This window comes from Aulonocara stuartgranti (genome assembly GCF_965226115.1).
Source record: "Aulonocara stuartgranti genome assembly, chromosome: 4".
In the NCBI taxonomy this organism is placed as follows: Eukaryota; Metazoa; Chordata; class Actinopteri; order Cichliformes; family Cichlidae; genus Aulonocara; species Aulonocara stuartgranti.
This window is the reverse complement of record NC_138942.1, coordinates 502,063-644,144: the sequence shown is the minus strand read 5'-3', so window position 1 is coordinate 644,144 and position 142,082 is coordinate 502,063. Positions and strand designations below refer to the sequence as shown.

General features: G+C 45.0%; 7 protein-coding genes and 1 long non-coding RNA gene across 16 annotated transcripts in view; 3 read left to right on the top strand and 5 right to left on the bottom strand.

The window, feature by feature from the left end:
• The window catches only part of LOC309705232 (integrin alpha-3-like), a 22,942-nt gene extending 1,645 nt beyond the window's left edge, over positions 1-21,297 (bottom strand). For all 4 annotated transcript variants that reach the window (XM_082530902.1, XM_082530903.1, XM_082530901.1 and 1 more), the window contains exons 1-26: positions 21,094-21,297; positions 19,421-19,590; positions 17,370-17,497; positions 16,669-16,754; positions 16,458-16,594; positions 16,277-16,383; positions 16,084-16,176; positions 15,277-15,336; positions 15,038-15,191; positions 14,677-14,870; positions 14,511-14,599; positions 14,199-14,332; positions 13,976-14,053; positions 13,813-13,880; positions 10,817-10,953; positions 9,936-10,079; positions 9,763-9,860; positions 7,710-7,878; positions 6,713-6,799; positions 6,519-6,598; positions 6,367-6,444; positions 5,222-5,324; positions 4,975-5,151; positions 4,709-4,831; positions 4,379-4,489; positions 1-75 (exon numbers count right to left, since the gene is read on the bottom strand). The exon at positions 1-75 is cut by the window's left edge and continues 24 nt beyond it. In XM_082530902.1, the coding sequence (XP_082387028.1) occupies positions 1-75; positions 4,379-4,489; positions 4,709-4,831; positions 4,975-5,151; positions 5,222-5,324; positions 6,367-6,444; positions 6,519-6,598; positions 6,713-6,799; positions 7,710-7,878; positions 9,763-9,860; positions 9,936-10,079; positions 10,817-10,953; positions 13,813-13,880; positions 13,976-14,053; positions 14,199-14,332; positions 14,511-14,599; positions 14,677-14,870; positions 15,038-15,191; positions 15,277-15,336; positions 16,084-16,176; positions 16,277-16,383; positions 16,458-16,594; positions 16,669-16,754; positions 17,370-17,497; positions 19,421-19,578 (2,868 nt within the window). In that variant the 5' untranslated portion in view covers positions 19,579-19,590; positions 21,094-21,297. The remainder of the gene's footprint in view (positions 76-4,378; positions 4,490-4,708; positions 4,832-4,974; positions 5,152-5,221; positions 5,325-6,366; positions 6,445-6,518; positions 6,599-6,712; positions 6,800-7,709; positions 7,879-9,762; positions 9,861-9,935; positions 10,080-10,816; positions 10,954-13,812; positions 13,881-13,975; positions 14,054-14,198; positions 14,333-14,510; positions 14,600-14,676; positions 14,871-15,037; positions 15,192-15,276; positions 15,337-16,083; positions 16,177-16,276; positions 16,384-16,457; positions 16,595-16,668; positions 16,755-17,369; positions 17,498-19,420; positions 19,591-21,093) is intronic.
• A 12,031-nt stretch (positions 21,298-33,328) lies between these two features.
• LOC309705251 (globoside alpha-1,3-N-acetylgalactosaminyltransferase 1-like) lies at positions 33,329-54,424 on the bottom strand. Of its 2 annotated transcripts, XM_082530942.1 has the most exons (11): positions 54,070-54,424; positions 51,950-52,221; positions 51,381-51,407; positions 48,575-48,619; positions 40,858-40,923; positions 39,863-39,895; positions 36,877-37,011; positions 36,658-36,790; positions 36,377-36,572; positions 34,575-34,794; positions 33,329-34,489 (listed from the first exon to the last, which is right to left on the bottom strand). In XM_082530942.1, exons 2-11 carry the CDS (start codon positions 52,006-52,008, stop codon positions 34,351-34,353), a joined length of 1,053 nt encoding a protein of 350 aa, XP_082387068.1. In that variant the 5' UTR covers positions 52,009-52,221; positions 54,070-54,424; the 3' UTR covers positions 33,329-34,350. The 2 variants fall into 2 exon arrangements, with proteins under 2 accessions (XP_082387068.1, XP_082387069.1); XM_082530943.1 differs by lacking the exon at positions 48,575-48,619.
• Positions 54,425-61,019: 6,595 nt separating this feature from the next.
• On the top strand, positions 61,020-64,632 carry LOC309705261 (interferon a3-like). The gene is made up of 5 exons (XM_082530957.1): positions 61,020-62,292; positions 63,772-63,855; positions 63,939-64,091; positions 64,278-64,355; positions 64,434-64,632. Exons 1-5 carry the CDS (start codon positions 62,173-62,175, stop codon positions 64,602-64,604), a joined length of 606 nt encoding a protein of 201 aa, XP_082387083.1. The 5' UTR covers positions 61,020-62,172; the 3' UTR covers positions 64,605-64,632.
• Positions 64,633-65,637: 1,005 nt separating this feature from the next.
• Positions 65,638-73,420, bottom strand: LOC309705226. Its single transcript, XR_014276523.1, has 3 exons — positions 73,094-73,420; positions 65,920-72,906; positions 65,638-65,732 (listed from the first exon to the last, which is right to left on the bottom strand). It is a non-coding gene; the product is annotated as an uncharacterized lncRNA (long non-coding RNA).
• A 14,346-nt stretch (positions 73,421-87,766) lies between these two features.
• Positions 87,767-90,574, top strand: ifnphi2 (interferon phi 2). Of its 3 annotated transcripts, none has more exons than XM_082530962.1 (7): positions 87,767-87,832; positions 87,910-88,042; positions 89,350-89,546; positions 89,637-89,729; positions 89,816-89,977; positions 90,169-90,243; positions 90,438-90,574. In XM_082530962.1, the coding sequence occupies exons 3-7, from the start codon at positions 89,409-89,411 to the stop codon at positions 90,543-90,545; spliced, it is 576 nt and encodes a 191-aa protein (XP_082387088.1). In that variant the 5' UTR covers positions 87,767-87,832; positions 87,910-88,042; positions 89,350-89,408; the 3' UTR covers positions 90,546-90,574. The 3 variants fall into 3 exon arrangements, with proteins under 3 accessions (XP_082387088.1, XP_082387089.1, XP_082387087.1); XM_082530963.1 differs by lacking the exon at positions 87,767-87,832 and adding an exon at positions 88,894-88,980 and having other exon boundaries at positions 87,843-88,042; XM_082530961.1 differs by lacking the exon at positions 87,767-87,832 and having other exon boundaries at positions 87,843-88,042.
• A 10,118-nt stretch (positions 90,575-100,692) lies between these two features.
• On the bottom strand, positions 100,693-122,907 carry syngr1a (synaptogyrin 1a). Of its 2 annotated transcripts, XM_082530952.1 has the most exons (5): positions 122,629-122,907; positions 119,298-119,535; positions 119,058-119,203; positions 107,243-107,384; positions 100,693-104,538 (listed from the first exon to the last, which is right to left on the bottom strand). In XM_082530952.1, exons 1-4 carry the CDS (start codon positions 122,728-122,730, stop codon positions 107,262-107,264), a joined length of 609 nt encoding a protein of 202 aa, XP_082387078.1. In that variant the 5' UTR covers positions 122,731-122,907; the 3' UTR covers positions 100,693-104,538; positions 107,243-107,261. The 2 variants fall into 2 exon arrangements, with proteins under 2 accessions (XP_082387078.1, XP_082387079.1); XM_082530953.1 differs by lacking the exons at positions 100,693-104,538; positions 107,243-107,384 and adding an exon at positions 118,501-118,832 and having other exon boundaries at positions 122,629-122,903.
• Positions 114,182-116,555, top strand: LOC309705240 (E3 SUMO-protein ligase ZBED1-like). The gene is made up of 2 exons (XM_082530923.1): positions 114,182-115,431; positions 115,595-116,555. Exons 1-2 carry the CDS (start codon positions 114,365-114,367, stop codon positions 116,268-116,270), a joined length of 1,743 nt encoding a protein of 580 aa, XP_082387049.1. The 5' UTR covers positions 114,182-114,364; the 3' UTR covers positions 116,271-116,555.
• A 1,452-nt stretch (positions 122,908-124,359) lies between the features above and the next one.
• Positions 124,360-132,739, bottom strand: itga2b (integrin, alpha 2b; the record flags this gene model as incomplete). Of its 2 annotated transcripts, XM_082530960.1 has the most annotated exons (5): positions 132,317-132,739; positions 127,698-127,784; positions 127,282-127,383; positions 127,081-127,203; positions 124,360-124,446 (listed from the first exon to the last, which is right to left on the bottom strand). In XM_082530960.1, the coding sequence occupies exons 1-5, from the start codon at positions 132,500-132,502 to the stop codon at positions 124,360-124,362; spliced, it is 585 nt and encodes a 194-aa protein (XP_082387086.1). In that variant the 5' UTR covers positions 132,503-132,739. The 2 variants fall into 2 exon arrangements, 1 of the variants encoding a protein (XP_082387086.1); XR_014276525.1 differs by lacking the exons at positions 124,360-124,446; positions 127,698-127,784 and having other exon boundaries at positions 126,647-127,203.
• Between the last annotated feature and the right edge of the window lie 9,343 nt (positions 132,740-142,082).

The window sequence follows — 142,082 nt, the reverse complement described above, 5'->3', positions numbered from 1 at the left end:
CACGGTGGGTTTGTTGGTCTGCAGCTTCAGAGATGCCTGACCTTGAACCAAGACACTGCTCGCATCGCTGTAGTCCTGAAACACAACAAGAAGCGATAACTGGCCATGAGAGGATGAAAAAGACAAAAAGTCCTGATATCTGAGCACAGGTGTCTGCAGGTTTGGGGACAGAAATGCTTTCTGAGCTCACAGGATGACATTTTTTGCATTTCAGAGGTCTTAAGAGTTTTCATGCAGTATTTAAATGATAACGAGGGTTAATTTCGACAACACTTTAACACACAGACAAAAAAAAAATCAACTTTAAAAAATATAGAGCAAAAGAAACCAAAAATAGAAACTATCAATCTAAATAAAATGTAACAAATAGAATAAAAACCACTTGTCTCTGTAGTTGTGATGCAGACGGTTTAGTCTCTTTAAGCTGTAGTTTTGAATTCTTCTGGTCTCCATCAGAGATGGGCAGTAACAATTCAAGTCAATTCAATTTTATTTATATAGCGCCAAATCACAACAAAAGTCGCCTCAAGGCGCTTCATAGATACAGAGAAAAACCCAACAATCATATGACCCCCTATGAGCAAGCACTTTGGCGACAGTGGGAAGGAAAAACTCCCTTTTAACAGGAAGAAACCTCCGGCAGAACCAGGCTCAGGGAGGGGCGGGGCCATTTGCTGTGATTGGTTGGGGTGAGAGAAGGAAGACAGGATAAAGACATGCTGTGGAAGAGAGACAGAGGTTAATAACAGATATGATTCAGTGCAGAGAGGTCTGTTAACACATAGTGAGTGAGAAAGGTGACTGGAAAGGAAACACTCAATGCATCATGGGAATCCCCCGGCAGCCTACGTCTATTGCAGCATAACTAAGGGAGGATTCAGGGTCACCTGGTCCAGCCCTAACTATATGCTTTAGCAAAAAGGAAAGTTTGAAGCCTAATCTTGAAAGTAGAGATAGTGTCTGTCTCCTGAATCCAAACTGGAAGCTGGTTCCACAGAAGAGGGGCCTGAAAACTGAAGGCTCTGCCTCCCATTCTACTTTTAAATACTCTAGGAGCAACAAGTAGGCCTGCAGAGCAAGAGCGAAGTGCTCTAATAGGGTGATATGGTACTACAAGGTCATTAAGATAAGATGTGGCCTGATTATTTAAGACCTTGTATGTGAGGAGCAGGATTTTGAATTCTGGATTTAACAGGAAGCCAAAACAGGAGAAATCTGCTCTCTCTTTCTAGTCCCTGTCAGGACTCTTGCTGCAGCATTTTGGATTAGCTGAAGGCTTTTCAGCGAGTTTTTTGGACATCCTGATAATCATGAGTTACAGTCGTCCAGCCTGGAAGTAATAAATGCATGAACTAGTTTTTCAGCGTCACTCTGAGACAGGATATTTCTAACTTTAGAGATGTTGCACAAATGAAAGAAAGCAGTCTTACATATTTGTTTAATATGTGCATTGAAGGACATGTCCTGCTCAAACATGACTCCAAGGTTCCTCACAGCGTTACTGGAGGCCAAGGTAATGCCATCCAGAGTAAGAATCTGCTTAGATACCATATTTCTAAGCTTTTCAGGGCCGAGTACAATAACCTCAGTTTGATCTGAATTAAGAAGCAGAAAGTTAGCAGCCATCCAGGTCTTTATGTCTTTAAGACATTCCTGCAGTTTAACTCATTGGTGTGTGTTATCTGGCTTCATGGACAGATAGAGCTGGGTGTCATCTGCATAGCAGTGTAAATGTATGCTATGTCTTCTAATGATGCTGCCTAAGGGAAGCATGTATAATGTAAACAGAATTGGTCCTAGCACTGAACCCTGTGGAACTCCATAATTAACCTCAGTGTGTGAAGAGGACTCTCCATTTACATGCACAAACTGGAGTCTATTAGATAGATATGATACAAACCACTGCAGTGCAGTACCTGTAATACCTACAGCATGTTCTAATCGCTCTAATAGGATATTATGGTCGACAGCATCGAACGCTGCACTGAGGTCTAGCAGGACAAGCACAGAGATGAGTCCACTGTCAGAGGCCATAAGAAGATCATTTGTAACCTTCACTAAAGCTGTTTCTGTGCTGTGATGAGCTCTGAAACCTGACTGAAACTCTTCAAATAAACCTCTGCAGATGATCTGTTAGCTGTTTGACAACTACTCTTTCAAGGATGTTTGATATGAAAGGAAGGTTGGAGATTGGCCTATAATTAGCTAAGACTGCTGGGTCTAGAGATGCTTTTTGAGTAAAGGTTTAACTACAGCCAGCTTGAAGGCCTGTGGTACATAGCTGATCATTAGAGATAGGTTGATTATATTTAATCGGAAGGTTGCCGGTTCGAGCCCTGGCTTGGACAGTCTCGGTTGTTGTGTCCTTGGGCAAGACACTTCACCCGTCGCCTACTGGTGGTGGTCAGAGGGCCCGGTGGCGCCAGTGTCCGGCAGCCTCGCCTCTGTCAGTGCGCCCCAGGGTGGCTGTGGCTACAATGTAGCTGCCATCACCAGTGTGTGAATGTGTGTGTGAATGGGTGGATGACTGGATATGTAAAGCGCTTTGGGGTCCTTAGGGACTAGTAAAAGCGCTATATAAATACAGGCCATTTACCATTTAAGACTGAAGCATTAATTAATGGCAGGACTTCTTTGAGTGGTTTTGTAGGAATGGGTTCTAAAGTTAACTCAGAAAGATCAATTGGAGAAAAAGAGTCTAACTTAACATCAATGGTACTAAGAGTAGCTGTAGATAATATTACATCTGTGGGATGATTATTGGTCATTTTTTCTCTAATGATTAAAATTTTATTTGTGAAGAAGTTCATGAAGTCATTACTAGTTAACGTTAAAGGGATGGTTGGCTCAACAGAGCTCTGACTGTTTGTCAGCCTGGCTACAGAGCTGAAGAGAAACCTGGGGTTGTTCTTATTTTCTTCAATCAGTGATGAATAGTAAGATGTTCTGGCTTTGCGAAGGGCTTTCTTATAAAGCAACAAACTATTTCTCCAGGCTAAATGATGATCCTCTAAATTTGTGACACGCCATTTCCTCTCCAGATTACGAGTCATCTGCTTTAGGCTACGTGTTTGAGAATTATACCACGGAGTCAGGTACTTCTGATTAGAGACCTTAGTTTTCACTGGAGCTACAGTATCCAGAGTCGTACGTAGTGAGGAGGTGAAATTATTAACAAGATGATCGACCTCTGTTGGGGTAGCGTTCAGATAGCTGCTCTGTGTTGGTACAGGGCATTGAAGATGATAACAGTGGGTGGATTATATTCTTAAACTTAGTTACAGCGCTTTCAGAAAGACATCTACTTTGATAAAGTCTACTCTCCACCGCTGTGTAATCAATTATTGTAAATGTAAATGTTATCAGGAAATGATCAGACAGGAGAGGGTTTTCAGGAAACACTGTTAAATGTTCAGTTTCTATGCCATATGTTAAAACAAGATCTAGAGTGTGATTAAAGTGGTGGGTGGGTTCTTTTACATTTTGAGAGAAGCCAATTGAGTCTAATAACAGATTAAATGCCATGTTGAGGCTGTCATTTTTAGCATCTACATGGATGTTAAAATCACCCACAATAATTATTTTATCTGAGCTCAGAACTAAACCAGATATAAAGTCTGAGAAATCAGACAGAAACTCTGTGTAAGGCCCAGGTGGACGATAGATGATAACAAGTAAGACTGGTTTCTGAGTTTCACAGCTGGGGTGGACGAGGCTGAGCATCAGGCTTTCAAATGAATTAAAAGTCTGTCTGGGTCTTTGGTTGATTAATAGGCTGGTGTAAAAAATTGCTGCCACACCGCCCCCTCGGTCTGTGCTTCGAGGTTTCTGGTAGTTAGAATGACTCGGGGGGGGGGGGGGGGGGGGGGGGGGGGGGGGGGATGTGGGGGATGTGATGGAATGTGCAGAAAATAGGTTTAAATGTTAAACAAATTTCTTCCAGTCAGAGAATGTTGCATATAATTAAATCTTTGCTTGATGCATAAAGTTAAAAGATTAAAACTAATAAAACAAGTTTTAAAAAGAGACATTTGATTACATTTTGTATGATGGATTATGCAGAAAAAGTAGAATTGGGCTGAAAGATCTATCGCTTTATCACCTATTCAGGTTGTAAATCATGTTTTTAAAAAGTAACTAAGTAATTAATTACTTTTGAAAATAAGTAATCAGTAAACTAATGGGATTGCTTTTTTGGGGAAGTAATCAGTAATTAGTTACTGATTACTTTTTTCAAGTAACTTGACCAACACTGGTCTCCGTTTGCTTCTTTAGCTGGTAAATGTTTGCATGCTTGCATTTTAAACTGGCAGGAAGTGAACCAGAAGAATGAAAGTGGGCATTAAATGAGGGTATAAGACTGGGGCTGCCCTTTTACCTCGATCATGGTGGAGTTCCACAGTCGGGCTTTGATGGTCAGAGTCGCCGAGTTGTTCATGCTGACGAGAGGACAGACGAACTTCACGCACCTCGCTCCGCGGACACAGTCCTGCAACACGGTTTGCTGTGGTTACTTTGAAACACAACTGTGGACGTCCTCATAAAAATGTCCTCATGTTCTTCAGAAGCCCTCAGTTTTCTAAAACATGTCAAAATTGTTCCTCAAATTGTCCTCTCTCCTAAATGTCCCCACATTTAAAACTGTCCTGTCCTCCAAGATTGTCAATAAGCTTGTAGAAACAGTGTGTCCCTGTGCTTGTGTCTGTACCAGACTGTAGCGCTTCTTCTTTCTCTGAAGATGGAGGACAGTTGGAGTTCTGTCAGTCTGCTCCTCTTCCTCGTTTACTTCATCCAGATTCCTCTTCATCTTCTTCTTCTCCTCTTTTGACAGCTGAACCAACAGGAAGACAGGCTAACTTTCAGAGACAAGTTTAAAATCTTCGGTAAACAGTTCAGTTTTAATTGGCCTTTATTCTAAAGAAGAACGACTTTTATTTTGAAAGTAGTGTATGAGGCTGATGTTGCTGTGGTTACCGTGAGGTTGAGAGGATTAATGATGTTGCCGGGTGGAGAGCAGCGAGGCTCTGAAGTACCGTTTATTTGGATCTCTGTGAGGTACAGCAGCCACTTCCCATTGGTGGCTTCCATCGGCCAATCAAACTCCACCTCCAGGGTGCCCAGGTGGCCCAGCGGCTTTCCCTGGACATGCACCTGATGGAGAATACCGTTCACACCTGACCTGGTGAGGGTCACGCAGAACTGTAAATGTTTTCAGACTAACCTGGAAGGTCAAGACCAGCAGGCTGCCGATGTCCTCTGTCTTCTTCATGGCCACCTCACCGATCACATGACCACTGAAGGAGGTGGGGCCTGACGTTGAAATTCTGTCGAGGTACCAGATGAAAGGTTACCATGCCTTCTCCATTTAAAATACTCAGAAGTGTGGCTCCGTGTTGGAGCGTTTCTGTGGACCACTGTGGCCCTTCTTTTCACCTGTCCAGCACTCCCGAGTGCAGTGTGTTGCACTCTTCATCCTCTTCATACCTGCCTCACTTCCTTGTCCCCCATTAACCATATAAGTACAGGGTGTCTGTAGCTCACAAGATAGGTCACCTACTAACTGGAAGGTTAGTGGTTTGATCCCTGACTGCCTTGGGCAAGATACTAACTCCAACTTAATGACTCGCTGCCCTACAAGGCCACCTGCGTCGGGCTAGAGGACACACACGCAGACACAACTGGACCAGGGCAGAGATGCTGCCATCTACACCGGGTCACTCTTACCCCATTTACCCACCCCTATTGCTTGTCATGTCTTTTCACGGTGTTACGGTGTGAAGGCATAGGGATAGCTCAGTAGGTAGCGTGGTCGCCCCGTGACCGGAAGGCTGGGAGTTTGAATCTACCGAACAGCTACCCTCAGGTACACCGGAGCAAGGTACCATCCCCATTGTGTAATGTATGTACAAGGAGTCCAATTTCACTGCAGGGAACTGCTAGTGACAAACAAAGGCTTCATCATCATCAACTTGCTCTGAAGATGCTCCATCTGAATATGAATATGTGTGAATGTGAGCTAGAGCACACTCAAGTGCTTGCATGAATGATGCAAGTTAAATAAAGCACTTTGAGTACAGAGCCAGTCTATTCAGCATTTACATGGATGTAAGGCATGTGTTTATTGATACTGTCTGTTATCTATGTGCTGATGTTCATCATTTTTTTACTAATTTTGACGCTGTGAGCTGAGGTCAACGTTTCCACTGTGCTTCGGTTTGTTCTGTGTCGGCTCACATTGGGGCAGGGTTACTGTCCTTGTCAGTCTGGATTCATTTCACAACAAAGAGTCGTAACTCAGATTCTCCTCCCTGGCTGTGAGCTTAAAGCTCAGACGGGCCACCTGATGTGCACCTGATCTGTACTTACAAACTGAGTGATGTCTGCAGCAAATACTCCACCACCATGAAGACGGAGATTGGGGACAGATCCGGCTGTTCACTGAGCCTGAAGACACACAGAAATGCCACTCAGTAACCTCCAACAAACACAGAGAGAGTGGCGTGTGGTGAAGGCCGTACGTGGATAGCTGCAGCACAGACTGGATCTCGCGTGTGTCCAAACTGATCTCAGATGGCTGAAATTTGATCAGAACCTGAACCTGAAACACAGGAAGAGACAATACATCAGAAAGAGCTCAGCAGAGTTACTGCAGTACAGACAGCAGCAGACAGCAGCAATGCTAGTGCCCTGGGTCAGCAGTGATATTCCCTACCTTGTTGTTGCTTCTGAAAGGGTTCCCGAGCTCACACTGAAGAGAGGTCCCCTCCACAGAGCACTCCACCACTGCCGAGGCATCACCCTGAAACACAAAGAAAAAGGGGTGATATGGTACTACAAGGTCATTAAGATAAGATGGGGCCTGATTATTTAAGACCTTGTATGTGAGGAGCAGGATTTTGAATTCTGGATTTAACAGGAAGCCAAAACAGGAGAAATCTGCTCTCTCTTTCTAGTCCCTGTCAGGACTCTTGCTGCAGCATTTTGGATCAGCTGAAGGCTTTTCAGGGAGTTTTTAGGACTTCCTGATAATAATGAATTACAGTCGTCCAGCCTGGAAGTAATAAATGCATGAACTAGTTTTTCAGCGTCACTCTGAGACAGGATATTTCTAACTTTAGAGATATTGCACAAATGGAAGAAAGCAGTCTTACATATTTGTTTAATATGTGCGTTGAAGGACATGTCCTGGTCAAAAATGACTCCAAGGTTCCTCACAGTGTTACTGGAGGCCAAGGTAATGCCATCCAGAGTAAGAATCTGGTTAGATACCATATTTCTAAGCTTTTCAGGGCCGAGTACAATAACCTCAGTTTGATCTGAATTAAGAAGCAGAAAGTTAGCGGCCATCCAGGTCTTTATGTCTTTAAGACATTCCTGCAGTTTAACTCATTGGTGTGTGTTATCTGGCTTCATGGACAGATAGAGCTGGGTGTCATCTGCATAGCAGTGTAAATGTATGCTATGTCTTCTAATGATGCTGCCTAAGGGAAGCATGTATAATGTAAACAGAATTGGTCCTAGCACTGAACCCTGTGGAACTCCATAATTAACCTCAGTGTGTGAAGAGGACTCTCCATTTACATGCACAAACTGGAGTCTATTAGATAGATATGATACAAACCACTGCAGCACAGTACCTGTAATACCTACAGCTGCTCTAACAAAGTCACCGTGGTGTTCCACTTTAGATGGTCGGAGCTCTGCTCTACCTTTGTCTCTACTCCAGAGTAGATAAGTGATGGTGGGATGCTGATGCTCAGAATGGTGTTGTGAGCATCCTCTGCTGGTTGACCTGTTGATGGTGTATTGCTGATGTTAACCTCCAGAAACAGCCTCTTGATGGTGGAGTTGAAGTACATCACCTGAGTACCCTCAAGCCTGAAAACACACAAGAACACAAACATCGGCCGAACCTCAGCAGCTGTCTTAGTTAATAATCACCTGACAGACTCTAACCATGTTGTATCTCACAGACTCTAAGCCAGTCTTCTGTTCTTTTGTCTGTTATTGTTTATTCTTAATGTTTGTACAGTTTCCTTTAAAAGTGAAATATTTGAATTTTGTTTTTCATTATATCTCAGTACCTAACAGTTAGTAGGAGACACTGGCCTTCAGGCTTTCTGGCAGAACACCTTCAGGGAAGTAAGTGGAATATCAAAGTCAATCATCAAGTAAGTGGTTGCAGTGGGATGTGGTCTGTGGGTTCAGGGGGAGGTGCCAGACAAGGTTGGCCAGCTCTGCCCTATTTCAGTAGCACGCCAGGACATGGAGAAGGAAGGAGCTGAGAGCAGACAGCTGCACCGGGATCAAATGTGGTAAAAGGAACATTCTGAGCTAGTCGGCACATCCGCCTGAAAGGCACCTTGTAATTAAAACACTGTGAAACACTAACACATGTTACAGTGGCCCTCAACTGCCCAGCAGGACAAGGTCAGTCCCCTGACCCATCCAGGAGAGGGGGCACTGGCAGAGATGGTGGTAGTGCCAGACTGAAGTGTTAGAAACCCGTGGCAGCGCTGTGACACTGGCTGAGAACCAGCTAGCAGCAGCCCCAAGAAGAAGGCCCCGTGGCACTTCCCCGTTTCGACTGTCCGCTTAAGGACAGCAACAACAATCTCCAACTAACCTCTATCTGTCACCACAGGTCTTGGCGACAGTGGACGCTACACCTTGCTTACTGGGAGTCCCACAAAGATTGGGACAGCAATGCTGGTGGTGCAGATGACCGGTACACATGCACCAGGAGTACCCACTGATGGAGGAGGAAAAAGTGCTCCAACACCCTCACCCAGTCTGGTAGAGACATTCAGTGTGCCGGTAAGGTGCCAAGGGGGTACAGGTCGGTGTGCGATGGACTCAGGCTGCACACAGACTCTGGTCCACCAAACCCTGGTTTGCCCGGAGCATTGGTTGAAACAGAGCATGGGGACATTCCTAAATCAATTTCATTGATCAATTTCATATCATTCAAATGAAAATAACTCAGCATTAGCGTTAGCTGATATACTGTAGAAGATGGATATTTAAAGCTTCAGTCAGTGATTTTTTAAGTTATTTAATAAAATAAAAGAATACTGCCTGGGTTTGTGTTGGGATGCACTGATGACCATTACTGACATCGTCAGTGGTGACCCGGGGTGAGTGAGGCTGTTTAATGCTGACTCTGAGGAGGAGGAAACAGCGGGGCTTCCAGTGATTCGCTCCACAGAGATGTATCCACTGGAGCATCGAGTGTAGTCACAAGACAACACTCGATGATAGAAACTGATGTTCACATGGTGCGCCCAGGTATGGGAACTGATAAGAATTTAGCGATTTCGATTTCACTATTGATATCACTTATCAATTCTATTCCTTATGGATTCTCATTGGCTCCACCATCAACGACAACAAATTCATGCAAATTAATAACATGCTGTTTGGTCAAATCAATCACAACAACTTATTGCTGCTAAAGGAGGGTCTGAAGCTGCTGAATCATGGAGTGTACAGCTGTAACAATGATTAGTCTCAGACGTGTAGTTGCTTCATTTTCTTTTTCAAGTGTAGTGGATTTCTGGGTATACAAATATAAATGAGATAATAAATAATGATAAATAATAACAAAGATTTTAACTCCAGTGAAGTACAGAGCTTCTTATCTGCTTCATCATGCCTTTAAATTGGCTTCTTATCACATGACCTCATGCTTCCTGCTGAGTGTTTCTGTCCAATCATCTTTTTTGGACTCTGGGCTGAGCAGTGTGTGTTCTGTTCACTCACTCGGGGAAAGCTTTCTGGCTCTCATCGGTGAACCGAGCTGTCATCTGCAGGTTGCTGTGGCAGCGGTTATCAGAACCACAGTCCTTCTGGATGTGGATCTGAGGGACAAGGACAGCATCGGTCAGACCAGCAGAGTTTGGCTTTTCTATAAAAAGGTTCTGATGGGTTCTGACCTGGGTTCTGATGGGTTGGGGGGTCTCACTCAGCACCGGGAGGCGTTTCAGGTCCTGCACGTTCTTCTTTTTCTTGGGAAACTTCTCGTACAAGGAGGCATTCAAGGAGAACACCAGAGGCTCCACTTTGTCTCTGATTACACTCTTCAGAACATAAGAACACAGAAACTGAACATCAGCTCAGTGCCAACATGACGTGGACTGCAGGAGCTTCTTTGCAGGATCTGTCCAGCCAGACTGATGTGAACTGGCCACTTGGAGCTGAGGAAATCAGGCTGAAAGCAGGTGGTGATCAGCAGGAATGTGAAGTAAACACGAGTCAGTGGACTGAAAGCATGAGAAACAGCAGGCTCGCTGACAGACTGAAACAGAATCACAGAGTGAAAACAGGACGAGAGCCGAGCGAACGCGATCAGAAACACAAACCGAAGACATGAACGAACGTGACTTTTGCTTCGACCTGCCTACACACCACCTCAGAGGCTCGCTGTGGTTTTCCTGTTGAGCTGTGGCTGAGAAGCAGGATGTGGAGTCTGTCAGCAGCCGCATGAATAACATGGCGGCAGAAAGTCATCATGACTTTGATCATCAGAATCAGTTCGTTATATCTCACACAGCAGAACTTCCTTCATCTGACTCTAATTAAAGGAAAAAATATAATTTAAGTTTTTTCATGCAGAACTGGAGGACCACGTTTGGTCTTTGCTCTCGTTATGTGGTGTGCTGGTTTGGGACGATTCTCAGAGTGAGCTAGTCTTAAATAAACCGTGACACAGCTCCGACACTCGCCGCTCACATCGACACTAAATGTTTTGTTTCAGTGGACGTGCTTGTCAGATTTCAGCAGCCTGTAGGGGGTGCTATGCCTGTGTTTGTCTCACCTGCAGTCCCACTCTCAGCGTCCTGCACTCCTCCAGCGGCATCGACAGGTAATCAGAGTACACGCTCTGGCCGTTGTCATGAAAATTGAGGCGGGGCTTGACACTAGTGATGTCAGCTTTCAGTGTGAAGAGGATGGCTGTGACACAAAGATAAGGGTTCAAATATAAAACACACAGGCGTAAGATAATCACAGGTTGTGATGTGATTTATTTGTTGTTCCTTAACCCTGACATGTGACAGACACCAATAGAGTCCAGGATCTGGGTGGGCTTTAAGGAGTCTGGGAAGGGAACTCAAAACTGGATTATAGATGGCAGACAGTTGGTGTCGTAAACCCCCGCCTCTGTTCAAAGATGGTCGCTCACAGTGGACATAAATGCTTCTTTCACTCCTCTTTCAAACCATCTGTCCTCTCTGTCCAAAATGTGAACATTGGCATCCTCTTTCAATCCAGTTTTGAGTTCCCTCCCCAGACACCTTAACGCCCACTCACATCCTGGGTCATCTGACCTCAGGAAATCACATGACAGGGTGACTACGATGACCTGGTTGACTGAGAACCTTCACAGACATCTAAAATACAAGACTGTTTTATTAAAACTCCAGCAAGATTTTTATGAAATTGAGTAGGACCACGAATTGATCCTCGAGGAACTCCACATTAAAATTCATAGATAAAGATAATCTACATTTTAGACTGGATTTCAATACACAACATTTTATTTCTGATACTTTAGTTTCTCTGTGAAAAGATTAAGAACAAACATGTTCAAACAAAGGCTTGACGACATTGTGAGGCAGCATCAGATCATGGGAGTCGACAGCCACACTCAGTAGCTTAGATTAAAAAACATGCGCTGAACTAAATTTAAATGAATACACTGCCCAGGTAGCACATCCGAAGTTACTTTTACAACATCACCTTTGGTGGGACATATCAGTTTCATTTAATGTAAATGAAAATAACTCCAGCAGTGTTAGCTGACATACTGTAGAAGATGGACATTTAAAGCTTCAGTCAGTCATTTTTAAGTTATTTAATAGAATAAAAGAATACTGTATTCATAAACATACATACAGACAAAAATAGTGTTATTACACAGAAACTGATGCATTCTCATAAACGTATAGTTGATGTATTATCATTATTATTTTAGCAGAGTGGCTGGGAGGAACAACTCCCTTCTGACTAATGTTGGGGTTTTACACATGTGCCCATCACCAGTCAGAAGTGAGCGTCTCTGACTCACTAACTCGTATCAGACTCCATTCACAAACTTCTACTGCCTCCTCCAGAGTAAATAAAGGTGGATGCTTCTCACTCGGGATTGACAGATACTCTGGATTACTGCCATCACACTGATTTTTCTGCCAATACTACAGTTTGGGGTTTGAGTTGGGGTTTAATTATAGCAGAAAAGGTATCGGATGTATTACTGATAGTTGGCTGAAGCCTCACGATGCTTCTGTAATGGAACATGACGACTTTAGAGGAGATCAACTTGCAGGGAAAAAATCTTTTTATTAATTTGAAATTATTTTCAGTTTTGGTTGGTGTGACCTGCGATGACAGAGGAAGTACTCTTTTTATGCTGGGGTTTATCAATAGTTTATCAATATATTTATATTTGCACACCAATGCTAAATTAGCCAATACTTGAATGGACTCTGGTCTTCTCTTTCTGTGTGTAGTTGACATGTTAACAGTTATCAGCTTCTCTGTGAGACAGAAGACGCTCGGGTCCAGAGACACAGTGAGGGTGACCTTGTCTCTGATTGGTCAAATTAACACAACCAGCAAACACAGACACACACACACACACACACTGAGAGAGCGAGAGTCTCAGATGTAATAATATCAGTTTCTCTAATGTGATTTATCATTCAGAGAATCACTCAGGGGACAAGAGGACACACAAGGACACGGCATGATGTCATCTGTGCGTGTGTGTACAGGCGTGTTATAGCAACAGTGTGGCCTCAGCTCTGATTGGTCAAGTTAACGAGACACAATAAGGACACACGCTCAGAGTCTGTGTGTGTGTTGATTAAAAACTGGATCTAATTGACAGCTGTGTCCTGTCAATCACTCACACACACGCACGCACGCACGCACGCACGCACAGGAAGTTGATGTCATTAGCAAGTCCAGCCTGTAACCTCTTGTTAGTGGCAGTGTGGTCGATTGCTGTGCTCGCTTAGACTCTCCTGAGGTGTTACCTCAGGTCACCTGACCCAGGTGTGTGTCTACAGGTCAGAAACCACTACGGGCTGTTTCCATGGTTACACGTTGGTGGGCTGACACTCCACCATCTCGCTCAACTGCCTGATAAAATCCTGCTGCGTAGTTTCTGTCTGCTGGTGCTGAGAGTGATGCGAGATGGACAGTGAGAGTCCACCTGTTGGAGGTTAATCCAGCCGTGAGCTCAGCTTTGAAGGCAGCACCTCCTCTTGCAGCAGGCCATAGGGACGTGAACTTTGGATGAGTCACATGACTTCATCTTTCAACAGCCAAACTCTGGGAAAACTGGGAATGGTCATGATTTACTTTGATAGATAACAGTTTATGACTGATTTTACTGGCACATGGGCACCTGGTAGGATATAATGAGCAACTACAGCCAGAAGGTTGGGTTAATGCATCCTTAAGCTAAAACTGAAGGAAGCCCGCAGCTATGGGCATTGGAGAAGGAAAGCAAACAGGAAAAATATGTAAATACTCTTGCATCAAACGCCATCAAAAACTAATGAAACGGGACTGATTCTGAACCTTCCAGGTAGACATAGCATGTTACAGGTGTACTACTGCGTCTGAACAATACTTCCTGGTTTAATTTGGCTCAGCTATCCTTCACGGACATCTCCCTGCAGTCCTGTTTTGGCCACTCGTATGCTCTCCTCCACAGAGCCAAACCTTCCAGCCCAGCCTTCCAACCTTCGCAGAAGTTAGCATGATCAGATTTAATATGGGTGCATTTTTTTGTCTTTGACTCACTGATGTTGTCTCTGTCGCTCTTCTCTCCCCTGTTGAACATGTAGAAGAAACACACTTCCACCTGTATACTGAGAGAGTTGAGCTGTTAGCATGTTATCGTGTGAAAACACCTCCGTACTGAGGGTCTGTGAGCATGTTAGCTGATGGTAGCTTTGAATCTCACCAGAAGTCACAGCTGTTTGGGTCCACGATGGTCGGAGAAACTTTGAGTGTTTTATTTAAATGGATGACCGGTCGACTCCTGAGGATCAACACATCAGTCCATTAATAAATGCATAAATTTAGTTATTCTTGAGCTCTTAATTAGCAGTAAGTGCTAATGATCAGTACTTTGAGGACTTCAAAATGTACTTTAGATGAGCACTATTTAGCGCAGAAGTTGGTACCTGAACAGAACAACGGTATCATCGAGAGAACCAACCAGCAGGTCCGGGTAATAGTTCCCATCAACATCCCCGCCTGCAGAAAGGGAGTAGCCAAAAGTCCCGAAAACAGGGGAGACCATGCTGCCTCGGATCACCTGTACAGAGGAGGAGGCGGGGTCACAGGTGTGTCTGCACACCAATTTAAAAACCATCACTGGCAAAACTTGTCTGGCCCGTGAGGACATGTCTGCACTCTGATGGTTCAGAGTTGGTTTGAAAGTTGTGTCCTGGGAATGTGGGTCAAACATAGAAAGGACCGTGTTTTTGTGAGACCTGGCTCGGCTCTGTAGAGATGCCCTCACTGCTTCCTGTCCAGATCATCACACTTCCTGCTTCATGAAAAGGAGCTCCGATGGCAAAGTCTGGAACAACCAAAGACCCGTCACCATGACTACTGATTACTGATCACGAAAACACCAGCATCACGTTGAGCCCTCACCCTGGAAGCCGTCCTGGTTGAGGTCTCCTGCAGCGGCCACAGCCATGCCGAATGCCGACCCCGCCGGCCCCTTCAGCACTACGCTGGGCTCAGAATTGAACCTCCCTCCTACGTTCACGTAGACATAAACTGCCCCGCCCACCTCCGTCTGACGGTGGAAATAAAAAGGAGCGCCCACCAGCAGGTCGTTCCACCTGTGGGACAAAAAAGCAGCTCAGTGAGTGTTCCTGAAACATGTTCCTCAGGTTTAGATTATGGTGCTCTGTGGTTCCCACTGAGTCGTTGTCATCAGAAGATTTTACTAAAGGTACTGACCGTGTTGCCTCAGTGCGGGTCATGTGACCCATAAACCATTCCTCACCCGTCATTATTGAGGTCAGTAACTGCCAAGGCGTTCCCAAAATACGAGCCCATCTGTTGACCGCGCAGCTTCTGGCGAATCATCAGTTTATCAGAGCGCTTGACGGCCAGCAGCACCGAGCCATGAGCGTCTTCCATACGGTCCCGAGGAGCTCCTATTCAACAACACACCAATCAACACATCTATCAGTAAATCTACAGGTCAACCAGCTGCTTCCTGATTAGCTGAAAAGTCTTCACCTGTTACGATGGTTTCATCATCCTCAGAGAGAAGGCGAGGAGCCTGAGCGACAGAATATCCTGCACAAATACACGTTTTACATTCAGCTTCAATTCTTTAAATGTAGGAAAGGTTCCCATTAAAAGCATACATGTCTGAACATTCATTGAAACTTCAAAATAAAAGCAGCTGAATTCTGTGACACACAGACAGATAGATACATGCGAGACCGATGGAGGACTGATCCAGAGGAGACCTGCTTCATTAAAATAAGTCTGCCACGTAAAACAATAACACAAAGCACGATTCAGATCCTGACTGATCCGCACGTCAAAGTATCGGCTGCTCATCCACATACGTAACTCTGCACTTAGCTTGTGAGGCTGCAGGTATTTATTTAAGTCAAAGGAAAGAGCCGGACTCACAGCCACCTGTGGCGGCAAACACTTCCTGCAGAAACCAGAATTACACTTTTTGAACGATATGAAAGCCGGTTTGACGCATGCGTTTCTGAATGAAGACACACAAACAGAGAGTTTTCACTATGGACTCTTTTCTGCGTCAGCGTGTGACTAAAAACCTGAAACACTGCTCACAATAAGCTAAGCCTGACGAGAGCTTCTGCTCTGTGTTGAGGAACATTAGCGTTTCTACAGGACACCGTCCCTCTGCTCCACCCTCATTAAATCATTGTCTCAAACCGCATGTGCTCATTGCAAACCTTATTTAGGCACATTCATGTAGCTGATTTAAATACTGTCCTGCCCTGAGGAAGACACGTGTGACCGAGCTCAGATCTGAATGAGCTATTTAAAGAGACGGCGCACCGATGTAGATGTTCCTGTGCTTCTGGTTGGAGAAGGAGCTCTTCTTGGTGTCAAACTCATCGTCAGGGTTCATCCAGGAGACTTGGACGTTTCCTACAACACACACACCATGAACTGCATTAGATGCTCACAGAGCTGAGATGCTCGCTCTGAAAAGGAAGAAAAACATCAGAATAGAATAGAATAGAATCACCTTGCCATTCGAAGCTTCCAGGCGAGCCAACAATGACTTCGCTTTGAGTAATGGCCGCTGACATCCCCATCCCGCACATGACCTCACCAGTGAAATCACCCAGATGACTGAATACAGACAGGCAGCAGGTGAGGAGGCGGAGCATCACTCATCACCTGTAGTGTGCAGTCATGTGACATACCTGCAGGACTGTTCGGGGTCCTGCCAATTAGAGTCGTTCTCGTCGTACCGCAGGTCGTTTCCACGGAGATAACAGCGGCCAATCATTTGCCTTAAATTGAACGCTCCATAGAGTTTTATGAAGCGGTGACCGCATGCCTGCAGAGCAAACACGCCGTTCTTTAACTTCTCACCAATAGGAAAATAATCAGCCAATCAGAGCACAAACTCACCAGGACACGCCCCCCAGGCCGGCCCTGACTGGCTACTGAGACGCCCAACCACATGTCCTCGACCAGTTCATCAGCATGGATCTTGGCTGAAACACATCACAGGTGAGTCACAGACTGTAGGCTCCGCCCACTGACGGGGTAAAGGTAAAAAAGTAAACTTTTGTGTGATTTATTCCACTGACTCTAACCCCATACGACCTGTGCTGCAAATATGTTGTCCAGCAGCTGACAGAGCAGGTGCTATCCTGCACACCTGAGCTGCAGCAGTATGACAGCACAGCTCACCTGGACCTGTCACACAGGTGTCACATACCCGCTGGCTAACCTCAGCCGGGAGAGTCAGCTCAGATCAGTGAGTTGCTGATTCATGACAGTTTCTCTCCATATAAACACTGTGTGTGTGTGTGTGTGTGTGTGTGTGTGTGTGTGTGTGTGTGTGTGTGTGTGTGTGTACATGTGGGTGGGTGTGTTGCTGTTGTTGTGTTTGAGCAGCCGATAACACACACAGCAGCTTTCACTGCTCACTGAGGGATGGAGTTCCCATAATGCACCAGGACACTGATAGCATCACCCATTAGTGCAGCCAAACAAGCTCAGGAAACGGGTCGCTGACTGTCAGGCTGAGTACCTGATCTGTGATTGACCGATACAAGAGAAAGTAAACAAACCAGCCAATAAGGCTAAGGACACGTGTGACTCACTTGGATCTATGAGCTTCATCCTCCTGCAGTCTGACTGGTTGGCACTGATTGGACAGGTGTACACTCCTCCTGTGTGATTGGCTGGAACATTTGGCTCCGCCTTCTCTCTGGGGGCTCCGACTAATAGCCTGTCGGGATGACACAGACGGCACAGTTAACGTTTGAGATTCTGGGTGGAATAAATGAGGAAACGTCTGAAGGACACACACAGAGGACACGGGTCGCCTCCTTCTAAGGAGCTTCAGTCACGTGACGTGAATTATCTGAAGATGAGCAAACCGGCCCAGCCTTCCAGAGACAGTTCGGGGGACTCTGTTTGTGTCAGTGCCGTCTACATTTAGTCTCACAGTAAAGTTTTACTGGAACAAACGTGTCCTCCCAGCTGAGAGCTCGCTCACAGCAGCCTGACCTGACTGTGCATCTGTACCTGTTTAACTGCTGCTGTGGGGTCCCAACTGCTTCACAGCTCAAACCCTATCAAACACACATTTGAACTCTGCCTGTCCTTAGGCATCACTACCTGCTTAACGTGTCTCCCAGAATCACCTGACTATGCATAGTGTCCTCAAGAACCCATAAGACCATGGCAGATGGCCCCGCCCCTCCCTGAGCCTGGTTCTGCTGCAAGTTTCTTCCTGTTAAAAGGGAGTTTTAAAAGAGTTTTAAAAGAGTTTTTCCTTCCCACTGTCACATAGGGGGTCATATGATTGTTGAGTTTTTCTCTGTATCTATTATTGTAGGGTCTACCTTACAATATAAAGCGCCTTGAGGTGATAGTTGTTGTGATTTTGAATTATTGATCATGAGTGTGACAATCACAGAGGAACACACCTGGGGGGAGGGGGGGAACTTCCAATCAAAGACATTGACCTCCTAACCCCTGAACACTCCAAGGAAGCTACATTAGAGTGAGTGTGTGTGTGTGTGTGTGTGTGTGTGTGTGTGTGTGTGTGTGTGTGTGTGTGTGTGTGTGTGTGTGTCTAACAGCTAATCCAATTACAGAGTATAAAGAGACAGTTGTCACGGTGACTAGAGACAGACAGCTGGGTGGCCTCTGTGTGACCGCCTCTCACATAGAGACAGGAAATGTGCAGCTTTAGTGTGACCTGCACTTCCTGTTAGACCCCCCATCTAACCTCAGTTTACTCTCACACGATACTCTGCAGACAGTAGCTGCGCGCAGAGACTTGAGCTGCTTTTATTTTGAAAGTCTAACCTAAAAATGTGTGTGTGCAGTGTGAGGCTGCACCATGTGACCTGCCGGCATCTGCTCGGACTCACTCTGACGATAAACGCCGCGCTGACAGAGGTGGGCGCTGTCACTCCTCTGCTCCCCGACATTACGGAGCCCCCGAAAACCTCCTGAAGCTCCACCTTTCTTAATACCGCCTTGTCCTTTATCTGCTGTTTGCGCAGACTTCAGAAGAATTCAGACATATTATTAACGCTGTGGGGCATTCACCTGACTCTGTGTGTGTCTGACGCACACACACAGAGTACGGTGTGTGTTTGATAGGGTCCAGTGAAGGAAGCGGAGAAGTCGGCCAGAATTCGGTGGAGAACAGTCACCTGAAGCCAGACAGACCACTCCGTGAAGCCAGAGAGCGGACAGAAATGTTGCCCACGACGACCACAAAATGATCCACTATTTTAGACGTCCTCACAACTCCAAATGCCACGTTTATTATTCACACATGAAAGTGTTTCTGAGATATGACCTCACTTCCTGTTTTACTGCTGCTTTGATTAGCTGTGATAGATTTGGTTCTAACTGATGAAAAGTGGAAACAATGTTGCTTTGAACTCTGCTTCATCAAAATAATCCAGCAGTTCTTCATCTATAGAAAAGGACCCACACAAGCCCGCTCTGTCACAACACTGGTGTTAATGGTCACTTTGAGGACAGTAGAGATCTGCTGACCTAAGGTTCAGTCTGAAGTCAGATCATTTACCCGGACACACCTAAAAGCAGATGTACAGCTAGCACGCACACACACACACACACACACACACACACACACACACACACACACACACAGGTGTGTACTCACAGGTAGCTCTCTGTCTTCAGGTCTTGGTGCAGAGCAACAGAAAATCCAAACAGACTTCCTCGTTCGCCCATCTTCAGCAGTGGAAATGATGTGTCGAGGTTAAACGCTGCACACACGCTGATACCCACAACCAGCAACATGCACACACCTGTTGCCATGGAGACACACACCTGAACAGCAGAAAAAAGTCAGAAGTGCGATTGTCAGTAAGTTATCTTTAATGTCACACGGGTTTTATTCTACCTGGCTGTATCGTCATGGTAACTGATGCTCAGTGGAAGACGTATGAAATGTGAAAGCTGCTGAGCCGTACCTTTGTCGTGTCATCAAATGAGTCCTGAGTGAATCTCTCAGAGTGTTAAAATGCTGACTGTGGTCTGGATAGCCATCTATCTCTTTCATGCAGACGACACTGTTATTGATGAGCCTCTTTATACCCTCACAGTCACACTCCACCGTGAACTTAATCTGCTGCGTTTCAGGACGTTTTGGTATAATCTCGAAAAAACTGGATTGGGGTTGTATTTGGAAATGTAATTCACAAAGGTAGCATGAAAATCAAAAGTCAAAGATTATTGTAATCTTTTATTTGAAGTTTGAATCTCTGGAAGCAGGATTGATGCTGCTCAGCTTTCTCTGGGTTATGTTAAGAAAGAGTGCAGCTCATCCAAGCTGTGTGAGCTTCCTACTTTGTGATGATCTGCTGGGATTGGTGGTGGTCGCTCTGCCACGGTTGATTTGAAGTTGGTATGGAAAATGAGGAGCACTTCATCATTCTACCTGCTCACAAGCTTAATGGAGATGCTGATTTCTTTTTCCAGCAGAGTTTAGCAGGTGTCCGCAGCAGCAAAGCTAAAGGAAACAGTTTTCTGGTCACCCTGAACGCCACAGAGAATCTACGAAAGTCACTTCACCCAAAACTTCAGTAATACCTCAGCAGCTATGAGCTTTTCTCCTCCGTGCTATCGTTGTGTTCCTTATCCTTTTCTACTGTATTTCCTTGCAGCTCTTTACTCTTCTCTCTGTGTTTTCTGTTGGGTTTATGTCTTTCAGTAAATACTGAGAAACTGTCTTTCTGTGAGCTGCAAACAGTATACCTGTACTGACTGTATTTTTGCTTTCACTTCAGGCTGTTCGTTCTGGCACTAATGAAACATTAATTACATGTAACAGCGCATTAAATATGAAGTGTTTTCAGTCATCCACCCATTCACACACACATTCACACACTGGTGATGGCAGCTACATTGTAGCCACAGCTGCCCTGGGGCGCACTGACAGAGGCGAGGCTGCCGGACACAGGCGCCACCGGGCCCTCTGACCACCACCAGTAGGCAAACATGGGGTTAGTATCTTGCCCAAGGATATTTGACATGCAGCCCGGAGGCAGCCTGGGATCGAACCACCGACCTTCTGATTAGTGGCTGACCTGCTCTGCCACCTGAGCTACAGCCTCTCACAGCATCTTTACCCAGCAGACTTACAGTACATTAGCTTTAGATGTGGAGTATTTTGACTCTGTGGCACTTCATTACAGCGTGAGGACACCCGTCTAACCCTGGAATGAATTTACTGAGATATTAAATTTGCTGCTGAATAATAGAAATCTGGTCTGAAGTCTGTCCCCGTCAGATCAAATGTAAAGAAATAAGGGTAGAGGAAGAAATGCAGACCTGTTGCTCTTCCTGTTGGCTCGTTGGTTTGTCCCTTGCAGGTTGTCAGTTTGATTCCCGCACTGCTCCGTCTGACTTCTCCTCCGTCTGCTCACCGACTGATCTGCACACGCTCAGATGCCTCCCTCACTCACGCCCTCATTCTCATTCTTCAGCCGTGCTCACTCGCCCTGAAATGAAATCATGTCTCTCTCTCTCGGTTAACCCCACCCCCACACTCTCTCTCGCGCACACACACACACACACACACACACACACACACACACACACACACACACACTATATTTGTCTTTCTATCTTTGTGAAGACCCATGTTCTCATGTTGCTTGTAGAACGCCTGATCTAGAACCAGAACAGAACCCTGAAATTGGTTTTGAAGGTCCAAGACATTCAAAACCTGGACCGCTCAAGCCCATGAAACAAAACCAAATGTCCTCACAAAGCCCAGAACTCACATGAATAGACATTTGAGCACCCACCCACACAAAGTCACAAAATGATTCAGGTTGTTTGGACATTTGAGGGCACCTTGATTCTCGACACACACACACACACACACACACACACACGGTTTTCTGGGTTTATTTCCTGTCTTTGTTGCTGCTTCCTGTCTTGCTTTCTTCTCCTTTTTCTGATGTTAAAAACACAGTTAATGACACACACACACACACACACACACTGCATACCAGAGACCCATGCAGTAGGAGAGCATGCTCTCTGCTGAGGAGCAGTGCTCCACTGAGAGCACCACAACTTGAAGAAGAACCTCTGGTCCAGGTTCTTCTTCTTCTTCAGGACATGGAGGAAGTGCAGCCACTGCTGGGCCTTCTTTAACAGGGCGATGGTGTTGTGGGTCCAGGTGAGACCAGTGGATATGTGGGTGTGGGTTAGATACAAAACAAATTCTATGGCAAGGGGGAGCCAGAACATCAGGTCAGGGGGAAGAAATCATGATCCCCATCCTCCGAGACTGTGGTGACTGTGAGAACATCTGACTCAAAAGAGAGGATCATTGCAGAGTTTGAAACCTGGACCCTCCGAGGTCGATCACTAAGACTATGTAATATACCCTCTGAAGGTCTTCTAGGCTTCCTGTCGTGTTTGGGTCAAATCTGACTGATTTACAACTTAAAACACTCATAAATATTGTTTTTTACATCTGCCTCGAGGCCTTATGACATCCTCCACACTATGCACTTGAACATATAACAGTGATGGTCAGCTCTTTCATTGAATTTTGATTGTTTAAATCAACCTTTACATTTGTGATGTTCCTGGTCAAAAGTACCTGCCATAGGAAATGAATGGGAATCCACTCAACCCCTCCTCCACTGACTGAGCGACCCCCTGAATGGTATTTATGGTAATGTCATCTTCTCCTTAGCACTGCCCCTGAACCCACTCTACCACCCTGCCACAACCACACCCTGCTGCCACAGTGTCATACTAAGCTGGAGCCAGAAGAGCACAGACCAGTAGAGTTACTTAGTGACTTTTTTAAAAACACGATTTAAATTCAAATTCTATTTGTCACACACACACACAACCATACACAGTATGACATGGGGGTGAAATGCTTGTAGCTGTACAATGCCCGACCATTAAATGACAGAAGAAAGTTCTACAATATTTACAATTTACTACAGAATTTACAAATTAACTTAGGAATTTACAGTAAAGAATGTGTAAATAGCAGAAGAGATTATAAAGATAAGGATTATAAATTATAGGAATTATAGGATTATAGGAAATGTGTGGTGATGTGTGGGAGAGTCCAGTCCTACACCTGGTTCAGGCCCCGAATAGCCTGGGGGAAGAAGCTCCTCTTCATTCTCTCTGTTTTGGCCTTAAGGGAGCGGAAGCGCTTCCCAGACCTCAACAGTGAGAAGAGTCCATTGTTGGGATGGGAGAGGTCCATCATAATCTTCCTAGCTTTGGACTTGCACCGCTTGGTGTAGATGGACAGCAGGTCAGGGAGCTCTGATTGAATGATGCGTTCTGCCGAGCGCACCACCCTTTGCAGATCTCGTCTGTCCTGCTTGGTGCTGTTCCCAAACCAGGTGCAGATGTTTGCCGTCAGGACGCTCTCGATGGTGCAGGAGTAGAAGTTCTTGAGCACCTTCAGTGGCAGATGGAAGTCTCTAAGTCTTCTGAGGAAGAAGAGACGCTGACGGGCTTTCTTAACCAGGGTGTTGATGTGACAGGACCATGACAGGTCCTGAGTGATGTGGACACCCAGGTATCGGAAACTGTCCACTCTCTCCACTGGCGTGCCACTGATGATGAGGGGTTTGTAATTCCTCGCCTGCTTTGTAGTGAAGTCCACGATCAGCTCCTTAGTCTTGCTGATGTTTAGGAGGAGGTTATTCTCCTGGCACCAGGTCTCCAGGTTCCTAATCTCCTCCAGGTAGGCCGTCTCGATGTTGTCGGAGATCAGGCCCACAACAGCAGTGTCGTCAGCAAACTTGACAATGGAGGTGGTGTCGGATGTGGCTACACAGTCATAAGTGTACAGTGAGTACAGCAGGGGGCTTAAAACACAGCCCTGAGGCACTCCAGTGCTGAGTGAGATGGAGGGGGAGACTTGTTTTCCCACCCTCACTGATTGGGGTCTGTCTGTGAGGAAGTTGAGGATCCACTGACACAGTGATGAGCTGAGTCCTAGATCCGTCAACTTGGTGAAAAGCTTAGAGGGAATTATTGTGTTGAATGCTGAACTGTAGTCCACGAACAGCATCCTAACATAATTCCCTCTGCCAGTGTCCAGGTGACTCAGGGATGTGTGGAGCAGGTGAGATATGGCATCGTCTGTGGAACGATTAGTCCGGTAAGCAAACTGAAGTGAGTCGATGGTGGGAGGAAGTGAAGAAGTGATGTGATCTCTCATCAGTCTTTCAAAACACTTCATCACAATTGAAGTCAGTGCTACTGGACGGTAGTCATTGTGGCAAGCGGGCTGTTGTTTCTTTGGAACAGGAACAATAATGGACCGTTTGAAGCACGTGGGAACCACAGCTTGGGCCAGGGAGAGGTTGAAGATCTCCGTGAACACCGGCGCTAGTTGATCAGCGCAGGCTCTAAGGACCCGGCCAGGGATTGCATCTGGTCCTGCTGCCTTCCTGGTGTTCACCCTCCTGAAGGTGTTCCTCACGGCATGCTCTGTGATGACGAATGCATTTTCTTCACTGGTGCACTCCGAGCGCGCGCAGCCGTTTGTTGTTTTAATTGCTGCGGCGTCGAAGCGAGCATAAAACGTGTTCAGCTCATCAGCCAGTGAAGCATCTGCATTCATCATTGAAGAAGCTGGTCGTTTATAGTCCGTTATAGTCCGCAGTCCTTTCCACAGGCTCCTAGAGTCGCACTGTCGTAGCTGTGACTCTAGTTTTTCCCCGTAGCTCCGCTTTGCCTTTCGGACCGCGCTGCGCACGTTGTAGGACGCAGCCTTGTATAGGTCCATATTACCGGAGACGAGCCCTTCATTGTAGGCAGCGGTGCGTGATCTCAGAGCGTCGCGGATGTTTTTATCCACCCACGGCTTCTGGTTGGGAAACGTTCGGATGATAGTTCTTTCTGCTGTGTCGTCCGCTAGTTTCCCGATAAATCCCACAACCGCTTCCGTAAACATGTTGATGTCATCAGAGCTGCGCCGAAACATGTCCCAGTCTGCGTCATCCAGTGCGTCCTGCAGCGCGGCCACCGATTGGTCCGTCCAGCGAGCGACCTCCCTCCTGATTGGTGGTTGCTGCTTTAGCCTTTGTTTGTAAGCAGGCATGAGGAAGATGGCGGAATGGTCCGATTTTCCAAATGCCTGCAGGGGCTGAGCCTTGTAACAGTTCTTGAACGGGGTGTAGCGGTGGTCTAATGTCCTCGTGTCCTCGATTTACAACCTGAATAGTTGATAAAGCGATAGATCTTTCAGCCCAATTCTACTTTTTCTGCATAATCCATCATATAAAATGTAATCAAATGGAAAAGTCTCTTTTTAAAACTTGTTTTATTAGTTTTAATCTTTTAACTTTATGCATTAAGCAAAAATGTAATTATCTGCAACATTCTCTGACTGGAAGAAATTAGTTTAACATTTAAACCTATTTTCTGCACATTCCGGCACATAAAATAAAATATTTTTTGTGTTTACACTCAGTCTTTCAAATAGATGCAAGTAAAACACAGCAGAAAATAAATAAAGTCAAAGACTCAGCGGTCCTGTTGCTCTATTTTCACCTGTAAAGCAGGAGTGGGGTAGGCGGAGGTTTACCCTGGTGCAGATGTGCAGCGGTCAGTGGAAGAATCCGCGAGTTTCTCTGTGAGTTTCCCATTACGTCGTAGCTACTCGGTGCTTGTTTGGAAGTTTAGGGGTTTTTTTCGCTGTAAAAAGAAGTTTTCTTCCCACGCACGATGGACACTAATGTTTTTGTCACTTTTTATGGAATCAAACTCAAAGTAAGGTCAGTACTTCCACGCTTTAAACGCTGCACGCTCATACTCTCTCTGCACTCGATATGTGATCCACTGTTGATCTGCACACAGCTGTTGTCACAAACGTCGCACTCTCTTACGTCACTGTCGTGAGACATTCTCGCAAAAAATATCACGGTTTTAGTAACGCAGTAACGCAGCGTTCCTACGGGAAAGTAACGGTAATCTAATGACCGTTTTTGCAATAGTAATCCCTTACTGTACTCGTTACTTGAAAAAAGTAATCGATTACAAGAATGCGTTGCAAGTAATGCGTTACTTGTGATTTGGCGCTTTATAAATAAAACCAAATTGAAAAACATTTAATTGTGTTGAATCAGGGACCCTCAATGAACTTTCCCTGACTAAGGTTTAACCCTCCACCCCTGTGCTAATGTGTTTATCGTACCTTAACCATAGGTCTGTACCTAGCCACCAGCTACCAGGTTTGAGGTGTGTGTGTGTGTGTGTGTGTGTGTGTGTGTGTGTGTGTGTGTGTGTGTGTGTGTGAACTAGGAATCAAACAGATGAATTGATTCAAACTGAGGACGAGACCAAGCTCACCACCCATGGTCCCCAAATGCCAGACAGACAGGAGCACACACACACACACACACACACACACACACACACACATTTTATCTCTTGCTGCATCAACACGAAACACACACACACACACACACTTTATCTCTTGCTGCATCAACACGAAACACACAGATTATCTGATGCTGTGTCATGGACACAATAACCAGTCAGACACACCAACAGTTACTGACAAAGAGCGACTGATCAAAGGGTTGAGGCGACACCTGTGTGATGAGAAATACTCGTCAGCGTGCACAAGGACGCCCTCCATGTCCCTCCCCTACAGTAAGGCTTCATGTCCGATGAACAGCTTACATCCTGCCTCTTCTATGAGTTGAACTCGTGCTTTGTGTGTGAAAGTGTGAAAGCAGTTCTCTGACAGCGCTGTATGTTTCAGGAACACAGGTGTATTTAGAGTTCACTGTTTGAACTTTGAGGAAGTTTTGACTCTAACCAACAATTTAAAATAATTCCAAGAAAAAAGCTTTTTTTGTTTTGAATTTGAAGTTCATTACAGACTAAATGGATCCAAATCGGGAACACGGACTCATGCTCACGATTTCTGTGAAATCAACGGTGTGGATCATCTCTGAATCTTAAACACAATCTTTCATACACAACATGAAAGCAAAGCCAGGCGGTGACCAGCGTCTGTTATCACTCCCATCAGTTTTATGTCAGACAGAAGAGGTCAGAGAAGACTCCATCAGGGTTCCTTCAGCCAGCGGCGCTGACTTATCGTCTTATTCTACAAATGTGAAGCAAAGTGAGTTTGTCTGGGAACCTTCAGAACCTGTTTTCTGTCTATCAGCACAATCAGGAGGAGGAGAGTGCATCAGCTGCTTGGGCTGGAAACACCACAATCAGTGATCTACCATCTCCATCACCAATCATGATTACTCAGTGAACTTGTCATATGCAAGACGCAGACTCGGAAAAACAAGCCTGAGATGTTTTCACAGAGGCTGACTCATGGAGGGGTGGGTTTGAGTGCTGCAGGTCAACCCAGGTGGTTGCCGAGGGGTACCACCGCGCTGACCATGGTAACGGTAACAGTGTGTCCAGCGTGTGAGGCAAGCTCACCGCCATGATGTCGTAGCATCAGTGTGAGTTCTCCATGAACGACGAACCTGCTGGGTGTGAAATATTCTTCCAAAGCTGAACACGTTTGCACGGCTGCAGTCAGGAAGTCAGCCCGAAGTGGAAACACCTGCATCACATTCAGGTTTCGCTGCGGCGCTCTCTAGCACAGTGAAGCACATTAAGCTGCTGATAATACACAAAGTGAAATCCAACACTGCCGAGCGGAGATAAGCAGCCAGCCATCGACCGTGCGTCTCACACTCTTTCACCAAAGAGCCAATCACAGGCTTTGTTCCTGTTTTTGAACTCATTTCCAGCACAAAGGAAAACACTCTGAAACAAAGTACACAGTGCATTCTGGGTAACGCCACCAGATCTGCATTACCAATAATAATAATAATAATAATAATGGATTGGATTTATATAGCGCTTTTCAAGGCACCCAAAGCGCTTTACAATACCACTATTCATTCACACACTGGTGGAGGCAGCTACAGTTGTAGCCACAGCTGCCCTGGGGCAGACTGACAGAAGCCAGGCTGAGATATCGCGCCATCGGCTCCTCTGACCAACACCAGTAGGCGGTAGGGTAAAGTGTCTTGCCCAAGGACACAACGACCAGGACAGAGAGCCCAGGGATCGAACCGGCGACCTTCCGGTTACAGATGCGATTCCCAACCCCCTGAGCCACGGTCGCCCCAAATGAGCGCTGTGCCTAACAGTGGCCTCTAACCTCCGCCCGGAGCCAACAAGTGACAGTGACTGACAGCACAGCAAACCCGTCTGTGTGACGGCAGATGCGAGAACACACTCTGCTGTGACTGGATGGTGAGCCAATCTCTTGATGACCGTGTGACTTCCTGTCAGAGTCAGACAGGAAGTCCTTGCTGCAGATAAAGAGGATGAACAGGACCCTGATTACTGTTTGATAAACAACATTCCTTATCTCACTTCCATTTGAAAGCACATGATGGGAAATCTGCTTCAAGTCAATGATGTTTGTTCTAATATGTGGGGGAGCCACAGCGCCACCTACAGGACAGAGTTCACACCTGAAACTCACGCTGTAGAGTCTGGAGCCTCAAACAATCCAGCTTCTCATGTCACCATGGTAACTAACGCTGCAAACCTGCTCCAGATTACAGATGAAATCTCAACGTGCTGACCAGAGTTCCTGATGATCCCTCAGAGCTGTGTGTGCAGCGTTAGTCGGTTTCTTTCTATTGGCTGGAAACAGGTTTATTCTTCTATGAGCGTTAATAACGGTCCCTGTTGTACATTACTCTGTTCAGTTACTTAATACACTGCTGTGCTGATATGGCACAAAGCACGTTAACAATCCATTTGCACAATGTTTCTATTTAAATTTAAATGCAATTATTGTTTATAATGTTTGCAGAGTCAAGGAGCCGTTCAGGACACATTTCACTGTGTGTTGTACTCGCATGACTTGACAAACTAAGGCTGTGTCCCAATTCAGCGACTGCACTGCTTGGAGTACGCATTTTGAGACCTATTACCTCACTGCGATGCGACAACGGCTGTTCCAATTCAAAGTGTACTCCTAATGCGCCTGTCACTACCCAATCCGGAGATTGAAACCCGGAAACCTGATCGGTACCACGCATGTGGCCTCTGGCTACACTGTAGCTGCCATCACCAGTGTGTGAATGGGTGGATGACTGGATGTGTAAAGCGCTTTGGGGTCCTTAGGACCAAGTAAAGCGCTATACATTTACCATGTGTGAATTTTACGATAGTTAAGGGTCAGCGTATCTGTTAAGAATAATAAGTATTTTTGCAATAATGAAATATCAATATAATGAAGACAAAAATAAAAAATAAAAAGATAGTTACGGATCAGGACTCCCCGATCCTTACTGCGCATGTGCAAAGTCGGACTGTACACATCGGGTCTAGCCGATCTGTACCGTGCATGTGTAGATGTTCTCTTCTTCTTCTTCTATAATTAACTCTGTTAATAATAATCCGTATTCGGAGCGGGTACCGACAGCGCCGTCGATTTCCCCAAATAACAAGCGTGGTCCGGTGTCGCTACCAGATCCGTACCGGAAACCCGATTGGTACCCCGCATGCGCAAATCTTACGTCACTTCCTCTCTTTGCCAGCATTGCAACATTCAATATATTTGAATGACACGGTTAGCGCCCAGTTAGCTCCTAGCATTTCTCAAGGGCTCTGCCTCCTTTTCAACTACCGGGACATTTAAACAATGGATAATCTGTTTACAAACAAATTCATGCTTTTCTCCTCAACAGAGAGCGTCCCCCGATTGAACAACAGCGCCGTAAAATAAGAACAATGGCGCCTAATTACCAGTGTTGGGACTAACGCGTTATTAAGTAACGCGTTACAGTAACTACGTTATTATCGTGGTAACGAGCACGGTAACTAGTTATTATGCCAAAACCAGGAACGCGTTAGTCGTTACTGGGATTTAGATAGGCTCGTTATTCGTTACTTCGTGTGGTGGCATCGCGGAGCTTCCACAGATTCAGTAACATTAGCAAGTGGTGGAAGCCAGCAGGTGGATGAAGGAAAGGGGACGCAGAAGGAAAAGAGACCCGAGGCGGCCGCCGGTCCAAGTGTGAACTGAACTTCAGGTAAGAAGTTATGACCTGCAGTCTCTCTGGGTCAGATATAAACCAAGTTTAGGTGGAGTTTATTTTCGTTGTGCTTTTTCGTACTGCGTGCTAGCTAGCATGACGGGGTTTCTATACAGCTGGGTGGTGCTATGTTACTGATGTTGAACTTTATTTTGTTCATAAGGTTAATTATTAGAGTTGCCAACCATCCCGTAAAAAACGGAATCGTCTCGTATTCAGAGAAAATATTACGCGTTTCGTATTGAGGTGAAAAGGAACAGTTTGTCCTGGACTTCAGCTACAATGAAAAAGACACAAAGCTGGAGTTATTCTGTCTTTGCTGCACAGCTGCCTCTTCTTCTCTCATCCTCTCCCCCCTCCCTCTCCTGTTGCTACTTCAGTCATGAAACTGATCAATGATCAGCTGATCGGCTTTTCTCTCGTTTGTTTATCGTCCACTTTGTGCCAGAAAGAGGAAACCAGCGGATGTCTCGCTAAACAACAGCAGCACGTTCAAGCTTGATCAGCTGTTGTTAGAATTTATTTAATATTAATTTCTAGTATCAGCTGATGTTTGCTGGAGCCACAGCTGTAAAGCTGCTGGTCATGATATCGGTTTGGATATGTGGTGAGAGGGAAACATGAAGATGAAACCAGGAGATGTCCTTACTGAATCATCAGAGCTGTGATGGAGAAACAGGTTTACCTTTTAGGTGACATGAATGAGTTGAAGTTATGAACTGTTTCTGAGAGACAAATAACACCAGGATCCTTTTCTAAGCAGCTGACAGCTGGTAACTATGCAGGGGCGGGTCTAGCAAAGTGTTTCCAGGGGGGCAGGTAGGGCATTAACAGGGAGAGGGGGGCACAAAGAAATACTATCTTATTCTCATTTAAAATGTCTAGCTTTTAAAAAATAATTATCTGAGTTTTACAACAAACGATTGATAGATTGATGCATATATACCATCAGAACAGTGTACATCACTGTCACAGCAGTGTTTGTTTTCATTCAAAGGCTTTATGATTTTTCCTATAATGGTGGGCCGGTCTCTAGTCAAAGTGCCCGGGCCGATTTATTTGTCCCAGTCCAGCCCTGTATGCAGCTCATCTGCAGTCTGGTGTTACCTACATCTTCCTATTCAGAAGGCAGAATTTCAGAGTTCTGAGTACAATCGAAGCACCACGACTGCAGTTTTTGTGTTGGATGTAAAAGGCGCACATGACACTGTGACGTAGGCTAGAATCATGGCAGCAGTCAATGACGGTCCAGGCGTGGGGTTTCTCTCGTGGAAATGTGCACGTTATCATATCCTTTCTGTTGGTAGGTGGCACAGTGCACTGTGGCAAGTAAGCAAGCTAGAAGACTGCAAAGTTATGGAAGCAACACATTAACAAGAGAATTCTGAGTAAAACCAAAGTTACTTTCCCTAGTAACTAGTTACTTTGAAAGTAACGAGTAACTTGAAGTAACTGAGTTACTTGGAAGTAACTAGTAATGTAACTAAGTTACTAATTTAAAGTAACTTACCCAACACTGCCCCAAGTGGAGGAGTTCAAGTATCTCGGGGTCTTGTTCGCGAGTGATGGGAGAAGGGAGCCGGAGATCGACAGACGGATTGGGGCTGCAGCTGCAGTAATGCGGACGCTGCACCGGTCCGTCGTGGTGAAGAGGGAGCTGAGTGTAAAAGCGAAGCTCTCAATTTACCGGTCGATCTACGTCCCTACCCTCACCTATGGCCACGAGCTGTGGGTAGTGACCGAAAGAACGAGATCGCGGATACAAGCGGCAGAAATGAGCTTCCTCCGAAGGGTGGCTGGCCTCTCCCTTAGAGATAGGGTGAGAAGTTCGGCCATCTGGGAGGTGCTCAGAGTAGAGCCGCTGCTGCTCCACATCGAAAGGAGCCAGCTGAGGTGGTTCGGGCATCTGACACCCCCTGGCCGCCTCCTGGGTGAGGTGTTCCAGGCATGTCCCACCGGGAGGAGGCCCCGGGGCAGACCCAGGACACGCTGGAGAGATTATATCTCTCGGCTGGCCTGGGAACGCCTTGGTATTCCCCCGGACAAGCTGGAGGAGGTGGCTGGGGAGAGGGAGGTCTGGGCCTCTTTGCTTAGGCTGCTGCCCCCGCGACCCGGCCCCGGACAAAGCGGATGAAGATGGATGGATGGATTACCCAACACTGCTAATGACAGAGTTAATAATACAGACTTAGTAATGTGTCACGTGTAGATTCATCAGCCAGATGAAGTGTTTACTGACAATTGACAGTGACAGCGGACATCATCATCACTATTCCGACAATCCTCTCCACACAGACGAGCATAAACACACTCGACTATCACTAAATCAAATTTAACACACGTTTGTAATGACGCTAATTCAGTTTACAATAGGGTTCATTCGCTCGGTCAGCAGGTGGCGGTATCCTCATCCTCATACACTGCCATTAGACTAAACAGAAGAAGAAGAAAACATCTGCACATACGCGGTAAGGATCGGGTAGACGCACCGTACGTAGTGCGCGTACTCCGAAGTGTGCTGGATTGGGACACAGCCTCTGTGTCCGACCAATCAGTCTGCCCTCTCACGCAGGCGGCGGTCCTCCGTGCATCCAACATGTTAAACTTTATTCTTTAGTCTGACCAACGGAAGCGTTAAAATCTACACACACATTCAGCCTTCGTAGTCAGAAGCTTTACTCATACACTCGTCTGTATTTAATCATTGTACTTTAGTTTGATCTTTATTTGTAAAATCAGCAGTCCATACACCCATGCTTGTTTGTGATTGGTCAGATGCTGTCAGCTACACCCTTCCTGTGAGCGTGCAGGGAAGCCCTGGGTTAGCGCCATGCTGACCTCTGAACCTGACTGGTGACATTAGGGTACATGAGCTGGGTCTGCCAGCCTCGTTGAGCAGCACAGGGTGGTGAACGTATGTGAAGTGTTTTACTGACCCCCAGTGGCCAAATGCAGGAAGTACATTTTTAGTCAAACAGGACTAAACACCCTAACTGTTTAGACAAAGTGAGATTTTGAAGGCTCAGTGTTTTGTCTCTCAGCTGCTGCCATTCTGGATCCTTGGAGGAAGGTCTTCATCCTCTACTTACACAAAGATCAGGGCCGTCCCGAGTCACCTGACCTAATGGGTTGGCTATCCTCAGATCCTGGCAGCAGGCACTTCTGCATCGCTTCTTGAATCCGAGATGATGTCTGTGGTTCTGAAGAGGTGTGCAACAGGTATCTATAGACTGCCCAGTCCAGGATTCCTGGTCCGGCGTCAAGTCTGAGCTGGTACAGGTGTGCAGAAGGCATCAGCTGCCAGTGAGTCCAGGAGCTCCTCTTCCTCATGGAGAATAATTTGGAACCAAAGAGAATCAGAATCAGATGGGACAGTTTAGTCTGGGAACTAGAACCAGAACCCAGCCCACAGTCTAAAAAGCGGGTTACAGAGGTATGGAGCTTAAAAAGCAGCTTCAAGCTGAAAGATGCAAAATATATGCTTGAATTAAAAAATACTTTTATTTTGAATAAACTGAAGCAGCTTCCCTCACAGAGAATATCACGCAGGACCTTAATGTACAGCACAACAGAGGAAATGAAGGTCAAATGTTGCAGAGACCCGTTTCAGACTGGCACACCTGCTGCAGGTGTGTTTGTGCACCTGAGCTAAAAGGCACCCAAGAACGATCCCTGCCCCACAGCAACATGTTCACGTTTCAAAATAAAAGCTTTGAAACTGTCACGTGCCTACATTTACTACCCCTATGTATTGCCCGGTGTTGTCACATGACCCTAAACCTTTCTCCTGTGGCTCGCCACCCATCACAGCCCACAGGTTACTAACTGTTAACGGGACCTCGAGCATCGTTAGCGTGAAGACCCTCAGGTGGTCCCGGTGTGCATGTCTGGTGGTTCTTGTGACTTGTGAATGGGCAACGAACACTTCAGCGTCCACTTGGTCCTTCAGGTAAGCTAAAAGTCACACAGACTACCTGAGATGGTGAGCGAGTCAGGACGAGAAGCACACTGAGGTGTGCACCTTCACTTTCTCACACCAAGAGACTCTCGGTCAGGCTAGAAAAATGCATTGTGGGTAAAAACATGCAGGTACATCACAGTTTTGCAGTCAAACACAAGCAGCAAACCCACACCTAACAGCCCAAAGTTTACCTGGACAGTTGAAGCTGAGCCTCCTGTCGGCTCCACGTGTAGGAAAAGTTATAAAAAATCAAACACAAACATCAGGAAACACAAAGAAACTCAGAATCGGGGGAACTAGAGGCAGCTCCATGAATTTGATCAAAGACCTCAGGGGGGCTGAGAGCGGGACATTTCTATGACTCAACAGCATAAATTGTTTACAAACTGCACATGCTCAGCAGAGGTAATCCAGCAGGTCTGGGGGTGGGGTTAAAAATGATTCCTGAGAAGGATTATGGGTGAAGGTCAGATGCGCGAGGCCTTTCCCAAAGTCAGACACACACTGGCTCATTTCACCCAGTTCAGTCCAGTTTGGTCTGGTTCAGTTGGGTCGGATGTTGGCGTAGTTCTTGATGACGCCGGAGAACCTGATGATTTGGACCTCTGGGTTTTTGGGTTTGAAGTCCTGCCATAGGTACTCAGGTGACAGCACCTTGCTGGGTTTGTTGATCCACATATACCTGAGTAAAGAAGCAGGAAGTAGAATCATCTAACGATAACAACAAGGACCAGCACATCCAGCACCTGCCCAGCCACCTTTCCTACCTGTTCAGGTGACTCTCCTCCTGCCAAGCTGCCTCGATGCCCCTCTTGGCGTCGTCCTCAAAGTTCTTGCGGCAGGTTTTGGCGAGCAGGTGAACTTCTTCCACCAACCCCCCGAACGCCCCTCCACAGTAGTAGAAGTCCCCCTCCCCGGGAGCCACGTAGGCGTTGGACGCAGGACTCCGCTCGTAGGGGAACCTGCTGCGGTCATCTCTGTAGTAACCTGCAGACACAGGTGGGAGCGATGTCACTAAAAGTTCAGGGCAGAACAAAGCCGCAGAAAGCAGAAGTGAACGCACCTGAAATCTTTTTCAGAATTTGGCCTGAGTTTTTGAGATGTACTCTGAGGAGATCAAGCTGTTATTTTAGGGTTCATGTCTCTGTACCTCTTCTGTTTTCATATGAGTATGCCATAAACGTAATGCCTGTTTTTGACCTTGTGATTTGAAGCATGTGCCTTAAACTGAAATTCTCGCCCCAACAGGAGGGATGATGTAATCTGTCTGCTTGTTAGCACTCGTGTCCACAGTTTTCAAGATATTATGTTCAAATTCTGTGTGATGGGAGATACCAGTAACAGCTCCATATGGTGAAAGTTTGGTGAAAAGTCAAAATAAAGGTCACGCAGAAAAAACCTTATACTACGCAGACTTTTTGTCTTCACAACAATATAGCAGGCCTGCGATGGTTTAAGTAGCTAGGTTGGCTAAAAGCTGAGTTTGACCTCCAGAAACCAGAACAGCGTAAAACAACGCACGAATGTGTGAAAGTTTGTACAGAAGTCAACGATTTCAGCCAATTCTGCTCCGATCATAAATAAAATAAAATAAAATACAGCTTTAAGGTCATAGGTCAAAGGTCAGACATTGGCATGTTTCAGTAAAAACATCCTAAGACACCAAAACAGCCTTAACCTCTGACCCTAAATGCTGGCCTGGACCATAAGCTCCGAGCTCCCTGACCTGCACTCAGTCTACAGCAGGCGGTGCTGGACCAAGGCCAGGAAGATGGTGAAGGACCTCAGCCATCCCAACAACAGACTGTTCTCTCTGCTGAGGTCAGGAAAGCGATTCCGCTCCCTGAAGACCAACTCAGAGAGACTGAGGAGGAGCTTCTTCCCGCAGGCGATACGGTCTCTCAATCACACCACCACACAGTACTGACCCACACATATGGTTCTTACACACACACTGGACTTTCTGGACTTTGGTTTTGCACAACACTGGTCACTATATTCTTCATTTCCGGTTAATACTTGTACAGCTGCTGTTATTGTGTATATATTTATTTATATTTAGATTTCTTCATACATTCTTATATAGTTCTATATTGTGTATTTTGTTGTACAGTTATTTTATTTTCAACTTTAATTTATATATTTATCTTTATCTTATTCTTCCCTGTGTTGTACAGTTATTTCATTTTTAATCTTAATTTATATTTTATTCCTTCCTAGTTAAATTTACCCTTTTTAATTTTTCATATTTATTTCCTATCTTATTCATAGCCTTTTCCTTTTTTGTTTTCTTTAGGTCACGAGCAGTTGTCCAAGCATTTCACTACATATCGTACTGTGTATGACTGTGTACGTGACAAATAAAATTTGAATTTGAATTTGAAGCGAGACATTTGGCCGGCGGTCACCATGGAGACCCACAGCCAGACTTTGTTTCTTTGGAGGTTCTCTGCTGATGTTTACAGATGTGGGAATACTCGGATGTGTGTGTGGGGTGTTTTTGATCGAGCTGAAACGTCGACCACGAACTCGTTATTGTACGGTTTCGTGGCAGTGCGGGAGAACAGACCTGGATGGATCACGGCCACAAGTCCTCCCAGCGACTCGGCCCCCCAGCGACCGTGGAACTTTGAGTCGACGTCCAGACAGAAGATGTAGTCGGCGCGGTTCTGAAGCTTCTTCTCGATCAGGTTCTGGATGATCTCCATCCTGCGAGCTGAGATCTCCTGCCAGCGGTTTGAGCTGGGCACCGAGCGCACCGTCAGCTGGAGGAGGAAGAGGAGGAAGGAGGCAGAGTCAGAAAACAAAGAATCCGCCAAGAGGCTGCGTTTGGTTACAGGATCCGTTTACCATTCTGCCGGCCGCCATGTTCACTTTGGGCACCTCGTTAGGGCGATCAGTGAACACGTAAAAGTCCACCCTGAAGCCAACGAAGAAGTGCTCCTCAGACGTCTGCAGAAAGTCCTTCAGGAACATGATGTACCTGTGCAGAGGAGAGGTCAAAGGTAAAGCCAGAGACGCTGCTTTTAGGCCTGCAGGGAAACCGGAGCGTTGTGATGTCACACTTACTTTCCGACAGCGAAGACTGTGGCAGCAATGGTGATGTTCTTCCTTTTGTAGATGCTGTCCAAGAGAAACGGGTTGAAGGTTCCCTCCCAGACCACCGGAGCCAACCACGGCGTCACCGTCACCACGTCAGTACGACTGCCATTACAGAGACACGGCATCATCATCTCCATCATCATCATCATCATATTTATCAAAAGTACAAACATCATGACCAGGGCTCTAGAGTGCGACCAATTTGGTCGCAAATGCGACCAAATTTTTCAGTGGTGCGACTAAAAAAAATATTGCAACCTTCCCTGTGGTCAACAACAGACACACATTTTGCCCCTATCGTGGACTAAACCAATCATAGATAGTCAGGGGCGGGACCTCTCTGATTGGCCGTGGTCCAGTTGAAAGTGCAGGTGGAAGTGGGAGGTGAGTAGCTTGAATAAAGGATATCAATTCATTAAATCCTGAATCGACTTTTAAATATAACTGTGTTTTGCCAGAAACGCCAGATTCTCAGATTAAAGCTCACAAAACCATTTCAACAACAACCAAACAGCAGATGAGAGCAGGTACACGGACTCCACACAAAGACGTAAACACAGACCCGACGCATCAGAATCAACTTTGTCTTTCTCGGCTTTCTCGCCCGACGGCCCGTAGACGGACACGCTGTCGGAGCTCAGCGATCCTGATGCGTCCGGTCCGCGTTGTGTTTACGTCTTTTTGCGCTGATTCTGAGCTGCAGGTTTTGTCTCTCCAACCAAAAGCAAACTGCGCTTCACATTTGATCAATGTCGTCATTAATTTTGCTGTTTTGCTTCCACGACTATTAAAATCACACTCCATGCACAGCTAGCTCTCTCTCTCTCTCTCTCTCTCTGTACTTCAAGAACAGTTTCCGTCTCCAATCTCTGTTTTCTGTATTATTCATTCGCTTATTACCCACCAGTCTACCGTTGTTCACAGCGCTGTGGCTGCTGTCTTTTTCTTTTTCACTTAAATGACCTCGGACAAGAAAGCCTGTTTTTTCTGTTGTTCAATACTGAAGAAATTTAAACTTTATATGCAGAACATTGTAGAATATTTTTAAGGTTTTCTGCTATAAAAAGCCAGACCAGGAAAATCTCCTTCATGTTTTTCTGTGTTTTATTCTCAGTTACTTTCACACAAAGGCATCTGCTGTGATGTTCACAATTCTGATGAAGTCAGTACTGATAAATGATCAGAATTATAATATTTCTGACTGTCTGAGGCAAAGTTGAATCGAATCGGGACTCTGAAAACCAGAATCGAATGGATTATAGAAATCAGTGATGATACCCAGCCCTAGTGAGCAGCCTAGGCACGACAGAAGTGGATGTAGCTGTAATAGGAAAAGAACTATTGCTAACTTTTCTGTTAAGGCCTGATGCTTCTGAAATTCATAGCCAGTGCTCTGACACGGTGTCATCAATCTTTGAATGCTGAAAAAGCACAGTGTATCCAGAAAAACACATTATATTATATAAATTTAGAGCTGGGCGATATGAGATTTTTTCATATCACGATATGTTTTTTTCATTTCAGGCGATAACGATATCTATCACGATATCAGCCAAATAACTATATTTGTAAGATTTAAATGTACCGTTGCTCACAAGTAAAATGTGAAATAATCAGCAGTTTGTTTTTATTTAAATATTTATTTCCCATAATAAGTTCAACAGGGTAGATTTACTTAAGGAACATGAGACTTTTTCAGATAAATAAAGGCAAATATTGCAAACTACACAAAAGGCAGCCGCTAAAGCGTTTAAGTTTCAAAATAGAACAAATGAAACAGACTAAATTGTCAATTCCACTTAGAAACAAAATATTAATTCTAAAAATAAATCTTAGTTTGTTTTACAGAAGAACAGACAAAACTGACTAACTTTTGTCAATATCAAATAAACTGAGAACTAAAAGGAAATTCTCAATCTCTCCTTGTTGTATAGCTGAGCTTTTCAAACAGTTTTAACAGTTACTTTAGTCTGACAAAAGCCGAATGACGAATTAGCGCTTCCAGTCAGAGACTGAGGCTACGTCCACACGTACACGGGTATTTTTGAAAACGGAGATTTTCCGTTTTCATTTTAAAAAATAATCCCGTCCACACATAAAGGCAGAAATGAAGGAAAACGCTGCTATGAACATGCCAAAGCAGCAGGTGGCGCTAGATTCCTAACCGTGCAGAAATGCTGGCCAATCAGAAGTCTAGAAGCCTCGGTGGGAAAAAGTAAACAAAGCTGGGGCATAGAAGCAGAACCGAGTCGTATGTGTGGAGGGACAGTAACTGTGTGTATGTAAGCATTTAAACACTGCAGAGAGTAGAATTAACAGTAACAGTATTGTAGAAATTCATTTCACCGAAACAATAACGTGGCACACAGTGTGACGCATGCACCAGTTTACTGTATTTCCAGACTTGCTTTCGGCACAATTTACAGTGCACGCTACTCTGTTTTTTGTCAGACTTGAAATAGCCGAAATACCTTCACACTACGGAGCTTCTATGGCTCTTCCGTTCGACAATCTCTCCGGCGTTGGAACCATCATCTGTTTTCTCTTCGGTCACGCTCGGTTGATTTTTCTAGTCGGCACACTCATTTCCTCCATTACCCGCTGGCTGCTTCCCAAACAAACACACGTGCGGCTTGGCACTTGTGCTGTATGTAGCAAGTCACGCGACGTGATGCTGCGGCTGTGATTGGTTCGGCTCTGCGCTACTGAATTTGGATCGGCTGACCTTTTTTTTTTTTTTTTTTTTAAGAGGACAAGAGCGGCGAGGTCTATCGCGATAGCTTAATTTCTCTATCGAGTAAAAGTTATATCGCGATACATATCGTTATCGTTCTATCGCCCAGCTCTATATAAATTATTATAAAATTTGTGTGCGCCTAACTTTTGTGCCGGTACGCCCATGGCAAAAAGTTAGTCTAGAGCCCTGATGACATAAAGAAGCAGAGATACTGACCCGTGCACGATGCTGGGCTGGTTGTACTTCAGACTGAAACACAGAAACAAAGAGGTTAAAGTTCAATACGAGCCAACATCACGAGCCTAACGCAGCCAAGCGCGTTCAGTTTGTCCAGCAGGGAGCGCTGCAAAAGGGACACATTTATGAGGAGTTGATGCACGCTCAATCATGCAGGTAAGGAAATCCCAAAAAATTGATTCTGTTCATCTGGATGTTTTCAGTGGGAGATTCCTCACATGAAAAGACCATCTCTGAATCGAGGAGGGGCCTAAGGGTACATCTGTCACCATCCTACAATGCTGTGACTGCAGCCATTCCCCAACTCTCTGTGAATGGTACTCGTGGACACTGATCAGTGGTCATGACCATTTGCATGTTAATGATCATAAACTGACCTCACAGCCCATTGTAAATCAGTGGTGCTGGTTTCATGTCCTGTTTATAAGGTTGGAAACCTGCAGCCAGCTGAGACTGAAGGAGTCACCTGATGATTATGAAAAGATGAACAGAACCAACCTTTTGGGAATACATTTATGAGTTAGATCCAGATCCTGAAGGAGCAGAATGAAAGGAAAGATCCATGATCTTCAGTCACATGCATGCAGTTCCTGCTCCTGACCAGCAGGTGTCAGCCGTCACACATTTCACAAATATGAGGACCGTTTTAAACTGCCTCTTTCACTACCTTTCCATGACCTGATGAAAACTTCATCAGCTAGTAAAGTTGATAAGGAATAAGAGGCGAGCAGAGCGGTGCTCAGATATCAGAACAAACTAACTTCAGCAAAAAATGGACTACAAAACACACATATGACGTCATGACAGCTGTTCTAACCCTGCTAATTTATGAGAACATCCAGTAAAAGAGTAACCCTTCATCCAAGAAAGAACGATCAGATCTACTCATGTCGGCAGCAGCTGTTTGCCTTTTGGGGGAAGAAAAACTGTGATGCAACAGAGTGAAGCTGCTGAGTAGAAAGGACAGTACTTACTGCTCAGGAGACTCCAGGTGGAGATCAATACCAGGCTGACTGAACGTGGTGGTTTCAACGGCAGATCTGCAGCACACACACACACACACACACACACACACACACACACACACACACACACAGTGTCTGTTTGTTACCCTTAAAAACACCTTTAGACCGGACTGACCAAGTTCCACAGATCAGCAAAGGTGCTTTATATGGTAAGGTTAAGACCCTACGATAACACAGGGAAAAGCTAACAATCAGACAGTCCTCTATTTGCAAGCACTTTGGTGACAGCGGGAAGGAAAAACTCCCTTTTAACAGGAAGAAACCTCCGACAGAATCAGGCTCAGGGAGAGCCGGGGCCATCTGCTGCGACCGGTTTGGGGGGGGGGGGGGGGGGGGGGGGGGGAGAAGAGGAAGACAGGATAAAGACATGCTGTGGAAGAGAGGGAGAGTCATACAGGGCTCTAGACTGGAAACTAATTCCTCAATGGTGCGACTAAAAAAATAACATCCTTGGTCGCAGCGGTGCAACCAGCCGTTAAAAAAACTCTGAAAGTCTCCGCGTGGTCAACAGCAGACACACATTATGCCCACATCGTGGTCAAAGCCAATCAGAGAGCGGGACCTCTGTGATTGGCTGTGGTCCACACATTCCTGTAGGCCTACCTGTCTATACATTTGAAAGCATAGGTGAATGGACAGAGTGAGTAGGGCTGGGTTTAAAATCACATTTCTGATTAAAATCAATTTTAACTTGAATAAAGCGACATCGATTCATTAAATCCTGAATGATTTAAAAATAAATGTATTTCACCAGAAACGCCAGAATCTCAGGTTGAAGCTCACAAAACTGTTTCAACAACCACCAAACTGCTAAAACAGGAAACACCCCCCCATTAAAGTGTCACAACCAACCACCCATGCTGAAACCAGCTTTACTGCCTGTTGTCAGTAGCAACAAACAGTAAAGCCGGTCTGCGCTATGGGCTGAACCACTGTTAATGGTGGTTGGGGGGGGGGGACACACTTTGTATTCAGTTTTAGGATTTATAGGCAATGTTAACTGTAGCTTATTTTAATTGTATGCTAAACTGGGGTGGCAAGAGATTTTTGTAGGGTGGCACACGCCACCCCTGTAGATCCGGCCCTGCATTCAGTGGTATGCAAAAGTTTAGGCACCGCCGATCATTTTCATGTTTTTCCTTCATAAATCATTGGTTGTTCGGATCAGCAATTTAATTTAAATATATCATATAGCGGACAAACACAATGATATTTGAGAAGTGAAATAAAGTTTATAGGATTTACAGAAAGTGTGCAGAAGTTACGTAAACTAAATTAGGCAGGTGCATAAATTTGGGCACCCTTGTCATTTTATTGATTTGAATACCTTTAGCACTAATTATTGGAACATAAAATTTGTTTGGTGAGCTCATTGACCCTTGACCTACATACACAAGTGACCGTGGTTCAGGGGGTTGGGAAGCTCATCTTGTAACCGGAAGGTTGCCAGTTCGATCCCCAACTCTGTCTGTCTGTCTTGGTTGCTCGATGGCGTGATATGGCAGCCTCGCTTCTGTCAGTCTGCCCCAGGGCAGCTGTGGCTGTAACTGTAGCTGCCTCCACCAGTGTGTGAATGTGAGAGTTAATGAATAGTGGAGTTGTAAAGCACTTTGTGAATTCAATCCATTATTATTATTACTAATCCAGACATGAGAAGGGTATTTAGGGTGGCCAATTGCAAGTTTTCCTCCTCTTTGCATCTTCTCTCGAGAGTGGCTACATGGGAGCCTCAAAACAACTCTCAAATGACCTGAAAACAAAGACTGTTCAACATCATGGTTTAGGGGAAGGATACAAAAAACTGTCTCGGAGAATTCAGCTGTCAGTTTCCACTGTCACCGGAAGTGACAGGTCAAGGAAAATCTTAGATAAGCAGAGGCGAAGAATAGTGAGGACAGTCTCAGTCAACCCACACACCAGCTCTAAAGACCTACAACATCATGTTGCTGCAGATGAAGTCACTGTGCATCGTTCAACTATTCAGCGCACTTTGCACAAAGAGATGCTGTATGCGAAAGTGATGCAGAAGAAGCCTTTTCTGTGTACATGCTACAAACGAAACGGTGTCTCTTGAGGTATGCTAAAGCAGCGTTCCGTGAGTCGTTTGGTACCGGGCCGCGAGAGTTGAGGCTCAGGTGTGAAATGTATGGTTTTCAGGGTTTTTAGCGGTTTTCAGCGTTATTTTGTTATTGTTTTTAAGCGTTAACTCGGTTTTCTTGGGTCTTTTCACGTGTGTTATGAATAAATCTTCTTTTTTTTCGGTACCGGTACTAGTTTTATTTTATTGTATTTATCCGTGACACATTAAAGGCCGGTCTGTGAAAATAATGTCGGGCATAAACCGGTCCGTGGCGCAAAAAAGGTTGGGGACCGCTGTGCTAAAGCACATTTGGACAAGCCAGCTTCATCTTGGAATAAGGTGCTGTGGACTGATGAAACTAAAACGGAGTTATTTGGACATAACAAGGTATGCATGGTGGAAACAGAACAGCATTTCAAGAGAAACACTTGCTACCCACGGTAAAATGTGGAGGTGGTTCCATCATGCTGTGGGGCTGTGAGGCCAGGGCAGGGACTGGAAATCTTGTTAAAGTTGAGCGTCGCATGGATTCCAGTCAATATCAGCAGATTCTTGAGAACAATGTTCAAGAATCAGTCACAAAGTTGCGCTGGGGCTGGATATTTCAACAAGACAACGACCCGAAACACTGCTCAAAGTCTACTAAGGCGTTCAGCAGAGGATCAAAAAAAATGTACTGGAATGGCCATCTCAGTCCCCAGAAATAAATAATATTGAAAATCTATGGTGTGACTTAAAGCGGGCTGTCCATGCTCGGAAACCATCAAACCTGACTGAACTGGAGAGGTTTTGTAAGGAAGAATGGTCCAAAATACATTCAACCAGAATCCAGACTCTCATTGGAACCTACAGGAAGTGTTTAGAGCCTGTTATTTCTGCAAAAGGAGGATCTACTCAATAGGGCTGGGCCATATTATACCGCTGAATGCATGATAGAATATTGGTAAAACGCTCATGCGCAGTGCCTTTGTTTTCATACGCAGATGGCCGATTGTTGAGTGAAACGAATGAACCAGAACTGGTTTGTAAAAATGCTGCAACTTCATGTGGAACTGGTTTTTCGTGTTTGTCCATCAGATACACAACAAAGCACATTTTTTTGTAGAACGTGCAAGCGGGCCGTCGTTATTACCGTATTTGTTGGACTAAGGTGCTCGTAAATCTGGTCCTAAACTCCCTCTGCTTCAGGTCCTAAAGTCAAACGAACACTGCAGCATCACTGAGAGTTAAAAACTGTCTAAATTCTTTCATCTTTAATAAAACGACCAGCGTTGCTGCTTTACCAGGTGTAACTATGAAGTTTAACATCCAGGCATCCATGAAAACAAAATTTATTACATTTAACGGAGTTAGAAGTTAGCAGGACGTTAGCTCGCTAGTTTCGCTTGTTACCCAAGCATGATATAGCACGTTCTGACAGAGATTTTTCAAAAAATTTAATCATACTGCTCTGCTGTCACTTCCAACATAAATGAAGACAGAAAACTAAACAGCAGTGACGTTTGTAGGGTTACTGAAGTTGGGCTAGCTGCTATATAATGATGTGCTATGTGATCGCTAGCGACACAGCTATGTTAGCATAGCATAAACACAGTGAAGCTGGAGGATGAACACTAACACTTTTCCACTTATAAAAGTTAACGTGAGGGTTCCTGATGGTTAGAGACAAATGCAATCGCATGGCAGGATGCTGTAAACGGACCAAACTTCAGTCAGAACAACTGAGATAATCCATCCACAATACGAGATTAGTCATTAATATACTGCAACAACTGCAACAACAAAGTTCGATTTATCTGACTCCTTTGTTTCGCTTAATGTGCGCTATAATCCCGTGCACCTTATGGTCCGAAAAAAACGTATTTGACTTTTTTTATTTGGCACACTGCAGTTTAATGTTGCAAAGCACCTCTTTTTAACTTCAGTGGATATTATACATGGTTAACTCAGGATATGTCAGCACATTTCTACTGGAAATGCCTTTTGGTTAAACCTTCAGCAAGAAATTTGCATTTGCACTGTTAAATTTTTATATAGCTTTAATGCACTCAAAAAACAGCTGCTTGTTTAAGTAAAATAAATGGAAGGTGTTTTTTTGCACTAGTAAAGTTGTGGAGTTGTATTTTGTCTCACATCAATTATATCATTATCGCAAATTTTCAAATATATATCGTGATAAATATTTTTGGCCATATCGCCCTGCTCTAACTACTAAATATATTGATGCAATTTTTCTGTTGGGGGGTGTCCAAATTTATGCACCTGCCTAATTTAGTTTACCGTATTTTCACGACCATAAGGGCACTGTGCTAAAAGGCGCAGTCTCAGTTATGTGTGCCATTACTGTATTTAACACACACATAAGGCGCACTGGATCATAGGGCGCATACAAGTACCGTATGCGTATTTAAAAATAAAGCGGGAGCAAACCTGAATTCGGTACCTTACTCACATTTCTATTACCAATAATCGTCATCATCAACAACACACAAGCATACAAGTGTGCGTATTTAAAAATAAAGCAGGAGCAAAACAAAGTTTGGTACTCACATTTTTATCATCAATCAAACCCATCGAAGTCCTCATCCTCTGTGTCTGAATTGAACAGCTGCGCTAAATCTCCATCAAACATGCCAGGTTCACCGTCTTCACCGTCAGAGTCACTTTCCGTGCTGTGCGGCTCCTCGGAAACGATGCCGGCTTTTGCGAAAGCTCGAACAACAGTGCCAGCAGACATGTTAGCCCAAGCATCTACAATCCATTGGCAAATTGTGGCGTAACTCGCCCGGCGCTGCCTTCCACTCTTAGTGAAACTGTGGTCTCCACCGGTCATCCATCGCTCCCAGGCCGCTCGCAGCCTTACTTTGAACGGGCGGTTCACACCGATGTCCAGCGGTTGGAGTTCCTTTGTCAGGCCTCCCGGAATGACAGCAAGCTCACAGTTCATTTGCTTCACAAGTTTTTTCACATCGGCTGTGAGATGGGCACGCATAGAGTCACAGATCAACAGCGATGGTGATGCATGGAAAAAACCACCTGGTCTCCTTACATACACCTCCCTCAGCCACTCTTTCATCATTTCCTCATCCATCCAGCCCTTTTCATTTGCCTTAATGATGATTCCTGCTGGAAACTTCTCTTTAGGCAAAGTCTTTCGCTTAAAAATCACCATAGGCGGCAGTTTCTGTCCATTAGCATGGCAGCCAAGCACAACAGTAAAAGAAGACTTTTCATACCCCGTTGTGCGTATCGCTACCGTGCTGGTCCCCTTCTTCTCCACAGTGTGACTCACCGGGATGTCAAAAGTGAGCGGGACCTCGTCCATGTTTGTGATGTGGCTGGGCTGGATGTTTTTGTCGCCGATGTGTTTGCTGCAGTAGGAGCGGAAGATGGCCAGCTTTTCCTTATAATCCGCTGGAAGTTGCTGCGCTACCGTAGTCCTGGTCCGGATGGAAAAATGGCACCGTTTCATAAAACGAAAGCACCAAGACGGACCTCCTTGGAAATGTTCAATGTTCATCTCTTCAGCTAGTGAAACTGCTTTTAGCCGAATGGTGACTGTCGAAACGCTTCTCCCGCTCGCTCTTTGCTCGATGATCCACCGCTCGAGTCTTTCCTCCAACTCGGGCCACCTCGCCTTATGTCCGCGGAAACTCAGCTGCGTTTTCTTGACCTGCCGGAGCTTGTTTTCCAGCTTCCTCCATTTGCGAACCATCGATTCGTTAATCTTAAATTCTCTCGCCGCTGCTCGATTTCCATGTTCCTCCGCGTAGCTGATGGCCTTCAGTTTAAACTGTGCTTCGTAAGCGTGTCTCTTTGCCATTTTCAGGGTTGTTAAAACAACGATGTCCTGCATAATGCACATACCTGTTCTTTTATACAGGTATGTGCGATTGTCCCGGTATATACGATCAACGCCCACACTTCACCCTTTAACGTTCTCATGGTGTTCTCTACTACGTCCTCCTTACAACACACAGGGCGCACTGCACTATAGGACGCGCCGCACTTTTTGAAGAAAATCTAAGACTTTTAAGTGCGCCTTATGGTCATGAAAATACGGTAAGTAACTTTTGCACACTTTCTGTAAATCCTATAAACTTCATTTCACTTCTCAAATATCACTGTTTGTCTGCTATATGATATATTTAAATTAAATTGCTGATCCAAACAACCAATGAAGGAAAAACATGAAAATTATCAAGGGTGCCCAAACTTTTGCATACGACTGTAGATCTGTTTCAAAGCACTGCAGCACCTGTAACACCTGTTAGCTGTGTGACTCTTTCAAGGATCTGGCCTGTCATTAGCTAAGAGCGCTGGCTCTTTGGGTCTAGCTACTGCCAGCTTGAAGGCCTGTGGTACATCTCTGAGTCCTCTGAGCTTCATTCATGACTCATTTTAACCAATGGATGTTTGTATCTGTGTGTGCCTGTATGTCTGTGTCTATATGTCAGGTTGGGTATCAGACGCCACCTCTCTGGGGACATCTCAGGACCTCTAAGGTATGGAGGCCTATCTCCCCCCACCACTCCCCCTGCCAGTGGTGGACTCCCTCAGACATCGGTGCGTTGGTGGTTCTTTGTGTCCGGGGATGGACGTCCGGGTACACACCGGCTCACTCCTTGGCGGCCGCTTATCGGGGCCTGGAGCCTGGGGCTCGCTCGGGCCACTTCGGGGGTGGGGTGCCCCCGGCCTCTCGGCCTGGGGCTCGGTCACTCAGGCACGGCTGGCTGCCGGCGGAGCTCACGGGCGCGTCACTGCAACTCCCCCTGGCTTCTGCTCCGCGGCTGCTGAGTGAGCCCTCATCTGGGACTCTCCTCAGCTCTTTCTGGGACAGTGGCGCGGCTGCCCCTCTGTTGGTCTTCCTTGGTCTCTTGTGTTCTGGGGGCCTCTGGATGTCTGGAGTTTTGATCTCCTCCACACCTGCTTCATGCCCTGGAGGACGGGGCTGTGGCCCCCCCACACCCTCTAACAGATCATTACATGAAGGAACCTTTTAAAAACAAGCGCGTCCATGCTCACAGGTGTACACACGGGTGATCACACCCACAAACTACACCCTTTTTGGCTCCTATCTCAAAGCACACTGTGTTCTGTTGATCTTATGTGCTGCACAATAATGTTTAACATTTAGTATTTACTGTCATATTCCCATATATCATTGTGATGTTGTTTATTCTATTACTCTTGTTCTCTTCTGCTTGTTTTCTTTTTTCTTTCTCAACAGGTGATCCAGGTGATCGATAGATGCATTTTTTGTCTGCTTATTTTGTTGGTTTTTGTTTTTTTGCCCTTTATCCCCGTCCCTCTTCTCCGCTGTTTTTCTTTCCCTCTTTCTTTTCCCCAGTCAAATCTGTCCCGTATTTAGCAAGTGAAAATAAATAAAATAAACAATAAAAGGTGAATCAAATGGACCATTATGGCAAGGCTGGGATGGTCCATTTGGTAAAGTAAATCCGTTGGGCATCTTCTTCTTCTTCGCCTTTAGACAAAAATTCTGATGCAAATGAGCCGAACGGGACAGGCAAAAAAAAGATATGAGTGCCGCCTTAAACACAGACACACAGAGTTCTTGTTACTTACCCCGCCTCCACTGTCTTCCACTTCTCCTCAAAGGACAGCGAGACTCTGCATGACACAGAGATCAAAGTTAGCCCCGCCCACCTCTGACAGGTTACCGGTTATCGATCAGATCCCGGTAACCCGCTCCCATCTTATTATCGGTGTTGTCGTGAGCGCATGAAGCAAAGATATTCCACACAGCCAATCACCAGCCAGAACAAAAAATGTGCAAGCCAATCACGTGTCAGCACAGCACGGGGCGCGGTCATGCGCCATCAGACACGTCTGCTTGTTATCGCCGTGACAATGGAGACACTTCTCCAACTTCGGCGATCGTAGCTCAAGAGTTGGGAGTTCGTCTTGTAATCGGAAGGTTGCCGGTTCGAGCCCCGGCTCCGATAGTCTCGGTCGTTGTGTCCTTGGGCAAGACACTTCACCAGTTGCCTACTGGTGGTGGTCAGAGGGCCTGGTGGCACCAGTGTCCGGCAGCCTCGCCTCCGTCAGTGCGCCCCAGGGCGGCTGTGGCTACAATGTAGCTGCCATCACCAGTGTGTGAATGTGTGGATGATTGCGTATAGTGTAAAGCGCTTTGGGGTCCTTAGGACCAAGTAAAGCACTATACAAATACAGACCATTTACCATTTGTTAACGACCTTTGACCTTGAACAGCCGTTTCTGTCAAACACTGAAGAACAACACTTCGCAGAGTCAGCTAACCCACACTGCCCCCTGCTGACAGTAAACAGCAGTGCACAGGAAGCCCTGAGGAGGCTTTGGGGTAACGCAGGTGTGAGGCCCGAGCGCACAAACAGACAGAGGACACAAAAAGGTCTCCTGTGTAACTCGACTCCATCAACAGGACACAATGCAGAGCTCACAGCTGCTCTTTCAGCTGCAGACGCCACGAGGAAGAAAATCCCAGAAAAATGAATCTGTGAAAAGCAAAAGGTTTTCTCCGAAACGGAACAAAGGAGGGTTTGGGTGTTGCTGCAGCCAACGTCGGCCATCTTTCCCTAACTCTGCCCTCGCCCCCATAACCATCAGCCAAGTGTCACAGCATTCCCAGAGAGGAACACTGATCCCAGACCTGCGCTGTTTCACACCTTCATCACCCTCGGTGTGCCTGTGGATGTGAAGCTGATTGGTCAGGGTGCGCAGAGAAAACATGCTGGAATCAGCTGAGCAGACCACACACGTCAAACACTGAGAGGGGGGTGGCTTACGGATGTGCAGCTGCTGCAGCTACAGGTGAAACAGGTGAGTCACTCTTCCACGAAACACATAAGCCTGGCGTGAGTTCATTTCCATGGCCAGTGAAAGTGAAATGGAAATCAGGTCATGGAAAAAGTTTTCACAGAAGAGAGAAACACATCAGGGACGTAACCAGGGAAACCATCAGTGGTAAAACACTTCACAGATCTGAGATCCAGGCGCTCCGGAGGCTCTCACGCTTGCCTGTGGGGAGCAGAGAGCTGCCAAACGTGTGGACGAGCTGCAGCTCGGGGACCAGCAGGTCCAAACATCCCCAGAACCCTGTTACACCCACTTTAGCTCATTGCTAAATCCCAGTTAGGTTTCCTTAGCCCTCGCGCTGACCGGCAGCTCTCACTTTACCCGCCCCTTTCTGCTGATTGGCTGCCCCGGCACACGGAAGTGTCATGTTAGTCATGTCCAAATTCATGGGCTGCTGCATACTGAGGACCCGGCCTTCGCGGTCTACGTGGGCGGGTCCTCAGAAGGTCGGGTACGCCGGAAGTAAACGGCTGTGAAATTGTACAGTCTAGCCTTCAGATTAGCGTCACCGCTGTCTGGGTGAAGTTTAATAAACTCAGCCGTCTGCTCCTTGCTGTCTAAAATATAACAGGACACTGGCGTAAACTCTCGACCGTCTCACACGTCTGTTTAATCAGTTTTCTGTTTGATGTTTATTCAGCTGTGTGAAAACCACCCGGGGGATTAAAAAGGGTTTTTTTTTAATATAATTTGATCTAATAACTTTAATCTCAGCCAAACTGATTGCCTCACAAACAAAGCCCAACAATAACATTTTAAGTTATCTAAGTGACTTATATATCACGTTTAACCTAAGTAGCGAAAGACCGCGGGGGTCTGAAAATGATGTGCCGGGAGTTGTGCCGTTCTTGGCGGCTCCAGTAACCCTCGAGCTCCCGGCTAGCTATCGAGCTGGTGGGTAACAGACGTCTCCGAAAACGTCGGAGCACTTTTGCAAATATGTGATATCTTGATAAACCGAGCAGATATTTGACATTTACACAGCTACTTTCTGCCTGAAAATATGTTAAAAGTTTATTTTGTGACCCAGAAAGATTAATAAGAGTAATTTTAAAACTTAGCAGCGGCCGCCATTGTTGAAAACTGGAATTGGCTGGGCCGCGCTATGAATTCTGGGATATGTGACTTTTTTTATTTCACCATTCATTAACTGCACAGAGAAGGCCTCGTTTAAATATGTTAATGTTTTCTTTAAGCAAAGACTATTAATAAAGTTTGTCATGACTGGGCCAAGTGTCCTCTTTTTTGGAAATCAAAGCATGGTCACCCTAACATGAATCCACTTCCTGGCTGTGACATCATCATCAGATCATCCAATGAATCCAACACAGCTTCACGTCTCGTTCGGTTTGTGTTGATGCAGCTTCCAACATTCACGCCGATTCGTGCGCTCAGACTGGGTCACGTGACCGTTTCAGCTGCAGTTCAAACTCAGACAGGAAGCTCTGTGACTTTTATTTTGAAAGTCAGAGACTTAGCAAAGAGGAAGCTAGCAGGAAGGAATCATGCGTGTCTGTGCGAGTGTGTGTGTTACCTGTAGTACTGGGACAAGTACAGCAGCCTGTGGGGTCAAACAAACACAATCATTAATCAATCAGCAGACCTTTAGCTCGTTAACATGTTCCTAACCCGAACGGCATTAGGTCGAGCGCCTCTCCTCGCCAACACGCCTACACTCAGGCTCGACCGCCGCCTCGGTCAGAGGTTACATTCTGTAAAACCAGACTATTACTGGACTGTACACATGATCATCAGGTGTTTGCGATAGAGCTGACCAATAGGAGCGCACGAACACACAAAGCTTCAGTCATCAGCCTGAACACACCTGAACAAACTGCTGTCACTCACGAGGCTTTGTGCCATTGTGAACCCTGAACGACGCAACGCTGCAAGCTCGAACACAGAGACGGGAACAAAGAGAGACGCCCTGAGCAGACCGAGCTACAGACCTGGCAGGATCCGCCTGAAACCTGAGCATGCTCCGTGTGTTTGCTCTGCTCAAAGCTGACATCGCAGAGGTCGAACAGAGGCTTCAGTAGTAAACGCCACATTAACAGTAGTATTAAACGCAGTATTAACTGTAGTATAAGTACATGAACTCACCCCAGCAGCACAGTGACAGACAGGATCACAGTCACAGCTTTTGTGTGGAGCACGGCCATCTTTCAGACCGGGACGGGTCCGATCCTCGCAGGTCTCTCGGTCCAGATCAGGACCACATCAACCACCGAGACCGCGTCCAGCACTTGGCTTCTGATCCAGCAAGTCTAATAAAACCAGCCCGACTCCTCTGTGTCTGCACAGAACGCAGCGTTTACTGGCTGGATCTGATTAGCAGGTTGAAGTGTTCAGGCACAACTCACATCCTCCACACCCTAGAGAGAGAGAGAGCAAGAGAATCTGAACTGTTAATAAAGGAGCAGCCAGTCAGCGGAGAAATGGGAGGAGCTAAAGCAGCTTGTTGGTGAATGGAGGGGCTGCAGCAACGTCCAGTCTCAGAAAGAAGATCAGCAGGTACACACCTGTGGCTCAGGTTACCTGAGACAGCCCCCTCCTCCTCTCACGGCTGGATCACATTTAAAGCTCGCCCTGACTTCCTGTACGCTCTGACCTCCTTATCGCATCGTTATACGAAGCTTCTTTTCACAACTGTAAACCGAGACGCGTGTTTCGGCACCATGAAGTCTGAAGTTATCTGGGCCTAAAATAACACGGCTGTAAACGGAGCGCGGTCACCTGACACAGGTGTGCTGTTGTCACAGTAACATAAAGTCGTCACATCAAACCTTCACACCGTGCGCAGGTGAATGTCACAGAAGACAGCAAAGCCCCGCCCACATTCAAGTAGCACTGCAGCATTCCAAAATGAAGCTTTTTTGCTTCAATGTTTCATTGAAGACACAAGTTGTGCTTTCTCCTTTGAATATTAATGATTGCTTAATAATTACCAAAAAGATTCATTTCTGATTCTTCAGTTAGTCAATAAAAGACATCAGCTCATCATGCAGGTGTGGAGCTGTGTCCACTCCCGTGGAACAACATGAAGGTATGCACACGCATCACATGACAGTCCTCTGTTTGTGTGAAAACGATGGTTGTTGTTGTTGTGCAGGATCATAAGCCTTTGCCTCCCTCCTGAGCTGAGCTCCAGCAGATCCTCGCTGGTCTGGAGTCGCTAACAGTACATCACATGTGCAGCTGCTCCTCTCAGCAGAAACAGGTAAACAGTTTTCCTGAGCTGCTCGGTCCTCCTCTGGCACAGAGGTCAGAGCACCTGCAGTGAAGCAGAGGGGAACAGCTCCAAAAACACAGATTTGTTCCTGTTTTAAGGTCTTGGAGCGTTTCCTCATTCTGACATCACTTCCTGGCTTTGAAAGTAGCGGCGGTTTGGGCATCTGACAGGGATGCCTCCAGGGTGAGGTGTTCTGGCCATGTCCCACTGGGAGGAGGCCCGGGGCAGACCTTACAATGCCGTGATTGCAGCAATTCCCCAACTCTCTGTGAATGGTACTCATGGTCTTTGATCAGTGGGTTTTGGTCAGTGGTTGTTGATCAATGGTCATGAGAATTTGCATAATTATGATTAAGGAACTGACCTCACAGCCCATTGTTCCTTCAGTGGGCTGGTTTCAGTCATTATGTAAATGTCCTGTTTATAAGATTGAAACCTGCGGTCAGCTGAGACTGAAGACGTCACTTGGATGAGTGACGAAACGTTTCTCCCAGAAAACGATACGTCCAGATCAGGGGTGCCCAATCCCGGTCCTCGAGAGCTACCGTCCTGCAGCTTTTAGATGCATCCTTGTTCCCACACACCCGAATCAAATGAATGGCTTGTTATCAGGCCTTTGCCAAACATGATGGCATGCTGAAGAGGTAATCACACCATTTGATTCAGCTGTGTTGGAGTAGGGATGCATCTAAAAGCTGCAGGATAGTAGCTCTTGAGGACTGGGATTGGGCAGCCCTGGTCCAGATGAACAGAATCAACTTTTGGAGATCTATATATAACCCCTTTGTAAACGCTGTTCACCGAAGTCTATTTACCAACATACGTAACGATATTACACATAAAAAATACACGGAAACATTGGAAATGACTTTTTGGCACAACACCGGCACTACACTTCATGATGTCTCCGTCTCTCCGTTTCCAGCCCGGAGCTGCCAACCAACCCGGAAACAGCGCGACACACACGGGCGGGCGGACGGACAGCACGTACCTGTGCAGGCGCTCGTCGCTCTCCTCCGTCTTCTTTCTTTTTCTTTCTTTCTTTCTTACAGTTGTACTGGCGGTTGGCAAACAATTGAAAGGTGCCTGTCTTCTTCGTCTGTCTCACCTTCACTTCCTGCTCCGCCACAGCCAGCGGCGAGGCCACGCCCCCTAACCTCCCCCCGGTGCTGTGTTGAAACGCTTCCGCGTTTCTGGCTGATGCGCTTGGTCGTGAGCAGACTCAAGCTGGTCTCCGTGTTACTGAAGAACACGAACACAAAATATTACACGCAGCGCAATGTTTACACAAACACACTTCCTTGGATGGCTGAGTAACGGGAAACACCCGCAGCAGATGGGTGAGGGTGAGCACCACCACCAGTGACGGAGAACCCTCCCCATGTAACCAGGAACTCCCCGTGGGTTTAATTCACCAAAAGGCTTCCCGTGGTTCACTCGATCTAAAGCCAGTCAACCTGTGGCTTTAGAAGCATCAATTAAACACGAGAACTGATGGATTCTAATTTGTGTTGTACAGTTATTTCCTTTTTAACCTTAATTTATATTTTATTCCGTCCTAGTTAAATTTACCCTTTTTAATTTTTCATATTTATTTCCTATCTCATTCATAGCCTTTTCCTTTTTTGTTTTCTTTAGGTCACGAGCAGTTGTCCAAGCATTTCACTACATATCGTACTGTGTATGACTGTGTACGTGACAAATAAAATTTGATTTGAATTTGATTTTTGGGCCTGCACAAGTTTCCTTGTATACACTGTCAGTACCATCCTTTCACTTGATGCCAAACTGATTTTCCAGGGAAGAGATACACACTTATCTAGATCCTTAGATAAAATCCTGGCCTATAATTATCCACCCAGCTCACTTTTCCAGTTTTGACCAAAATACAGACATTTAGTGTGGGAGAATGTCATGGATCCAGTGAAACAGAGGGCTGAAACAGGAGCTAGCCTTAAACTAGCATGTCTCAGATTTTCCTGTGATCCAAACCACAGGCCTTACTATCAAATACTTTATGAATGGCTTCATATACCTCACGTGTCAATACACTCATAGGTCCATTGTTGTACAGTGTAGTGTAATGTTGTCTCCATAGTGCTGCAGTATTATCTTCCCCAGAAACTGTGCAGAGTACAGATGGTTTGCAGTTGTTAACAGCATTTACCTCTTTCCCAAAATCTACATTTTCCCATGGATCCATCGGAGCAGAGACGGGGATCAGACCACCAACGTCCTGATTAGTAGGCGACATGCCACCCCTGTGCTTACATTGGACATCAAGCAGTTTACCACCTTCATGCAGAGCAGCCACTGTATCATCATATGGAACAAAGTTTATGTGAAGGCTGAAGATGCTGATGTTGGACATCCTGCACAAAACCGATTCTTTAGGCAAACAAATGTTGTTTAGATGTTTATTTGTATTATTATAAAAACCAAGAAGTCCTCTTCACTAAATGCTCTAATCTTACACTGGCAGCAGTGTGTTATTAGTGACATGATTATTTGGAGTTGTTGCTGGCAGTTGTTCCACATTTACAGTAAAACCCACAGGTATATGGTCTGACACAGCTACCCTAGATTTGCAGTCATGTTTTCTAATCCTGCATGACCCTCAGCTGTACTGATGCAATGATCCAGCCATGATGAAGTATAACAAGCTCCAGCCTACTGAGACAATCCTCGTCATTTTCACAAGTTTCATAAGGAGGACAACCAAACTTTTGTTATTCTGTGTATATTGTACACCAGTCTGCATCCAGCCTAATGGGCTTATCGCAGCCCTGGTATTCTGCCTCTGACTACAGCTGTGCTGAGACCAGCTGTTGATTCCTCCACTCCCCAAAATTTGGGCTCAAGGTAGTTAATTCTTGGTTAAGTCACTGTGTCTCCTGTAAATATAAAACGTCACATTGCGTTACAACAACACATCAAGCTTTGTGCCCTGCACTCTGTCCCAAACGCAGGCCACCACAGTTAGTTACACACAGTAGCTGTGGACACCAGGGGACACAATTATCTGCGCTGCTGGATGCACTGTGTTTGACCTCACACATCCGGGCCTGCGTGGTTCATGACAATGCCGGCCAGATCCGTTTCAGGCCAGAGTTCAGGACTGTGCTCCGTATATTGACAACTTTCTGGCAGGTGGCATTCTGTCAATGCAGAGAAAGCGTTTCTGCATCTACATCTGGGGAAGTCTTGTGCTGAACACGCTAATTTAGTCTTTACAGTTTTTATAGTACTGCCAATGAGAGATACACTTCCAGGCCTCTTGTTGCCTCCAGCAGTAACAGTGTGCAATCCCAAACCTGAAACAAGCTTCTCCATGGCCCAAGTTTGACTTCATGTTATTTATGTTCATAATCGAGCCGCTATGTTTATTCTAGAAATGGCACAATACCACTTTTTTATGTCCGATACCGATATCATAAATTTGGATACCAATACTGATATGAATCCGATATAGTGTGTTTTTTAATCAATAAAACTGTTTTTTAATATCTTGCTGCATTTTGTATAAGTTCATACTCAAGTTTAAAAAAAACCCACTAAAGCTATTCTGTTATACCTGTATGTAAAAAACACACTGCACCCAAAATATTTCATAGTTCAGCAAAACTGATGAATCTAATAAACTTAAACCTGCTCAGTCCTCCCTATTCTGGTGTTTTAAAGAGTAAGCAACCTAATAGGGTTGCAGCCTCGCCTCTGTCAGTGCGCCCCAGGGCCGCTGTGGCTACAATGTAGCTGCCATCACCAATTCAATTCAATTTCAATTCAATTTTATTTATATAGCGCCAAATCACAACATAAGTCGCCCCAACAATCATATGACCCCCTATGAGCAAGCACTTTGGCAACAGTGGGAAGGAAAAACTCCCTTTTAACAGGAAGAAACCTCCGGCAGAACCAGGCTCAGGGAGGGGCGGGGCCATCTGCTGCGACCGGTTGGGGTGAGAGAAGGAAGACAGGATAAAAGACATGCTGTGGAAGTGTGTGAATGTGTGTGTGAATGGGTGGATGATTGTGTATAGTGTATAGCGCTTTGGGGTCCTTAGGACCAAGTAAAGCGCTATACACTATACAGACCATTTACCATTTACTCCCAGCAAAAAAAAAAACTAAATAGGGAACCACCCCCCACCTCATGATGCTTAATTGACGTAATCAACTTTAATTTGATGCAGTGCGGAAAAAAAATGCACAGAAATCAATTATTTTTCAAATCAAATCACTTTTATTGTCACATCACATGTGCAGGTACATTGGTACAGCACATGTGAGTGAAATTCTTGTGTGCGAGCTTCACAAGCAACAGAGTTGTGCAAAATACAATAATGTAAACAAGCAAAATACAAGAATGGCTACATCTGAAACTAATAAATATATGTACAATATATAATAGTATATGCATTTCTGGATGTGTATACTAAATATTTTTCTACGTGTGTGTGTGTGTGTGTGTACACATATTTTACAAATTAAATAGAGTAAATCCCGTCCGGACCAGTAGCTTTGCGTGCGTTCACCTTCCTGAAGCACTTCCGCACATCCTCCTCAGACACAGTGTGCGCACTGACATCATCCGCGGTGCGCACACTGTCCGGTCTCATGGTGTTCGCTGTGTCGAATCTAGCGTAGAATACGTTTAGATCCTCACACAGAGAGGCCGTGGTCTGCGGTGTGCTGGTTTTCCCTCTAAAGTCTGTGATCGTGTTTAGTCCCTGCCACATACTCCGAGGGTTGTCAAACTGTTGCTCCACCCTGTCCCTGTACTCACGTTTGGCTGCTTTGATCGTCTTCCGGAGTTGGTAATGTGCGTGTTTGTAGTCCGATGTGTTCGCGGAGGCAAAGGCGGTGCTCCGTGCCGCCAGTGCCGCGTGAACATCTCCGTTAATCCAAGGTTTTTCTGTTTTTCTACAATATTTCTTCAACAGAACTGCAGACTGCACAAATGGTACCTTCCCAAAGGAAAAAGTACGATAGCTTACTAGAGTATATTAGACTTAACAGTTACTACAGTAATGGACTTCTATACATTTTACATCAGATTAAAACTTTGGGTGTAAGATTCAGATAATTATTTATTAAAAGCTCGACATTTTAAATGAGAATAAGAAAGAAAAGTATGTCTTTGTGGCCCCTTTTCCCTGTTCATGCCCTGTCGGCCCCCCTGGCTAAACTTTGCTAGCTCCGCCCCTGCACAGTTACCAGCCGTCAACTGTAGAAAAAGATCCTCAAGTAGAAAGTAATATTAAATACATTCTAACAACAGCTGATCAAGCTTAAACGTGCTGCTGTTGTTCAGCCGCTGGTTTCCTCTTTCTGGTGCAAAGTGGGCCAAAAAGAAACAAGAGAGACGGACTCGCGACAGAAAAGCCGATCAGCTGATCATTGATCAGTTTCATGATTGAAGTAGCAGCAGGGGAGAGAGAGAGAGAGAGAGAGAGAGAGAGAGAGAGAGAGAGAGGTAGTCGCTCCATATATTGGTTGGTAAGCTTAACGCAGGAATGCTTTACAAACATTCAGAGATGAACTTACACACTTGCTTTACTTCTCTCGGGGATCACTTCCTCGGAGATGAAATGCTGGTTGGCGAGGCTCCAAATGCTCAACCAGACACCAACAGGTCCGGCACACCACAGCCGCTCTATCCCATGACGCATACTGCTCCAACGTGCTACGGTTATGAGCAGTGGCGTGTCTAGAAAATTTTTGTTGGGGGGGCCAGGTAGGGGCACAGATTTGGAGAAGGGTGGCAGATTTAATTGGCAGATAATGTTTAAAAAAAAAATTCTACCAACCCTTAACCATAATTCAATAATCCTATAAACCTAATAACCAAATGCACTTTTAACTCTTATTAGAATGAGATTTTAACCACTACGGTGCAAAGTTTTTAGATACTGTGTTGATAAAGTACAAGAGATACAATCAGTGCTTTGTCAGTGTTTACTCAGCATTCAAGGACATCAATATTTGCATAGTATTTTTACTGACATGTAGTGCACATATGTTTTGGGCAAAAACATTTTTGAAAATTAAAATACGAACATTTGTAACAAACAATTGACAAATTAGCCAATGCCAATGCAAAACTTTATCTGCCTGTTAAAAAAAGAAGATAATCTTCTCACAAACTGGTGTTTGATTTTGAAACAGGAAAAAAGTGGGGAAACAAATGAAAAGACTAACATTTGAATAAAACCTGAAAGCAAGTAAATACTTTCTATGCTGCCTTATGGTCAACTTTGGTAATATTGATAAAGAACAACACTGGCTGATGATAAAATACAGTCAGCTGGCATGGTGACACTGCCAGTATTAACCTGCAGGGCTGGACTGGGACAGAAAATCGGGCATTTTTACTACAGACTGACCCACCAGGTATTAAAGCCATAAAGACTTTGAATGAAAACAAATGCTGTTGTGACAGTGATGTACAGTCTTGTTGGTATATGTATGATTTCTATACATTTTACGTCAGATAAAAACTTTGGTTGTAAGATTTAGATAATTATTTAATAAAAGCGAGATATTTTAAATGAGAATAAGAAAGAAAAGTATTTCTTTGTGCCCCACCTCTCCCTGTTAATGCCCTACCTGCCCCCCTGGCAAAACTTTGCTAGACCCGCCCCTGCACAGTTACCAGCTGTCAGCTACTTAGAAAAGGATGCTGGTGTTATTTGTCTCTCAGAAACAGTTCATAACTTCCCTTCAACTCATTCATGTCACCTAAAAGGTAAACCTGTTTCTCCATCACCTGTTCAGCTCTGATGGTTCAGTAAGGACATCTCCTGGTTTCATCTTCATGTTTCCCTCTCACCACATATCTAAACAGACATCATGACCAGCAGCTTTACAGCTGTGGCTCCAGCAAACATCAGCTGATACTAGAAATTAATATTAAATACATTCTAACAACAGCTGATCAAGCTTAAACGTGCTGCTGTTGTTTAGCGCGACATCCGCTGGTTTCCTCTTTCTGGCGCAAAGTGGGCGATAAATAAACAAGAGAGAAAAGCCGATCAGCTGATCATTGATCAGTTTCATGATTGAAGTAGCAACAGGAGAGGGAGGGGGGAGAGAACGAGAGAAGAAGAGGCAGCTGTGCAGCATAACGACAGAATAAATCCAGCTTTGTGTCTTTTTTCCATTCTAGCTGAAGTTCGGGACAAACTGCGTCTCTTCTCAGCTCAATACGAAACGCGTAATATTTTCTCTGAATGAGGGACCATTCCATTTTTTTAAGGAGCCGTTGGCAACTCTACTAACTAACCTTATGAATAAAATAAAGTTCACTATCAGTAACATCATAGCACCCACCCAGCTGTATAAAAACTCCGTCAAACTGGCTAGAACGCAGTACGAGTTATTGCAACTGACAGTAAAAAGTCAGCAACATGAAAATAAACTCCACCTAAACTTGGTTTATATCTGACCCAGATAGACTGCAGCTCATAACTTCTTACCTGAAGTTCAGTTCACCTGACACTCGGACTGGTGGCTGCTTCGGGGCTCTCCTCCTGCCTCCCCTTCCCTCATCCACCTGTTGCCTCTGTGGAAGCCCCGTCATAGCCACCACCAAACAACGGAGTTATTTCTACACATCGACCTGCATCTGGCCAATCCACCACCTCTCATTGTTCATGCCATTACAAAAAAAATAAAAAATAAGTCACGGGGCAGATGCCCGGTATGCCCGATGGCCAGTCCAGCTATGTTAACCTGCAACCAAATCTGCAGCTCCATACAGCAATGTTACGACTTAGATTATATCTTATAACTCATAACTCTTATGTTAGCTGCCCTCAGTAGCATACTGTCTGAAATATTCCACAGCTGCAATAATTCTTTAAGTGTTATTTTTTTCCTTGGTATTCTAATTTCACCAAAGTTTACTAAACTCACCAAACTTGATATTACTTACCGGGACATTTATTCTGTCCTCATTTTCTTTCACCGAAAAATTGTTTCCTGCGGTGCCGTCTTTCGGCTTGGCTCTCCTACCTTTGCTAACGTGATGCGCATAGCGCAGAAGCGATGCTGCATTCACTTACACTCGGATATCTGAGCGTCACCGTGAAAACATAATCGGATATTTGATTGAATTTTATTGTTTTGCCTTTGGGGTGGCACCTGGGGTGGCCAGTCTGGTTTGGGGGGTGGCCTGTGCCCCCCCAGGCCACCCCGCTGGACACGCCATTGGTTATGAGCCGAGTTACGCCGTGTCGCAAGTTTTGTGAGGTGTTTTTTTTTTATATTTAAAGGATCGTATTACATTTTTTATTTCTCTCCGATATCCGATCCAGTAATGTAGGTCAGTATCAGACTGATACCGATACGTAATATCAGATCGGTCCATCTCTAGTTTATACTGGTTTGACTGCAGCTTCTACACAGTGACAGACGTGTTTCTGACATTTTACAGGTCCAGTTTAAATTCCTGCACTTGTGTTTCCAGCACAGAGGCTTCACAGCCTGTTCAAAGCCTTCCAGGACTCCTTCAGTGCTTACAGCCTTGCAGCTTTCAGAACGTGAACATGAAAACGAAAGTGAGAGGGGAAAGAGAAAGCAATGACGTCATCGCTGCACAGACGTTTCACGGTTTCTGTTTTGCGTTTGTGAACCAATCAGAACACTTCTGGTTGGTTTTAATAACAATAATAACAATAAAAATATTAATAATGACAATGATATGAAGAGAGTCAGTCTACGGTCAGGTTCTTCTCTCTCACCATATCCGCTGATTTCAGGTGTGCTGTGATTATTTCTCTGGAAGTAAAATAAAGTGAAATGTGAGTGACAGGAACACGTTTTTACACGAGTCCGATGTCGTCCTCTCGTCCAAACGCTGAAAACTAACCAGTCTTCAATGTTCCGAGCGCACCTTCAGCACCTGCAAGACCCACCAATCAGCGCCCTGCCTCGCTCACCAGTTTGCAGGTACTTTTTCCCAAGAGGGAAAATGAAAGACGGACTTTTTCCCCAATATTTCTGTTTCCTGTTTGTAAAATAAAAGCTTGAACTCTGCTGGCAGCATGGACACGCACTCTCAGCACCGCACAGGATCTTCATCGTCTTCATCATGGTCACCTGGGGCCTGCTCTTCGTCCTCTGTGGCGCCCTGACCCCTGCCCTCTGCTGTGATTGGCTCACGCACTACAAGCAACCGAGCAAAGAAGCCCGGGGCCGCCTCACTCTCATGGTGAGTACAGCACTGACTCCAGGTCCTTAAATTGGTCTTTAAAACATTCCAGGACTCCTTAGACTGTTACAAAGAGACAGCTCCGGGGTCCTTTAAAAGTTTCCAGGATCCTTGAAGACATTTCAAGAGTGATGAAATTATCCCAGGACATCATTAAGTTAAAGAGATAAAGAGATTCTTGCTGTAAGAAGATCATTTGTAACCTTCACTATAGCTGTTTCTGTGCTGTTATGGGCTCTGAAACCTGACTGGAATAAGCCCTTCCTCTGCAGACGTGATGAATATTCAAGACAAAGTTTACTGACAGCTGAAACGATGCATTCAGAGCCTGTAGGACATTTGTAAACATCACAGGTCACATGTTTAGCGTGTAGACTGAAGGGGTGTCCAAATTCATGGGCTGCATCCTCCTGAGGATCCGGCCTTCGCGGTCTACGTGGCCTGGGTCCTCAGAAGGTCGGGTAGGCCAGTCGTGAGCGGCTGTGAAATGTGACGCTCGAGCCTTCAGATCTGCGTCACCGCTGTCTGGGTGGAGTTAATAATCTCGGCTGTCTGCTCCTTGCTATCTAAAATATAACAGGACGCTGGTGTAAACTCTCGACCGTCTCACACTCCTGTTTAATCAGTTTCTGTTTAACGTTTATTCAGCTGTGTGGAAACTAGAACTTTGATCTCAGCCAAACTGATTTACTCACAAACAAATGAAACACTGAAAAAAGCCAAACAATAACATTTATAAGTTATCTAAGTGACTCATATATCATGCTTAACCTGAGTAGTTAAGACCGCAGGGGGGTTGAAAAAGATGTTTGGGTGGAGTTAGCTGTTATCGCCCCGGCTAGCTATCGAGCTAGTGGGTAAAAGACGTCTCTCCAAATATGTGATATCTTGATAAACCGAGCAGATATTTGGAGTTTAATATCTTAGAAGCTTATTTTGTGACCCTGTTTTTTTCTCCATACAGGTGACCCAGGTGTTTTGTTTGTTTGTTTGTTTGTTTGTTTGTTTGTTTGTTTGTTTCTTCCCCCCCTTCTCACCGTCTCTTCTCCCCTTTGGTTTTCTTTCTCTCCCTCTCTTTCTTTCATTCTCTCTCCCTGTCCTGTCCCCCAGTCATGTCTGTCCCGTTTGTAGCAACTGAAAATAAAATAAATTAATAATTATAATAAAGGTCAATCAAATGGACCAATATGGCAAGGCCATGATGATCCACTTGGTAAAATAAATCCGCTTGGCATCTTTCTTGGCCTTAAGACAACAATTCTGATGGCTAAAGATCCAAACGGGACACAAAAAAAAAAAAAAAGAATTTGGACAGCCTTCTGCGCGTCGCTATGACGCAATCGGTCTACAAATGCGGCCTCAGGAGGATGCAGCCCATGAATTTGGACACCCCCTGAATGTGGGGACGTCAACAACACGTCACGATTGGCAACAGCTCAGAGCGATGTGGTGAAATGAAGCGCTGTCTCTCTGTTTCAGGGCGATCAGCTGACTGAACAGCACTCTTCAGTTCATCCGGTTCGATTCCCAAAACATCTCTACAAGCAAATAAAAAACTCTGAGGTAGGTCACATGACTACATCGATGACATCACATCTGTTTGTCAATCAGACGCCTGCAGCTCACCTCTCTCTCTCTCTCTTCAGGTGGACTCAAAGCTGGTTTTCATCAGAGACAGTCTGCAGCTTATTTTCTGTCTGTATCGCCATGACAACCTGTCAGCCGCTCCCTGGGGCGCCGACAAGACGGAGGGCTTCCTGACGGTCATCCACAGACAGATCATGGAACTGAGCGCGTGTGTGAGTGGACACGCCCACTTCACTGCTTTCAGCCTACTCACAGGAGCAAACATGCACCCACACCCACTCTCCTTCACCTCCTCCCAGAGCCTCCTCTTCATCAGTGCTTCACCTCCTTTCACCTCCTCCCACACCAACACTTCACCTCCTTTCCGAGCCTCAGTCTGAACTGTTCTTTGTCTCCAGGTTTCGACCAACAGTCCAGCCAACAGCAGACTGAGGAGCTACTACAGGACTCTGGCCAACAGTACTCTGTCTTGCTCTGTAAGTACAAGTACTGTAGTACTCGTTGTATTATTGTGTGTAGTGACAGTGGTAATAAGTGTAGTACTGTGTGTACAGGGCTGCAGTACTGCGTCATGGCAGCTGCTCAGGAAGGAAACCAAACTGCGCCTGGAACAGCTGGAGCTGCTCGTGGCCTCCATCAGAGTTCCTGCTGCTGCCAGCAGGAGGCGCTCTGCAGCAACGCAACAGCAACGCAACACTGACACAATATCTGAAGACTGTCTCTGATGTTCCCCTCTCTATTTATTTATTTATGTATTTATTCAGATTATTTATGTATTTATTTGAAATATTTATTTATTTATTTTTCTACATATTTCATCAAACACTGTTTGTTTGTTTGTTTGTTTGTTTGTTTGTTTGTTTGTTTGTTTGTTTGTTTGTTTGTTACTTCAGAGTAACTCAGTGCTTTAAGTACAGAAACTTTGTCTTCCAAATATTTCTGTCGTGCATTTTAGTCACTCTGAATTTTTACTTTAGATTGGTCTTATTTATTTATTTTTTTGTATTAACATTTCATATGCTTTACTTTTTTTTAAATAAGTTACTGAAATAAATTCTGTCTCATTTAAAATGAGCTGCATTCATTGGTTGTAGGGAGGAAGAACTCCTTTTTAACAGGAAGAGACCTCCATCAGTAGCATGCTCATGGAGGGGTGCTCTCTGATGGGATGGAGAATGCAAAGAAGCATTCACGAACAATAAAACAATGATCTTTACTCTTAAACGTAACTTTCTCCTCTCCTCCTTCCCCTTATCTTCCCTGCTTAGCCTCTTGTGTCCTTGTCTTGTCTTGTGTGTATTACTTTCCCTGGAACAGTCTCTCACTGTCGTTCTCTAAAACCTAAAAGAGAATTATGGATTTGATCAACTGGTCTCTGAATGCTATTGACACCCTTTTCTCAATGAGAAGTCTGGGCTCAGGTGAGGAAACCAAACTGCGCCTGGAACATGGAGGGACTTTCCCTGCCGGATACACGATGGCAGACATGGCAGACATGGAGGGTCTGTCGATCGAGGACGCTGAAGATATCTACCTATGAACCATGATAACAGGGTTCTTGCTGATCGGAGCTGGCTTGGCCCTGGCTTATCGGAGAATTAAGAAAGCGGAACCAGCTGTTCAAACCCCCACAAAGCTGCCCGCTGGGATTGAAACGATGGGACGACGCGCGACTTCTCAGAACGGGCTAACTGAGTGCAGCATGGTTAAGATCTTGGAGAAGCTTACGGCTGCCGTGAATACTCAGTGTAACTACAGGGGTCCAACAAAGAATGGCCACGCATCATACTGATGTCTTCGGAAATTTATTTCTCTCTCTCTCTCACTCTTATTGTCTTCAGACACCGTGAAAACTGAAGAAACACAAAGTACACAACATAAATGTTTTGAGCTTATCAGTCTCTCATATCAGTGTCCATAAACAGTCTTGTACAAGCAGAACAGAAAAATGCACAATAATGGATATCACAAAAATGTCCTCTCATTACCAGTGTAGAACACGTATGCAACATTATACAAACAATATACATGAAACCATACCGTGTGCGCCTCTTGGACCACATGCAGAATAACATTAACGCTGAGGCTGTAGATGCATCTGTAGCCATGTATCCATGCTAGCTCCACAATGCCGTGATTGTGCTCTCAACCAAACTCTGGTCATGTGACAATTACAAACTTTACCTCATACAAACTTTACAGCACTTTACATATTTAACAAACCCATATTTTGTAATCACATATTTTAGACATGTTTTTTTTTAAATTAATGTTACACTTTTATCATCTTACTCTTATAAATAAATGAACTAAATTAAGCATGAATCTATCACAGAAACACAAAATAACCAACTTTATTTTAACTGTCTCAGGGACAGTTACACTCCCACCAAATTACTATGATTTATGAAATATGTAAATAATTTGAATAAATCTAGGAATTTACAGAACCAAACAGTACTTAATTGTGACAAACTTGCAAGTCAATCCTAATACTTTAATCATCCCATACACATTTACAGAAGTTCCACTGGAACATTCTAGTTACTTTCTATTAGGACCACTAATTTATGTATAGGGCGTTCAAGAGTGGATGGTTTATTGAGCCTTTCACCCTCTTTCGATAGTTTTCTATTTCCTAGTTGTATTCTGGCTCTTTTGGCTAGTTGCTGAATCCTAGCAACTAGATTTACTGCTGTATGCCATTTTGAGAACCTTTTGAGTCTCTCCAAGAAGTTCCTGTCCTCTACTACCTTTGTTTGTAGTATTTGTGTCGTTTTGACCTCTGGATCACCTACCAGAAGGTCTGGAGTTGAGTCTGGTGTGACAAGCTCTCTTTCCCACAGGAAATGAGGTCCAATGAGCCAATTTGAACTGATGAGTTCCACTACTGTGAGGCCTCTGGAAGCGTGATCCGCTGGATTTTGATTGGTGTCAACATAGTGCCACTGTGCAGGATCAGTTGCTTCTCTGATTCTTTGCACTCTATTAGCAACAAAAACGTGAAATCTGCAAGCTTCGTTGTTAATGTAGCCCAAAACCACCTGTGAATCAGTCCAGAAATACTCTTGGTCAATTTTGAGCTCCAGTTCCTCTTTTAGCATTCTGCTGACTGCTGAGGACACCACTGCTGCTGTTAATTCCAGCCTTGGTATGGTTACAACTTTTGTGGGTGCAACTCTTGCTTTGCCCATGACTAAGGAGCAATGCACTTGGTCTTCACTCATCACCCGAACATATGAGCACTGACCATACCCACGATTGCTCGCATCTGAAAAGTGGTGGAGTTCTATTCTCTGGACTTTCCCAAGGCTTTCAGGTACAAAGCATCTTGGGATTTGGAGTCTCTGCAGGTTCTTCAGATCAGTGACCCAACTCTCCCATTGTGGCTTCAATTCACCAGGCAGTGGCTGATCCCATCCAATGCTCTTTAGACACATTTCCTGTAGAATTTTCTTTCCTATTAGAAGGAAAGGAGCCAAGAAGCCTAATGGGTCAAACACAGAGGCTATAATGGACAGAATTCCCCATCGTGTTACTGGTTTCTCCTCCAGGGCAACTTTAAAGGAGAAGGTGTCACTGCTTACACTCCACCTTACTCCCAACACAGTCTGAACTGGGAGTTCATGATGGCTGATGTCCACATCCTGGGCTCCACTAGCTCGTTCACTATGTGGAATTGACTCCAGGACTTCTCTGTTGTTGGATATGAACTTGTGGAGCCTTAGTCTTGCCTTTGCACACACCTTCCGCACATCTCTCACTAGTTCAATGGCTGCATTCACAGTTTTTACACTGATTAGCCCATCATCAACATAGAAACTACTTCTGATGAAGTTGGCTGCTGTGGGATGTTCCCTTTCATTTTGGCTCACAAGATACTTCATTGCATAATTTGCGCAGCCTGGTGAGGATGCGGCCCCGAAAAGATGGACTTTCAAGCGATATTCTTTTGGCTCTGTGTTTGTTTCACCATTTTCCCACCACAGGAATCGCAAGTAATTTCTGTCCTCTCTGTTTACATGAAATCTGTGAAACATCTTCTCTACATCACAGATGATTGCAATTGGGTGTTGGCGAAATCGGCAGAGTACTCCAGTCAAACTGTTAATGAGATCAGGTCCAGTCAAGAGGTGATCATTCAGAGCTGTGCCACTGTACTTTGCAGAGCAGTCAAACACAACCCTGATTTTTTCCGGTTTTCTCGGGTGATAGACGCCTTGATGTGGAATATACCACATATTTCCTTCTCTGGGATCATCTTCAGCTCTTTCGGCATCACCTTCCTTGAAGACATTGTCCATGAACCTTACATAATCGTCCTTAAATTTGGGATTTTTCTCAAACTTCCCTTTCAGGTGCTTAAGTCGCACCAGAGCCAGACGCTTATTTTCTGGCAGCTGAGGGCGTGCCTTAAAGGGAAGTGGCATCTCTAGGTGCCCATCAGCATTCTGGTGTATTTTCTCATTTAGCAGTTGCATGAACTGTATGTCATCTTGTGATATGCTCTTTTCTCCAGGAGCTGTGTCTTTGAAGTCTGACTCAAGCACTCTGATGATGGTGGCTGGTGTCAAGGGTGGAAGTTCCTTAACAGATAAGCGATGGCACAGGCCTGTCACTTCTGCTGATGTTGCCATTTTTTGTGAACTGCCAACAATGCTCCAGCCCAGGTCTGTCTTGATTGCATATGGCTCTTCATCACCTCCCGCGATTACTTGCCGTGGTGCCAGTGCTCTAGGACAGTCGTAGCCTATTAACAGCCCGACCTTGCAATCCATTAACTCAGGCATCTCCTGTGCTATTCTGATTAGATGTTCCCATCTTTTGGCAGTTTCAGAGGTGGGAATGTGTGAACGTTCAAGTGGGATGAAGTCTCTGGTATAGGCAAGTTGATAAAGCTTTTGGAGGAAAACCCTCTAACTCTAAGCCCACTAACTCTTTCGCTCTGAACAATGGAATCTCTTCCCATCATAGTGGTTAGCTTTAACTTCACTGGCTCTAAACTCATCCCCATCTCCTCACATACCCCTTGATCTACAAAAGTGTTGCTACTCTGTGTATCTAATAGAGCATACACTAAGGTCTCTCTCTCTGGAGTGGTGGTTGAAGAAACCCACACAGGCACGATCATGGATGTGCTCCCACCATCTCCTCTGTCCATGCAACAAGAAAGTGCAGATATGTTTTCTTCTGCCTGCATTCTATGTGATGATGTGTTCACTGGAGTCTTTGGACGGTCTTCGTGAAGAGCTGTTGGATGATGTCTTTTTTACAAACTCCGCAAGTCGCCTTGCGCTTACAGTCTTTTGAATTGTGTCCTCTTCTGAGACAACCAAAGCACAGGTTATTGTCAAGTATGAACTTTCTTTTGTTCTCCACGGACATTTTCAGAATCAGAATCAGAATCAGAATACTTTATTGATCCCTGGGGGAAATTATTTTTTGTTACAGTGCTCCATTTTAAACCAACATTAAGACAAGACAGACAATACACTAACTAAGAATAGTACAATATATACATATATATACATACATACATACATACATAAGTCACTCATAAATAAATAGTTGGAAAAGAAACATGTGTAGTTGTAGCAGCAAACAGTGTGTTAAGTGGATGCGTTGTACAGGGAGATGGCCACAGGCAGGAATGATTTCCTGTGTCGTTCAGTGGTGCTTTTCGGTAATCTCAGTCTCTCACTGAACGAGCTCCTGTGACTGACCAACATGTCATGGAGTGGGTGGGAGGTGTTATCCAACATTGTCTTTATCTTGGACAGCATCCACCTCTCCGACACCACCTTGAGGGAGTCCAGCTCCATCCCCACAACATTGCTGGCCTTACGGATCAGTTTATTAAGTCTGTTGGCATCTGCGACCCTCAGCCTGCTCCCCCAGCATGCAACAGCATAGAGGATCGCACTGGCCACAACAGACTCATAGAAAATCCTCAGCATTTTCTGGCAGATGTTGAAGGACCTCAGTCGCCTCAAAAAATAGAGACGACTCTGGCCCTTCCTGTAAAGTGCTGTGGTGTTTTTAGCCCAGTCCAGTTTATTGTCAATGTGTACTCCAAGGTATTTATAGTCCTCCACAATGTCAACACTGACCCCCTGAATTGAAACGGGGGTCAAGTGTTAATTTTAGCAAAGATCTGGCATTTGTGAATAGAATGGCTTTCTCCACAGCAAATACATGTGACTGAGTTTGATAGCAAAGCATTTGCTTTTCTTTCTATATCAGGCTCATTTGAATTGTTCTCCACTCCGCTGTATCCTGTGGTTGTTCTCTCTGATGCTTTCACATTTGTGATGTATGCATTAGCTTTTGGACGCTTTATGTCTCTAGCTGACCTTTCTTCAGTGTGTTTCAAGGCATGAAATGATGTTACAGGATTGCATGCAACTTCCGCTTCTTGTGCAACAAAATCAGCAAATTGTTTGAAGCTTGGATATTCTTCTTTTTGCTGTAACTGCACTGTGACGGGACGATTCCAACGAGAAGTCACCCAGTCAGGAAGTTTTTGGAGCAATTTTTGATTCTCTTCACAGTCATTTAACACCTGCAGTTCTTTGATGTATGGCATAGCATTGCTGCAGGCTGTCAGAAAATCACTGAATTGTCTCAGTTTAAGCGACTCTCTTGAACCAATCTTTGGCCAGTTGTTCAGTTTTTCCCTAAATGCACGCTGAATTATAAAGGGGTGGCCATACCGAGCATTCAAAGCTTCCCAAGCTTGGTCATATGCTTCGTCATCCTTTCTGTAAAAGCTTCCCTCCAATACAGACCGTGCTTCTCCACTGATGTATTTGCGTAGGTAGAACAACCTGTCAGCTGGATTTGTGCATCGCCGCTCTATCAAAGCTTTGAAACTAGTGCTCCACTCTAAGAACTTAAGTGGGTCCCCTGAGAAGACTGGGGGCTCAGGTGCAGGAAGTCTGGTGAGGACCATTGTGTCATGCAAGGCTTGCATTAACAATGACTCATTGTTATTATTGTTTGGTTGTTCATTGTTATTATTCTTGTAGGTTTGCTCTGGTATGATTTCTTCAGGAGCTAATGGAGGACAACTGACTACCGCACTGTGTGCGCTTTTGTCTTCTCCACAGGCTTCACTTGAATCTGCTTGAGAATAAGCCTTTAGCTTTGCAGTTATTACCTGAAGATCTCGCTGATTTTCTAGTCTTTTAAGCTCTTGCCTTTGTGTAGCAATAGCCTCCTCCATCTCTATCTCGGCCTGCTTCGCGGCAAGCTGTGCAGCACACTCTGCCTTTTTTACATTGATGCTTTGCTGCTCCGATAAACAGCTTGAGCGGCAGCTACGTACAGAAGGTCGGGAGATTGTAGTCCCAAATATTGACCGAGCATATTCTCTGTCTAGCACCATGTGAAGTCTCGCATTTTCTGCCTTAGCATCAAACTCTTCTTGCCCCACTTCACTCATACGTACTTTAAGTATTCTCATCAAGTCCGCTGTTACTGCTGTGCAGGAATCAATTTTTCTTCTAGTCTCAGTAGAAGGGGCTGACTGCGATCTCATATCTTCGTATGTATTTTTCACTTGTGACTCTAGCCCTTCGACAGTATCCATCATGTCAGCTAATTCCTGGTCAGAGCACTCATCTTTAAGTTTGGAACGTGTAGCTTTAACTTGTTCTTTCCAGCTTTCATATAGTTTGATAAATTTACTCTCCTTCTGAGAAAACTCTTGTTGCTTAAGTTCTAGCATTTTGGGCGTTAACTTTTGCTCCCTTGAGGATTTCCTGGGCTCTAGTCTTGAAGTATTAGAGGCAGGCTTCTTCAACATTATCTGCTTGATTTCTATTTTAGCATGAATATCACCTATGATCACCTATATACCACTCATGTATATATCTTTCAACGTAGCACTCTTAATTCTTATTCTCATGTATATATCTCATGTATATCTCATGCACATATCTTCCCACGTATATCTCATGCACATATCTTTCCACGTAGCACTTTTAATTCTTATCCCTACTTTTATTTTTTTCCATGTCTATTTAAGTGCTATTTATGACACTATGTTTGCACTGAAGCACCGCAGCAATTTCCTAATGTTGTAAACCTGCTCAACATTTGGCAATAAACCCCATTCTGATTCTGATTCTGATGAGTAACTCCAATTTCTCTCTTTCGACATCATCAGTGTGTAATTTCAATTGTTCATTCAATCTACTTAGCTCTTCCTTAAGGGAATCAATTTGTTCTCTGCATTCTTCAATATGTGATTTTTCTGTGTTTACTGACATTGTACATGTTTCAGCAAACCTGCTGCATAAACAAGTTGTTGCTATATGTACATGCGATCCTGGCAAATATACAATTCTCAGTACAATCTGATTCTTGCAACAATTTGCTTAACTACACCCCTTGTTATTCTACGTTTAAGTTGAACTCTTAAACATTTTTAGAACACTTTAAACAACACCACTTGTAAAATAAAAGGGAACACTTTGGCTATAATAACAGGTTGGTTACCTTTAACTCAGTACCTTTCTTAAACAAAATAAATTATTATTTTAATAGACCTCTCCAAACTCCAAACCTCTCCATGAAGTTGTGGATATATCACAGCCCAACCTGGCGCTGACTGAAGAGCCGTTATCTTTTCCTTGAAGACCGCCAGGGATTTTACAGTTCTTGCTGTGTGCAGCGGCAGAGATTTGCAGAGCTGTAGTTTATGATGGTCAATGTCGCCCTCTATTGGTGAAGTCGTGGTCGTTGCCGTCCAAAGCGCCAATAATGGTGTTTCCTCTTTTTAAGTTTGCAAGCTTCTTTTCCGCTGTGTTCTCGAACCACACACACTGCGCTGTCAAGAAGGTTTCTTCCTTTCTTATTCTGGAACATGCATTGCTTCTAACGTCGAACTTCCAGCCACGTTGGCGGTACGTTTTCACTGTAACTACAGGGGTCCAACAAAGAATGGCCACGCATCATACTGATGTCTTCGGAAATTTATTTCTCTCTCTCTCTCACTCTTATTGTCTTCAGACACCGTGAAAACTGAAGAAACACAAAGTACACAACATAAATGTTTTGAGCTTATCAGTCTCTCATATCAGTGTCCATAAACAGTCTTGTACAAGCAGAACAGAAAAATGCACAATAATGGATATCACAAAAATGTCCTCTCATTACCAGTGTGGAACACGTATGCAACATTATACAAACAATATACATGAAACCATACCGTGTGCGCCTCTTGGACCACATGCAGAATAACATTAACGCTGAGGCTGTAGATGCATCTGTAGCCATGTATCCATGCTAGCTCCACAATGCCGTGATTGTGCTCTCAACCAAACTCTGGTCATGTGACAATTACAAACTTTACCTCATACAAACTTTACAGCACTTTACATATTTAACAAACCCATATTTTGTAATCACATATTTTAGACATGTTTTTTTTTAAATTAATGTTACACTTTTATCATCTTACTCTTATAAATAAATGAACTAAATTAAGCATGAATCTATCACAGAAACACAAAATAACCAACTTTATTTTAACTGTCTCAGGGACAGTTACACTCAGAATAACACCTCTGAGCGTAAATTTGATTACATCAAGGAGAAGTTCACTCAGAATAACATCTGTGAGCGAAAGTTGGATCACATCGTGGAGCAGCTGACTGCAGTCGTGAGTTCTCAGAATCGGCTCTCTGAGCACAAGAATGACAAGACCACGGAGCGCAAGTTTGATACCATCATGGAGAAGCTCGCGCCTCTCCACCGGGAGATGGAGAGACCAGTGTTGGAGTGTTAAAGAGCAGCTTTGAAATTCTCATGAGTTGTTCGCATAAAAGAATAATCAACATCATAATGCGGCTGTCCCTTTGGCGCCAGCTGTGGGCTCAAGGCTGGAGCCGAACAAAACTCCCTGATAACAACTGTGTGTTGACTGTTCTTCCCACTCCATGCAAGGCCACCTGGGTTGGCTGGAAGACTGTTTACTTAGCCTGGCAGGGCGAAGGACACTGTCTCAGCTGAACTATGGACACGCACATACACTTGCACTGATAAGCACTCACTGATCCCCCTTCCCCTTCAACCTGCCACTGCATGTGGCTCATAAAATTTGAACTTGAACTTCTGTTTCTTTATGATGTTCCTCACAAGATAAGCCCCATCTCATGATCACTAATCTGTGGTCATGACAATTTGCATATTAATGAGCACCTCACTGCTCCTCATTGTTCATTCAGTGGTGCTAGTGTCAGTCACTGTGTAAATGTCCTGTTTATAATCCTGGTGAAACCTGCAGTCAGCTGAGACTGAAGAAGTCACCTGATGATGACGAAAACATCCAGATGAATAGAATCAAACTTGTGAGTCTCATCAAGACTCGCAAGGTAAGGGGCTTTTGTTTTTTATATGCAAACTAAACATTATAAACTTTGTATTTATCATCTGAATTTACTTCAGACTGACTGCAGCAAAGAGACTTCAGCCTTGTCTAGTTTTAAAACCAGTCTTTACAAAGAGCAGGAGAAGCCCATGTGTTCTGAGAAAGCTCTGACAGGCCAAAGAGGCAGCAGGCACCCTGGTTACCCAGGTTAGTAGTTCTAAAACTATGTCTTTACAATAAAAACAATAAAACCACAAAATATATCTAAAGTCAACAGCTATATTTTCAGTGAACTGTCAGCCTCCTCAAATACAGTGTGTGGTCAGCTCGAGCTGCAGTCCTTCTAAAAGCTTTTCTTGAAGTGTTTCAGCAGATCAGCACGCTCTGCATCAGCTGCTGGAGTCTAGCAAAGCACTTAATATTTCAGTCTTTAAGCGGCCCTACCATTCTCTACTAATGAGCTGCACACCACAGGCCTTCAACTTACACCATGACTTAAAAAGCCATCTCTTGACCCAGCCATCTCAGCTAGTTACAGCTATCACGATTAAAATTTTTTCAGCTATTGCACCCTTCCTCTGTGCTTTGGATAAAGGCGCTGTACAGAGATATCCACAGGAAGGAAAGATTTCCTGCTGTGATTGGTTTTATGGTAAATGGTCTTTATTTGTATATGTATGAAGAGCTTTCTCTACGTGTGTGTTCCTTTTTCTTTCCCTTTTGGCACAGAGGAAACGTAAACCAGTAAACTTAATGTTGAGGTTTCCATTCTCCTCAGTGCACACATCGCAGTCCAGAAACAGCAAACAGTTATCTTTGTGTCTTCCTGGTGAACTTTGTTTCCATCCACAGAGTTAATGTGAGCAGTGAAGGATTCTACTTTTGACCCAGGTGTTATCAGCACATCTGTACCAGTAGCTCGGCGCTGTCCCGGAGCCAAGAGCCTTTCTTCCCACTTCCTCCATGTAAAGGTTGGCTACAATATGTCACGGTCCGCTGTGACAGACCGTGTGGAGAGTGCGTGGAGGACTCAGGTGCAGACACGAGTGACACGGGAGTAAACTTTAAACAAAAGCGAGCCTTTTATTGTGGCTGGTAACGCAAGAGAAACAAACAAGAATAAGGGCAGCACAAAAGCAATAACTAAACAGAAACCTAAACTGGGAATGAACTAAGGTAAGGCTATGACTTAGAATACAACAGACCGGGCATGGAAACATGGAGGGTGGGAACACAGACGACGCGACACAGACTGTAAGAAACACAGAGACTAAATACACATGAGGGATGATCAGGGGAAGTGGCCACACATGGGAACGCAGCTGATATACATGAACTTAACGACAGGACAGGAGGAGTGAAACTGAATACACTGACAGTGAATGCAGGCCTTCAAAGTAAAACAGGAAACATGGGACATGAACCGGGGAGACGTAGTACAGGGGGAGGTGACAGACGCGACAGCATGAACTTGACAATACAAGACACACAGACATAAACACACGAAGGGCAAGGGAGGCTTGATACAAGGGTAACATAACTACAAAAGGACTGGACTACCTTAAAGAACCTAAACAATCAATAAACATCAAAATAGACTAAACACAAAACACTGGGTCGCACGACCCAGGACCATGACACCACCCCCCCACCAAGGGCTGGCTCCAGACAGCCCCAAACCAAAAGAAACGGACCACCGAGCCCAGGCGGGCGGCGGGGGACCAGGACGGAGGGACCAGAACAAGAAAAAAAAACAGCCAACAGAAAACACTGGAGCACGTGACATAGTCCAGACATAATTCAGGGGGTCGGCCCGGAGGGCGGCAACATACCAGCCCACAGTTTATGAGTTCAGGCGGCCGACCCGGGGGTTGGCAACCCAACAGGCCACGCCATCTCCCATCAGGAGGCCGTCCATGTGAGAGGCAGTGGCGGTGCAGTTCGGGAGGCCGACCCGGAGCCCGCGGGCACAAGAGTTCAAGGGTCATACGGTCGGGGGGCCGACCAGGCGGGCGCCACAGGTGACAGAGCCGGTCAGGAGGCCAGCCGTGCGGAAGGCAACGGCGGCGGCGAAGGGGACGGCGGAACAGCTCAGGGGGCCGGCCGCGCGGAAGGCAGCGGTGGCCCTCCAGTGTCAGGCGTACTGGCCGAGGCCCGGTGGGCACAGGACCAGTCGAGGCAGGACCAGGCGGTGGCGTGGCAGCCACAGGCGACGGAGCCGGACCAGGCGACGGCGAAGCAGGAGCTGAGGCAGAGGCTGGACCAGGCGTAGCAGAAGCAGAAGGTGGCTGGATGGGCGGCTCGGGCCCCCCAGCAGACGTGGTGTGGTGCTGGACGGGCGGCTCGGGCCCTCCAGCTGACGTGGCGTGAGGCCGAACGGGCTCCTCGGGCCCTCCAGCTGACGTGGCGTGAGGCCGAACGGGCTCCTCGGGCCCTCCAGCTGACGTGGCGTGAGGCCGGACGGGCTCCTCGGGCCCTCCAGCTGACGAGGCGTGAGGCCGGACGGGCTCCTCGGGCCCTCCAGCTGACGAAGCGTGAGGCTGAACGGGCTCCTCGGGCCCTCCAGCTGACGAAGCGTGAGGCTGAACGGGCTCCTCGGGCCCTCCAGCTGACGAAGCATGAGGCTGGACGGGCTCCTCGGGCCCTCCAGCGGACGAGGCATGAGGCCATTGCGGCGGTGATGAGACCCTGGGGCCTATAATGGAAGCATCAGTTGGTGCAGGCGCCTGCAGAGCGTCAACCGCTCCCACCCGAGTGCCTAGGCTGGGTGCGGAGCTCAGCTGTGTACTGACTGGCATAACCTTGGGAACCAACCTGGGTGTAGGAACAAACCGGACGGCAGCCATTCCCACCTGAGGTGCAGATGCAGGTGCAGGATATGGCTGACCTACGGCTGCCCTGACCCCAGTGGTGAGAACTAGCTCAGGTGCTGGCTGGGTGACCCCTGCCTCTACCTGGAGATCAGACGCAGGTGAGAGGTCAGGCAACGCCACAGCCACCCTGGGAGTGAGCACAAAGTTCCAGATATTGACTTTGTCAGGTGCAAGCAGAGGAGCAACAACAGACAAAGACCTTAAAGTCTCTAAGCCCTTAACATAGTCCAAATTGTCCTTAGTTGCCCTTCTTGGGGAGCTAAACACATCTTCTGTCTTGGAGCATGATTCAAACAACATTTCAGACCTGAAATAAGTTGGCTCAGTGACACAAGTGATAGTTATACTGTCCCAGGAAGCATGATTCTTAAGGCCAAGACATGATTCATGAACCCACATAAAACAACCAGGACTATGTGCAGATGATTTTAACATAATAATTTGGCAGTCACATAGGAAATAACTACGCTTATTGGAGTCTAAGCCCCCCGTAGGCGAGACTGAGTTAAGGGGGGGTTCAGCCACACACACTAATCGGCTGTGGAAGGCTAGTGAGTGGAATGCACATGGACCTGGCTTTGCACAGAAAACATAGTGGACTGGCTCTGAGCCATCCGGCTGAATTGTCTTTAGATCGGCCAGTTCATTAACTGCTGTCAAAAGGTCCTGGCCCAGGGGTGCAGTTAAAGGGCTAGCTGGGTTGTAATGGCTAGCATGGCGCTCCCCCCCGACAGCCTTTGAAACATGAAATTCAGCCTTGTCATTGGATAATGCGGGAGCATAACTTAAACAATCCTTCAGTGTTATATTAACGGAAATTGCAATGTCATTCACAGACATAGGGAAACCTGGCAGACCCATAATAATCGTCCCGGCCCGATGGACTGGTGTAGAAAAGCAGTCGCTGATGTCGGGCTCCAAAGCACTCCCTCTGGTCAAACCATCAGCAGAGTGAGGAACATGGGGACCGATCAGCACAGGATCATAACAGACATTTTTATGATCAACACTGGACATTTCTTCTTTCGCTGGTCTAGTTATATAAACAGAACATTTGTTATTTGACTCGGGAACAAGGAAAACTGACTCGGAAAGGGGGGTGCTAGCCAAAGGCAATACAGTCTTACTACTGGTCAGATCAGAAGCTTTCTCACTTGATTTGCGGTTAACAGACAGCAGGGGCTGAGACACGGTCTTAAATAAGGCCCCAAATGCCCTAGCGGTCTTAAAAGAAGCCCTCTCAGTGGAAGATGGAGGTTCTGGGTGTGCAGAATCATTAGTACATCCTTTTTCGCTAATGTCCCCCTCATCCTGCTCATACGTAATACCAGGGTTTAACAGTACATCACTTGGTTTAATTCTCAGGACTGAAGAGTCTATGGTCGGTTTGGCAGTGTCGGTTTCACAGTTCGGTGATGGCAGTGTGTCTTCCCCAAGAATAGCGTGCCCAACACCAGAAAGTTTAGCTTTGTTGTCAAAACACAACGTGGGCACAGGATTAACACCTTCAACATTAGCAGTCAGAGGCATGGAAAAGGCAGCTTCTTCACTGGCCCCCGAGAAAACAGACCGTGATGAGGTGCATGGGGGGGTGACAGAGTTAACAGTACAGGTAAATTGTGTCTCCATCTCCGAGACCTTAATTGTCTTTCCAAAGCCCTCGCCCTCACTACATCCAGGGCGTTTCAGTGGCAACAGAACGTTATCACTAACCTCTGAGTGCCGTGTAGAGCGACGCCGACGCCGCTTCCTCCTCGGAGCGGCCGCGAGCGCGGCAGCGTTAACTGTTGGGATCGAGTCTTCCTTCTCTGCCCACATCCTCGCCAGACAAGCGGCCGGAGACGTGAAGTCCTCGCGAGGGGGTGACGGTGAGCGGCCGGTCTGAAGCAGGGCGATAGGTGGGAGCTCCTCCTCGGGAATGAGCCAAGGCTTCCAACGGAGCTCCTCCTCCCGATAAGCCCGCAACACCTGCTGACGCTCATCGTCACCAAAATCTATGGCCTCCATCGCCTCCGTGTGCTGGTCAGTGCAGCTTGACTGTGGCGGAAACGAGGAAGCCGATCCACGGTGAGGCGATGGCTGAGTGGAAGTGGACCTCAGCGTTCCACCTCTCACAGCCTCTGGCTCATGAGGCAGCGGCGATGACACCCGTCCACGGGACGGAGGTGTGGGTGCTGAGGCGGCATTCAGGACCCTCTGGGCCAGCGCACGGGCACGAAGCTCCTCCTTAAGGGGGCCCAGGGAGTCAAACGCCTCGACGAGGTGGGGGAGCTGTCGCAACCGTGGCTCCCGCAACAAAACGGCGTCCACGGCCGCCAATCCCGTGGAAACCACACTTGGATCCGCGCATCCGATGATGCGATCCATAATGCGGCAGAGCCGGTTCAGCTCCTCCCCTACCTCCTCTGAAATGTCCGCTGAGTCCGACATGGTCGCGTCGTACTGTCACGGTCCGCTGTGACAGACCGTGTGGAGAGTGCGTGGAGGACTCAGGTGCAGACACGAGTGACACGGGAGTAAACTTTAAACAAAAGCGAGCCTTTTATTGTGGCTGGTAACGCAAGAGAAACAAACAAGAATAAGGGCAGCACAAAAGCAATAACTAAACAGAAACCTAAACTGGGAATGAACTAAGGTAAGGCTATGACTTAGAATACAACAGACCGGGCATGGAAACATGGAGGGTGGGAACACAGACAACGCAACACAGACTGTAAGAAACACAGAGACTAAATACACATGAGGGATGATCAGGGGAAGTGGCCACACATGGGAACGCAGCTGATATACATGAACTTAACGACAGGACAGGAGGAGTGAAACTGAATACACTGACAGTGAATGCAGGCCTTCAAAGTAAAACAGGAAACATGGGACATGAACCGGGGAGACGTAGTACAGGGGGAGGTGACAGACGCGACAGCATGAACTTGACAATACAAGACACACAGACATAAACACACGAAGGGCAAGGGAGGCTTGATACAAGGGTAACATAACTACAAAAGGACTGGACTACCTTAAAGAACCTAAACAATCAATAGACATCAAAATAGACTAAACACAAAACACTGGGTCGCACGACCCAGGACCATGACACAATAGGAGACACCAGGGACCCATGGCACAGCCATGTTTGTGTCTGTAGAAACCCTCGTTGTATTTGAAACAAGGCAGAGCTCTAACAGTGTGCACGTGAAGAGGGAGAGTGCGACTCCTTTATGGATTTTTGGAAGTCCTGCATACAGTTGAGTTCAGGACAACAGTGGACCTCCCCTTGTCGGCTGGTAATATGGTGACATTTGGTGGGTATGCCACAAGCAGTGACGATGCTGCTGCCATCGTTTAACATGGAGTCTGTGTACACACTCACACAGCCCATCAGAAAACGCTGCCAGGCTCTAAAGGCTGAACCAGCAGCTGCTCATCGGTCAGATCTGTTTAAGATCATCCAGCAAGTTTAGTCATGGAACAGTTCAGCAACAGACCAAACACCCTCCAAGCAATGTTCCCTCTAAGCTGCACGCGTGTGAAATTGCGCACTGCTGGCACGGTCTCTGCGCACAGAAAATCTGCGCTGTGCACTTAAAAATCGAGCCTGAATTGAAGTTAAAATTAAAACGTTAACAATTCTGTTCTGCAGTGTTAGTCAGTAAGAGACTGGCTGCTCCTGTATGGGATTAGAACGATGCCACCTTATCCCATAGTCCAGCCAATGATGCGATTCACATTCGTATATACGCAGCTAATCAACGCGGTTGACAGGCTCTGACAGCGTCCTTATGTGCCGACACCGGTGTTTTAGCGAGCAAAGCTGATGTGGAGTGAAGCCACGTTAATGACAACGTGTACAACCATTGGAGATGTGAGCAGGACAGACGGAACAACTGACGGACAAAGTGTGGACTTTATACCAGTTTTTAAATTGTGTTGATCGGACGTAAAACCAGAGCTATGATAAAAATATCTGTAATGTTTGTTTTTCTTCCTGAATACTGTCGTTGTTTATATTTACTGCGGGAAGAAACGGTAAAAACGGCGTTTTATAAGGAAAACGCTCGAAAGGCGAAAGCACTCTCCGCCTGGGGAGGGGGGTAGGAGTGACGGCGGTGTTTTGAGATGTGAAAAATTTGCGACGTTTAGTGCAAATCTTGTGTAGTCAGTGTGTAGTGTAGTCAATAGTTTTGTTGTGTGTCAGAACAATGAGGCGCCTGCTGAGTGTTACAGGTGTTACAGCAGTGACACATCTGCTGCTGTCAGGCCTGCAGGTATCAGGCTGATGTTCTCCTTCATCTCATAGTGGACAGAAATTATTTTTTGGAGCGGCACAAATAATTTGCGTGGCATCAGATTTGATGCAGAACAGCTGATTGTTCTGTAAATAGTTTGAAATGTTTATTTAAAAATCGCCTTGGCTGCATTTTTAGGTAAACAGCTGCAAAAAACTTTGTGGTTTGCATAATTCAGTTACTTTTTTGAAGAAGTAACTATATAATTAATTGCCCAACATTGGTCATTATTTACTGTATGTTGCAGACAGAGTTACAGACTCTCTCCCAGACCACAGACTCATAATACAAGTCAGAGCTTTATTAAAAAAAAAAAGGAAAGTTGTGTTTTCAAAATTGGAGTTCAAGTTATTTTTACTTCCAATAGTGTTAACATGCTGCACAGGTCATGAACAATTGTTTAAAAAAATTTCATTGTAAGTGGGATAAAGCAGTTAATTAAAAGTAGTCTAACATAAATGTAAATGCTGTAATTTCATTATTTTAAGAAACATGCAACTTGGATGGATTCGGTGCTGGCGTGACCACAATGACCACGCCTGCTGTTGCTCACAGTGGTCCAAGTGTCCGCTCAGGGAGTTTGCGCGATTGCTCAGACACATGAAACATTAGAGGGAACATTGCCTCCAAGGTATGTTCCCTCTAAACTGAGCGCGTGAGCAATCGCACACTGCTGACATGGTCTCCCCACACAGAAAATCTGCGCTGCGCACACAAAAAAAAATCCAGCCCGAAATGGAATTAAAGTAAATACGTGTATTTATTTTATTTCGCTGATTCGCGATTGCTCCCGCGCTCAGTTTAGAGGGAACCGTCTTCATCAGGGTTTGATAGGCAGGCTCACCATCAGCCAACACCTGACTCTTTGAACCCCTAGAGGGCGCCAAAGGTTAAAAAGACAGATGTCTGTACACAAGAAAACAATAAACCTCAACAATGTTGTATAAAATTATGCAAGACATACAAAACAATCTGTGAAAAGGGCCAAAGGTCATACATTAAATCCATCCATTGTCGTTCGCAGGTCTAAACAAAAGACAATCCAGACATTAAAATTCTGCTTGTGCACAAGAGTGGCATCAAAATTTGATCCTATATAATAAAAAACAATAAAAAACAGAGCGTAATAGTATAAACTGGGATATTTTACTGGAATCACAAACTGTGTAGAGAAACAGGGTGTGTAAAACTGTAAGGTCCCCCTCCTCACTGCATCCTGCCCTGTAACATTTTCCACCCACTTCGGGTGTTATCGGTAACATTGCTGCTAATAACGCCCACTGAATGGACCAATAGCATCCCAAGTGGGTGAGTCTCTCCCCTAACTTACTTCTAAAGATCTGGGGTCCCATGTCATGCTTGGTAACAGCGGACCACCCAAGTCTCACCCTTAACCCCCAACATCGAAATGTGCTCAGGGCACTCGAGACGGCTCTCAACGTTTGTTTCATCCCATACGTCCAGTTAGGGAACAACAAGAATACGATTTTAAAATGGCCCATAAAGGTGAAGTTTTATCTGCAGTTAAACTATTAAGAAACAGACATACGAGGTGGAACCAAAGAGAGTTCATTTTAAAACTCCCACGTTTTCTCACTTCTCGTGAATAAGACAGAAGTCTTTCTTATCTGGTTACTTTTAAAAAATACTTTATTTGGCCTTTGTCAGCTTTATTTGATGAAGAGAGGACAGGAGAGCAGGGCAGAGAGAGAAGGGAGACAGCTCGACGCACTGAGCTAAACCCCCTTATCGTGTTACTTTATCAGATAATGATTAATCAGTAGATTACGGAAATACCTGATAGACAACTGTGAAACTGTGTGTCTCAGTCTTTGCCTCCCTGCGGCTCATCTACGCTTCTTAGTCTACCGAGCTGGACTTTTTTTTTCATCAGAGCCGCTTCACGACTCAGATTCTTCAAGCTGTTGGCGACCTTTCTCAGAGATTATGAGCCATGTTGACATGACATCATCGTGACATCATCACGACCCTCCACTTCCCAAAGCTGCTGTGTTGGACTGAGATCTGTGACGGTGGAGGCCATCCGAGTGCAGCGGCACGTTCAGGAACTCGGTCTGAGATGATCTGAGCTTTGAGACGTTGAGCTTTATGACCAAATCTCAGAAGGATCATAACGGGACAGACGTGGTCTAACCGTGGTCTAACCGTGGTCTAAGCCCACTCCATCAAACCAGCAGCCTGGGCGCTGATACAGGCAGGATGGAACGTGCTTCCAAACTCTCACCCGACCATCAGGAAACCTTTTTCACCTCCTGTTGTTCAGTGTTGTGGGTCTGTGTGTTTTCTGTCACGGTCCTGGGTCGGTGACCACGTGCTTTGTGTTTCTTGGTTATTTGTTGTTCATGGTTGTTGCTGTTGGTGTTTTGGTTTCTGTCCTTGTATTTCTAGCTGCTTAGTTCTGTAATATTTCCAGAGTTCTAGTTCTTAGCTTTTGTTGTTGACTTCCGTGTGTTCTGTGTTAAGTTTACGTATCTTGAGTTCAGTCAGCGTGTTTCCTGTTTTACTTTGAAGGTCTGCGTGTTATGCAGTGTTGGTCAAGTTACTTCAGTAACTAATTACTGATTACTTCCCCAAAAAAGTAATCCGGTTACTTTACTGATTACTTATTTTCAAAAGTAATTAATTACTTAGTTACTTAGTTACTTTTAAAAACACGATTTACAACCTGAAGAGGTGTCAAGAGGAAATTGTATTTAGTAGTCAGTATAATCTTTTTAGTGATATAAGTTTGCATATGGTAGAATACTGCATGTAGTGATTTGTATTAGGAAATATTCAACCATGTATACTTAGAGGCATATAATCAATTGTGTGTGATCTCTAGCAGGCTGCAGGCTTGGCGTGCACCCCAGGAATGCACCCCCACATCCTGGGAGCATGGGAGAGATCGTACCTTGTTTTATTGTTTTATGGCAGGATTAACGTAGTTACGTTTGTTTTAGTCTAAGTGCTTTAACTGCTGGACTTCCTCACCCTTCTCCTGACCAAGGATGTACCTTTTATGACCCTTTGATCAGCAGGACACACACACACGTTCAATGGAGTATAAAATAAAAACCAGGGGCAGTGCTCAGGGCGAGTCTCAGTCTGGAGGCTGCCCTTGCTAGCAAGAAGTTCTGTGTGTTTCTCTTCTCTGAGTCTTTACTGAAGAAGTGTTTTAGAACATTTTCTTTAACAAGAGGTGATAAAGTGATAGATCTTTCAGCCCAATTCTACTTTTTCTACATAATCCATCATATAAAATGTAATCAAATGGAAAAGTCTCTTTTTAAAACTTGTTTTATTAGTTTTAATCTTTTAACTTTATGCATTAAGCAAAGATTTAATTATATGCAACATTCTCTGACTGGAAGAAATTTGTTTAACATTTAAACCTATTTTCTGCACATTCCAGCACATAAAATAAAATATTTTTTGTGTTTACACTCAGTCTTTCAAATAGATGCAAGTAAAACACAGCAGAAAATAAATAAAGTCAAAGACTCAGCGGTCCTGTCGCTCTATTTTCACCTGTAAAGCAGGAGTGGGGTAGGCGGAGGTTTACCCTGGTGCAGGTGTGCCGCGGTCAGTGGAAGAATCCACGAGTTTCTCTGTGAGTTTCCCATTACGTCGTAGCTACTCGGTGCTTGCTCGGAAGTTTAGGGGTTTTTTCGCTGTAAAAAGAAGTTTTCTTCCCACGCACGATGGACACTAATGTTTTTGTCTCTTTTTATGGAATCAAACTCAAAGTAAGGTCAGCACTTCCACGCTTTAAACGCTGCACGCTCATACTCTCGCTGCACTCGATACGTTACTTGAATAAAGTAATCAGATTACAGTAATGTAATCCGTTACTGCCCATCTCTGGTGTTATGTCAGTGTATTGAGTTTTGCAGGCAGAACGACCCGAATGTTGCATTATTTTTATTGCGTTAAAATGAAAAAGTCTTTAATTATTGCTCACATGTGGGAGGGACTGGGAGGCAGCATATTTAATGAGGAACAGATTAATGTTGCACAGAGTTCATGTTAGTCTGAGAATGGCTCGCAGATGAGCCGCTCAAAGGCAGCTGCAGTTAGTTTGGCATCAGAGCAGTGGGGTCACCCTCAGGGGTCAGGGGTCAGGGATGGTGACCTGTGTGTTTCAGGTCAGTTTTTTCAGTCTTAAAGGTTAATTTTTAATCACTTTAATAATTCGTCAGGCATCAAACAGGTGAAAACTGATTCTACTGTCAGTAGATCATCTTTAGGTGCAGAGAGGACTCAGATGTGTGTGCATCATCTGTCTACGTTTATGTCTTATCCCTGCACAGTTAGTGTGGAGGACCCACAACTCATTAAAGACATGAAAGGGCTATTCAATTCTATTCTATCAGAAACAGCACATCGTGTTTCATGTTTAAACACACTGCTGATCATCGGTAACATGTGATGGGAGCTTTCCGATGAAGCGCAAACTTCCTGCGGCTGGAAGCAGAATCAGTCATTCGAGTACTTTAGGGTAAAAGCTGCCTCGGCCTCGGCTCAGTGTCGCTCTGACTCTGCAGCTCGCTTCAGTTTCAGCGTCACTCGCCCCGCGCTTGGTGACACTGAGCGACTCGTTGAAGCTGAAGTGGAAAACGAAACACTCGCCGAGATCTCATTTCTCCACAGAGGAGCTCCACGCTTCCTTCCTTCTTTCTTTTCTGTCTAAATGTGACTGAAGCTGCACTTCCTGCCTCTCTGCTGCTCTCTCTTCTTCTCTGTAAACATAAACTGAAGCGTTAAACCGCTTCCTGTGACGAAACTCACAGGTTTTACTTTGATTCATAGACGCAAACACAAGGACGAGGACAGTTCTGTCCATGAACACTTACTGAGAAACTACAAGAGACATCATTGTTTCCATGTGACTCAAAGGGAACAAGCAGCAGGAAATCAAAGTGTTTGTTTGTTTCATGAAAAACTACAAACTGCATATTAATCCTTTATTTTCTGAATGAGAAACATGGATCATTACAGAGCAATCGCTTCAAACAGCACATCTCTGAACTGCGTCTCCGATTCAAATTCAGCACATAAGCATCAACAAAACCAAAGTGAAACCACCAAAATAAAACAACCATCCACCCATCGACCATCCATCCATCCATTGATCATCCACCCATCGACCATCCACCCATCGACCATCCATCCATCGATCATCCAACCTTTGATCTTTATTTTATCTCCTTACTTTTGACTTTCGGCAAAACTCAGATGTTCACAAACTTTTGTGTTTAATGAGGAGTCAGCATTCCAATCATCCAATCAGAATCAGGCGATGACAGTGCACTTTATTTTTGAGTTTATAACTGACTGACCACTGGAGGAGTTTTACAGGACACACACACAAGGACAGAAAAGTGAGGAGAAAAACTGCAGGATACAGAATAGTCCTAACACCAGCTGGTTGACTGTGTAACAGTAAATTAACTACAGATTTTTCCTGGCAGGTTCGATAGCTCGCAGTTTAAACCAAACTGAGTTTTTTGGGGCAATAATGAGGTGATTCTCAATACTTGGTCAGTTTTTTAAGTATTTCACCAGCAAAAACAACATATAAGAGAAAATGAACAATAAGTAATTACAAAGGTCTGTGTTTGTCTAATATGTATCTGCTTTGATGACATCAGGCTACAGATTAGTACTTTTATTTTTGACTTGTTTGACTTGTTACCTCGTTCATTTACATCATTATTTTAAAAGTGTATTTAATTCTGTAGTTTTGTTTATTTTGTAGTTTTTCATTTAAGTTTCAACTGAAGTAGTTCTAGTTTTTATAAGACTTGAACATAATTATTGTTGCACTTTAACCAGCTGCACACTTCTGTCACAGTTTGTTTCAAAATCAAATAAACTAATGAAGCAGCTGACATATTTACAGTTTGTGAGTTTGCTTCTGTTTCTCCTTTGTGTAGATTTTATTGATATAGTTTTCCAAGTTTATAAAATCGTTTCATTGAGTTTCATTGTTTTTAAAACTTTTAATGTTATTTTAGTGTAGTTAAAAACATGTTCACATCAAGTCTTAGTTTGAGTGAACAGTAATGATCTTGTGGAGCTAACATCACATCAGAGCTTTTGATTCTTCTGCCCATTTGAAAACTTTTTGCTTTGACACTGCACACTGAAGTGTTACTGCAGTAATGTGATTACTTTTTGAAAGTGCTCTTTGAGACACGGAGCACTTCATTAAAGTGTCTGGGGCCTCCAGCTGACGACACATGTAGCTGACGTCAGCTGTCCATAAACTTTTGACCGTCAATGTTTCCATATGTTTTGTGCATCTCTGCTGTTGCTGGATTTCTTACCATGTTGAGTCAGCAGTTGCAAAGCGAAGGCTCGCGCGCCACCTCGCACCCTGAGGGGGTGGCCAGGATGCAGTGGGGCCTGAGGTTGGGAAATTTCCAGAAGTTCTTAGAAATGTTTAATTTTTGTTGAATGCATCAGAGTTTCATTTACTGCTTTCCAGGATGAAGCTTTATTTAAACCACAACATAACACAGACTCTCATCAGAACCACAACAACCACCAGAGGAAGAACCAGATCAGCGCAGACCTCCGACACCTCCAACACCTCCAACCCTGCAGCACCCCTGCCAACGGTGAGTGTCTCGACTCAGATATCAAAGCACTGAAGCAGTTTTAGATCAGCTGTGGGCTTTATTGATATCCTCAGATTAATCCTCAGACTTCTGGATTAAACATATTTCATTAGAACAACAGCTTGAAACCTGATGCCATTATTGATTTTCTATTGCTCAGTCAGCTGTTGAACTTTCAGTTACTGTTTCCTAAAATCTTTGATCATTTATGTCTGCGACAGCTTTATTTGTAATTTGATGAATGAAGTCTGCAGTTTGGATAAACATCAGCTGGTTTTTAACCCTGTGAAACAGAAATGTGGCAAATATGAAACATTTTTGTGTCACAGGGTTTCAGAGCTCTACATCATCAGTGCCAAAAAAACCCCCGATCCTTCAAAAAATACCAAGTAAAACTCAAATTTATAATGATTTTGTTCCTAATTAGTTAGAAGATTTAAAAGAGGTTTTGAGGGTTTTAATAAAGTTTGAAGACTTTTTAGCGTTATGCCCTGGCTGCCTGCGAGCTCTGTGCTGTTGAATGAAGTTGCATTTTGAACAATTTGGCTTCGGGTCCCTCTGTGCCGGTGATTAAAAGCCCCTGATGATTAGCAGTAAGGCGCTAACGAAGGCGCTTTAAGTTTCATTTCAGGGCCAAAGCTTCAGATAAGTGACTCATTGACTTTCAGGACTTTTCTTCTTCATTAGAGTCAGAACGTGAATTTTCCACTCATGATGCGAGACGAGAACGTCAGCTGACGGTTGGCGCCCGATCGGGTCTCGTAGCTCTGACGAATAATTCCACCAACGCTCCGAGGTGCGGCGGGAAAACCTGCTGACTGGAAAGAGTGTTGTGTTTTTATGTCTGATAGGAGCTGAGCGAGCGACACGTCACCTCGGCACACTACAAATACCATTCGCTCAAAGCGCCCGGTATCAGTCCGGCCGATCGCTAACAGGTCAGAGTTCAGCTTTGGTGACTGTAGCTACCTTTACTTCTCTCAGAGCTGTGATGTCACATCCCGTTTCAGGCATTTAGATGGGTAGTAAGCGTCAGGGAAACTGTTTGGGATGTTTTACGTATCTGAAACCAAAGATATGACCATAAATATGCGGACACGTCTAACTACTCACCGATGTTGTTGTTTTTTTCATAAATACCTGTTAATGAGCTTTACACCACTCCTCTAGTGACTCACCTGGCAGTAGAGGGTCCAGGTTGTGCTTTCAATCAGATTCTTAGTGGTTTGTGAGTGAGTCACACAGGTAGATGTCCTCTCATTGGCTGATGTGCTGACATCCAGCCCATCTGCTTCTCTCTGTTCCAGGTTACCTGCCGGCTCACACAGCACACACCTCAGACCAGACAAGGACCCGCTCGGCTCTCATGGCGCCCTCCACCGTCCTCCTCATTCTCTTGCCGCTCTTTGGTCTCCAGATGATGCTGGTTGCCAAGCCAACGCCGCGGTGCCGTCCTCTGACAGGAAGAGTGGTTACGGGAGCCCACCATCTACTCAACGCCACGGTAGGAACGGAAACCCTCAGACCTTAACATCAGCTGCTGTTAGTCGGTCATCTGTCCATAAAAATTTAGTGATTCCTGTTTGTCCTGTAGGGACCGAAATTTCCTCTCCACTGCCGGCCAGTCAACGCCAATATCTCCTTTCCAGACTCCACCCTCCCCACCACTGCAGCCAATCGATCTCAGGTAAACTTCACCGTGGCCTGTCGGCTCTCATAGAGCTTTGTTTTCTATGTCTGGATATGACCTGATTTCTCATTGGCCCACCTCAGTGTCCCCGAGTACTGTGGGTCGTCTACAAGTTACTCGAAGGCATGTGGCTGACGTACGAGGAACACGAGCTACCTGTGGGAGATGGCGGAGTCAACTGGGACGAGAAGAAACTCGAAGAATTCTTCACCCTGCAGGACCGTCTGCAGGATGAGGGTCGCTGTGTGAGTACCAGAGCCCATCTCAGTAGAACCGCCTCAGTCATTGTGGTCTCTGTAATCTGTAGTTTCTGTAGAACTGGTCTAAGGTCTGATGGTCTCTGTAAAACCAGCCTATGTAGAATCAGCCTGTGTAGAACTTGTCCCTGTAGAACCAGCCTCCTGTTGCTGTGATTTGACGGTCCGTGTCTCCGCAGCTGCCCTCGGACGAGGAAGCATCAGGTCTGCTGTCGTCGTACTTCAGTAACGTCACAGCAGTCATTGAGCAGCAGGTAAAAATTGATCTCTGCAGTCTGATTCATAAAACGTCACGAGTAATAAATATATTTTTATTAAATCAATTCAACATCAAATGAACGATATAAAATTATTAAAGATTTTATTAAAGCTTCGTCTTAATAAATGACATGTTTGAGTCACTGTGTGTGGACCAATGAGAGCTGAGTGTGCGTATCTTGTCTCACAGGACAGTGCAGCGTGTGGTTGGGAGGCTCTGAGGAGAGATGTGATCTGGGTCCTAAAGTCCACCCAGCAGATACACAGGTCCTGCTTCAACTGGAGCCACGCCCAATGAAAAAATCCTTTGCCACGCCCACCAAGGAGTACTGATAATCATATATTTTATTTATACCTTTATTTATTTATATGTATTTATTATTTATTGTTTTTGTACTTTTTCTGATTTCATTTTTTCTTATTTTTTATTGTTCAAATGTTTCATTTCATCAGAATAAAGCATCAAAAAATGCACTCTCTTCTTTTCATTATTATTATTATTTTTATAAGTCTGGGTTAAACCGGGGTTTGGCAGGGTCTGTAATATCAGATGTAGGAGTGCAGCGAGGGTAAAACAAGAACTTTGAAATGAATGAACGTGAGGCTCTGATCAGCTGACCTGCGCTGCCGCTCTGATGCTCTTTATGGCTGACTGGAACACGCTCAGCATGAGTTGTGTGCCTGATTTTAAAACAGTCTATGCTTTTCATATGAAGCTGAAGTACAGCGACCTCAGCTCTACGTCTGCACCACGAACGCATCACAGGGAGGAGTAGAAAGGATGTGCTGAGGCTGTGAGCGCCGGTGTGATGTCATTATTTTGGTATTTCTGAGCAAGCCTCCGTGTGGTCACTGGAAGCATCACCAGCAGCACATGAAAAACAGTGAAAGTGAACTACAGTGGGGCAAAAAAGTATTTAGTCAGCCACCGATTGTGCAAGTTCCCCCACCTAAAATGATGACAGAGGTCAGTAATTTGCACCAGAGGTACACTTCAACTGTGAGAGACAGAATGTGAAAAAAAAATCCATGAATCCACATGGTAGGATTTGTAAAGAATTTATTGGTAAATCAGGGTGGAAAATAAGTATTTGGTCAATAACAAAAATACAACTCAATACTTTGTAACATAACCTTTGTTGGCAATAACAGAGGTCAAACGTTTACTATAGGTCTTTACCAGGTTTGCACACACAGTAGCTGGTATTTTGGCCCATTCCTCCATGCAGATCTTCTCGAGAGCAGTGATGTTTTGGGGCTGTCGTCGAGCAACATGGACTTTCAACTCCCGCCACAGATTTTCTATGGGGTTGAGGTCTGGAGACTGGCTAGGCCACTCCAGGACTTTCAAATGCTTCTTACGGAGCCACTCCTTTGTTGCCCGGGCGGTGTGTTTTGGATCATTGTCATGTTGGAAGACCCAGCCTCGTTTCATCTTCAAAGTTCTCACTGATGGAAGGAGGTTTTGGCTCAAAATCTCACGATACATGGCCCCATTCATTCTGTCCTTAACACGGATCAGTCGTCCTGTCCCCTTGGCAGAAAAACAGCCCCATAGCATGATGTTTCCACCCCCATGCTTCACAGTAGGTATGGTGTTCTTGGGATGCAACTCAGTATTCTTCTTCCTCCAAACACGACGAGTTGAGTTTACACCAAAAAGTTCTACTTTGGTTTCATCTGACCACATGACATTCTCCCAATCCTCTGCTGTATCATCCATGTGCTCTCTGGCAAACTTCAGACGGGCCTGGACATGCACTGGCTTCAGCAGCGGAACACGTCTGGCACTGCGGGATTTGATTCCCTGCCGTTGTAGTGTGTTACTGATGGTGACCTTTGTTACTTTGGTCCCAGCTCTCTGCAGGTCATTCACCAGGTCCCCCCGTGTGGTTCTGGGATCTTTGCTCACCGTTCTCATGATCATTTTGACCCCACGGGATGAGATCTTGCGTGGAGCCCCAGATCGAGGGAGATTATCAGTGGTCTTGTATGTCTTCCATTTTCTGATGATTGCTCCCACAGTTGATTTTTTCACACCAAGCTGCTTGCCTATTGTAGATTCACTCTTCCCAGTCTGGTGCAGGTCTACAATACTTTTCCTGGTGTCCTTCGAAAGCTCTTTGGTCTTGGCCAAGGCGGAGTTTGGAGTCTGACTGTTTGAGGCTGTGGACAGGTGTCTTTTATACAGATGATGAGTTCCTGGTGCAAATTACTGACCTCTGTCATCATTTTAGGTGGGGGAACTTGCACAATCGGTGGCTGACTAAATACTTTTTTGCCCCACTGTAACTGCCATCACACTGATCGGCTCATATCCAAAGATCAGGATCACTTTACTGATTATGAGCAGAAGTAATTTTGGTAGTAGTAACAGTAATGACATCAGAAGCAGAAGTATCATCTGAGATGTTTCCAGTGAAACTGTTGTGAGCTTTGACTGGAGCTTTCAGGTGAAGCTGATGGTGAGCAAGCTGATTTTTAACCTTTTGTGACTAGAGTGAGAGGAAGGTTTAAAGACAGAGGTGTGACCCGCTGTGATGGATGGCTTGGAGACAAAGTTAGAAAGGCTGACATGGTTTGCACATGTGCAGACGAGGGAGAGTGGATTTACTGGAAAAAGGATGAAGATGGGGCTGCCAGACAGGAGGACAGGAGGAAGACCTCAGAGGAGGTTGATGGATGTAGTGAAGGAGGATATGCAGAGGGCGAAGTGACACAGTATCTCCACCTACTCAGTCACATCATCCCTCAGCCTCCTCTGACATCAGAGTTGAGGCTCGGGTGTGAAATTTATGGCTTTCAGGGTTTCCCTGGGTCTTTTCCCATGTTGTAGTTGTGTGTCTTATTTCGAGAGATGAATTGAACGTCTATGGATTTCACGGCCTCGCTGAGCTTCTCTGGGACTGAACCCTGTGTGATGAACTGGCTCCAGGTCACAATCAGTGACAGCAGGTTTTGGCTCTGCAACAATGACCTTGTATCTATTTTCAGAATCAGAATCAGAATCAGAATACTTTATTGATCCCTGGGGGAAATTATTTTTTGTTACAGTGCTCCATTTTAAACCAACATTAAGACAAGACAGACAATACGCTAACTAAGAATAGTACAATATATACATATATATACATACATACATAAGTCACTTATAAATAAATATTTGGAAAAGAAACATGTGTAGCTGTAGCAGCAAACAGTGTGTTAAGTGGATGCGTTGTACAGGGAGATGGCCACAGGCAGGAATGATTTCCTGTGTCGTTCAGTGGTGCTTTTCGGTAATCTCAGTCTCTCACTGAACGAGCTCCTGTGACTGACCAGCATGTCATGGAGTGGGTGGGAGGTGTTATCCAACATTGTCTTTATCTTGGACAGCATCCGCCTCTCCGACACCACCTTGAGGGAGTCCAGCTCCATCCCCACAACATTGCTGGCCTTACGGATCAGTTTATTAAGTCTGTTGGCATCTGCGACCCTCAGCCTGCTCCCCCAGCATGCAACAGCATAGAGGATCGCACTGGCCACCACAGACTCATAGAAAATCCTCAGCATTTTCTGGCAGATGTTGAAGGACCTCAGTCGCCTCAAAAAATAGAGACGACTCTGGCCCTTCCTGTAAAGTGCTGTGGTGTTTTTAGCCCAGTCCAGTTTATTGTCAATGTGTACTCCAAGGTATTTATAGTCCTCCACAATGTCAACACTGACCCCCTGGATTGAAACAGGGGTCAAGTGTTTCCTGGTCTTCCTGAAGTCCACGATCAGTTCCTTGGTCTTTGCCACGTTGAGCTGCAGATGATTCTGCTCACACCACGTGACAAAGGAGTCGACCACAGCCCGGTACTCTGTCTCATCATCCCTGCTGATGCATCCAACCACCGCAGAGTCATCAGAAAACTTCTGAAGATGGCAGGTCTCTGTGCAGTGGCTGAAGTCTGTGGTGTAGAGGGTGAAGAGGAAGGGGGAGAGGACAGTCCCCTGTGGTGCCCCTGTGTTGCTGATCACCTTGTCAGACACACACTGTGGGAGACGTACATATTGTGGTCTTCCTGTCAGGTAATCAACAATCCAGGACACCAGAGAAGCATCCACCTGCATCGCTGCTAACTTATCACCCAGGAGGGTCGGCCTGATGGTGTTGAAAGCACTGGAAAAGTCAAAAAACATGACCCTCACAGTGCTCGCCGGCTGGTCCAGATGGGTGTAGACACGATTGAGCAGGTAGATGATGGCGTCCTCTGTTCCGAGACGAGGCTGATAAGCGAACTGAAGGGGATCCAGATGTGGTCTTACTATGGGTCGCAGCTGGTCCAGGATGAGCCTTTCCAGGGTCTTCATGATGTGGGAGGTCAGTGCCACGGGCCTGTAATCCTGGGGGCCACTGGGACGAGGCGTCTTTGGTACAGGGACGAGGCATGATGTCTTCCACATCACCGGGACCCTCTGCAGACTCAGACTCAGCATAAACAGTTTATGAAAGACTCCACACAGCTGGGGGGCACAGGCCTTGAGGACAAGGGGACTCACTCCGTCTGGTCCAGCAGACTTGCCTGAGTGAAGTCTCCTCATTTGCATCTCAACCTGGTATTGAGTGAAGGTGATGGGTGGGGGAGGGGTGTCAGGAATCTCACAGGAGGCAACATGTGAAGAGAGAGGCTGGCACAGTGGTGTGGCTCTGGATTCCAGGCTGACTGCAGGTGAGGTTGTGGGGGTGGGAGCAGACACTGTGGTGTCGAATCTATTGAAAAACAGATTCAACTCGTCGGCTCTATTCTCACCTCCCTCAGCTCCCCTGCTGTTGGTTGGCCTGAATCCAGTGATGGTCTTCATGCCCCTCCACACCTCTCTCATGCTGTTCTGCTGGAGTTTCCACTCCAGCTTCCTCCTGTAATTGTCCTTAGCCTCTCTGATCTTGTCCTTTAGTAACACCTGGACCTTCCTCACCTCCTCTTTGTTGCCCCCTCTGAAAGCCCTCTTCTTGTTGTTGAGGAGGGCTTTGATGTCCTTAGTCACCCACGGCTTGTTATTTGGGTAACAATGAACAGTCTGAGCTGGAACAATGGAGTCGGTGCAGAAAGTTATGTAGTCTGTGATACACTCAGTAAGCCCATTGATGTCCTCGGCGTGAGGCTCACAGAGTGTTTCCCAGTCGGTCACCTCGAAACAGCCCTGTAGTTCCGCTATTGCCTCCTCTGACCACCTCCTAACAGTCCTGGTGGTCACAGGTTCCCTCCTCACAATTGGCACATAGCGGGGGGTGAGGTGAATCAGGTTATGATCTGACCTACCAAGTGGGGGGAGGGAGGAGGAGCTGTATGCATCCTTGACGTTAGCATACAGTAAGTCTAAAGTTTTCTCTCCCCTGGTGGGACAGTCCACATATTGTTTGAATGTTGGTAGTGTATTGTCCAGTGATACATGGTTGAAGTCACCCGAGATCACAATAAAGGCACTCGGGTGCTGAGTCTGTAACCGAGCTATGGCAGAGTGGATAGTGTCACATGCAGCTGTGGGGTTAGCAGAGGGGGGAACATAAACAGCCACCAAGATGACGTGAGAGAATTCCCTGGGTAAATAATACGGCCTGAGTCCAACAGCACACAGTTCAGTGTCCGGGCAACAAATCCTTTCTTTGATTGTTATGTTGGCAGGGTTACACCACCGGTTGTTAACTAAAACAGCAAGCCCACCTCCTTTACGCTTACCGCTAGCGATGCTGTCCCTGTCCGCCCGAACAGTGTGGAAGCCTTCCACGGAAGCATTCTCATCGGGAATGTCCTGGTGCAGCCATGATTCGGTGAAACACATCAGGCTACACTCTCGGTATTCCCTCTGACTCCGTACCAGTGCTGAGAGCTCGTCGATTTTACTTGCCAACGATCGCACATTTCCCATCACGATAGACGGCAGACACGGTTTAAACCTCCTCCTCGCTTCGAGCCTCCGCTGTCTCACCGTCACCTTTTTTCTTCTCTTCTGTCCTTGACCTCTGCATCCCCGATGTGTTTTCCTCCAAATTTCAGCTGGTACTTCTGCGGGCACTTCTGCGGGCCTGGCCAGCGAGCCGGCCGGCATCAGGGCGATCAGCTGATCTCTGGAGTAAACAGTCCGTGCGTGTAGGAGATGTGCCGCGGTCCCGTTCCATGATAAAAGTAACAGTTCCACGGCCACCAGAAGAACAAAAACTCTCTCAATCCACATGATTGAGTAAGAGATAGAAAACGGAGGAAAATACAAGTCAGAAAAAAAAAAGAATACGTAAGAAAAAAGAGCTAAACTAAGAGAAAAGCAGGAGCGACTGTAACAGGCTGCACGCTGGTTGGCGCATGCGCACTAAACCGGGTTTAGTTTATGAACATCTGAAGCATCATCACAAACATTCCTGATGAATGAATGAAGCGCTGCTGAGTCAGCGCGTTGGCTGTGTTTACAGTCTCATCAGGTAATCGTCTGCTGACAGGTTGTGGTTTTCTTATTATACCGAGCTCTTACCTGAGGCACGAGCGTTCACATCCAGACATGCAGCATGAGTTGTGTGCCTGATTTTAAAACAGTCTATGCTTTTCATATGAAGCTGAAGTACAGCGACCTCAGCTCTACGTCTGCACCACGAACGCATCACAGGGAGGAGTAGAAAGGATGTGCTGAGGCTGTGAGCGCCGGTGTGATGTCATTATTTTGGTATTTCTGAGCGAGCCTCCGTGTGGTCACTGGAAGCATCACCAGCAGCACATGAAAAACAGTGAAAGTGAACTACAGTGGGGCAAAAAAGTATTTAGTCAGCCACCGATTGTGCAAGTTCCCCCACCTAAAATGATGACAGAGGTCAGTAATTTGCACCAGAGGTACACTTCAACTGTGAGAGACAGAATGTGAAAAAAAAATCCATGAATCCACATGGTAGGATTTGTAAAGAATTTATTGGTAAATCAGGGTGGAAAATAAGTATTTGGTCAATAACAAAAATACAACTCAATACTTTGTAACATAACCTTTGTTGGCAATAACAGAGGTCAAACGTTTACTATAGGTCTTTACCAGGTTTGCACACACAGTAGCTGGTATTTTGGCCCATTCCTCCATGCAGATCTTCTCGAGAGCAGTGATGTTTTGGGGCTGTCGTCGAGCAACATGGACTTTCAACTCCCGCCACAGATTTTCTATGGGGTTGAGGTCTGGAGACTGGCTAGGCCACTCCAGGACTTTCAAATGCTTCTTACGGAGCCACTCCTTTGTTGCCCGGGCGGTGTGTTTTGGATCATTGTCATGTTAGAAGACCCAGCCTCGTTTCATCTTCAAAGTTCTCACTGATGGAAGGAGGTTTTGGCTCAAAATCTCACGATACATGGCCCCATTCATTCTGTCCTTAACACGGATCAGTCGTCCTGTCCCCTTGGCAGAAAAACAGCCCCATAGCATGATGTTTCCACCCCCATGCTTCACAGTAGGTATGGTGTTCTTGGGATGCAACTCAGTATTCTTCTTCCTCCAAACACGACGAGTTGAGTTTACACCAAAAAGTTCTACTTTGGTTTCATCTGACCACATGACATTCTCCCAATCCTCTGCTGTATCATCCATGTGCTCTCTGGCAAACTTCAGACGGGCCTGGACATGCACTGGCTTCAGCAGCGGAACACGTCTGGCACTGCGGGATTTGATTCCCTGCCGTTGTAGTGTGTTACTGATGGTGACCTTTGTTACTTTGGTCCCAGCTCTCTGCAGGTCATTCACCAGGTCCCCCCGTGTGGTTCTGGGATCTTTGCTCACCGTTCTCATGATCATTTTGACCCCACGGGATGAGATCTTGCGTGGAGCCCCAGATCGAGGGAGATTATCAGTGGTCTTGTATGTCTTCCATTTTCTGATGATTGCTCCCACAGTTGATTTTTTCACACCAAGCTGCTTGCCTATTGTAGATTCACTCTTCCCAGTCTGGTGCAGGTCTACAATACTTTTCCTGGTGTCCTTCGAAAGCTCTTTGGTCTTGGCCATGGCGGAGTTTGGAGTCTGACTGTTTGAGGCTGTGGACAGGTGTCTTTTATACAGATGATGAGTTCAAACAGGTGCCATTCATACAGGTAACGAGTGGGGGACAGAAAAGCTTCTTGCAGAAGACGTTACAGGTCTGTGAGAGCCAGAGATTTTCCTTGTTTGAGGTGACCAAATACTTATTTTCCACCCTGATTTACGAATAAATTCTTTACAAATCCTACCATGTGGATTCATGGATTTTTTTTCACATTCTGTCTCTCACAGTTGAAGTGTACCTCTGGTGCAAATTACTGACCTCTGTCATCATTTTAGGTGGGGGAACTTGCACAATCGGTGGCTGACTAAATACTTTTTTGCCCCACTGTAACTGCCATCACACTGATCGGCTCATATCCAAAGATCAGGATCACTTTACTGATTATGAGCAGAAGTAATTTTGGTAGTAGTAACAGTAATGACATCAGAAGCAGAAGTATCATCTGAGATGTTTCCAGTGAAACTGTTGTGAGCTTTGACTGGAGCTTTCAGGTGAAGCTGATGGTGAGCAAGCTGATTTTTAACCTTTTGTGACTAGAGTGAGAGGAAGGTTTAAAGACAGAGGTGTGACCCGCTGTGATGGATGGCTTGGAGACAAAGTTAGAAAGGCTGACATGGTTTGCACATGTGCAGACGAGGGAGAGTGGATTTACTGGAAAAAGGATGAAGATGGGGCTGCCAGACAGGAGGACAGGAGGAAGACCTCAGAGGAGGTTGATGGATGTAGTGAAGGAGGATATGCAGAGGGCGAAGTGACACAGTATCTCCACCTACTCAGTCACATCATCCCTCAGCCTCCTCTGACATCAGAGTTGAGGCTCGGGTGTGAAATTTATGGCTTTCAGGGTTTCCCTGGGTCTTTTCCCATGTTGTAGTTGTGTGTCTTATTTCGAGAGATGAATTGAACGTCTATGGATTTCACGGCCTCGCTGAGCTTCTCTGGGACTGAACCCTGTGTGATGAACTGGCTCCAGGTCACAATCAGTGACAGCAGGTTTTGGCTCTGCAACAATGACCTTGTATCTATTTTAGTTTATGAACATCTGAAGCATCATCACAAACATTCCTGATGAATGAATGAAGCGCTGCTGAGTCAGCGCGTTGGCTGTGATTACAGTCTCATCAGGTAATCGTCTGCTGACAGGTTGTGGTTTTCTTATTATACCGAGCTCTTACCTGAGGCACGAGCGTTCACATCCAGACATGCCACCACAAACCTTCAGCTGACTTCAGGTCAGAGGCTTCCAAGCGGTTTGTGTCCAAAGATCAGGCTAAAAGAACACCCAGGCTGACAACCTGTTATTAGACCCTTTCACACACAAACGGTCTCTACCTCGGGTCCAGATCCTGCTGAGACAGGGTCTGAGGTCAGTTTTCTAATCTTGGTTACTGAGCACTTTTTCAGCTTAGCTCAGAACCATGAAGTTGGAGCTTCATGTTCTTCTGATATTGTTCTACAGCTGAGACAGACACTATCTCTACTTTCAAGATTAGGCTTCAAACTTTCCTTTTTGCTAAAGCATATAGTTAGGGCTGGACCAGGTGACCCTGAATCCTTGGTCATGCTGCAGTAGGTGTAGGCTGCCGGGGATTCCCATGATGCATTTTCTTCTTCAGTCATCTTTTTCTCTCATCCATCTGCAGACTCACCTGTTTGCATTCAAAGATGGCTGCTTTTCTCTATGAGTGTGCTGTCTCTGTGTGTGGCTGTAATGATGTTCATGGTTAGTATGTCCAAAGCTTTATTTATTCACAGCACACAATGCAGACGTGACAACTTTGTCTGTTTGCTGAGGGCAAAGATGACAGTGTGAATGTATGGAGCTTGGAAAGGACGCGACTGGACTTCTTTCATTTGTTGAAGACAGATACTTCTTCAGTCTGGGACTGAAGTCTGGGCCTGGGACTCTCCACCTTTTAGTTTTGAACTGAACAAGCTTCCTGGATGAAATGTCTTTGAAAACCTTAAAGAAGGGGCTGGATTCTATGCCAGCAACCATCGGGTGGGACCTTCAACCAGATTTTAGAGCCCTTGTTCACGCCTGAGACAGACTGGATTATTATCACTGAACAGTTAAAATGAACTAGAAATCAGTAATCCCTGTTAATATACTGCAAACTTCACTTTCAACGCAACTCAGGTTTGTCATGTGGCCCCTTTTAAGAAGAATCGCCCACCCAGGTCAAATGTGACATCACTATGAGACATTTGGAATCACCATATAGCATTATCATTTTATAAATAATGCCAACACTGTCAGGGGGCTGGGCCTGTGACCAATGTTCCCTCTAAGCTGCGCACATGTGCAATTGCGCACTGCTGGCGCGGTCTCTGCATACAGAAAATCTGCAGGACAGACGGAACAACTGACAGACAAAGTGTGGACTTTATACAGGGAGTGCAGAATTATTAGGCAAGTTGTATTTTTGAGGAATAATGTTATTATTGAACAACAACCATGTTCTCAATGAACCCAAAAAACTCATTAATATCAAAGCTGAATGTTTGTGGAAGTAGTTTTTAGTTTGTTTTTAGTTTTAGCTATTTTAGGGGGATATCTGTGTGTGCAGGTGACTATTACTGTGCATAATTATTAGGCAACTTAACAAAAAACAAATATATACCCATTTCAATGATTTATTTTTACCAGTGACACCAATATAACATCTCCACATTCACAAATATACATTTCTGACATTCAAAAACAAAAACAAATCAGCGACCAATATAGCCACCTTTCTTTGCAAGGACACTCAAAAGCCTGCCATCCATGGATTCTGTCAGTGTTTTGATCTGTTCACCATCAACATTGCGTGCAGCAGCAACCACAGCCTCCCAGACACTGTTCAGAGAGGTGTACTGTTTTCCCTCCTTGTAAATCTCACATTTGATGATGGACCACAGGTTCTCAATGGGGTTCAGATCAGGTGAACAAGGAGGCCATGTCATTAGTTTTTCTTCTTTTATACCCTTTCTTGCAGCCACGCTGTGGAGTACTTGGACGCGTGTGATGGAGCATTGTCCTGCATGGAAATCATGTTTTTCTTGAAGGATGCAGACTTCTTCCTGTACCACTGCTTGAAGAAGGTGTCTTCCAGAAACTGGCAGTAGGACTGGGAGTTGAGCTTGACTCCATCCTCAACCCGAAAAGGTCCCACAAGCTCATCTTTGATGATACCAGCCCAAACCAGTACTCCACCTCCACCTTGCTGGCGTCTGAGTGGGACTGGAGCTCTCTGCCCTTTACCAATCCAGCCACGGGCCCATCCATCTGGCCCATCAAGACTCACTCTCATTTCATCAGTCCATAAAACCTTAGAAAAACCAGTCTTGAGATATTTCTTGGCCCAGTCTTGACGTTTCAGCTTGTGTGTCTTGTTCAGTGGTGGTCGTCTTTCAGCCTTTCTTACCTTGGCCATGTCTCTGAGTATTGCACACCTTGTGCTTTTGGGCACTCCAGTGATGTTGCAGCTCTGAAATATGGCCAAACTGGTGGCAAGTGGCATCTTGGCAGCTGCACGCTTGACTTTTCTCAGTTCATGGGCAGTTATTTTGCGCCTTGGTTTTTCCACACGCTTCTTGCGACCCTGTTGACTATTTTGAATGAAACGCTTGATTGTTCGATGATCACGCTTCAGAAGCTTTGCAATTTTGAGACTGCTGCATCCCTCTGCAAGATATCTCACTATTTTTGACTTTTCTGAGCCTGTCAAGTCCTTCTTTTGACCCATTTTGCCAAAGGAAAGGACGTTGCCTAATAATTATGCACACCTGATATAGGGTGTTGATGTCATTAGACCACACCCCTTCTCATTACAGAGATGCACATCACCTAATATGCTTCATTGGTAGTAGGCTTTCGAGCCTAAACAGCTTGGAGTGAGACAACATGCATGAAGAGGATGATGTGGACAAAATACTCATTTGCCTAATAATTCTGCACTCCCTGTACCAGTTTTTAAATTGTGTTGATCGGACACGTAAAACCAGAGTTATGATAAAAATATCTGCAATGTTTGGTTTTCTTCCTGAATACTGTCGTTGTTTATATTTATATATATTTTTATAAGGAAAACGCCTTGGCTGCATTTTTAGGTAAACAGCTGCAAAAAACTTAGTTGTTTGTATAACTCAGTTACTTTTTTTAAGAAGTAACTATATAATTAATTGCCCAACATTGGTCATTATATCCTGTATTTTGCAGACAGAGTTACAGACTCTCTCCCAGACCACAGACTCATAATACAAGTCAGAGCTTTATAAAAGAAAGAAAGTTGTGTTTTCAAAATTGAAGTTCAAGTTATTTTTACTTCCAATAGTGTTAACATGCTGCACAGGTCATTAACAATTTTTTAAAGAAATTGTCATTGTCAGTGGGCTAAAGCAGTTAATTAAAAGTCGTCTAACATAAATGTAAATGCTGTAATTTGATTATTTTAATAACCATGTAACTTGGATGGATTCGATGCTGGCGTGACCACAATGACCACGCCTGCTGTCGCTCACAGTGGTCCAAGTGTCCGCTCAGGGAGTTTGTGCGTTCGCTCAGACACATGAAACATTAGAGGGAACATTGCCTGTGACCCAGCATTTTTATACTGAGAGAATGTTCTAGTGTTATTATTGTGAGCTGGTCTTAGTTGAGCTTTAGTTTATCTTTATTCCATCTCCTGGTTTCTTTTCCTGTCCTCTGTGTTTCACCTTTAGTTATGTCCGTGCTTTCGTCTGCTTTATCTACGTGTCTCTCGCGTGTCTCCCCAGTCTGTCATGTGTTTCATGTCTGTGTGTTGTCATGTCTACGTCCCATTACGTTTCCTTTTTTATTTTGAAGGGTCCAGTGTTTCCGTGTTCAGTGTGTTTATTTTTGCTTCCCCTGTGGCGTTCATGTTCATTTGTGTCGACTGTGTTTCCCAGGTGTTTCCACTTCTCTCATTACTCTTCTGTGTTTTTAAGTCCTCTGTCTCCCTCTGTTCGGGGTCGGGTCGACTGTTTGTATCAGGTCATCATGATTACGTTCATGCTGTGCTTCAGGTTCATGTTTCTTATCACAGTTTTTGCATGCACATGTTCTGATTCCTGTTCATGTACCATGTCATAGTTAGTTTTAGTTTATCCCAGTTTAGGTTTTAGTTTAGTTTTTCCCCAGCTCGCCTTGTTGTCTGTTTGACATCAGCCTTAATAAACGGCTCGCTTTTTTTATACTTTGTTTTCTCTGCCGTGTCTGCTTTTGGGTCCACGACACAACACCTCAGCTGCTCAGTCATGAAAAACACAGACAGCAAATTTTAAGCAGCTTCAAAGATAAAAGACATTTCATGAAAGTTTGACCTTATCTGACCTTGATGAAGAGGTCAGAGGTCACATGTGACATGATAATTTAAAGCTCTATACAATGACAGGAGCGTGGATGTATGTGTGTGGGGTGTCAGTAATTATAGCCGCTGACTCAGGTCGGTGCTTGTGATCCCACCAGACGCACCGCAGCGTGTTTCAGAAGCAGTGCTGCTAAAAATAGCAGCAGGTGTAACTTTCACCGCAGTCACGTCAGAGCAGGTGATGACAGGAAGGCAGAGCCAGGAGCAGAATCCAGGATAAACACTCCGGCGTGGTCTGCAGCGATGGAAGGTACAACAGTGTCAGAGACGTTCGTCTCACAGTCAGCTCAGACGCAGCGATGACTCCGACTCTGAGTCACAGAGCTCCATCAGGCGTCCATCCTCTGTCTGCCCGGCAGCACCCGGCAGGTGGAAACAGGTGGGACAACTCTCAACACATTGACTTTGCTGTGTGAAAATGCTGCATCGCTGCACTTCAGTACCTCTCAATACATTTTAAACTTAACCTGAATTATCAGACTGCTCAGGGCCAGGAAAACAAAAAATATACACGTTTAATCACTTTCTTTGCCCCCCCGAGTATAAATTCTAGATGTTCATCTAGAGTTTATACTCGGGGGGTTAAAGTAGGCTGTCTGAAGGTGCCTGTCAGCTGTGTTTGTGGTACCTTAGAATACAATTCAATTCAATTCAATTTTATTTATATAGCGCCAAATCACAACAAAAGTCGCCTCAAGGCGCTTCATAGATACAGAGAAAAACCCAACAATCATATGACCCCCTATGAGCAAGCACTTTGGCGACAGTGGGAAGGAAAAACTCCCTTTAAACAGGAAGAAACCTCCGGCAGAACCAGGCTCAGGGAGGGGCGGGGCCACCTGCTGCGACCGGTTGGTGTGAGAGAAGGAAGACAGGATAAAGACATGCTGTGGAAGAGAGACAGAGGTTAATAACAGATATGATTCAATGCAGAGAGGCCTATTAACACATAGTGAGTGAGAAAGGTGACTGGAAAGGAAACACCCAGTGCATCATGGGAATCCCCCGGCAGCCTACGTCTATTGCAGCATAACTAAGGGAGGATTCAGGGTCACCTGGTCCAGCCCTAACTATATGCTTTAGCAAAAAGGAAAGTTTGAAGCCTAATCTTGAAAGTAGAGATAGTGTCTGTCTCCTGAATCCAAACTGGAAGCTGGTTCCACAGAAGAGGGGCCTGAAAACTGAAGGCTCTGCCTCCCATTCTACTTTTAAATACTCTAGGAACAACAAGTAGGCCTGCAGAGCGAGAGCGAAGTGCTCTAATAGGGTGATATGGTACTACAAGGTCATTAAGATAAGATGGGGCCTGATTATTTAAGACCTTGTATGTGAGGAGCAGGATTTTGAATTCTGGATTTAACAGGAAGCCAAAACAGGAGAAATCTGCTCTCTCTTTCTAGTCCCTGTCAGGACTCTTGCTGCAGCATTTTGGATTAGCTGAAGGCTTTTCAGCGAGTTTTTAGGACTTCCTGATAATAATGAATTACAGTCGTCCAGCCTGGAAGTAATAAATGCATGAACTAGTTTTTCAGCGTCACTCTGAGACAGGATATTTCTAATTTTAGAGATGTTGCACAAATGGAAGAACGCAGTCTTACATATGTGTTTAATATGTGCGTTGAAGGACATGTCCTGGTCAAAAATGACTCCAAGGTTCCTCACAGCGTTACTGGAGGCCAAGGTAATGCCATCCAGAGTAAGAATCTGCTTAGATACCATATTTCTAAGATTTTCAGGGCCGAGTACAATAACCTCAGTTTGATCTGAATTAAGAAGCAGAAAGTTAGCGGCCATCCAGGTCTTTATGTCTTTAAGACATTCCTGCAGTTTAACTAATTGGTGTGTGTTATCTGGCTTCATGGACAGGGGCAGAGACAGGTGAGAACTTTCCAGCGCTTGCGGTGAATTATCGCGAGGCCGCTGCCCTTCCCGGAGTTGCGAGGTATTAGATATAAACAAACTCAGATGGAGTGGAGTAATTAAGTGAAACAAAATCATTAGGCTGTTGCCTCGTTTCAGTCAGGCAAAAGAAAAATCCAACTTACGGTCCGAGAGGAGATCCTGGACGAGATGCCCCTTACCAGTAAGAGAGTGGATGATTAATAGACTGCAGTTGATGCTGGAATTACCATGTGTGACAGTAGGCTTAGCTGCCCTAACAAGGTGGACCAGCATGTTGTGGACAACACCCCGATCGGTTTTGCAGGGAGGATGACAAGTTTTGGACCAGATGGACACTATTGAGTTAGTGTCATTGGTATTGAGGTTTCGCTGGAACCCACGGTGGATGTACCTGCAGCGGGGCTTGAAAGCGATTGTACGTGTTTTGGTGTTTGTACGTGCTTTGTCTCTAGGGGCCACCGTAAATCTATTTTTATTTATTCACGCCACATAAAATGCAATAAAACAATTATAAAATACAAAAAGCAACTATTTAGATTTCAACTTTTAACTATTTAAATTTTCAGCTTTTTCTTTTAAACAAATTTAGAGTGAAACAACACAAAACACTGCAAACCACAACACAGTAAAATATAAATTAAAATGTGCAAAACAAAAAGAAGATGCACATTCTCTGTCATACAGGCCTGGCATGATTTTTGGGAGAATGTTTTCCTGCTTGGAACTGTATACATAGGATTCAGTGCATGAATAAACTTTCTGAATCCTTTATCATCCGCAACTGAAAATAGTTGTGGATGATTACTATACCTTTCTAATGTGACGTTGTTGTCCCTGCTCTCTTTCTCTCTCTCTCCCTCCCGCTCTGTTCCTGTGCTACTGCGAGTGTAACTACCGGCCCTCCCCCCTCCGCTCAGCGCAAAGCACAAGGCTCGCGTGCGGAGTGAAGCGGGAAAAAATGCGACAGAGAGAGGGAGGGTGAGAGAAAGAAAAAAAACACGGCTCCCAATAAGGAGCCGGCTCGCGTCGTTCACTTCAAAGGGTCGGCTCTAAGATCCATTTCGTTCGCAACCAACACATCACTAGTGCTTAGCTTGGTGCAGCAGCACGGGGTGCTGTGACTGTTTTAACCTCCTAGGACCTGTGTCCACATATGTGGACATCACATTTTGGGTTATTTAGACCAAACTACTCAATTTTGCTCTACAAGGGCCTGATATTCACTTACGAGGACATTATACTGCTACTGTTCTATCAAAATTTTAAACGAATATCCTCGTATGCGGCTCTTATTTTTCTTAAAAACAAAAATAAGGTAAAAAAAAAATCTGGTAATTCTTTGTTTTTACATTCATCGGGCCCCAATATGCCCAAATATCAAAGAGAAATTAAAAATGCATGCCGTGGAAGAGTTCGGGTCTTAGGAGGTTGAAGCTAAAAATGGGCAGAAAAGTCTCTGAAAAGTGTAGTAACTGTGATCAGCCTTTTACCATGAAGCTGCTTGTACAACAATGGTAGTGATTTTTCAGCAGGAAGTGGAGGATTTAGATCATTTCTGGCCATGTTGTTTCTGTTCATGTTCTGGACTGTGATTGGCTGCTGATTCAGAGGAACTCATTTTCAATGAAAGTGCCTATGTTGAGTCCCTGAATGCACCATAAGAACAAAAATCCATCGAACAAAAACTACCCAGCACATCTGAAGGGATTTATTCAGTCCTGGGTGCGGCCTCCATGGGTTCGTGTGGATTAGGATCCACGTAGTCTTGGTTGAACATGACGGTGTCGGCTCCCAATTTGAACCTGTGGATGGCAAGCAGGCTCTGCAGCACCTGCAGACACACAGCATGCATGTTAGGGGTTGTTAAAAGCAACCACAATAATCAGATAAAAATTAAGAGAAATCTCTGTGTAAGGCCCAGGTGGACGATAGATGATAACAAGTAAGACTGGTTTCTGAGTTTTACAGCTGGGGTGGACGAGGCTAAGCATCAGGCTTTCAAATGAATTAAAAGTCTGTCTGGGTATTTGGTTGATTAACCCTTTAAGACCTACCATAGAACCAAGTCCGCCAGAGCTTATATTATATTTTTACATGCTGTGGAGCCATTTTTTGGAGCATTTCAAGTTGCTATACATCAATACAACCATTATAGCCCACATTTTAATAATATGTCTGCATTAAGTGCATAGTAATTACATAAGTTGCAAAAAAGTGCAATAAACTACAAAAAAATTTAAAATCGTTTTTGTTTTTTTAACATATATTTCTAGTTAGAGAAATTTAAGAGGCTTATCCCTCAAAACTGTAAATACAAAAAAGTTGCACAAACTAGTTTCCCACCAAAGGAAATTTATTTTAAGTGTCTTCATAGTTTTATTTTTGAGATACACCAATTTTCATATACTGCAGGAAAAACGAAAAAATATATTATAGTGCAAATTTGCAAAATAACAGCATATGCATCAAAATAAAATATTTCCACCAGTGCAATATGAGTCCTAAGCATCCCAGAAACGACACAGAAAGTCATAAAGTCAAACATAACTTTTAAAAACACAAGTATAGGCTCATAAGGCCACGATGGTAAAAAAAACTACATTTCCTCAAAATGACGTCACTTCCGGTTTCGGGCAGGTCATGCCGGACATGCGATAGTTCACGCTGATGGACGTAGGAAGTGTTACAAACAGCTGATCGGATCGGCAAAGCGTGTTTCTGGAATATTATGTTTTTGTTGCTGCAAGTGCTTTTTATGCAGTTTTTGCAAAGCTATATGTGGAAGGAAACTGTGACCGAGGACAAGCTGATGGCATAAGATGTAAGTACAACTCCTCCGGTTTTATATGCAAAAAAAATTATTGCGCTAGCTTACGTGGTTGCACTGCTACCGGGATTTAAAAATAGTTACGCAAAACAGAGCGTGTCCGCTCCGACCGGCTCTAAAGGGTTAATAGGCTGGTGTGAAAAATTGCTGCCACACCTCCCCCTCGGCCTGTGCTTCGAGGTTTCTGGTAGTTAGAATGACTCGGGGGTGTTGATTCATTTAAACTAACATAATCATCCTGCTGCAAGCAGGTTTCTGTAAGGCAGAGTAAATCGATTTGTTGATCAATTATTAAGTCATGTACTAACAGAGACTTGGAGGAGAGAGACCTAATATTTAATAATCCACATTTCACTGTTTTACTCTTTGGTTCAGATGTGGATACTGTATTGTTCTTTCTTTGTGATTGTTTATGTTTAAGTTATTTGTTGCTGGTTTTTAGTTACTTTGTCTGTTTGGGAGCTGACACAGTCTCTATGGAGATGGGTTTTTTTGGGGGGGGGGGATAGCAGGAGGAGAGAAGCTGCAGAGAGGCGTGTAAGACTGCAACTCTGCTTCCTGGTCCCAACTCTGGATAGTCATATTTTGGGGGGTTAAATAAATTTGTCCATATTTCTAGAAATGAGAGCTGCTCCATCCAAAGTGGGATGGATGCCATCTCTCCTAACAAGACCAGGTTTCCTCCAGGTTTGCCAATTATCTATGAAGCCCACATCATTTCTGGGACACCACTCAGACAGCCAGCAATTTAAGGAGAACATGTCTGTGAAGGTTCTCAGTCATCCAGGCCATCGTAGTCTAAGTAGCTGTCATGGTCCTGAGTCTGGGGACTGAGTGTTTTGTGTTTCTTTATATTATTTTATGTTCTTGTTTATTCTGTTATGTCTTGTTTAGGTTTGCTATGTGTTAAGAGTTTTGTTTTATGTCTGCCTATGTTCCCTCTGTCTGTCCATGGTGTCACTGTGTCTGCTCGTGAGTCTGTCTGTTAAGTTCAGTGTCTTGTCTGGTCCTCTGTGTCTGTAAGTTTCCTGTTTTATTCTGAAGGTCCTTGTCTTATGTGAGTGTGTTCAGTTTACAGTTCCCTTGCCACGTCAGCTGTGATTTCTCCGAGGTGTGTTCCTGTCCTGTCTCCCATCCCTTGATTACTGCTGCGTGTATTTAAGCCCTGTGTGTTCTCCTGCCTGTTGCTGGCTCGTCTGCGTTAATCTCCTCCGTCATCCTTAGTGGTTTCCCTGCGTCTGTCTGCATCTCTCTGTCCTTTTCCACGTTTGGTTATCATTTCATGGTTTGCTCTTTAGTTTTCCCAGTTTAGGTTTACCCAGTTCTGTTTTTCGCCACCCTTGCCTTGTATACTTTCCACCTCCTTTAATAAAGCTTCCCCACATCAGAAGTGCCTGCATTTTGGGTACTTTAACAATTCCACACAGCTCATCCTACGAGCCATGACAGGAGCTTGGAAAGAAAAGCGTCTGGACTTCTTTGAGTTGCTTGAAAACGTTTCACCTCTCATCCGAGAAGCTTCTTCAGTTCTAAGGTCAAATGGTGGAGAGTGCCAGATTTAAACCCAGTGGGAGTTTCCCCCCAAAGAGGGACAAAGGACCCCCTGATGATCCTCTAATCACATGAGCCAAGGTGTAAAAACGGGTGTGGGTCACATTCAGCCAGGGTTTCGGGTGAGCTCATTGTGAAACCTGGCCCCACCCTATCATGTGATTTCCTGAGGTCAGAAGGCCCAGGATGTGAGTGGGCGTTAAGGCGTCTGGGAAGGATCTCAAAACTGGATTATAGATGGCAGACAGTTGGTGTGGTAAGCCCCGCCTCTGTTCAAAGATGGTCGCTCACAGTGGACATAGATGCTTCTTTCACTCCTCTTTCAAACCATCTGTCCTCTCTGTCCAAAATGTGAACATTGGCATCCTCGAAAGAGTGACCTTTGACCTTTAGATGCAGATGGACTGCTGAGTCTTGTCCTGTGGAGGTGGCTCTTCTGTGTTGTGCCATGCACTTGTGAAGTGTCTGTTTGGTCTCTCCAATGTAGAGGTCTGGGCATTCCTCGCTGCACTGTACAGCATACACCACATTGTTAAGTTTGTGTTTAGGAGTTTTGTCTTTCGGGTGAGCCAGTTTTTGTCTGAGTGTGTTGCTGGGTCTGAAATACACTGGGATGTCGTGCTTGGAGAAAACTCTCCTGAGTTTCTCTGATACACCGGCTACATAGGGGATGACAATGTTGTTGCGTCTGTCCTTCTTATCCTCCCTCGCTGGTGTCTGGTCTTCTTTTCTGTGCCTCTTTGCTGACTTTATAAATGCCCAATTAGGATAACCACATGTTTTAAGTGTTTCTTTTACATATAAAGGAAATCAGACCCAGATTTCAGACCCAGCAACACACTCAGACAGAAACTGTTTCATCCCAAACACAAAACTCCTAAACACAAACTTAACAATGTGGTGTATGCTGTACAGTGCAGCAAGGAATGCCCAGACCTCCCCAGACGCCTTAACGCCCACTCACATCCTGGGCCATCTGACCTCAGGAAATCACATAATAGAGTGGGGCCAGGTTTCAGGATGAGTCCACCCGAAACCCTGGCTGATTGTGACCCACACCCGTTTTCACACCTTGGATCATGTGATTAGGTAGAGGATCATCAGGGGGGTCCATTGTTCCTCTTTGGGGGGAAACTCCCACTGTGTTTAAATCTGGGACTCTCCACCATTTGACCTTAGAACTGAAGAAGCTTCTCGGATGAGAGGTGAAACATCTTCAAGCAACTCAAAGAAGTCCAGACGCTTTTCTTTCCAAGCTCCTTACATTAAGGAGAACATGCGGCTAAACATGTCACTCCTGGTCTGATTGGGGAGGGGACCAGGGAAAACTACAGAGTCCGACATTGTTTTGGCAAAGTTACACATGGATTCAATATTGATTTTAGTGACCTCCAATTGACATAACCAGGTGTTCCGTCAATCGGCCGACGTGAATTATGATTTTACTGAATTTACGTTTACCCTTAGCCAGCAGTTTTACATTTCCGCCAATGTCACCTGCTCTGGCCCCTGGAAGACAATTGACTATGGTTGCCGGTGTCTCTAGCTTCACATGTCTGAGAACAGAATCGCCAATTACCAGAGTTTGACCCCCGGTGGGTGTGTCACCAAGTGGGGAAAAACTGCTACATACATGAACAGGTTGGTGGTGTACCTGGAGCTTCTGTTTAAGACTATGCTTCTTCCTCACCGTCACCCAGCCGCCCTCTTTCCCCAGCTGCTTGGGGTCTGCCGAGGAACAGCTAGCAGGACCTACGCTGTCTTTGGGTGCACCGCCTGCAGGGGCCTGGCTAGCTACAGGTGTATCAAGGGTGCAAAGCCGAGTCTCCAATTCAGTGATCTTAGCCTCCAGAGCTGCAAATATGCTACATTTGTTACAAGTATCCTTACTGCTAAAGGAGGCAGAGGAGTAACTAAACATCTGACACAATGAGCAGGAAAGTTCAGGAGGGACAGGTGAATAGGCCATGCTGCTAGCGACTTCGCTATGAGCTAAGCTAAGCTAGTAAAACTCAAAAGAGGCAGAGAGTGAATACTGTGAATGTAAATTAGCGAGTGAATGCACAGAGAGTGAGCTTTGGATAAAGCATGTTCCACTGTTACCTTCTCCCTCCACATCTCGTCCAGCTCTTCTCTGAGCCCTTGGTATTTCTCCTGCTTCTCGTGTTCCTTCTTTCTGATGTTGCTGTCATTCGGAACCGCTACATCTATCACTACAGCCGTCTTCTTCTGTTTGTCTACCACCACTATGTCCGGTTGGTTAGCCACCACCATTTTGTCTGTCTGTATCTCGAAGTCCCACAGGATATTAGCTCGTCATTCTCCACCACCCTTGGGGGCATCTCCCATTTTGACCTCGGGACTTCCAGGTTATACTCGGCACAGATGTTCCTGTACACTATGCCGGCCACTTGGTTATGGCGTTCCATGTATGCCCTGCCTGCTAGCATCTTGCACCCTGCTGTTATGTGCTGGATTGTCTCAGGGGCATCTTTACACAGCCTGCACCTGGGGTCTTGCCTGGTGTGATAGCCTCTATGGATCTTGTGCTCAGAGCTGCTTCCCGTGCTGCCATAATTAGTGCCTCTGTGCTGTCTTTCAGTCCAGCTTTGTCCAGCCACTGGTAGGATTTCTGGAGGTCCTCTATCTGTCTTCTGTCTGGTACATGCCATATAGTGGCCTGTCCTTCCACGATGGCTCCTCCTCTTTCTTGGGTTTCTGCTGCCTGAGGTATTCACTGAGCACACAATTGGTTGGGGCCATCTTCCTGATGTACTTATGGATGTTTGTTGTGTCATCCTGGACCGTGGTGCTGACACTCACCAGTCCCCGGCCTCCTTCCTTCTGCTTAGCGTACAGCCTCAGGCTGCTGGACTTGGGGTGAAACCCTCCATGCGTGGTCAGGAGCTTCCTGGTCTTGATGTCAGTGGCTTCCATTTCCTCCTTTGGCCAGCTTAATATCCCAGCAGGATCAGTGGCAGGGAATAGGTGTTGATTGCCCAGATCTTGTTGTTACCGTTCAGCTGACTCTTCAGGACTTGCCTGACCCTCTGCAGGCAGTGATTGCCCGTTTGCCTGTGGGATTCTCAGGTACTTGTAGGTATCCTCCATGTCCGCTCATTTCTGATTGCCCTTTCCTCTCTTCGATACTATCCAACTATACTCCATGAGTACATCAGGAAGATGGCCACAACTGACCATCTGTTCAGTGAATACCGAAGAAAGAAACAGGAGAAAGAAAAGAAGCAAGGGGTAATAGGAGGGGCCATCATGGAAGGACAGCCCACTGCACGGAATGTACCACCGGCAGGTGGCTGACATCCAGAATCCTACCAGTGGCTGGACAAGGGAATTATGTGGTTACAGTTGCTCCAAGACAATACAAGTAACAGACTGAACTAAATACTGCAATATATTACAAAGTTTAAAAATTAAAAGAAATAGCTCAAATATACAAATAACTCAATTATAAATATCTAGAATATTACAGAGGAGCACAAGATCCATAGAGGCTGGGGTCTATCACACCAGGCAAGACCCCAGGTGCAGGCTGTGTAAAGATGCCCCAGAGACAATCCAGCACATAACAGCAGGGTGCAAGATGCTAGCAGGCAAGGCATACATGGAACGCCATAACCAAGTGGCCGGCATAGTGTACAGGAACATCTGTGCCGAGTATAACCTAGAAGTCCCGAGGTCAAAATGGGAGATGCCCCCAAGGGTGGTGGAGAATGACCGAGCTAAGATCCTGTGGGACTTCCAGATACAGACGGACAAAATGGTGGTGGCTAACCAACCGGACATAGTGGTGGTAGACAAACAGAAGAAGACGGCCGTAGTGATCGATGTAGCGGTTCCGAATGACAGCAATATCAGGAAGAAGGAACACGAGAAGCTGGAGAAATACCAAGGGCTCAGAGAAGAGCTCGAGAGGATGTGGAGGGTGAAGGTAACGGTGGTCCCCGTGGTAATCGGAGCACTAGGTGCGGTGACTCCCAAGCTAGGCGAGTGGCTCCAGCAGATCCCGGGAATAACATCGGAGATCTCTGTCCAGAAGAGCGCAGTCCTGGGAACAGCTAAGATACTGCGCAGGACCCTCAAGCTCCCAGGCCTCTGGTAGAGGACCCGAGCTTGAAGGATAAACCGCCCGCAGGGGCGTGCTGGGTGTTTTTTTTTTTTATATTAGTGCTGTCAAAATTATTGCGTTAATTGTTAAGATCAACGCGAAATGTTTAATGCATTAAAAAAATTTTACGCTGATTTTGTTTTTTTATTAATTTCCTGTAATCTAAGACCTTTAAATTCATGAGCACCTCTGGAGGAGGGGGCAACAGTGTGCTATGCTGGCGTTTGGCCTGACAGAAATGATTAGAAGAAGAAGAAGAAGTGACACCATGCTACTATCTAGCTAACACTAGCTAACACACGCAAGCATGGACGAGGGCGGACTTTTGGGTGGAAAGTTTCTCTTTAAGAAGTTGCCTGATGGCTTGTTGGACAAAACGAGAGTAAGATGCACAATTTGCAAAGCTGAATTCAAGTACCACAGAAGCAGTTCATCACTGGCGTATCACCTGAGAGCAAAACACCCAACTGAATCCACCTCTACGGGACCTCGCCAGTCTACGCTTCAGGAGTATGGTGCTTGTGGACGAATAACAAAAAATGTGAGAGAAAAGGTAACCAATTCCTTGGTTGTTTGGATAGCTAAAAACTGCCGACCAGTTAGCATAGTAGAAGATGATGGACTGAGAGAAGTCATTCGTGCTGCATCAGGAGATGAGTGTTACAATCTGCCCTCGAGAGGAACCATTGTGTCGAGACTGCACACTTTGTATGGGGACCAGAGGGCTCAGCAGTCCAGCAAGCTTGTGCAAGTAAGGAATGTCGCTCTCACCGGAGACCACTGGACTTCGGTGAACAACGATAATTACTTGGGGGTCATGGCGCATTTTATTGATAACGACTGGACTATGCAATCGTTTGCACTAACAGTGAGTAAAACTGAAGAGAGACACTATGCTGAGGCGTGTGCTGACCATTTTCTGAATGTTGCAAACGAATGGAAAATCAAGGACAAGGTAACCACGCTTGGCACCGACAGTGCTCGTAACATGGTTGCAGCCGCGAGACTACTTCCATTTGAACACATGCCCTGCATGGCCCACATTCTGCAAAGAACGGTCACAGTTTCTCTTAATGACAGCGCATTTGAAAGGGCTCTGGCCAAATGTCGCAAGATTGTTGGACATTTTAAGCATAGTCCAGCAAACGCTCAGGAATTAAAGGCACAGCAAGCTGCACATGGACATCAAACAGAACCGCTTGTTCAGGACGTTCCAACAAGATGGAACTCCACCTTAGAGATGATCAAGCGGATCCAGAGAAACAAATTTGGGCTGACCACCATCCTGACTCAACAAAACAGCAAGGTGACTATGTTGACTGACCAGGAGCTTGACAGACTGCAAAAGCTGGAGGAACTACTGGAACCTTGCAGGTAAATCATTTTGTTTCTCATGATTGTGTGTCTATCTTTGCATTCTAGCTTTGTTTTCAAGTATGTTCTCCACCTCCACCTCTCTGTGTATTTTCATATGCAGTTTTTATGTTTGTCTCTGTGTGATTAATAGAAAAATACAGACTTGATCTTTCTATTGCAGATATGTTACCGAACTGCTGGGAGGAGAGCGGTATGTCTCTTGTTCCATGGTGTTGCCAGCCTTGTGTCATTTGTTCAGGATTATGGAGCCCTCAGATGATGACCCAGTCTACGTTTTGAGGTTTAAGAAGATTTTTACCACAGACCTAGCTCAGCGGAGGGACAGCAGCAATCTCACATGGCTGAAGATCGCTACTGCCCTTGATCCCAGGTTTAAAGATCTTAAATGCCTTTCCAAAGATGAAAGAAGAGAGGTGTGGGCATCAGTACATGACCTTCTGATGTCAGAGACGGATGCACACCAACCATCTGCTCAGACAACAGAGGAACCCTCACCAAAGAAGAGCAAGATGTCCATCTGCTTGCTGGGTTCTCCTGATTCAGATAAAGAGGAAGAGGAAGATGCTATAGACTGCTGTCTGAATCTGTACAAAGCAGAGCCCAAAATTGACATAGGAGAGTGTCCACTACAGTGGTGGTTAAAGAGAGAAGGAGCACATGCCAGGCTGGCACCTATTGCACGCAAGTACCTGTCAACCCCTGCAACCACAGTGCCTTGTGAGAGATTATTCTCACTCTCAGGTCACATCATTCAAAAGAAGCGTGCTTCTTTGTCATCAGACAATGTAAACAGAATAGTCTGCCTCAGTAACTGGCTGAGTGCAAAGAAGGACTAATCCAGATTGCTCCTTTGAAGTGAAAAATGTTCAACATTCTGGGTTTTCAGCTGTGTCTTTTTGTGTTTTAAATACTGAGTTTTGTGCACCCTTTATTGTTATGATATTCACTTTAACCTGTAGGCCTGGGTTCAGTCACTGTTGATGGCCTTAAAGGTTTTTTGTAAGTTTTCACTGTGTTAAAGATTGATGAAAACTATTAAAATTCTCTTTGAATTTCAGCATACATTCTTTGTGTTTATTCTGCATTTACTTCATTGTGTTGCATAAATGTCTGTTACAATCTTAAAATATAAAGAATAAAAAAAATGTAATTGGAGCCAGGCTATTAATAAAGTAATTGAGATTAATCGCAATTAATAACAGAAAATTGTAAGATTAGTTAGTTAATTTTTTTTAATCTATTGACAGCACTAATATATATATATATTTATTAGGGGTGCAACAATACTCGTATCGATATTGAACCGTTCGATACAGTGCTTTCGGTTCGGTACGCATATGTATGGAACAATACAAAATTTTTAATTTATTTTATCAACTTTCCTTCTGACGATGCTGTCTGTGTTGAGCGCTCAGTGGATCTGCGCTCGACAGTGCAGCCTAGGCGGAGTAGTCGAACGCAGATTCACTGAGCGCAGGGCAAGCTAGCGAGACAGAAGTTAAGCTCTGCTTGCAACATGGCAAATTGAACCTCCCTCACCCTCATTCAGATCTGGCGTTTGGAACTATTTTGGTTTTCATGTGACGTATGACCCTGAAGGTAAGCGCGTCATGGACTAAAGTAAAACAGTATGTTGGATGTGCCACGCAATGCTCAATTATATTGGTGGGAACTAGTGCGTTAGTGCAGTTAGCTCGTTAACGTGTTGGCCGTCCAACCCCCATGCACGGGGCGATCCGCGGTAGCTCGTTAACGGAGATTTGCCGTGTTGTCGCGTTAACGTCATTTCAGATTAACGCTGACAGCACTAGTGGGAACACAACGAATATGACTGCACATTTACTCCGACATCATCCTAGTGCAAAGACAAGTGGAAGCAGACAAAAACAACAAGCACGCCTGCTACTAACTTTACCCGAGTCATTTAGACAGCCGTTAGCACAGGATTCTCCTTATGGGGACCTGATATGTTTAATATGCTGCTGAGAATATTGTCCAGAAGAAGCGTATAGTATAGCTTTTATTTTGAAAGAGCCATTTCTCTGTAATAAACTCTCTTTTCCAAAGATGAGTGATTTCTCCATCAGATAGATTTATTTTTTTATTACTCTGTTATTTCAGCAACATTAAATTTAAAAACTGTACTTTTGAGTTAAAATATATATTTATAATTTTAATAAATGAGAAATTAAAAAGGCATGAACCTTTTTTTTTCTATCGAAAAAATATCAAACTGTGATTTGTCTGACTGTATTCTTTTTCCTTTTTTTTAATATTTATTCTTGTTCATCGGGCGATCGTGGCTCAAGAGTTGGGAGTTCGCCTTGTAATCGGAAGGTTGCCGGTTCGAGTCCCGGCTTGGAGAGTCCCGGCCGTTGTGTCCTTGGGCAAGACACTTCACCTGTTGCCAACTGGTGGTGGTCAGAGGGCCCGGTGGTGCCAGTGTCCGGCAGCCTCACCTCTGTCAGTGCGCCCCAGGGTGGCTGTGGCTACAATGTAGCTGCCATCACCAGTGTGTGAATGTGTGGATGACTGGATGTGTAAAGCGCTTTGGGGTCCTTAGGGACTAGTAAAGCGCTATATAAATACAGGCCATTTACCATTGTTCTGTTCATTGCACATGTTATAAGGACAATAAAGATATTCTGATTCCATTACTGAAGCAGCGTGGAATCACCCTGACAGAGGACAAAAGGCAGAAACATCCAAACAGGAGCTTTGAATGTCCTTCTGGAAGCCTGGAGAGCTATTTCTGAAGATCCTCGTAGAGATGAGAGAGTTGCTTAGAGCGTTCAGATGGAGCTGAAGGATGAAGCTGCTCACACCAACTATTCACTTTCAAGCTCGTTAGAATCATTCAAACTCATTTACTGTATTCCACATACGTTTGCACAGGTTTCAATAAATCACCGCATCTATTCTTAGCTATCCTAAGAATGACTCAAGAGTTTTGCTTAGTACAGTAAGTTTGTTCTTTAGTGTTGCACATAAACCCGACCAGGTGACAGCCAGCAGCAGGGAGCAGTCCATTGTCTCTCCATGGACCATGCTTCTACTTTTAATATGTTAATCTTAATGTCACTTTATTAGATCTTCATACACCAAAGTACATGGTGATATCACATCACACACAACGACATCACTGCAAAAAGAAAACGCACAACATAGTTCATGAATGACTCAGTTACCGCAGCGACAGTAAGGCACTTAGAATAAGAGTTCAGACTGAGCTATGAGGAGGAAACAGAAAGCACATGAAGGCTCGCCCCTGATTAACTAAAAGAGACAAGTCAAGTAAGGTTTGAGTTTCAGGCAAGAGGAGAGCTGAACAGTTTGTTGTATTCTTCCTCAAAGGAGACTCTCTTCAGACGCTCCAGAGACAGCAGAGTGAGACCGCCCTACATACAACACGTCACATGACATGACATGAGGCACATCACATGACATGGGACACAACACACATACGACAACACAGACAGAAGGAAACAGAATCATATGAGTTGTTTGTTACATGTACACAACATATCTTATACATGTGCAAGGGTTTAAATATTTCTAAATAAACGTGTTTGTGCAGTTGTCTGACCAGCAGGTGGCAGCAGTGGAAGCCTTCACATACTTACCCAGGTGAAGATGGAAAAGAAGGAGAAAACAATGGTTGCTCTGGCTGCGTCGGCTCCTTCGTTCAGAGGATTGTCCTCTTTTTTAGAGACCTGCCACTGATTGGCCAGAAAACAGAAGCCCACAAACCAGATGAAGGCCCATAGAGCTGCACACAGCACGGAGGAACCACATTTAACAAAATGCACAAAACACACGTGCCTAATCCCACCGACTACAAAGCACAGGAGATGGACACTCACCTGACACTACAATGTCAGCCATGACGGCCTTCTTCCTGTCCTTCACGCCGCTGATCTGGGGGAAGTAAACATCCAGTGCTAGGAAAGCAGCGCTGCATAGGAACCCCAATGTTCCCATGGTGATGCCATAGTTGCAGGCGTTCTGGTTGCGGTTGAAGATGCAATACGGCTCCACCTCCTCTGGCCTGTTGACATAGCCCTCGTTAGCAACGCAGCCGAGGATGACGATGGAGAAGAGCTGGAGCGAGGAAGTAAAGTTTATTAATGAGCAAGTTTAAACACAGCTTTTACTGATCAAAGTGTACTGACCTTGTTAGAATGTAATTTTATATTTAAGGCTATATATCTCATAATTTGTTCGTTTTGCCTCTGAAAACACTACATCCACATGAACAGGATTTGGTATGGTAATGAGAGTGTCATCTCCACATAAGGAGATGTCTAGAAAGGCGCAGAGGAAGAAACATGAGCTGACGTCAGATGTCAAGGCCACGCTCAACAGTTTTGACCAATCACGTTAACGTTCTGTTTCTGTGACCCGCAGTAACACTGTTTACTGGCTGGGTGTGGGGCTCTTTCTTTCTTTTGGGTCTCCTGAGTGACCAAAGAGACACAGCAGCCATTTTTATCTTGAACCTTTATCTGCTTAATATTCTTTTTTATAAATGCACTTTGAGCATATTTGTCTTCTCTCTCAAAAATAAACCCAACAACCTATAAACATGCATGAAATTACATATTACATGAAAAAGCAAACTCAGACACGGAACCATTACCAGGCCATCAACAGAGGACAGCAGGGGGCAGACAGAGTTTCAGCGGGAACAGCCAATGGGAGATCAGTGGCTCAAAGAGAGAAATGGTGGATTCTTTGAGGCACACAGAATGTCTTTTTCCATGGCCTCTCCGAACTCCTCCCACACAGGAGTTTTTGCGTCGGCCACTGCCCAAGCCGCTTTCTGCTAGGCCTGTCGGTACCTATCGACTGCTTTCGAAGTCCCACAGGCTAACCGAGCTCCATACAGCTCCTTCTGCATGATGGACTCCACCACCTTGTGGATGCAGCTCAGTGCAGCAGCTCCAGCAATGTGCTGAACATGGTCCATTTGGACTCAATGTCCTCAGTCTGCCTTGGAATGCTGTCGAAGCTTTACTGGAAGACGGAGGTGAAGATTCTGTGGACTGGGGTCTCTCCCAAGCAAAATCTCGGGTGTGGGAGGAGTTTGGTGAGACAATGAAAAAAAAAAAAACTGGAACATAAAAAAACCCAAATCTATTAGCAGCAACCAACCAACCCAGTGATGTCACACTGTGCTGTAACACAAGATGGCACTAATCACGGTTTAAAAATGTTAAGCACTTATTTTTTAGATCCAGCAGGGTTATCTATGTCAGTTTTTGAGAGCAGGACTCCTTGGTGTGAATTTGCTTTCATCAGAGATAGCAAAGTAGGAACATTCTTTATTTAAGTAGAAGTACGGCAGCACCATTGCTGGAGCTGCTGTACTTCTACTCGAGCTGCTGGAGTATTTTGAACCTGTGTTAAAAAATACTCCAGTAAAAGTTTAAGTACTGAAGCAACTTTTTTATTCAAGTAAAAGTTTAGGTTTAAAGTACAGATTTAACAACACTTCCATGTGAGCTTTAAACGAGCATCCTTCCTGTGACTCTAAGCTCTCTGCTTCCTCTCCTCCTTTCTTATCTGTCTCCATCTCTGAGTGAACGTAGCTCTCTGTCTTTTCTGTCCCTGACAAATAAGCAGCTGGACGTTAGCTGCAACACACTGTGGGACAAACTGCACGCACACAGTTTGTGTGTTTGCTGATGTTTGTTGAGCTGCTTTGATTTGATTTGACAGTGTTTGAGGTGAGCTGAGAACACTTTATCATCCGTGGTATCAGTCAGAATCAGCTTTCTATTTTAACCTGACTATTATGTGAGTAGCAGGTCACTGTTAACAGTTTCGGTGCTATGAATGGCTCTGAGGCCCGACTGAAACAGTTCCTGTTTCTCGCCTGAGCTGGGACCCGACTGCTGTTGTAAAATGAAAGTTAACTTAGCAACAGGACGGTATGTCCTTGGCATCAAGGTTTGATGTTTTTGTGCCATGGCTGGATTCTGGAAGCAGAGTGGGCATGATCACATGCAGTCTGATGACTTCCTCAAAGAAAGCACTGCAGTCATTAAAAATGCTATCAACACAGCGCAGCTCGAGTGGATACACGGCTCCTGTCACACTTTAATACATTTATACAAAGACAATCACAGTTTTGGAGAGTGTTTTATTTGTGGTCCTTGAATAGCGTCTGTAGATCTGTAAATATTTCACATCAGAAACCTGTTAATAAAGGAAGGTTTTCAGCTTTTAAACAATCAATCATGTACAGCTGGACCTAACAGAGCTCCATGTGACCTTTAACCAGCAAGCAGCTGTTACCCTGCAGCATACACCTCCCAGCTCCACAATTACCTCTTCCATCCTGTGCTATGGAGGCGTGGAGGACTGCATGTTTCTATCCAATCATGGCAGTCTCTCTCCTGAGCTGTCCAATCAGAGTGGCTGCAGAGTCAAACAGTGAGGTTTTGTTTGAGCAGTCTTGTGTTGAGCCCCAGGAATTTTAACACCAATCTCATGACTGAATCACAAAGGACTCTCAGGACCCAGCAGCCAGTAAAGTGACAGCTGACCCCAAACAGAGAGAGAACCGACCAGAACCAGAGCCCCTCAGTCACACATTAACACAAAGGCTGATCACTTAAACATCAGAACAGGCAGACATTTGTGAAGATGCTGATCTCCTGAAGTTTTACTTCCATCATCTCTCAGGTCAGAGGCACATCAGAGGAGGATGGACATCAGCAGACCAGGTGGACCCAGACTCACCTGAACTGGATCAGAACGACAGATCTAAGAGGTTCTGTCAAACCTCAGACTTCATTCAGAATTCGGACAATTCGGGACTCCATTTAAATTTTTTCTGCCTCACTTTGCTGGATTTACTCTAACCTGTCAGACATTCATCCCCCTGCTGGAGGGAGCTTAAAACACGTGTTGGGGAACATGTGGGGCATGTTTTGAGAGGAAGGCATTCAGGGAGGGGGCCAGGCACCAGCGCGGATGTGAGACTGTGCGTTCAGCAGATGAGACTCTGAGAGAACGTGAACTCACCTGAACGCTCTAAGATAAAACAGGTGAGCCTGTCACATGACACCACAGCTTCTTGGATCTGATTGGATGGCACCGTGAGACCTCTCAGGTTTGTCCATAACACTAATGATTGGTTTGTTTAGAGACCCATCTATGACATAATTATGACATCACAGGACTTACCCAGCACAGGATCCTAACGACAGTCTGCGGCTGCCTGATGAAGGTCGCAGGGTCGAACGCTCCGCCGGCCTTCCCCGCCCCGTACGCCTGGAAACCATCCATCCACTTCCTCTTCCTCAGACCACTGCAGTCCACCCCAACCCTCCAGAACCCAGCCAAGTCCAGTTAGTCGCAAACAGACTGGTTCCAGTTCACTGCATCAGGACAGGCCCAGTCAGGCCAGTAGGCTCAGTTGGTTTGGGTGTGCCTCTCTCTTCTTCTTCTCTGCTGTTATAAACTACTCTGTAATCTGTAGTAATCCTCTTCATCCTCCCTCACTGCACAACAGCCTTTAGCCCCCCCCGCACCGACTCACAGGGTGGCCACTGCTGCACCAATCAGAGGAAGCGGCCACAGCTATCCAACCATAGTGAAGGAGGCGTTACTCTGCCTGAGAGGAGGAGCTGCCTGTGAGGCAGAACTCAGGGTGGAAAACTACTCATGTCTGTCTCCTCTTTCCTTCCTTCCTTCCTTCCCAGTAGCTTTGTAAATCCCAGCGATTAGAGGTTTGCAGTGATGAACTCACAGACCGGGATATCATGGCGGCGGCTCTGAGGAAGACCTCCCATCTTCATTGTCCAGTCTGGAGATCAACCATCAGCTTGATTGTCCCTGATGGTGTGGTTGAGGGGTGGGGGGTAGCTGTGACCCCTGTGAAGGCCTCATTAATTAAAAGTACATCTGCAGAGCAACATCTGCTCCTAACCCTAACACCTCACTGAGCTCCATTCCTGACCTGAGTACAGCCCAGCCCCAGACCATCACCCACTGAAACATCTGGAGCTTCACAGAACCCAAAAACCACAAAAACATCTGATTTCAACCTGCAGAAGCTGGTCTCCTCAGTTCAATCAGAGCTGTGGCCTGAACAGCTACAAGTTTTTTATATTTAATGATTGTTTTGATCTTTACTCTTTGACCCTGAACCAGCAGCGATGCTGCAGCTGAGAGAATAAAGACTCCGAGTTTCCTCTCATTCGTTCATGTGCAGTTTGTTCCTGAAAGCAGGAAATGAAGCTCCAGCTGCTCAGACTGAACATCCATGTGATAGTGCGCTGATCCAGACCATGGTTCTGATCTGCTGCAAACACACACCTGAGTATCTGTTCAACCAATCACATTCATTCACTCTGATCTGCGACATACTGCAGCGAGTTCCACTTTAAAGTCTGAGCGCTCTGATGGGGGACGCTGTCAGAGTGGCTGTAAGCATCACAAGAACTTTTTTCTGCCTTGGTCTGTATCAGCTGTTCCTCTGATGATGTTGCCTTGTTTGATGTGAGCATGCTCACCACGGTGACCCCTGTTAACCCCTGAAACAGGCTTTAGGCTTGGTCAGACAGCACAAAGACAGCACAAGGTCAAGGTCAGACCTTGACCTTGACCTTGACCAAAGAAAGCCTGGGTGAAGTTTCAGTTCAGGGTGACTGAGTGTCCTCACAACGGAGGAGAACAAGTGTGTGTGTGTGTGTGTGTGTGTGTGTGTGTGTGTGTGTGTGAGATCAGTGGGAGCTTCGTGTGTCATCTCATTCTTATTTCCTGTTTGTTTGTTTACAGATGGAGACGTTTGTTGTTGAGTTTTACTGAAAGTGAACTTTATTGATAAACATGTTGCAGTGCAGACATTTATTAAGATGTCGATCAATAATTAGAGCACCTCCCGCTTCATCAGTGATCATGTGACACTCGGTGTTATTCAGTCATAAGACCTTCAGACAAACACTGCTCATCCTCATCATCGTCTTCATCTTTGGGGAGAGTTCGCCTGAAGAAACCAAGCTGCACACACACACACACATTTTACATGTGAACACAAAACAAAGACGAAAACTAGCTGAGGCGACTTCAGCGTGGTCGTCACGGTGACTGAGGATACCTGCACAGGTACAAACTGAATTTAGTTCAGTAATCATCACATTACTGTGGAGCTGACAAACGGAATGTGACACGAACCGCTAATTAATCATAAACATCCTCCAAATCAGTGGTTCCCAAACTTTTTTTGCTACGACCCCTATGTTTTACAAGAACCCCCCAAACCACACTCACACACACATATTTTGTTTTCAAACTCTGTTGCAGTTTATTTCACACCTCAAACCTTTTGAAAACAGTTCAGCCAATAAAAGTCACTGCAATACGTTACAGATTGCTATTAAACAAGCCACAGAAAAACAAACCATCTTTATGGTGTAATTATTTTACATATAGTTGTTTTTGTTGTTGTTTTTTTACTGTGTAAGAATATTCAACAGTGCTATCAACACATTTTTAAATAATGTCTCTCTGTGCAAAATGGGTTTAATATAGTGCTGTCAGCGCTAACGCGTTAATGCACCTGACCCGTGTTAGCGCATCAAAATGGTCAAATCCCCGTTAACAAGTTTACGCAGTTTAGTCTGTGTGAGGGTTACTCGGCGTTAACGCATTAATGCAGCTTAAGCGCGTTAACGCCGTCATCACAACTAACGCGATTAACATTTAACTGGTCTATAACGCAGGAGACTCAAAATCACTGGAGGCAGTTTGTCCGAAGTTTGTTCATTCTGCACTCCAGACGCGTTAAGCACATTAACAATTTTAATCGTGTTAATCGTGATGATCGCGCTAACACATTTAGCTGTGTTAACGGCGTATTAACGCGTTAATATTGGCAGCACTAGTTTAAAAACAGAAACACCTGTGGGATACTGTTTGTCCGTGATTTGAACCAGGGGAACAAACTGTGGCAGGATCTGTGTTGCACCAAGGTACCGACAAAATGTGTTCCCCTGCCTAGCGAGCATTAGCACAGAGTGCGGATCCAGTTCACTCCGACTCCATTACAGACAATAGACGTGGGAGTAGTGATGTTTTAGTTTTGTGAAAAAGTGAAAATGAGTGTCGTTACATTACCTTTCAGTTTGAGGGTTACAACAGAAAGTGATATATTTATTGTTCTTACGTGGTATCCAATCGGATTATTTTACCTGATACTTATTTTTATTAGAGATGGACCGATCCGATATTACGTATCGGTATCGGTCCGATACTGACCTAAATTACTGGATCGGATATCGGAGAAAAATAAAAAATGTAATCCGATCCATTAAATATCACGAAAGCAGCTCACAAAACTTGCAACACGCCGTAACTCACCTCAGAACGTTAGCACGTCGGAGCAGTATGCATCAGGTGATAGAGCGGCTGTGGCATGCGGGACCTGTCGGTGGTCTGGATAGCATGTGGAGCTTCGCTACCAACCCAGCATTTCATCTCCGACAAAGTTACCCCGAGAGAAGTAAAGCAAGTGTGTAAGTCCATCTCTGAATGTTTGTAAAGCATTCCTGCGTTAAGCTTAACAAGCGACTGCCTCTCGCTCTCCGGCTGCTACTTCAATCATGAAACTGCTTAATGATCAGCTGATCGGCTTTTCTGTCGCGAGTCCGTGTCTCTTGTTTGCTTTTGGCCCACTTTGCACCAGAAAGAGGAAACCAGCGGCTGAACAACAGCAGCACGTTTAAGCTTGATCAGCTGTTGTTAGAATGTATTTAATATTACTTTCTACTCGAGGATCTTTTTCTACGTAGCTGACGGCTGTAACTGTGCAGGGGCGGATCTAGCAAAGTTTAGCCAGGGGGGCCGATAGGGCATTAACAGGGAAAAGGGGGCACAAAGACATACTTTTCTTTCTTATTCTCATTTAAAATGTCCAGCTTTTAATAAATAATTATCTGAATCTTACACCCAAAGTTTTAATCTGATGTAAAATGTATAGAAGTCCATTACTGTAGTAACTGTTAAGTCTAATATACCCTAGTAAGCTATAGTACTTTTTCCTTTGGGAAGGTACCATTTGTGCAGTCTGCAATTTTGTTGAAGGAAGATGTTGAATCTATTTAATATTTCTTGAAAAATAATTGATTTCTGTGCATTTTTTTTTTCACACTGCATCAAATTAAGGTTGATTACATCGATTAAGCATCATGAGGTGGAGATTGGGGGGTGGTTCCTTATTTTTATTTTTATTTTGCTGGGAGTTTGCAACCCTATTAGTTAGGTTGCTTAATATTTCTGCTAAGCGCTCTTTAAAATACCAGAATAGGGAGGATTGAGCAGGTTTAAGTTTATTAGATTGATCAGTATTGCTGAACTATGAAATATTTTGGGTGCAGTGTATTTTTTACATACAGGTATAACAGAATAGCATTAGTGTTGTTGTTTATTTAAACTTGAGTATGAACTTATACAAAATGCAGCAAGATATTAAAAAACTGTGTTATTGATTAAAAACACACTATATCGGATTCATATCGGTATCGGCCGATATCCAAATTTATGATATCGGTATCGGACATAAAAAAGTGGTATTGTGCCATCTCTAGTATGTACATGACTGGCTGAGTAGTGGTTGATTGATTGATTGATTGATACCTTCCAGAAGATGAAACAGGGAATGCAGAGGAGGAGGAGCGCACAGATGACTGACAGAATGATGTAGCCAATGGGAACACTTTTCTCACCGTCTGGAGGACGCCACAATACTCTGAGCTGAGTCTGCACACACACACAAAGTTACCAAATTAGCACCTCAACTACGGAACTGTTGTGTGTGTGTGTGTGTGTGTGTAGTACCTGTGTGTGTCCACTGTCCGGCAGTAGCGGTTGGACCTTTGATGATGTGTTGATGACGTCATAAGATGCAAAGGAAACAAGCTCATAGTTCTGATAAGGAGTCTGTAAGGAGAAATGCAATAACATCACCACCTACACGTGTGTATGTGTGCGCGCGCACGCGCATACCTCTATAAGTGTATTTGTCCACAGTCGGGCTGAGATTCGGATAACCGCACTGAAACCCCGCCCAAAGTCTGTGACATCACACAAACCTGACACAGCCTGCCTCGCCACTGCTGCAGTTCTACACACATAAACATGATCAATCGATGATTGATTAGTGATGTTGAGTTGATAAGGTAATGTTATTGTTATGGATGTTGTGAGATGGTAAATGGCCTGTATTTGTGAGATCAGTAATAAAGTTTCTTCACCACATGAACAGTCTGTCTGTGTGAGTTTGGCTCCGCCTGCTGGACTGATGGAGAAACTGCAGACACACCCGAGGAGTTTCCAGCCAGCTGCAGGCGTGTGGAGGGAGAAAGAGGCATCAAATAAACTGTTTAAAATACAGAGTCCAACTACAACACTGAATATCAAAACTGGGAATTTTTAAAGTTTTCAGAGAAAACTTTTCTTATTTTGGATTTGATGCAGTGACTTGTTTCAATAAAGTTTCCAAGACCAGTGAAAGGTCTTAATGCTGCAAACCAAATACAGCATTGAAGGAAATATAAACAGGAAACGATAGACGAGCTGTGCACTGGTTAGAAACTAGAGGTCATGTCAGGCTGCACCGGACCTCAGCACCTGGACCCGTTTCCTTCACTGCTCAGGCCAACAGAGACGCCAGGACATCAACATCATGCTTAGTGCTGGTACCAAAGAAAGCATCCCCTTCTGGCGACTTCAGAGCAGTTGCCTTGATGTCACATGTCACAAAGGTGAACCTAACACCGGTGCTTGCAGGTGAAATATGCTCTCGACTGTCTTCAGTTTGCCTCAGCCTCTCATGCAGGTGGATGATGATGTTATCTACCTGCTGCAGTGTGTTCACTCTCACCTGTGTAGTACTGCCTTTAACACCGTCCATCCACTTAGAATGTGCATCGCCATGTCACGTTCAGTGTGTGAATTTTAGAGTATATGTGCACGGTGTTTATCATGAAGACAAGATGAGCAGAATATGAAAGGCAAGGCAAGGCAAGTTTATTTGTATAGCACAATTCAACAACAAGGTGATTCAAAGTGCTTTACAGAGACATTAGAAACAAAAACAAATAAAAAGCATGATTTAAAATTTATTAAAACAAGCAAACAAACTAACTAACTAATTAACAAACAAACAAAACAGTATATAAAATCAAAACAGATAAAATCAGAACAGTAGATAAAATCAGTAGTTAAATGTAAGTTTTGAAATTTAAGCTTAAAAGTGTGGATTTGGTGCTTTATTCAAATGCAGCTGAGAACAGGTGAGTCTTCAACCTGGATTTAAATAAACTGAGTGTTTCAGCTGATCTGAGGCTTTCTGGGAGTTTGTTCCAGATATAAGGAGCATAAAAGCTGAATGCAGCTTCTCCGTGTCTGGTTCTGGTTCTTATTCATAGCCTTTTCCTTTTTTGTTTTCTTTAGGTCACGAGCAGTTGTCCAAGCATTTCACTACATATCGTACTGTGTATGACTGTGTACGTGACAAATAAAATTTGAATTTGAATTTGAATTTTGACTCTGGGAACTGATAAAAGACCGGATCCAGATGACCTGAGGGATCTGGAAGGTTCATACTGGGTCAGGAGGTCATTGATGTATTTTGGTCCTAAACCATTCAGAGCTTTATAGACCAGCATCAGGACTTAAAAGTCTATCCTCTGACGGACAGGCAGCCAGTGTAAGGACCTCAGAGCTGGACTGATGTGGTCCACTTTTTTGGTCTTAGTGAGGACTCGAGCAGCAGAGTTCTGAATGAGCTGTAGTTGTCTGACTGATTTTTTAGGTAGACCTGTAAAGATGCTGTTACTAAACTGAATGACTGATCTGAAAACGCAGAATTGCCGATGACAAAGCAACGGAGGGAAACAGAGGGCTTGAATACATCGGATAAAGATGAAGAATAGAAACAGGTGACAACACCGCTTAACCAAGCCTGACTAACGACACAGGAAGTAGAAGTAACCATACAGCACACAGACAGATGACCGACACAATAAAACAGGAAACATACATGTGAAAAAAGACACTGGGTCAATGATCCAGGAACCCTGACAGCGCAAGAGTCGCTGATTGGAGTTTTGCATTCGCGAAAGAAACACAAGTGGATTATGATCTGTGAAAACTTGAACGGGCACGAAGCTAGACCCAATGTAGACCTCGAAGTGTTGTAAGGCTAGCAACAATGCAAGCGCTTCCTTTTCGATGGTGCTATAGTTCATTTGGTGTTTATTGAATTTCTTCAAGAAATAGCAGATTGGACAGTCCACACCGTGTTGATCTACTTGCAGCAGGACCGCACCCGCTACAGTTGCGCTGGCGTCCACCTCCAACTTAAAAGGAGACACGAAGTTAGGTGCTACTAAAACTGGGGCACTGCACAGTAAAGTTTTCACTGACTCAAAAGCAGTTTGGCACGCCGCAGTCCATGTGAAGGGTTTGGTCGGGCTGAACAGGTCAGTCAGGGGAGCGACTACAGAGGCAAAGGTTTTACAGAAACTGCGGTAGTAACCACACATTCCCAAGAAGTGGCGTAACGCCCTCCTTGTTTGTGGAATCGGAAACTCAATAATAGCCTCCACCTTTGCGGTTACGGGGCACACTCGGCCATGACCCACCTGCTTTCCGAGCTAGGTGATGGTGGCTTTTCCGAACTCACATTTGGTCAGATTTACAGTGAGCGATGCTTCCTCGAAACGCTTGAAAACAGTTAAGAGGGTTTGGAGATGACTGCTCCAGGAAGCAGAATAAAAGACCACATCATCTAAGTAGGCATCACAGTTAGGGACCCCGGCCAAAACCTTAGCCATCAGGCGCTGAAATGTCGCTGGCGCATTACGCAAGCCAAAGGGCATCACGGTATACTGAAGGAAGTGATCGGGGGTAACGAATGCAGACGCTCTTGCGGTTAAAGGAACCTGCCAATATCCCTTTAATAAATCCAATTTGATCACACGAGTAGCGGATCCCACCCGATCAACACAGTCATCCATCCTAGGTAATGGGAAAGAGTCTGCTTTAGTGGCCGCATTCACCTTTCGATAATCCGTGCAGAATCGAGGAGTGTTGTCAGACTCGGGCACAAACACACATGGAGAGCTCCATGCGCTAGCACTTGGAACAGCTAAGCCATGCTCTAGGAGATAATTGACTTCTCTCTGCATTATTTCCCTTTTCACTGGATTCACCCGGTACGCATGTTGTTTAATTGGCTTATGCCCCTCCACATCAATGTCATGACATAAGACAGTCGCTTGGCGCGGGTGATCAGATAAAAGTGACAAATTATTTTTTATCAGAGTAATGATGTCAGTTTGAGCAGTTTCAGGTAAATCGGCAATGATTCAAGATCATTTAAAATTACTGAATTTTTCAGCCCACTACCTAATGCATCATCCCTCCCAGATAATCCGTCATCCGACAGTTTGTAAGCGGGGAGGATGGCAACAGCGCACACCGGGGGCGCTGCTGTATTTTGTTTACAGGGATAGAACAGTTTCAACTAGTGATGGGATTTCCGGCTCTTTTTAGAGAACCGGCTCTTCAGGTTGTTTTGTTGCTTTAATTAATTTATTATTAACAATAATATAAAATTATGCAAAAAGAAATTACTAATGTAAAAAAAAAAAAAGTGGTTTTATTTATATATATATTTATATATAAATATAAGCGGTGGCCCCCAGAGACAAAGCACGTACAAACTCCAAAACACAAACACGCACTTCTGTTGTCTTTTGTACGTGTTTTGAGTTTATATGTGCTTCTGAGTTTTTACGTGTTTTTACGTGTTTTGGAGTTTGTATGTGCTTCAGGGTTCGTACGTGATTTGAAGTTTGTACGTGCTTTGTCTCTAGGAGCCACCGTAAATATACTTTTATTTATTCACTCCACATAAAATGTAATAAATAAATCATATAATACAAAAATCAACTATTCACATTTCAACTTTTAACTATTTACATTTTCAGCTTTTTCCTTTTACAAATGTAACAAGTGTCACCTGGCAGTTTGTTGCTCTCTGCCAGGTGATTGGCTGAAGAGCTGTGAAAAGGTAGTGGGTGTGTGGGGTGAAGTCAGCGCTCTTCTGTGGAAAAAACCAGAGGCAATTAATTCACTCAGGTGCGAGTGGGTATACTGTCGTGTGACCACGAATTTTAATAGAAGAATTGATCAAGCCCTAGATCGACTGCGCGCAGGGAAACTGATCAATATTCTGTGCTGTCTCTGCTGTCCTTTTTTTTTGTTCTTTTGATTGATTTGTAATTTTGTTTTGGTTAGTCCGTCCAGCCGTAGAGGCGGTTATTGATTGAGAGTAAGTTTTGTAAGGGCGGACTAACCTCTCTTTTGTTTTTTTTTATTTTAATTGTTTGTGCCACTTCCCTTTATCTCTCAGATCACAGGCCATACATAGCACTGATTCCCAGCTGCGCTGAGACCCGAATTGTTTGCAGTGTGTGCCACGATTGCAGTGTCGCTAAGCGGGGTGTGACGGGTTGTAGTGTTATTTCGCACAGTTTGTGTGGTAAGTCTCATGTGCAGCTGGGATATCAGCAGGATGTGTTGTAAGTCCTGTCTGGAAACGACTGGGAATTTGTATGTTTAACTCATGTAATAAATAAATGATCAATTATTTCTTTGCCCCGTTTACTCATCCCTTGTCCTCGGTTACACAAATTTAAAGTGAAACAACACAAAACTCTGCAAACCACAACACAATTAAATACAAATTAAAATATGAAAACAAAACGAAGATGCATATTCTCTGTCATATGGACCTGCATGAATAAACTTTCTGAATCCTTTATCACCTGCAACTGAAAATAGTTGTGTATGATTACTATACCTTTCTAATGTGACGTTGTTGTCCCGGCTCTCTCTCTCCCTCCTGGTCTGTTCCTGTGCTACCCCCCCTCTGCCCAGCATAAAGCACAAGGCTCGTGTGCGGAGTGAAGTGTGAAAAAAGTGCGAGAGAGAGCGAGAAAGAAAAAAAAACCCCCACGGCTCGCGATAAGGAGCCGGCTCGCGTCATTCACGCCAAAGAGCCGGCTCTAAGAGCCATTTCGTTCGTGAACCACACATCACTAGTTTCAACGTATTCACATGACAAACCCTGTTTTTTTTGCCGCCGATCTGGGCCCTATTTCAGGAAGCCGGTTTAGAAAACTCAGAGTGAAAAACGATACTCAGGGTTGAGTAACCCCGAACTGTCCAACTCGGAATATTCGGTTTCAGAAAGGCTGATAACAATTAGTTCAGTCAACGCAGAGTTGCTGGGCGACCGTGGCTCAGGGGGTTGGGAATCGCATCTGTAACCAGAAGGTCGCCGGTTCGATCCCTGGGCTCTCTGTCCTGGGCCCTATTTCAGGAAGCCGGTTTAGTGGAAGAACTGAGTAAGTACACCCTGAGTTAACGAAAACTCTGGGTTTTCGGTTTCACAAAGCGAGTTCAGATGAAGCCTCAGTGAGTCACTATGACGACACACTCCGTGAAGCTAACCTGCCCCCTAGCAGGTTTACTACAACTAACCCTGACTGTCTCCGCCCCTTTGTCGGAAACCTGACAGTAGGAAGTGTCAGACATGGCGTGCTCCTTCCTTGAAGAGCCAGTAGATGTTGAAGCCCAAATTCTCCGCAGAGCTCTCCGCCGGGAGAGAGTGATCAGAGCGCGTTTGGACATTTTATCATTTCCTGATGATTTCCTGTGTGAACGTTACCGTTTCTCAGCACAATCTCTAAGTTATTTGGATAACATCCTCAGGCCATATATTACGCATGTGACACATCGCAGACATGCTCTCAGTTCATTACATATTATTTGTATTGCACTTCGGTTTTTTGCAAACGGGAGCTTTCTGTACAATATTGGTGACGCTGAGCACGTTTCCAAGGCTACCGTCTGTCTGGCAGTCAGGTTGTTACAGTTGCACTGAAACGTCTCCTGTACTGGTTTGTGGTGTTCCCCGGTCATAGACCCACAAGATTTATCAAAGAGGGATGCCACAAAATTGTAGGTATCAGGATGAACAAAACTCAATTCATGATGTGGTGATACTTGAACTACTACTTAAATTTTACATTTATTCTCACGGTTCCCAGGCGTGATTGGCTGTATAGATGGCACTCACATTCCAATCATTGCTCCTTCAGTAAATGAAGGAGACTATGTGAACAGGAAGTCTTTCCACAGCATTAATGTACAGGTACATAGTTCCCTGTAGCATTTCAAACTAACAAATTATTTCATTATAGTAATGGATGCTAATTTGTGTTCTCTGCACTGTGAAGATCATATGTGATGCTGCCAACATTATCACAAATGTGGAAGCCAAGTGGCCAGGCTCTGTTCATGACTCACAAATATTCCGTGAATGTACACTGAGCACAAAATTTGGACATGGTGAGTTGAGAATACTTTAAAATATATAAAGACCAATTGCTTCAGGGACATTTGAACTGAAGTGTATCCTTCTTTCTTAGGAGAGTTCACTGGCTACTTGCTTGGTGATAGGGGGTATCCATGTTTACCCTATTTGCTTACCCCTTACCCTGACCCTGAACCGGGCCCACAGCAGCGATATAATCTGGCTAATTGCAGGACAAGAGCCAGAATTGAAATGACTATCGGAATGCTTAAGGCCCGGTTCCAGTGCCTGCAAAGACTCAGGGTCACCCCAGAAAGGGCATGTGACATTATTGTGGCATGTGTGATTCTTCACAACATTGCCACAATTAGAGGAGAACACTGTCCTTCTGAACCAAACATCAGCAGTGATCCAAACCATGAACATCCTGACCCTCCCACGGACATACAAGATGGAAGAGCAGTCAGAGACACCATATGTCACAATCATTTCTTTTGACCCATCACCTCAACATGTTGAAAGAAGAATAAACAGATTTTTGTTCAACTGGCTTTATTGGTCGCCTGTATTTCCTGTACACAAAGTATTAAAAGATGTAAACCTCATAAAGTGTCTCTGTTGCTTCCTCCTCTGTAACAGCTGTCAATGTTTCTTCATTATTTTCCTGTAGTAAAGAAATTAACAACATTGCTGTTCTACTGTAAACTCATATAATCTGTGGAGTATTACTCACAACTGCATGTTGGTCTGGCTCAACAGGAGGCTGCACCAGATGCAGTACACCATCAACTGATAGAATATGAGGTTTATACAGGTCACTTATAACTTACAAGGGACCAAATGGCAATTAACAAACATACCAAGCACCTTACACTTCATTGTCATTATGCTCTCAAAGACAACCAAGACTGAGGGAAGGTAAAATCAGTAGGAAAATAACTTCACTACAAAATAATCCATTATGGTAAAGACTTTATCAAATGAATGAGTAGCACTGCAAAGGTGACTGTGAAGAAAGGATGTATGCACATCATGTATTATTTTGAATTCACCCCCTATGTAGGCACTTGTGTCTTGCGGGGTTATTGACTCAGAGGATGTCCCCGCAGAGATGCCTTCGGCCACAGGGCGCCCACTGTTTTGGCTGAGGGCCAACTGCTCAGCCTCTGTGAGTGGTGGTGGTGGAGGACCCCCACCTGTTTTTCGGGCCTCCGCTTTTTTTCTGTTGGCTATAACGGGCCACATTTGAGCATACAGAGTAAGCAAATATGTACTTGTAATGTGCTCAGATAATTTCAATAAGTGCTTACAGAAAGGAAATTAATGTAGCCTCTAACTGCAATTGATTTACATGGGACAAACAGACCAAGCACTATGGCTCATAATACAATTACACCTTACCTGTTTGGACTATATTTTTATATTTCATTTTTACTTGCTGCCAGGAACGTTTGGGGCCTGTTGGGTTGCACCTGCGCTCACATCACAGCACAAAATAAAATGTATAAAATAACAAATAAAATAACATATGATAAAATAACGTGTTAAATGGGTGGAAATCCCTAGATCAATGTTTATATTAACACTCACGCATTGACTCTGTCGGCTATGTTTTGCCATGCATGCTCACTTTCTTTTGCAGCTGAGGCTGTGTTACTTTTTTCCGCGGAATTTGCATGTTATCGGCATATACTGCCATCAGAATTTCGGCCTCAAGCGCTGTGAAATACATTGACCGCGCCTTCTTTCCCTCCGTCTCCATGGTGACTCGCTTAATCTGTGCTCCGCTTATCAGGGCTTTATGTATCCTCGTCCGCGCGCTTCACTTGGGGTTAAAGCAACTCCGCGTTGACTGAACTAATTGTTATCAGCCTTTCTGAAACCGAATATTCCGAGTTGGACAGTTCGGGGTTACTCAACCCTGAGTATCGTTTTTCACTCTGAGTTTTCTAAACCGGCTTCCTGAAATAGGGCCCGGGTCGTTGTGTCCTTGGGCAAGACACTTTACCCTACTTGCCTACTGGTGTTGGCCAGAGGGGCCGATGGCGCGATATGGCAGCCTCGCTTCTGTCAGTCTGCCCCAGGGCAGCTGTGGCTACAACTGTAGCTTGCCTCCACCAGTGTGTGAATGTGAGAGTGAATGAATAGTGGAATTGTAAAGCGCTTTGAGGTTCTCGAAAAGCGCTATATAAATGCAATCCATTATTATTATTATTATTATTATTATTAACCCCAAGTTAAGCGCGCGCACGAGGATACATAAAGCCCTGATTAGTGGAGCACAGATTAAGCGAGTCACCATGGAGACGGAGGGAAAGAAGGCGCGGTCAATGTATGTCACAGCGCTTGAGGCCGAAATTCTGATGGCAGTATATGCCGATAACATGCAAATTCCGCGGAAAAAAAGTAACACAGGCTCAGCTGCAAAAGAAAGTGAGCATGCATGGCAAAACATAGCCGACAGAGTCAATGCGTGAGTGTTAATTTAAACATTGATCTAGGGATTTCCACCCATTTAACATGTTATTTTATTATATTTTATTTTTTATTTCATACATTTTATTTTGTGATGTGATGTGAGCGCAGGTGCAACCCAACAGGCCCCAAACGTGCCTGGCAGCAAGTAAAAATGAAATATAAAAATATAGTCCAAACAGGTAAGGTGTAATTGTATTATGAGCCATAGAGCTTGGTCTGTTTGTCCGATGTAAATCAATTGCAGTTAGAGGCTACATTAATTTTCTTTCTGTAAGCACTTATTGAAATTATCTGAGCACATTACAAGTACATATTTGCTTACTCTGTATGCTCAAATGTGGCCCGTTATAGCCAACAGAAAAAAAGCGGAGGCCCGAAAAACAGGTGGGGGTCCTCCACCACCACCACTCACAGAGGCTGAGCAGTTGGCTTCCACATTTGTGATAATGTTGGCAGCATCACATATGATCTTCACAGTGCAGAGAACACAAATTAGCATCCATTACTATAATGAAATAATTTGTTAGTTTGAAATGCTACAGGGAACTATGTACCTGCACATTAATGCTGTGGAAAGACTTCCTGTTCACATAGTCTCCTTCATTTACTGAAGGAGCAATGATTGGAATGTGAGTGCCATCTATACAGCCAATCACGCCTGGGAACCGTGAGAATAAATGTAAAATTTAAGTAGTAGTTCAAATATCACCACATCATGAATTAAGTTTCGTTCATCCTGATACCTGCAATTTTGTGGCATCCCTCTTTGATAAATCTTGTGGGTCTGTGACCGGGGAACACCACAAACGAGTACAGGAGACGTTTCAGTGCAACTGTAACATTCCTGACTGCCCGACAGACGGTAGCCTTGGAAACGTGCTCAGCGTCACCAATATTATACAGAAAGCTCCCGTTTGCAAAAAACCGAAGTGCGATACAAATAATATGTACAGAACTGAGAGGATGTCCGCGATGTGTCACATGAGCAATATTAGGCCTGAGGATGTTATTCAAATAAATTATAGATTGTGCTGAAAAACGGTAACGTTCACACAGGAAATCATCAGGAAATGATAAAATGTCCAAACGCGCTCTGATCACTCTCTCCCGGCGGAGAGCTCTGCGGAGAATTTGGGCTTCAACATCTACTGGCTCTTCAAGGAAGGAGCACGCCATGTCTGACACTTCCTACAGTCAGGTTTCCGACAAAGAGGCGGAGACAGTCAGGGTTAGTTGAAGTAAACCTGCTAGGGGGCAGGTTAGCTTCACGGAGTGTGTCGTCATAGTGACTCACTCAGAATTAATCGCTGTGTGAAACCGAAAACCCAGAGTTTTCGTTAACTCAGGGTATACTTACTCAGAGTTTGCACTAAACCGGCTTCCTGAAATAGGGCCCTGTGGACCTGCCGGGCAGGGCAGGGACTCCACAGCCAGAGAAACCCCGATCAAAGAACAGACATAGCCATCGCCAGAAAAACAAAGAGCGGGGGAGCTTTCTTGGTTTCACCTGGACACCACCGGCCCTCGCTCACCTTTTCCGTCTCTTGGGGGTGGGAATCCCGAAGGTTGTGCACTCAGATAAGGAGGAAGAAGTTTTTTTGCAGCTGTCCCAGCCACTCCCGACTGAAATGTTTAACAGTGAATCCCGATCATAACCACCAAACAAATCAGCTGACTGCGAGCGGTCCCAGGTCTCAGGCTTCCATCTCCTCTGGGGTCCGTTCTTCGTACCTCGCTTACTACATCCAAGATCAAATCATCGCGCTAACTTTGAGCTCGCTATTCCGGTTCTTCGAACAAACCTGTTGTTGACGATTAGTACAGCTGGATGAAGTAATGTGAGATCACTGGGTGGCTTAACAGGGGCTACGCATCGATAGTAGAAACATTGATCGGCAACCCTCTGATTGGTCGGCGAAAATGTCGAAGGAGCGCGCTCGGTATTTTTCGGCAGCAGAGCAAGAACTCTTGATTGAGGGATTTCAGGAGTTTCAGAGTGTAATTAAAACGCAAGGGAACACTGCAAAGGCTGCAAAAGCAAGGAGAGAGGGCTGGCAGGAAGTTGCTGACAAATTAAACTCGTAAGTGATTTAATAATAACAATAATAATGGAGTGGATTTATATAGCGCTTTTCAAGGCACCCAAAGCGCTTTACAATGCCACTATTCATTCACTCTCACATTCACACACTGGTGGAGGCAGCTACGGTTGTAGCCACAGCTGCCCTGGGGCAGACTGACAGAAGCGAGGCTGCCATATCGCGCCATCGGCCCCTCTGGCCAACACCAGTAGGCGGTAGGGTAAATCTATTATATTATATTACATTATATCCCCTTTCACATTAGAGCCACAACAGGACCCACTAGAACATGGGAACAAGTAAAAGTGAAATATAAGAATATGCTACAGAATGGTAATATTTATCACTTATATTGCTTTTAGTCTCTTGGAAAGAGACCCTGAAATAATCTGTTTGTTTATAACAGCAACCAAGAAAAGGGCAGAGCAAACAAAGACAGGTGGTGGTCCTGCACCCCCTCATCAACAAGTTGGTTAAGTGAATAATACCCTCACGGGAATATCGATATCTCTCTATGAGCACACTGTCGCGCTGAGCTAAAGGATCCTGTCTATCCCGCAATATACGCTGGATTCTGAGGACTCTCCTTATCAATCTTGCACCTTCCACAATGGGTGGCTCGCGTAAACGGACAGGACATGGCTGCGACAGGCTTCCCAAATCCACCTTCGCTTTTATAGCCGTGGTCTCTCATCTTGATTACACGAAGTAATTTACTATTACTACTCTAAAATATGAATTACATCTGAAATAATCAAATACATGGAATAGAATGATTAATAGTACATTTCCCTTTTTTTAGGAAATGACCTGTATGTATCTGTATGAAATCAATAAAAGAATCAAATACTGCATTATCTTCAGTTACATTGATAATATGTATTTATGGTAAAACAGTGGTAAAATATCGCTGTTGCTTTCGTATACATGAAGCGGACATACCTGCGTGGCCGCGATCTAATCCTGTTTACATAAAGTAAGCCTGCTCCCGAGCAGGTTTACGCTTACGGCTCTGTTGCTATGACAGCAAGTCCCGGATGAGCTTCGGAGAACCGAACGATCCAAGATCAGGCGAAATCGTCAACAATCAAATCCAGCCGACTTACTTAGCGAGGTACGAAGAACAGACCCCTGCTGATGGAGACACACTGATGGTTACCTGCTGTAGCTCAGTATCCGTCCAACAGAGGGCAGCAGAGGCACTTCGCCAGCCTTCAGTTGGTGTTGAAGCAGCAGGAGAGAAACCATCTGCTCTTCTGATCAATAATCAATCACACACTGTGTGTGTGTGTGTGTGTGTGTGTGTGTGTGTGTGTACTCATGAAGGCCCTTCCTGCCACAGATGCCGTCTGACTGGTTGTCACAATGATTTTGTTTATTTGCGCATTAAATAGAAAAAACACAAATTAACAGTAAACATAAGGATGAAAGCCTCTAAAAATAATAATAATAGCAATAATAATAAGAACAAGACCTGGAAAAGGAGTCCAGAACGACAGAGAGGAGATCTGTTTACAGAAGGATAAAAACGGGATCTTTGTTAGTTCCATATCTTAGATGATGAGTCTTAACATCGATTTTGGCTTTAGCCATGAGCTAAACTGTTGCAGTGAGACGACCTTCGATTGCTAAACAGAGGAAGTGTGACACAATGGGAGCTGGGAGATTCATAATTCAGTATTACTCAATAATATTCCTTTTTTAAAACACGCTCTGAGGCAATGTTTAACCATGAATGTGTCAGAAACCATCAAAGAAAGAAGCCTGAAGCTTTCACTGGTCGTTCTCACCCTCAGAATGAATCATTTGGGACACACACATCCAAATATGTCCTAAATCTGAGCAGTGACAATATCTAAGTGGTAACAGTGACGGACCAAAGCACTCTGGAACTTTTAACTCTCACACTTGTTCGAGTAAACGCGGCAAAAACACAAATGTAACCCAACAGAAATGTGGAGCTGTAATTATTCCTGACAAAATCATTTTGTTAATATGAGCACATCTTTGTATTTCCATCACCTGAGTCAGTCTGCCTTAAGCTGTCAAACTTTTATGGACCATAAAACATTTCAGCCAATAAGAAGGAATGAGCCAATAACGTCCATGAACACTGACACAATCATCTATATTTTTGAGTTTGTCTCCTGTTAACGTCGCCGTGCTGTGAGAGACTTTTGGACCTTCGTCATCGCAGCTTCAGTCACGGGGCTGTTAGCTGCTGACGAGCTGCAGCCCAGCTGAATCCAGCTCGTACGTCTTAGCAGGTGGAAGTCTGAGGTCAACATATCTTTGCTGTCATGCTGCTCTGCATTCTGCTACCTGGGACGCATGCACAGGTGACACGCATGCAATCTGCATGGATGTGTCCATGAAATAGGCGTGGCCTCCACATGGAGCCGAAGAGCTCACGCCTGTGGTCCATCGCCTCATCCCTCGCCTCCTCCTGCGTCCTTCATCAGATCCATCAGTGATGACGTCACACACGTGTGAACGTCCTGCTGGCCGAGCCCGCTGTAAGCAGTGCCGACAGCGAGAAGACGAGGAGGAAGAGGCACGTCAGAGTAATGGGACGGATTCATGAAGCTAACATTAATCTGACAGAGAGACTGTGTGTTCCCTGCAGCTGAAATGCAGACTTATCACTGCAGAACCAGCACAACCCGACTGTGTGTGTGTGTATTGTATCCTTATTAAAGCTTATTAAATCAGCCCACATCCTCTCAAAGCACACACACACACACAGATACACACACTCACACAGGAGGGTGGGTGATGCCTCAGTGTGCTTTGGATCAGTTTACCCAGAATGCACTGGAACATGAGTGTGGTTTTAAGGGGGGGCAGTACGGGGAAGGAAACCCCAACAATCCACTGAGCAGCGCTTGGTGGCAGCAGGAAAAGGCCTCCAGCAGATCCAGGATCAGGGAGGAGCAGCCCTCTGCACAGGTCAGCTGGAGGTCAACCTTACCTGAGCTCAGGTGTGGTGGCTCAGCAGGTGTTTCATGTGTCCCTGGTCGGCCAAATGAACAATGAAGTTTTGTTTCCTGAGACGATCCAAACACATTGCCTGCTGTCCCAGCAGCGCTCCGTTTACTCATCAGCAGTGACTCACCGGCTCAGTCTATTTACTGTGCGCCGGCTGGGTTTATTTCCTAACTCTGACAGGTATTTCTTTAGTGACTCAGCTCTGTCCGAGCCTCCGGCTGTGTTTTCTTGCTGCACAGAGAGCCACAGCAGACTCACGGAGATGACAGGTGAGCCTCCGCCTCACAGTTACAGCAGGCCCTGCTGACAGGATGTTCAGCTGAAAGTGCGGCAGCGACCTCTTTCAGCTGTAATGACTTCTGACAACCGATCTGCTTGTTAGCTCGAGGCTAATCTCTGAGCTGACTGAGCTGCTCGTTAAGATTAATAAACAGTGAGGGTGGGTGTTATTTTCTGCAGGTGAGCATAATCAGAGGTGACACTTGAGTAGAAAAAGAGCAGAACTCACCAGCAGCAGGAAGAAGAGTCAGAGGACCTACAAAATAAAACCCTAACATCACAGCAGCTCTGCAGCCCATGCAGATTTAGAAGCAACATGAGCTGCTGATTGGTCAGTTCTCCAGCTTCCTTCTGTAGACATTGGAGCAGGGCGATATGACCAAAAATATTTATCACGATATGCATTTGAAAATTTGAAATAA

Excerpts from the sequence above, each read along its gene's own strand:
- LOC309705251 (XM_082530942.1), bottom strand. The coding sequence starts at position 52,008 with ATGGCCGTGCTCCACACAAAAGCTGTGACTGTGATCCTGTCTGTCACT. Across the intron at positions 40,924-48,574 it reads TGGAAGACAGTGGAGGCGGG|ATCTGCCGTTGAAACCACCA; the intron begins GTAAGTAACAAG and ends TGTGTGCTGCAG. Across the intron at positions 36,573-36,657 it reads ACATGGCGGCCGGCAGAATG|CTGACGGTGCGCTCGGTGCC; the intron begins GTAAACGGATCC and ends TTCCTCCTCCAG.
- LOC309705261 (XM_082530957.1), top strand. The coding sequence starts at position 62,173 with ATGGTCACCTGGGGCCTGCTCTTCGTCCTCTGTGGCGCCCTGACCCCT. Across the intron at positions 62,293-63,771 it reads GGGGCCGCCTCACTCTCATG|GGCGATCAGCTGACTGAACA; the intron begins GTGAGTACAGCA and ends TCTCTGTTTCAG. Across the intron at positions 63,856-63,938 it reads AGCAAATAAAAAACTCTGAG|GTGGACTCAAAGCTGGTTTT; the intron begins GTAGGTCACATG and ends CTCTCTCTTCAG.
- ifnphi2 (XM_082530962.1), top strand. The coding sequence starts at position 89,409 with ATGGCGCCCTCCACCGTCCTCCTCATTCTCTTGCCGCTCTTTGGTCTC. Across the intron at positions 89,547-89,636 it reads ACCATCTACTCAACGCCACG|GGACCGAAATTTCCTCTCCA; the intron begins GTAGGAACGGAA and ends TTTGTCCTGTAG. Across the intron at positions 89,730-89,815 it reads CTGCAGCCAATCGATCTCAG|TGTCCCCGAGTACTGTGGGT; the intron begins GTAAACTTCACC and ends GGCCCACCTCAG.
- LOC309705240 (XM_082530923.1), top strand. The coding sequence starts at position 114,365 with ATGGACGAGGGCGGACTTTTGGGTGGAAAGTTTCTCTTTAAGAAGTTG. Across the intron at positions 115,432-115,594 it reads GAACTACTGGAACCTTGCAG|ATATGTTACCGAACTGCTGG; the intron begins GTAAATCATTTT and ends TTTCTATTGCAG.
- syngr1a (XM_082530952.1), bottom strand. The coding sequence starts at position 122,730 with ATGGATGGTTTCCAGGCGTACGGGGCGGGGAAGGCCGGCGGAGCGTTC. Across the intron at positions 119,204-119,297 it reads GGCTGACATTGTAGTGTCAG|CTCTATGGGCCTTCATCTGG; the intron begins GTGAGTGTCCAT and ends TGCTGTGTGCAG. Across the intron at positions 107,385-119,057 it reads TCTTTTCCATCTTCACCTGG|GTGCTGCAGAGCCTGCTTGC; the intron begins GTAAGTATGTGA and ends GTGTGTCTGCAG.